This window comes from Leopardus geoffroyi, chromosome B4 (genome assembly GCF_018350155.1).
Source record: "Leopardus geoffroyi isolate Oge1 chromosome B4, O.geoffroyi_Oge1_pat1.0, whole genome shotgun sequence".
Classification (NCBI taxonomy): Eukaryota; Metazoa; Chordata; class Mammalia; order Carnivora; family Felidae; genus Leopardus; species Leopardus geoffroyi.
The window spans coordinates 98,878,695-99,022,873 of NC_059341.1; the positions used below are offsets into that span (position 1 = coordinate 98,878,695).

Here is a 144,179-nt window from a genome sequence, read left to right on the forward strand (position 1 = left end):
AGAAACAATGCAACAAGGATATTGAAATGTTGCATATAATAACCTATATTTTAATATCTTGTCCCAAAGAAGTTTGCACTATTTGCTTCTTTAACAAATTAAGAGAGGCACCTGGGTGGCTAAGTTGGTTAAGCGTCCAACTTCGGCTCAGGTCATGATCTCACAGTTCGTGAGTTTGAGCCCCGTGTCGGGCTCTGTGCTGACAGCTCAGAGCCTGGAGCCTGCTTCAGATTCTGTGTCTCCCTCTCTCTCTGCCCCATCCCCACTCATGCTCTGTCTCTCTCTGTCTTAAAAATAAATAAAACATTTAAAAACTTGAAAAAAAAACAAATTAAGAAAGCATAAACTAGGGTAAAATATTTCTGATAACAAAACTAGTATTACATTGAATTTATGATACCCAATCCTTGACTGTCTGGGAAGTATTCTTTTTACTTATCCACCCTTTAGAGAACCACAGAATTTTAACATTATCAGTGATAGAAAATACATGGAAAATAAATTGTTATTTCTTTAGGATTTTTCCCCATGTCCCTAGAAGAAACTAGTTTGGAAAATATATTCTCAGCTAATAAGCACTTGAATTTTACACCAGACTTTATTTTGGAAACCTCTCTTCATAAGGAGAAGGGGAACAAAGAAAAATATAATAGAGTTTAAGAATATCTACACATATTTGAGTACCTGCAGAACAATAAATCCCTCAAATAGATAGATGGGATTGTTGAAGACCCAGAGATTGGTTTCTAGCTGCTCAGCATGCTGAGTTTTGGTGACTACATTATTATAGTGAGTATTCTTATAAAACCAACTGAAACTAGGTCACAGCATGCCAGTTGTGAACCATCGTGTTTGGAAGGTTAGTTGAGAAAGAAAACTCTAATTGTTATTGTTAAGAAAAGGCACACTATACTTTTAGCCCTAACTTTCAAACAGATGCCCAAAACAATTCAGCTATTTTTTTAGGCCACACTGCAATGAGTATAGGAAGAAAGGTAAGGCCTTTCAGGACAAAAAAATCATTACAATGGTCTTCTTTGTCATTTACTGGTTCATAATTCTTTTTTTAGGTTGGCAAGAATAGAAGCAGGGACACAAAATGAGAGTCTGGGTCAGTCACTATGGTGTTCATGGCAAGCATTCATCCTGTTATCTGACTCTAAGAATACATGGAGCATCCTGCAAAAATTCCAAATATGGTCAGATTACCTATTTCACAATCCGTTTGCATTTCCTGTTCATAGTGTAAAGCCTAGGTAGAAATTGCAAGAAGTATCCATTTTTTTAGCTTTATATAACCAAATATTTAGAATCTGGTAACTCATTAAAAATAATAGAACTCTGATCAAAATATTTGTACATATCCCACTTAAGTTTTCATAGTTTTATGTAAAGGTACAAATAATAATAAATTTATGCTGGTTGTTTTAATGGTAACTGAACACTGTGCCACTGTCTCCAACTGACTTTCACGTGGATGTAGCACTTGGGACCTTCTAGTTTTACTTCCAAAATGTAAAGAGCTTGGAAGTCATCATTCTCATCCTTACCAGGATTAAAAAACAAGCAAACAAAAATGAACAAACAGAAAATCAAAGATTTTCACGGACCTATCAGTGTATTGTGGTCATAAGGCAAATCACTATACTGAAATTTTGAAAGACAAGTGGGCAAATATAGAGAATCATAGTAGACACTTGCTTACCTGAGGCACAATTTTGACAAATTATTGGAAGCTGAGGAGGGGTTAGCATAGAAGTGAGAATTCTCTGGGAGATATAGTTTTAGGAGGGTCCCTAAACTTTTGTGGCTTTACCTCTAGGAACCCTGAGTGTTTTTCACAGTGAGGAGAAAACCCCCCTTCCATGGGTTTGGCAAAAGGAGGTATTTCGGAATTTGCTTGGAGCAAATTCTTTCTCCAAAGGATAAAGCCTTAACCAGATCATTCCTTGATCTGGGTAAGAAGAAATTACTCAACTTCAGCCCTCTGTAACCTTCCTGTTTTATCCAAGTGGTGAAAAAAGAGGTAAGAAACATTTGTGGAGGTAAAAGCCCAGGGACTCAGGCCCTCTAAAAGACTGATTAATAATTAATAATGTGACACTCAACACCTTACCACTACATCAGCAGTGAATTATAACTAGAATTGCTGACAAGACTGACAAGACAAGACTGACTTTAAGGAGTTCTTAGACCCAAGGAAAACTGGGGAGATAAAAAATAATGACACTAAATCAGTTGTAAACCTGTGGCTCCTACATCTACAGTAAACAGTGAACATATCCCAGCTCCTATCAAGTTTAATATAAAAATTAATGCTCTGTGACTTTATACTTGGAGAACTCAACACACCTCTTTTAGAAATTGATAGATTCTTCAGGTAGAAAATCAGCAAGGATAGAGTTAAACTGAACAGCAGCACCATTAATCAATTGGATCTAATTGACATTTATAGAATACTTCATTCAACAACTGCAAAGTACATATTCTTCTCAAGCTTATGTGGAGTACTCACCAAGATCAGTACACTTGCGCAAATATAGAGAATAGAAATCATGCAAAGTATGTTCTTAGACTATAACGGAATTAAACTAAAAATGAATAACTGGGTGGAAATTGCTGGTAAATTCACTTGCAGATTAAACAACACACTTCTAAATTACACGTAGGTCAAGAAGATATCTCTAGATAAATTTTAAAATATATTGAATTAAAAACGACAGTATCAAAAAAATTGAGGTGCAGTAATAACAGTGCTTAGCGGCAAATTTATAATATGAAATACATATATATTTAAAAATAAAGAATATCTGAAGTCTTTCTAACTTAATAATGTAAGCTTCCATCTTATGAAACTAGAGAAAAATCATTTAATCCAACAGGAAGCATAAGAAATAACAATCAAGGCAGAAATCAATGATCTTGATGACATTGAAAACAGAAAATCAACAAAACCAAAGGCCACTTCTTCGAAAAGATCAAGAAAATATATAAGCCTCCAGCCAGGCTTGAAAAGGTTCTAATTTAGAGTTTTAGCACAATGCAAAGCCACCAAGGTCTGTACCTATTATCTATACTGTATATCTATACATATATATATATATATATATATATATATATATATATATATATATAGCTATCCCAAACAGTAGTGTAAAACACCACTGTTCATTTATTATTATCTTTCACAATTCTGTAGGTTGACTGGGCTTGGCTGTGTTGTTCTCATTCTTAGTTTCTCATGTGGTTGTGGTCAATGAGTGGTAGGTCTAGAGTCATTTCAAAGGCTTTCTTCCTTAAATGACTGGCAGAGGATGTCAGTCATCTGACTCTCATCCGTTACTGTGGAGTGGAACACAACTTTTACCTGGATTTCATCAAGCCACATCATTGGTTTTTAAGGCAAGTATCTGGAAGAAAGTCAGACAGAAGCTTTAACCTTTTGGGACATAACCTTGAAAATCATGCACAGCCACTTCTACCACAAAGTGAATGTATTAGTCGATGTTCAACCAGAGAAACCAAGAGTAGGAGATACATATTGAACGATTTTTTGAAAGAAATTAATTGCCTTACATAATTTTAGGGACTAGATAGGCAAGTTTGGAAATGATAAGGCAGGCCATCAGCAAAAACAAGCTGAAACTCTTGGACATTGCTGAAGCGGTTGTATACAGGCAGAACTTCTTTAAGAATCCTCAGCTGTGTGCTCTTAGACTTTTCAAAGGATTGAGTCAGATTTGCCCAGTTTATCTAGGATAATCTCCTTTTCTTAAAGTAAACTACATTTGGACTTTAATCTAATTTGCAAAATACCTAGATTAGTGTTTGCACAGGGAACCTGCCCAAGTTGACACATAAAATTGATCATAATGAGTTATTAAGACCAGCCAATATTCAAGGCAGAGAGAGCAATGTCAAAGAATTTGTAGAGTTGTTTAAAATCAACACACACTGGGTTTCAATAAAATTTTATCTAAATCTGAAAAGATAGTTGGTTATTTCAGTTAACATTAAAATGTGTATGTCTACATATGTGCGTGCGCACACACACATACATATTTATAGATACCTTATAATATCTTTAATATACTGTCTCTATATACACAGAAAAAGACAAGGTTTAGGTCTTAGATTTATGTTTCAATATTTTTTATTACATTTTTATTTACAGGTCTTTCTATAGTTGGAGTGAGTGTGTGTGTGTGTGTGTGTGTGTGTGTGTGTGTGTGTGTGTTTTCAATGATACCATGTAGATTATTAACATCTTTTTTTTTCTGGACTCCAAACAATTGTCCGTTGAAATATATAATACTTCAAACAGCCATATTTACATAATAGTATATAAACTTTTGTCCCTCAAACCCAAACTGAGGATATTTTCTTAAGCCACCATGGAGTGAGAATGTGTCCCATACATGATTACTCCCTGCCACTTCTTGTGAGGTCTCACTCCTCTCCCCACTTTTCGCTGGATAGGCCAGCCTGCAGTCTCTGTTGTAAAGAGGTAGATGACTAAAGTTTAATCCAATTTCAGAATTCCAAATTATGGAATTTCTGCTGTATGAAAATGACAGCCACTCCTTTAGTCACACCCATTTTGAAATCTAAGTTCATGCTGGGAGACTTTAGCCAGCTCATTGATACCTGGGTTCTACTACTCAAAACAAGTTAATGAACCACTCAAGATGAGAATAGAAAGCAGAGTTGACACTTGCAAATGAGTTTAATCTGCTTGTCCCAAAGATAAGAGTCTTGATGTGGCAGCTCTAGGCTACATCACACTAATTTAGAAGGCTTAGAAAACTCCATGCTCATTTTCAGATCACCAGCGAAATAGCTTGGTGAGAAAGTCTTGTGGCATTGATAGAATCAGATACTTTTCCCATGTTCTTCTGGTTTTGTGTGTGTGTGTGTGTGTGTGTGTGTGTGTGTGTGTGTTTGTATTGTTTAGGTTTTGCCTAAACATGTACCTGTCACACATAATTTTCCTGTTTTGTTCTCTCAAAATGATATTTTTAAGATAATATTTATAAAGAGGAATCTAGCTAAAATAGATGAAATAGATTAAACTCAAAAAAATACTGACTTTATATGTAATAAATTAGATGGAGCTCAGAGAATACTGATATATTTAAACTGTCTTTCGTTGCTGGTCATCAGCCTTGGAGACTGGTTCTCAGGACTTTAGATCACAAATGGTGAGATGTAGCCAATAACTGTGTAAAAACAAACACAGAGCAGCTTCGACCTTAAGCACTCTTAGAGTTCCTTCCAGAGAATGCTTATCTTAGCAAAAGCACATGAAATATAAATCTAAATGCACAGTGCCTTGTCATGTTTTTGACATTACTGTTAAGCCTTCAAAAAGAACATTTGTCGTTGAACTTTCTTTTCCAGGGACGTTAATACTCATAAAATAATTTCTGCTTTATTGAAGAGCAGTCCACTGATCTAAGAAATTAAGCCAAAGACCTCCAACCTTGTGGCATTACCAGCGACAGCATGTGGGGTTAAATCCTACAACTTAGACTTCCACCTTATAGTATGAATTGCAAGGATCTGTTGAATGCACAACTGACCAGGAAATAGATAAAATTGTTTATGTGGGAATTTGTTGAAATATAACTGAGCTATTTCTGATTTTAACTTACTGAAATCTACCTAAAGGGTAGGCAATATATGCAAACTACTAACAGATTACACAAAAGAGTGTATCTGTAATGCAGCCAATCTGTGTTATGAGAATTCCAGTTTACAAATCATGGAAGAAAAGAGGCTTACTGTATTCTGTGCTGGTCAGACCACTTGCCTATGTGCTTTCCACAGTGGCAAGTTTTAAGAATGACATGCATTCATGTGAGTTGTTAGAAGTGTCTGTTGTATCCTATGGATAAATAATGGTGTTTTGGGTGCTGTTTTATCTGAAAAAATATTCTTAGAGGATGCATGACAACATTTCTCAAATATATAAATATTTGCCATGTAAAAATGAAATAAGATTCCATGAAACTAAATCTGTAGAGCAAAAGCAAATGAGTAAATATTACAGTGAGGATGGTTTTTCTCAATATGAGAAATCCCAATTAGACCTGCTCAGCTATAGACATATCTCCATAGGAAGTAATGAAGCTTCTCATTTTACTTTCTACTCACAATTTTTATTAATAAGAACAAAGACTCTCACCAGATCACCATTTCATCAACTCTGCATACATTAGCAAAGAATTTAAGTGTATCATTTTGGTTTAATAAGAAATATACTCACAAAAATAACTAAGTTATTTTTAAGTAGAAGCATGTCAGTAGTTATTTCCCTATGATTGGAAATATTGAAAATTGATATTAATTGCTAGTGAACTGATGGAGGGAATTTTTGTACTTGATGGAATGTTGAGTTATATCATCTTAGGAATTCTAATGTAATAGTAAGATTTTTACAGCCTTAATAAGGATCATTAAAGTAGGATTTAAGAGAGCAGTGCTTTACTATTGCCTTTCCTTTTCCTCATTTGATCATGGAAAATTATTAGCCTTTCTTGTTTTACGTTTCCCAAAGAAGAAATCATACCATGTGATTGGGTTTCTTTTAATTTTTTACCTCCCCAAACTTTATTTATGTGAAAATATTATTCTTTATATATAACATGTAACATATATAAGTTGAAGGTATACAATATGATTATTAGATATGTATATATTGCAAAATGATTATGACAATAAGATTAGTTAACACCTGATCCCCTCACATAATTAAAATTTTTGTCTATGTATGGTGATAAGATATACTCCCTTAACAGCTTTCAAGTGTATAATATAGTACTGCTAATTATAGTAACCATGCTGTGCGTTAGATCCTTAGATCTTATTTATCCTGTGGGCATGAGTTTATATCCTTTTGACCAACATCTTCCCATTTCTCCCACCCCCTCGGTCTCATTTTACTACTCCTGAGTTTCGTTTTTTAGATTCCCCAGATAAGTGAGAACATACAGTATTTGCCTTTCTCTATCTGACTTATTTCACTTAGCATAATTCCCTCAAAGTTCACTTATGTTGTCACAAAAGGCAGAATTTCCTTCTTTTATTATTATTTTCCTTCTAAAATATTTATAACTATATATATAATATATAAATATATATAATAAATATATATTTTATATATATATACAATATTATCTTTATCCATTAATCTGTTGACAGGCACTTAGGTCGTTTCCACCTCTTGGCTATTGTGAATAATGCTGTAATGAACATGAGTGCAGATAGCTCTCTGAGACAGTGATTTCATTTTCTTTGGATATATATACAGAAATGGAATTACTGAGTCATCTGGTAGTTTTTTGGGTTTTTGTTTTGTTTTTGAGGACCCTCTATACTGTTTTCCATAATGGCTGCACCAATTTACATTTCTGTCAACAGTGCACAAGGGTTCTCTTTTCTCCCAAAGACCCACCAACACTTGTTTTTATCTTTTTGATAATAGCCATGCTAACAGGGGTGAGGTGATATCTTATTGTGGCTTTGATTTGCATTTCCCTGATTATTAGTGATAGTGAGCATCTTTTCATGTACCTATTGGCTGTTTGTATATCTTCTTTGGAAAAATATCTTTGCCCATTTTTAAAATTCAGACTGTTGTTTTTTTCTTTAATTCTTCAAAAAAAAAAAGGATTCTATGTGCAAAAATAATGAATGCTATTATGTCACCAAGAGAAAAGATTGCCTAATGCATGGATAGTTGATGATATTCTAATACACATAATATCATGCTTACTGGAGGCCTCTGATGAGGTAGATTTGAGATGGGATTTGAAGAATGGCTGGGGTATAAGTATGAAGAGAATTTCATACCAATAGGCAGATTATTGGCAGCCGGCAAATTTGGAGATAGTGACAAAAACCTCCAGTGGGGTACTCTGACCAAGTGGAAGGTATGATGTGGCTACTCTATGTGACAAAAGTCAGCAAACTGGAATCAACAGGTAAGTTCCATTCTGTTTTTGCATATAAAATTTTATTGGATTCCAGCCACACCATTTGTTTAGTTATTGTTTGTAGCTGCAATCCAGCTACAATAGTAAAGTTTTATGGTTGTGACAGAGCCCCTATGGCTGGCAAAATCCTAAAATATTCACTACCTAGCTGTTTAAGGAAAGTTTGCTGACTTGTGCCATGAGGAATCATTAGGTGGACTTAGAAAAGAAAAGTAGAAATACTGCGCCTGTAAGAACTCCCCGAAGGACTTTCTCTGCAACAGTGATTCCCTGTTCTTTATTATTTTGAAGAGGAGTCACATGATAATTGTTAGAATATAAAAGACAATAATGGTTCAGTGGAAAAGCCGGAAGATCCTAGTGATTTACAGCAGCTAAATCTCTGTCTGAGGAACAAGAAGGCTGATTTACAATTTATTTAAATGACAGTAATTTGATACCTGCAATATATGATACTTTGCGTAACGCCAAGTATTATTTCATACTCAGTGTTCAACAATAAATCCTGCCATGGCTTTAAGGATTGGGAGAATAGTTAACTACATAAGTAACTATGCAATTCCTGGTAGATGGAAGATATATGAGAAAGTTTTCATTTATTTCCCGTACCTCATTTTTCCTTTATTCATCTACTCATTTATTTCTTCTGGGCCAAAGAAGAAATTCACTTCAAAAAGCTATATTGCTGAAAAGTATGGTGAAGGTGTAACTCAACCAAATTAGACAATTCAAAGATAAATCTGTTACTAACTCATCCCCAATTTTCCCTTGATTTGTGCCTTTTTTCTTTTTACATGGCAGATGTCTGGATGGGTTTTCAGATTAACCTAACACCTGATGATTAGTTTCATGCTATTGGTGAAAGTATTGCTATCTATAAAAATACCTAGTTTCAGACCCTATCAGCCTGTAAACATAATGATGCCATTACATATCAAAGTGATTCTAAAATTGTTTTTTAGGACTTTTGTTATTTAGTGCTGAGATAAAAATTTTCAAAAGCCCCAGTTGGGCTTTCATTGAAATTGCTTGAGAATCATGAGTAAATCTTTTACTAAAATACTTAAGGATAAGTTGAGAAAGCATTGGTTTGATTTTTATTACCCAGAAATGTGAAGATGACACTTTTTGTTGTTGTTGTTGTTCTCTCTTCCCAATGTTTCTTAAAAGACTCTACATCTCCCCATCACCTTTGATTTTGACCCGGAATCAGGCAGATGAGAGTGCCTGACTATTGGTTTGTCTTTGATAGGCAATGATTTTCTCAACCTCTCAACTTCAGTTTTCACATCTGTAAGATGAGGTTAATAATCTCTCTCAACAGCTGGTAAGAGCTTTAAATGGGAGCCTTAGAAAACACACAGTAGGCCTTCTTTCTCGTACAAACATTTTCCATGTTAATGTTATAGAACCCGCCTATTATTCCTTATGGCAAGCAATCCTTGGAATAAAGTTCTGTCACCCTACTAATTATCACATATTCCAGAACTATCAGGGGAATGGTGACAGTAGCCACCCCTGGAAGGTAACTATGAATGAGTAACAGCTGCTCAAGTTTTAGACAGGTCACTGGTCAGTTTGAAATGACATAACACATTATCTAGACAAGGCAAGCAGCTGATTGAAGAAGGAATCCCTTAATATTGCTATCCTGCCCATTCATCTAAATTTGTTTTAAAGATAAGCATATCAAGTCAATATTTCTCAAATGAATGAAAATATCAACCCCAAACTGACCCTAAATATAGGAAGCAGAAATGTTATTTAGAACCAACATTATAAACATATATTATCACAAGAAATCCAGTCAAAATAAATTCACTTTAGTGGGAAAAAAATTGACAAAACCTCAAAAAAGACAGAGTTTAAGCTTTATGGTTCATTAAAAATGCAATAATATTAAAGTATAAAAAGAAATATTTAGTAAAGGTAAAAAGTCATCCAAGTTTTAATGACAGTTTGGAAGAATATACATCTAAGAAGTTGCCACACTACAAAATGTATGTATTTAAATGGTAGTTTATCACAAAATGTGCTTGGTCGGTGAATATATTTTTAGGATTAAAATATAAGAGAAACTACTAGCTTTTAAAGTTATTATAACTACTTCCAAAAACTGAGTCATGTAGAAATAGTCTGTTGTCACTGCAGCAGGAAGGGAGAACAGAACTTTCTTGGATGCACTTTCTTGGATATCCTAGGTTTCAAGACTTTTTATTTTTTTATGTTTATTTATTTTTGAGAGACAGAGTGTGAGGGGGGGGAGGAGCAGAGAGAGGGAGACACAGAATCTGAAGCAGGCTCCAGGCTCTGAGCTGTCAGCACAAAGCCCCACGCGGGGCTCCAACCCAGGAGCAGTCATGACCTGAGCCTAAATCAGGCACTCAACCGACCAAGCCACCCTGGTGCCCCAGGAATCAAGACTTTAATCATATACTGGCAACTATTACAAGTGTAAACATTTGTGGATTAGTCAATGTGAAATAAGTAAGCTTCATTTGGATAATTTTATATATTTCTACATTTTCTCTCATTTGCACACTGCTTCTTCACTACTTTCAACAAAAGACATCTACGTTTGGGGTGCATCTTTTCTGGGGCTTAGATCCTGTCTATAAGAATCTCGGGCTAACACTATATATTCTTTGATGGTATTGATAGAATAAGGATATTGCATTTCCATCATTAGGGTTTTTTTTTTTTAATTTTAGTATTTTGCTGATAGATCTTATTCCTCCTATGCTCATTTGTTAAAACTGTATAGAGCTGGATGATGAGATAATTATATGTAAACAGGATTGTTATTTTAAAAAGTGTTTTTGAACTATAACAACTGTTCAGCAGCATTCTGTATTTTGGATCTGTTGATTTAGTCCTCCTATTCTCTTTGTTGTAATTTTACATAAACAGAATGACTATGGACATGGTTCTTACTAGCTGAATTTTTAGTGTTTGTGTTTTGAGTGTTTAACTTACACTGGTAAGTGCTCTGACATGACTTTTGATATATCAGGTACCTGATCTCTTTCTGGGTAAAAGCATCTTCTATTTTGACTTCTGTGAATCGGTACAAAAAAGAAAATTGAAAAAAATAATTTACCATTTCTTAAAGCACAAAATATTTAAAGGAAAAAAAAAAACTTTCAGTTAGAGAATTACCAACTGTGTTGTTAGTAAAATTAGCAAAATTAAAATTACAGAAACTTTTTAAACTTTAGACATAATCGGTAATATGAATAATTCACTATATGTAAGATAATAGATAAGCAAGTAATACTTTTTATTTTTCTAATATTTCCAGGTATATGTTTATATTGGATTTTTCTATCATAATTTTAAAGTAAGGCCTATTTTAGCAGTTTCAATTAATAATGTTTTTAAATATATAGCATACTGAGACAAAAAGTTATTACTGCATGGTTGGATATCTTGTAAGTAAAATGTTCCAGCTTCTTCTAGTAGCAACTGAATCCTACAGTCCGCTCTTTATCTGTTCCTTGTGTTGAATTCCTGCTTTCCTACTCCCTCTATTAAAATATATTTATATTAATATTCTTAAAAGAAACCTGGATAAATAAGAATTAAATCCAATTTATGGCAAGTATGATAGGTAATCTAATACACAACACTTAGTTTTACAATTTGTTTTAATTTTATTAAAATCCAAATTACTTAACAAACAGTGTAATAGTGGTTTCAGGAGTAGAGCTTAGTGATTGATCAATCACATATGACGCCCAGTACTCATCCCAAGAAGTGCTCTCCTGAATGCCCATCACCCATTTCACCCATCCCCCCCACCCAACACATTTTTTTTTTAATTTAGATAGCATATTAGCATGAAACACTATTAGGGAATTCAAAACTTTTCAAGGAGTTTGCAGTGAAATCTCTACATGTAACTAAGAGTGGGAGTAAAAGAGAGAAAGACAAAATCTGCAAGTCTATAATCTGTGCTGGCACAGCCGACCACGTAAAGCAAATCAAGTCATGAATAAAGTGATCCTGTATAAAATATTAGAACAATTTGATGGGACGTTATGTGACTTTTAAAGGTTACACATCTAGAGACTGAACCAAATAAACCCTGAATCTCCCAATAAATCTCCTGAAATCATGTCAAGTGCTATTACTACCACCCTAAGATACCACCCAGATGTGGAGCTATGTCACATTCTAATGCTTGTGTTTTCATAAAAGACAGCATTTGGGGGGCTTAAATGAAGAGAGTGATTTGGTGTTCCAAAACATCAAAAAATAGTAAGTGACTTTTCTGTGGTATTGTTACACATTGCAATACACAGTGCAAGTTTTATGTTATTAAACTTATTTTAACTACTGTTAGAATGAGTTTAGATTATATAAGCAGGATGTAAAATAGCTGCAAAATTAAAATCAACAGTACATGATAAATTCCAGCCCTCTCCCTGCCAGCAACTCTTTACAGAAAACAAACAAACAAAAACCAGTTTTGCAAGGCTTCTTATGGAAAGGGGATTCAGAAATAAAAGTATTTAAGATACCAATGCATATTAGGTAGCCCCCTTCTCTTCCTCTTCGGGAAAGTTCAGGGTCTGAACACAAGGTATTTTACTGAAGAAAGCTGGACATCAGATTCACCTACAAATGTTACTGCTTTAAGACAATATGATATCCTTATCATCCATGTTGTACTTGATACCTCCGTGACTAGTGTGAATATAAGGATCAGAGAGGAGAAGGAGATGTTGACAGTCATTCTCATTTCCAATGTCATTTAATTTCCAAATGAATGGGTTTCCCATTGAATAATAAGCCAGGCCTCAGTCCTTTATAGATTGTTGAGTTAGGGAAGGAGAGCGAGGCTTACTTAGCTTACCTCTTTTCTGCCTGTCTTCATCTTTTGTATTTTTCTGACTGCAGAAAGCATATTCTTGTGATATCTTGATAGTGAAGCCTCTAGTCTGGCATTAAGAGTCCTTTCAAGGACTTCCTGTGTCTTGTGCAGATGTACATTGGGATTTGTAGCAAATACTATAAAGCTTACCATAGTGAGCTTAAAATTGCTGCCTGATATTTTCCAGCACTCTTTGAGGTAGGAGGGAGCCTGTGCCAGTTTAGACCAATGGCCTATAAGGTGGATAGCATGTAACACATATAGGTTTTCCAGTCATGAGCTATGAATGATTATCTTAGCTCTTTTTTTTGACCCAGCAATTAACAACTGTTAGATAGTAAAGCTGTAGGGCGGTGGAACCTGAAAATACCTGCATCCAGGAACCTTCTTTTTTTTTCTAAGTTTTATTTATTTATTTATTTATTTATTTATTTATTTATTTATTTAGAGAGAAAGCACAAGTGGAGAAGGGGCAGAGAGAGAGGGAGAGGAAGAGAATCCCAAGCAGGCCCCACACTGTCAGCACAGAGCCAGATGCGGGGCTTGAACCCACAAACTGTGAGATCATGACCTGAGTCGAGGTCAGACACTTAACCAACTGAGCCACCCAGACACACCTCGAACAAGCCTTCTGCCCAAATCAACCCATCTGTTTTTTTAACACTCTAGCTGGGATTGACCTCACGGGTGTGTGAACTATGCAGGTGCACAAGGTTATGGGCTTAGAAACTCAGACTGTTTGATTTAGTGCTCTGTGGTTGCCATCTTGACATTAATATTTTTTGAACAAAGTGTCCCACCTTTTTAATTTGCACTGGGCTCTGCAAAATGTGTAACCAATAATGAATCCAGCAAAAACTAATTAGTTCTAATTAGGAACTAATGGATGACAATACCATCTACTCCTAAATAGAATAAAAGAAAATAATAATATATTTAAAGATATTGTTATTTAGACACTAAATTTATATGCTGAACTTCCAGGGGCAATGTAAGTAGGAAACCTATCCAGCCACACAACAGAAATGTCCCATTGGAAATCCAGCATAGGTGGAGAGCACAGATCCTTATATAGTTGCTATTAAACAAGAAGAAGATGAAGGCAAAGAGAAAGAAAAGGAGAAGGAAAGGGAGGAGGAGGAGCAGAAAGGAGAAAGGAAAATTGGAAAGAGAGAAGGAAAAGGGAATTGATTTTTTCTGATTTTGCTTGCCAGAGAGGCCACATGGCTTCTGCCCTATAATTTTAGTTCTGCCTTCCAAGTATTATGTGGGAACCTACTTGGTGGAATATTTTCACTTTTAGAAACGTAGCTTCAAGAATGTGAAAAAGGAAATTTTACATTTCCATCCTCTAGGTTAGAGGAAGAGAAGCTCACTGAGCCAATCTACAACGCTTTCCATAGGCAGGATTGATCTAATTCTGCAATTCAGAATTAGGAAGCCATCTTAAAGCTGCATCTTGCAGAGGAACACTATCTCAAAAACGACTTTTTTTCTCTTATATTTTAACTCCATACTAGATTTTTATCCTCAATTCCAGATCCCTATACTTAAATATTCACTAGAAATTTCTAGTTGATGTCTGGTAGACACATCAAACTCGACCTGAGCAGAGCCTATTATGTCCTCTCCTAATTATCTCTTCTATAATTGTTCCCTTACTCCATAATTGTTACCACAATGCCCCTGGTTACTACAGTCAAAAACTCTGGAATCATCCTTTCCAACTCCATACCAAGTCAATGAAGATGCCTTGCAGACAATGGCTTAAACATATCGCCTAATTATTTTGTTTTCTCCAATACCACCAAATCTGATTGATATCTCTGTGCCCAGTGTTTCTTTTTTTTTCCTAAAATTGTATCCATATAAAATCTCTGTAAAAGGAGCTTTAAAATATACAAACAAAAATGCAACTCTGTTCATGATACTCCCTTGCTTAACCATTTCTCAATTACAAAACAAACTTTTGCTTTTATAAGAATTCCGACTTCTTAATATGCTGCATGAAAATCTCCATCTTCTAGCTGTTACTTTCCTCTCTATCCTCACACCTTTTTACACTCCATCTTGTACTTTTATATTCCATCCATATTGAGCTTCTTCTTCTAGCCTACAGGCTGCCTGTCTACATGCCATTCCTTTGCATGCAATGTTCTACCTATCCTCCAAATTTTGGCTCTTTCACATTCCTAGATAAGTAGTTGGCTTAAAATTATTTCTTCTGAGATGTTTTTTTCACTGCCTTTCTCCCCACAGCCCTAGATTATTTCGCCCTACTTTGTGATCTCCTTGCATTCTGTGTCTCCTACATTAACTGTGGTAATTATGTGTGTAATTGTCTATATTCCCTGAAAAACTATATACTTTATGAGGTCTGAGGTCATGATTACTTTGTGTATTAATGCATCTCCATGCCTGACAAACTTCCTCATGCATGATATGCTATCAACAATTTTATGGCAAATAGAATGAACAGATAAGTGAAAGGATAAATATATGTGATTAAATGAAGGATACAAATTTATGGTATTCATCCATAAGGTATAACCACGTTTTATACTTCCCTTACAATTTGTAACCTTGTGAGATATCCATACTGTAACTCAGAGTTTGGACTGCATCTCAATAGCTGTTATTTCTCCTACATCCATACTTTATACACACACATACACAAACATACACACACGCACACACACACACACACGTAAAGTGTACTACTGTCTTTGTGCACAGTCCCTCAGAAATGATAGTTCAATCCAGCTTAGAAATGGAACTCTTCTTTTTTCCTGCTCTCTGGCAGCAATGGAGCTAAAAACAGAGAAAAGTAGGAATGATCAAGAGGGTGAAGAGTATATGTGTGAACATCTGTTATACCAAATTCTAGTGATCCCACCCTGCTTTGTGTTTTATATCTCTCCCAAATTTAGACCTTGGACTTCAAAGAGATGTCATTATGAATTAAATTTATGCGATTGCCCTCAAAAAGTCCCTTATTGGCACAGTTTGCTCATTTTAAGGAATATTTCTATTGCTATAATATTGCAAACACATTTTGAGCATAACTCCTGGCTTGAACCCTATGTAGAAAACCCTACTACTATTCTTTCCACATAACCTGATAAAGACCTCTATAAATTTTTCATGTCTTTAATATTTCATTCACATTGTCAATTGAATACCAAACACATTCTCTCATTTTCATATATAGTACTCCTTTTTGCCAAAAAAAAGCCTTTCTCATGTTGTTGTTGTTGCTGTTGTTGTTGTTGATGCTGGCATGTTATTCACTTGCTTAGATATTTTTTCTTCCTCCTTCAGTTCACTAAGGATTTACCTTTCTTGACTTCTGTACCCTTTCATGTTACAAGGAATCACCATGTTATATGGTGATTATCACATTTATAATGTCACTTTATTTTTTATGTACATCTGATTAATGTCCATCTCAGTAGATTCTATGAAACAATGGCCCTTCCTCTTCATGCTCATAATTGCAATTCCAGCATCTAGTGTATTAATTTGCACATAAGAGGCTATTGATACATGGTTTAGAATAAATAAATGTTTCACGATTCTTCAGGGTATGAAGTAGGTGAATTTATAAGTCAAATTGAAACACAGTCAAGTTAAATACGTAAAAATTATTCTCATTATATGTCAAACACAGGGACAGAAATAAGTGAAAGAAGGCTGAGAAAGGAAACTACCATTCATGATGCCTCCTACTTTACAACCTTCTACTATAATTCTCACTATAAACCCCACACTCTTGCCATTCTATTATTTTCACTTTACGTCTGAGAGACATGTGATGCAGAGTTTAAGTAATTGTTTCAGCTCCCTGGCCTGGGAAGTGCTGAGGTCAGAATGTGGAAGCACATCTGATCATCTCCAAGCCCGCCCTCCCTCCACTCCTCCACGACTGAACCTTGTAGCTGCATGACCTCATGTTCCCTCTGAGATCTTGTACAGCCTTGGTTCTGGTCTTTCGTCTGAAGAATGAGTTATGTGGAAATTGTGAGTTTAAACCTATCTTAGACTCACATCTTCTTAATTGCCTTTTCTCTCTTCCCTATAAGTGCAGCCACAATTTAAATGCTTCTGCAATTGTTGATTACTGCATTTACACTATGCCAGATGTTATCTGGTTTGAATTGTGCCCACACACTGCAGGTGCAAAATGGAGGCCGCAATTGAGAAAATTTGGACTTAAGTATCTCTGTATTTTCATTTAATTTATATGCTTGGCCATATAAATCATTTTCTTCTGATTTTTTTCAGCTTTCTCTTTGCCTAGCAGGCTTATTTTGTATTACTTTAAAAGTTTTTAGAAGTGAGATTACTACATTGTATTTTATAGAATAAAAATATCCTCATCTTTGAGGTTACTTTGCATTTCCCCAGACTACAAAAAGAGTACCCTTGTACATTTTTATTTGTACAAGTAAAGCTAAACCAGGCTTGTTTTCCACCGAGCAGAACACTACATGGGATTTGGCCATCAAATATCACAAGCATACAAGCAAATGAATCTGTATAATCCCACAATTACTCTTCTATGATAATCTAAATAATCTAAATCCCAATTGAAAGAGATGAGTCCCTTTACATCACCTCTTATTTTTTTTAATGTGTTCTCTGTTTACTCTCCTATGCTATCATGGTCAAAAATGTAAAACTTGTTACTCTCTTGCATTCAGAGTGGTGATTCTATTGGCTGCTATCCCTAAACTAGTGAGGAAACACTCTGATATTTCCATAAATATGCTCATTTGATGATGCATTTTATGTCAGTACTTTATAGTATCTGAGCAGCTACTGTATTTTATTAAATCTAAGACATAGTCAATTGTATGATATACTGTTACATTAATTACCATTAAGAAAGAACTATAAAAGAACATGGCCGATTAAAATTTTTTAAATTTTGTCCTTATGGAAAATATCTTTTTGGCTTAATTTAGACTTTTATTTCATATATCATTTGTGTATACATTAAAAAGTAAATACAAGAGAAAAATTTGGGGTAAATAACTTGAATAGGATATTCCTAAAAAATTTCCTTTCAGAGTCTGGCTCTTTTGAACCTCAGAATTGTCAGTCTCTGTATTTTGCCTCAGAATAACATCCCCTGTGACATCAGAAGTATCAGTGATACACTTTTAGATTCCTCTAAAAAGTTCTTAACTTTTATCTCCAAGATATTTTTCCATACCACTTATTTAAGGTCTGCAGACTTGATTTTGTTTCTCTATTGAACTTTCCAGAAGAATGCACAGAATATTTTTTAGGTAACAATGAGAAATCATATTTTCTTAACAAGAGGTTCTGAAATACCCTGTTGATTTGAAAATGGAGGGACAATGGTTGTCCAGTCATGGCACCAGAAATAATAGTCAGGATTCCCCAATTCCGGGCAATCTTCTACTGCTTGGCCTATGACAATTTTAAGATATATCAACATTTCAAAGAACTTACATTATAAATAAATAAATAAATAAATAAATAAATAAATAAATAGCTGCTTCTCAAATAAAGTGAGGTAACCCTGTAGCAACCTATATTGGCTAGTATTATAGCTATTAGTGGCAAATTGATTTTGTTATATGATTCAACCAAGATAATCTATAGTAGAGCTGGTATGTTATAATTGAAATTTTAGGTATCTTTTTAACACCTCCCCTTCTGATTCTAACTTAATTCCATATAAGTTGGCCAATATGTATGTTTCCTTTTATTTTTTCATGCTGTTTTCTCCATTTAGGAAATCATCATCACTACCATCTCATGTTCATGCTTATTACAATGAAAATCACACTTGATGTTTTATATTAGGATATATATATAGATCTATATATATATAGATCTATATATATATCTTACCCAGGACTTATTCTAGGATCATTCCAAACACATCCTGCTTGATAAAGTTCCTTGAGAATCTGATTGACCAAGTTTCTTAATCACAGCTAGGATTTAAATCTTGTGTGGGAATAAGCAGTAAAGTGAAGGCCCAAGATCAGAGTCTGCAAATTAGGGGTACTGCCTTGATGTTTTCTTAGCAGAGTAAAGTGGTACATAGGAAGCAGCAACTACTATACCAGAGGAGAGAAGGGAAGACCCCAGTGTAATACTGAGTTTGACCATGACAATGTTAAAGACTGATGTTTACCTAAGTCCTATATTCTCAAGAAAAGATAGCTTTAGAATTATTCACACCTATACTGTCATGAAGTTGACTGAGGTAGAACTTTTTAAAATATAAGATAAGGGGCGCCTGGGGGGCTCGGTCGGTTAAGCCTCAAACTTTGGCTCAGGTGATGATCTCAACAGTTTGTGAGTTCAAGCCCCATGTTGAACTCTGTGCTGACAGCTGGAAGCCTGGAGCCTGTTGCCGATTCTGTGTCTCCCTCTCTTTCTGCCCCTCCCCCACTCATGCTCTGTCTCTCTGTCTCTCTGTCTCTCTCTCTCTTTCAAAAGTAAGTAAACATTTAAAAAATTAATGTTAAAATGTAGGATAAAAGGGACTGTGTATCCATGTATATTATGATACACAGGCAGAAATGAGTGCACAAATTTGTATTCAAAACTTGAAATTTATGAGCCAGAGATAGTCAGCTTATCTTAAGCAAGAAAGCTCACCTTATCTGATCATGCGCGTGGAGGGTGGGATATTATCTGAGATAGCATCCTCCACATGAAGCTAGCAAGTCCAATTCTCTTCAGTTTACTGTAGGGTCTGTGGCATATTTTCCTAACAAATTGCCTGAGGATATTGCTGTACCCAAGTCTTAATTATTTAAAACTTTCTCATTTTAGCTGTGGAAGATAGAGGGAACTGAACTAAAGCAAAATTGAGCCAGGACTCTGCAAAGTGGTAATTTTGTAAACTCAATACCTGCTAGCTACTATTTCGCCATTATTTATTTATTTTTCTTTATTCTAAAAGTTAACTTGATGCGGATCCTGGGTGGCTCTGCCAGTTAAGCGCCGGACTTCCGCTCAGGTCATGATCTCACGGTTTGTGAGTTCGAGCCCCAGGTCGGGCTCTGTGCTGACAGCTCGGAGCTTGGAGCCTGCTTCAGATTCTGTGTCTCCTCGCTCTCTGCCCCCCCCCCTCATGCTCGCTCTCTCTCTCTTTCTCAAAAATAAATAAACATTAAAAATTTTTTTTAAAGTTAACTTGAAAAAAAATCTAGTTAATTGAGGGTTTCATTACTTAAGGTTTTATTGCATGCAAATAATGGTACAATAACAATATACAAATTAGCTCAGCACATAGAAAACTTTACTCATTTTATGCCTCATTGAAGGATAGAAGTATCAAGGAAGGTCCCTGGGGATCAAAATATGCATTGGTATTATTCAACGTATTCATTAAGCAGTCAGTGGAAAATGTAAATGAGCACACATCCAAATCTGTAATAATAAAATGCTAGAAGCTAGAGATAATAAATCAGCTTGATCAAAAATACAGATGGATCTGGACAGCTGGGGAAATTATTCAAATGAGAAAGAGATGAGTTTTAATGGAAAGACTGGTATAATAATGCATTTGAAGAATAATACATGGTATAAAAAAATAAACTAATAAGATACGTATGAAGTAATTATGGAGAACCCTACTTTAGTGTATTTGTTGATAAACAGAACAGTGGTACAATGGTGAAGGGTAATTGTATTTTAAGTTTCCCAAGTTGAACAACTGAAAAGTAGAGAAAAGTTATAATACCACTTAGCCAGACAATAAAATTCTATCTATAAGTATAATGGGGATTTATAAAGTTAGCCCCTTTCAGGTCAGAGTACTAAAAGCTGGCAAGTTTAACTAGCATGGAGGTAGCTGTTAGTTTTGTGTTTAAAATATTGAATTCAGGGGCGCCTGGGTGGCGCAGTCGGTTAAGCGTCCGACTTCAGCCAGGTCACGATCTTGCGGTCCGTGGGTTCGAGCCCCACGTCGGGCTCTGGACTGATGGCTCGGAGCCTGGAGCCTGTTTCCGATTCTGTGTCTCCCTCTCTCTCTGCCCCTCCCCCGTTCATGCTCTGTCTCTCTCTGTCCCAAAAATAAATAAAAAAAAAAAAAATATATTGAATTCATTGCACAGATCAATTTCAATTGTCCATCTCAAAGTTTCCTACCTGATCACACTCTTAGAACTTTTCTAAATCTCAACCACCAAGCAACATGGCAACTCTTGCTTTGCACCTAAGATGCAGTGAAACTTATCAAACCAAAGATCCACAACTGACTTTTGACTAAATGAAACAGGATTTTATTTTTTTAAGTTCATTTATTTATTTATTTTAATTTTTTTAACATTTTTTTCTTATTGAGAGACAGAGACAGAGCAAAGAGAGGAGGAGACACATCATCTGAAGCAGGCTCCAGGCTCTGAGCTGTTAGCACAGAGCCCGACATGGGGCCCAAACTCACAAACTGTGAGATCATGACCTGAGCTGAAGTCAGACACCCAACTGACTGAGCCACCCAGGTGCCCATAAGTTTATTTATTTTTGACAAAGAGAAGGTGTACATGTGTGCACAAGTGGGGCATGGGCAAAGAGAGAGAGGGAGACAAAGAGAATCCCAAGCAGGCTTGGCACTATTTGCTCAGAGCCGATGTGGGGCTCTATCTTGTGAGTTGTAAGATCATGACCTGAGCCAAAATCAAGAGTCAGACTCTTAACCAACTGAGCCACCCAGGCACCCCAAAACAGAGTTTTAATATCCCAGGTAGATCACACACTGTTACCATAAATTAAGCCATGCTAGTTCTAATCATATAAATTTTTTCATTGCTAAGTAACAGTAATAAAAAAAGTATTCTTACAGGCCACTGGGTGGTTCAGTTAGTTGGGTTTGACTCTTGATTTCAGCTCAGGTCATGATCTTGAAATCAAGCACCATGTTGGGCTCAGCACAGGGTGTGTTTTGGAGTCTCTCTCTCTCCCTCTGCCCCTCTCCCCTGCTCACACTCTGTCTCAAAATAAATAAACATTAAAAACAAAAACAAAAACATGTCTTTGGGGCACGTGGGTGGCTCAGTTGGTTAAGTACCGGGACTTTGGCTCAGGTCACAGTCTCCCAGTTCGTGAGTTCAAGCCCTGTGTCAGGCTTTTTGCTGGCAGCCAGAGCCTGGAGCCTGCTTAGGATTCCGTGTCTCCCTCTCTCTGTGCCCCTCCCCCACTCATGCTCTGTCTCTTTCTCTCTCTCTCAAAAATAAACTTAAATAAATAAATAAATAAATAAATAAACAATTGTTAAGAAAGAAAGAAAGAAAGAAGGAAGGAAGAAAAAGAAAGTATTCTTAGAACACATTCCATATCAGTTTGTCCCTAAGGAGATAATTAGTAACCAACATAATTGCTAGTTGGATTTCATGGAATATACCCTGAATTTAGGAAATTGCTAGAACTACATTTATCAATAAGGCACACTTAAGTCTCCATATTAAATGTTGGTGAAATTGGTAAAAACCTATTTGAGAGGATGTAATATAACAGGAGAAGCTTTGATTAAGCATTTAGAAAATAGAAATTCTTGCCCCAATTCTAACCCATTTACTTTGTTGTCTTAACAAGCCTCTTATTCTCTCTCAGACTGACTAATACCATGGCATTAAGAGTTTATTAAAAAAAAATAGAAACCATATATAAAGGCAATAGATCATTAATTACATTATTTTAAGTTTAATGTTATTTATTTATAAACAAAATTTATGTTCCAAATAAATAGAAATGTTTGTTTTAGCAAGAATGCCTAAATATGTTTTTATTGAAGTTGACTGGTTTGATCTTCCAAACTCTTGAATACTAAAATTTTAATCTTTTATCTCATCCAGGTCTCATTAATTTTTCTCCTTCTTTTTCTTTAAGAAAAAATTCTATTGCCTTGAATCTCTTTTTTTTATGTTCTTTTAGAATTTTTCTTTTGTTTAACTGTCCCTTTATCCCTCCTGTCCTGGACAACTCTGTTTGATTATCATCATCACCAACAGTAATGATTTTAAACACTTCCACTAAGTCATAATTACTATCACTTCTCATTTTCAGTGGTAGTCTGTGCTGTCATTTGCCCAGAAAGGAGAAAAAAAAATTTAGTATTCACTGTAGCTTCTTCACTTTTATAAATGGTATTTCTTCCTGCACTGCTTTCTGCCGCAGTCCCAGAAGCACTTACTAATTCTGAAACTCTCCCTTGGGTGATTCTCTGAATTGGAAATTGTGACCTTGAGGCTGTACTGATAGATCACTTCTTGTGTGCTCTGATTCCATGACTATGTTGAATTCCAGAGAAGAGCATCTTTCCTTTGCTCTAGGAGATTCATTCATCTCAAGGGTCTTTATTTTCCTTCCCTCGTGGGAACCATTTTATGTATGTGCACACTCTGGGCACCGAGTACAAGTAGAAACATATGGCCAGTAATTTGCTTGTGATGTATTCACATAGGAAAAATAGTGGGGAGGTCAGATAGAACATATAAATCAAGTGGAAACTTCAGGCAAATAATTTCATGATATAGAATGTTTGAGTCAGAGAACACTTTTTTTTAATGAATCACACATCTTAGAAATTACTACTAAAATAATTTGCTTGAGAAATGGACTAATTTTTGATTATTTTTACATTGGACTATAACACTTACACCAATACTAATAAATCACATTTTGCAGACTAATCATCATCTAATTTAATAATGACTACTACCCAATAAAATAGTCTATTAAGATTATTCTGGCATACATGAGGGGAACCTAAATCCCAAGGACTCCCAGATAGTAAGCACAGGAGCCAGAGTTAGAATTATGTTTATCATCATTCAGAGGACTCTGAGATCTTAAAAACTTTCTCCACATATTGGGAAAATATTCTAGTCAGCAAAAGTATCCATTCTGGAGTTCATTAACCAAGCCAAAGGCATGGAGGTAAACATGACTCTTTCCATCCCTCATCTTCCACACCGATCAGTTATGAAACAAAAGCCTGGGATCTGGAGTTTGTACATTAAAGGAAACTCTTCTCTTGGGCTTCACAGGCATACGTAGAAGACCTTTATAAAGTTGTTTGGGAAAGTCTCTACATCTCTAACTCTCTACTGGAAGCACACATTCAAGAAGACATGCAGTAACTTACGGATTGTTTGGGGCTCCTGTTTGGCTCAGTTGGTTAAACCTCCAACTCTTGATTTTGGCTCAGATCATGATCTCAAGGTTATTTAGTTTGAGCCCCTCATCAGGCTCTGGACTGATGCATGGAGCCTGCTTGGGATTCTCTCTCTGCCCCTTCCCCACTTGCATTCTCTCTCTCTCTCTCTCTCTCTCTCTCTCTCTCTCTTTCTCTCTCTTCCTCTCTCAAAATAAACAAACACTATATTTTTTAATTATGGATTGTATAAAGGCTTAATGTAATACAATGAAATGATAACCATCCTGAAAACCAAGGAGTTGCTGGATAAATCCTACACCTGACAGCAACTCCCTCCTGATCTACAGGACTCAGAGCTGTCATTGTATTCTGTTCCCTCCATAGCTCATCATCAGCCTCCACTACAGTGTCTTATCTTTATATACCACATCGCTGTTAAAGAGGCTGGCTTAATACAAGAGGAAGTATCACTAAATATTATAAAACCAAAGTAACCTCATGATACTTAGATATCAAATGAAGGAGACAACCAAAAATGAAAAGAAAATGGAGAAAAATAAGCTCATATTTGTGTGCACATGCATATCACATCTAATGGCTTCTTAGTAGTCCTACAAATGAAATGTTAGGTGTTAATGCTAATAAGGCAAAGTGTTTACTAATTTTCATAAGGTAATTCATTGGCTTTATCCTAAATTTTATGGTTCTATAATGTTTTTCTTGTTTTTGTTATCAGTGCCAGTGTTTGGAATTAGGGTTAATGTTTTCATCAGTGAACTTTATGATATGGTTTAGTTGTGGGTGGCCAAACCCAGTACAAGTTGATGCAAGCAAAAAATGAAGTGTTTGGCTGACATAACAGAGAAGTCTAAGAGTAGAAGCAGTTTTAGATATGGGTTGATAGATGTTCAAATGTGCTATTCGAGAAGAGTTCTATAAAGGTAACTCTTCACTATTGTTTTGCTTTTATATTTGTTGACTTTATTCTAGGCAGCTATACTCAGTCACAAATAATGCCAAGTGATAACCGGTGACACTAAGATGATATTGTATCACTTTAGATACCTATTTGAAAACAAATAAATATACTTCCTTTTTCTATTGACAGTAAAATCCACATGTAAGTGTCTCACTGTTCCAGCTGAGATATTGAGTTTAGCGAAGAAATTAAAGTGCCATAAATGGCCACATATGGGTCACATATATTGCTGAAGTTCAAGATTGAATCAGCCTCCCTCAAATCAATGGATTAAGATTGTGAAAAGACTTATCTCTTAAAAGAAAGGCAAGGTGCCTTTACCAAATGAAAAGGCAGTTTTGTTGGGCAGGCAAAATAATAGCTCTCCAGCATAAATGGTACCCATGGGAAACAATGAAGTTTAACAGAGAGTCTAAGAATAATAATGTATGCACAAAGCTTAGAGAGTCCTTGAACACTATCACTCCCTTTATTCAGTATTTGGCTAGGATTTATTGGCAAGCACTATGTTAATGTTGTCTTCAATTAGCAAAATGGAGTTGAAATTATCAAAATCCTGGACCAGAATGCATCAATTGGTATTATAAGCATGCTTGCTAGACCTGCTGTCAAATGAAGCTAGTATATTTTCCAGCCAAAAGAAAGACTGGACCACAGAAACGCAGCCTGTAGAAATGTAAGAGAGTTGTTGATTGCTTGAAATAAACAAAAATAGGAACAGGCAGCTGGCAGGGAGGAATCAGATACAGACTGATACCATTTTGAGAAAAAAAAAGTCTCTACAGATCTATATTATAGAGACTAATAAACAAAGGTAGAGCTCCAAACACAAAGACATGCTTGAAAGTAGCAACCCCACCTGCTAAGCAAAGGACAGCTTTCAAAATGTCTTCCTCAGAAAATGTATTGGCCCTTTTAGCTTCATATTCCACTACCATAGTCAGTTTCATATATTAAAGTGTGTTAACTATGTTTATATACCATATAAGGTGTAAATGCCATATTAAAACCCAGGGCCATTACAGGTTGAGGAGCATATCCATGTAGGATGCACACCCCACAGATTTATGAATAGTGAGCCTGTCTGAAAAACAACCAAACACACACACACACACACACACACACACACACACACAACACACCTAATCCCACACACCTAATCCCATACCTAATACAAATAATTGAAATAGAGACTTTATAATTAAAACCCAGTTAATTTACTCAAAAAAAGATGATTAAAAATTTAGAGCAAGTAAATTGTCTAGTCTGCTTAAAGCCAGAAAAATTGAAAGTTTGAATAATACATTGTTTTATTAAGATTATATTATCTAGTTCTTGTGCATGTGTGCTATATTTAGTTTTGTCTCATCACACTTTACCGAAATATGTGGGTGTATACATATGTATATATTTGTATGCATATATTAGGTATGCAATGGCCAAGGTGTTCATTTCAACTCAGGGATATGCTTTAAAAAGAAAGCAGTTCTTATGGTCTAATTTAAATGCAGTAAGAGAAAAAGGATTAAGTGCATGCACTTTCATTTAGCAGGTTCAGCTAGCTTATTTGTGCATCCAACATAATCTCTTAAAAATTACCATAAGCAAAATATAACAGATTGTAAATGGTTGCTCATATTAACTTAGCTAAGTACTTGTAATCTGCATAAGCGTTATTTAACAGAACATAATTGTGTAACAGTATGATACCTCCAGAGTTTGGAAGACTGTTATGTGACTCAGTCATATTTAGCAATCAGAAGGCTAAAATAAAGAATACTTAAACAGTAGATACTTTTTTAAATACATGCAGATGTATTATTTTTTTCTAAACTGAAAAGTACATTTGAAATTAGAAAAAAAAAAAACACCTCATCTTCCTCCTGGTATTTCATTTCATTAATCTTAGTTTGAAATAGATACAAAATATAGTAAGGGGAAAAAAGGAAACCACTGTCCTGAAAGACAAAGTACTTTTGATTTGTAAGAACTGTACTTTGGTGAGAGAGAAAATGTTTTTCTAGAATTCCAAAAGTTCAGCTTCAAATGTTAAAAGTCAATTTTGAAAGACTGAGAAATACAGTTTATATTATAAAATATAAAGAATGGCAAATTCAACATGATAATGATGTTCCAGCCCAAAAGAAGGTAGGGATCCATCTGGGTCACTGGTTTCCCAAGTACAGTCCTGGACCAGCAGTATCAACATCACCTGGAAACTTACTAGAAATTCAAGTTATCAGGCTCTGTCGGGACCTTCTCAATCAGAAACACCAGGGGTAGAGCTCTGCAATCTATGGCTAATGCATGCTTGAGAACCACTGGCCTAAGTTAAAAGTGATTTTAGGATAGGAATGATTTAGAGAGAGTTGTTTGACAAGGAGTCATCACACCTGCCCTATCTAGAGGCCCAAATCCTGCATAAGTCTGGAAGTACTCAATATAAACACCCTGAGAGTATAGGAAAAGCCCTGGGTATGGACTTCGGTCTCCCTTCTGAGTCTGTAATCTAGGAAGAGTGTAAACCTTTTACCCATGTTCTGTCCAGCGTGAAGTCAGGGGCTAACAGCAGGTTAAGTGTCCTGGGTAGTGCAAGGAAAGCAGGTAAGGGCTCTATCTACCTTAAGATGGGGTCAAAAGTGTCAACAGGATCTGAGGTTGTGACAAGGACTCAGTCTGAAGACCTTGATGACCAAAGATTGGCAGAATGTGTAGATATTTCAGCAAAAAAATATAGACTCTATTCTCCTTCCTTGTGGCAGGATGATCTAGGACATTCTGCCCCTGCTCTTAAACATAGAACACCCAGAGAAAAAGGTATAGAGAATTCTGAAAGTAGTTGAGTTACTTTGAACTAATATCTTGAAAATGAGGCCTTATAATTAACTTGTTTTCATTTGTAGAAAAGTAACAGCTCCTGTCATTTTTTTTCATATCATACTTTGTAACTATTCACTTTATTATTATTTTTTTCCACGTTTATTTATTTTTGGGACAGAGAGAGACAGCATGAACGGGGGAGGGGCAGAGAGAGAGGGAGACACAGAATCGGAAACAGGCTCCAGGCTCTGAGCCACCAGCCCAGAGCCTGACGCGGGGCTCGAACTCACGGACCGCGAGATCGTGACCTGGCTGAAGTCGGACGCTTAACTGACTGCGCCACCCAGGCGCCCCTTTTCATTTCTTTTTAGAAAATTCCCTGAATATCTCTTTAACCTGATTTATATTCGTTCTTAACACTTATCATTACATGACATATATATCTGCCTTTCCCACTCATCGTTTTTTTTTTTTTGTTGTTGTTTTTTTTTTGCCTTTTTGCCTTTCCCACTCATCGATAAGCTCCACGAGAACAAGGCTTTGTCTCTGGTCCACTCCTATATCCTTAGTGCTTGGAATACAGTGGGGGTTCAATAAAAATCTCCTCAATGAAATATTAATGAATAAAATAAGAGTATTCTGACAGTGTTAATGACATATATTTGTGAATGAATAGAAACCTTCAGCTAACCCCTTTTCCTTTTATTTCATAGGTCTTGAATGCTAATGCTAAAACATTCCATAGTCTTATCTATGGGATTTAAGGAGACATTTTTCTAAATGTGTGCCAGACGGTCAATAAAGACTTTGATTATGTTGAATATCCCCTCTCCCCAAGATGGTTGCATTGATTGTTTTTTACACGGTTGAAGCTGATAAAGTGTAAGCTTACGGAATGACAGTTGGATGTGTATCTAGAGAAAGGTGAGAAGTGGAAGGCTGAGAAAACAGAGACCAATTTAACAGGGGAGTGAAGTGGTGAGAGGGGCCGGGGATAAAATACCACCTTGCCTTCCAAATATGTGTACCACCCTTTTGTGGTAAAGGTAATCCCCAACTCCACTGGGCTACTGCCAAATCAACTGGTGGTTCCTCACACCACTTGCCCATCATGGTTAACCCAGCAGCACACAGCAAGTTCCTAGGCAGGGAGCCAATTACAACAGAAACACAACTCCGAACAAGAGCACAAAATGAAGGGTTTTAGGACAGCAATGTAATACTCAGCAATTCCCAGGAAACTTTTATCTCTGCAGGCTGGAAAAAGAATTGGTTCTTATTTGTTTTCACCTAGCAAAGACATCTTGTTGGCACCAGGAGCCCCAGAAACTAACTGTCTGCCAAGTCCATGTCAGTCCTGGCCAGTTTTCAACAATGTGCTGTACGGTGCGTTAAACTTTATACTTAAGAAAGCAACTTGTGAGTACCTAGGTCCCTGTGTTAAAGACCCAGCTAAAATGTAAAGATTTCCTGATTGTCTGACAGATGGGGTTAGAATGATTTAATGCTTCAGTCCCAGAGTGAATTCAATAGCTGTTAAAAAGCCAACCTTTTGCACACTTAGCTTGCAGAAAACATGTTTTCGATACACCTCTTTCTTCCTTTCTTTCTTCCTTCCTCCCTCCTTCTCTTCCTTCCTTCCTTCCTTCCTTCCTTCCGTTCTTTCTTTCTTTCTTTCTTTCTTTCTTTCTTTCTTTCTCTCTTTCTTTCCTCTTTCTTGTTATTGCAGTTGTTTTGTTGGCTGTTGCTAAACAGACACATCATTGTTTTCATTTGTTAATTTTTTCCGTTAATTATGCTTCCTTTCAAGCTTTTTATCAATTTAATCTTATTTTCTGGGATCTCCAAACAAGCCAGACAATGAAGAGAAAAAAAAAAAAAAAACAAGGCACAGCTGGGTTGTTTTTTGTTTTTTGTTTTTTGTTTTTTTGTTTTTTGTTTTTTTGTTTTTTTGCTGTGGTTGTTTTCGTTTTTGTGTTTTGTTTGTTTGTTTTTTGTTTTTGTTTTATTGTCCAAGTATACCTCTATAAGAATCAGAATTACTTAAAAATAATTAGTTTTAAATCTCATAAACATAGTTTGGATGGTAAGGCTTAGAGTCTCCTTAAAAATTAGTCATTTACTTGCATTTCTGATGTTGGACACACACAGGAATCCCTCAAGCTTTCATTTCTTTGATCATGAATATAGAGAACTATGGAAAGAAGCAAAATTGACAGAGGGAAAGAAATGGGAAACCGATGGCTGTTTCCACAGTAGTGTAAGAAATAAGCCAGAGCTTCAGAGAAAAATAGCCAAAGGTGGAAGATTTGCCACCTTCTCACTAGCTTGTTTGTCGTATTGAGGGAAAAAATAAAACATATTTTCATAATAAGAATGTTGCCCTTTGGTGCTAAATAAATATGCTATTAGTTTAAATGAATTTCACAAACCCTTCCTCTCCCTTTTTGAATTGAATATTCCTTTCAGAATGCAGAAAAGGGATTTGTATGATTATGAAGCATCAAGATGAAATTCTGGAACACAGGACGTGAGATAAACAGAGAGATGGAATGTCTAAAAATTATGACAATAGGATTCTTAAAACCAGGTTCCAAATTATAGTAAACATATTTCCTCTAAAGAAATAAAACCAAGTTGTCCCAGCCTAGTACATTATCACTTCCCTGTGATCTTTTTTTTTAATTTTTAAATTTTGCTTCCTATAAAAAGAAGAAAAATAATGTATCTTTTCAGATTCATTATGTAATAAAAATAACAGTGGCAAGTAGGCACAATCCATTTACATTACACGCAGAGTGGCTCAGTCTTAACGAATGATTTTATATGAATGAATAGGCAGACAACCTATTATTTCATATAATGCAATCAATGAATTGGAGTGTTGCTTGTTAATGAGCTTGCCTGGCCAGCATATTCTACTGTAAGGAAATCTTTCATGATGACCAAAGGTAGAAAACTCATCATTCCTGCATCTAAGGAATGGCTAAATTCCCCAATTACTGTGTCTGAAGACTGTCAGAAAGAGAAAAAGCTCATTAGTTCAGCATAACTACCTGATTATTCTCACACAGTAAAATCTTATTTTTTATGCAAAAATGGGTTGCATTTTGGAAAAGCACTGTTGCATGGAAAATGTATTAAAAGAGCTCCATGATACGTGCCTAATGTTTTTGTATTGTTGAGGAGTTTGGAAGACAGTATTATGCATACAGATGTGTTACAGATCATTAAAGATCAAGAGCTTTCAGATTGCAAAGTCAACAGGCTCATGCAAAAACTGAAAGAGACTAACAGCATCTTGTTTGGAATAGGAGCTTTGAGGAATAGAAATAAAAATGATATTCTAGTCACTACCCCACCCTATCCAACACTCTGCTTTGCATTCTAGATTGTAAAAAAACAGTGCATGCTTTAAAGTTAGTATTTATAAAATAATCTACCAAAATTTTCCAAAAAGTAGTGTTGTATAAGAAAGGGTTGACATCAATATCGGTACCGATTTGTGAATAGACAATAAAATAGGTAAAAATATGCTTTGGCAGACTGATTTAATAATAAAGTCTCTGTAAAAGGGTGAAAAAATATATTTCTTGAAAGTATTATTGAACAATTTTTGACAGGTTTTTCCCCTTTAAAATGAGCATTTTAAATATGACGTTTGAGTAACGGCAATATTTCAAGTTTAGAGATTGTATTTCTTGATTTGGAAGATGTGACCCTCAATTTGAAATGGCTGGGATAAACATTTTAAGAGTTAACTTCCTGTGAAGTAGACATTGTAAGCTTTGAGAAATCAAAATTGTCTTTGGGGAACCTGGGTGGCTGAGATGGTTGAGTGTCCCACTTTGGCTCAGGTAATGATCTCACAGCTTATGAGTTCAAGCCCCCGTTGGGCTCTGTGCTGACAGCTCAGAGCCGGGACCTTACTTAGGATTCTGTGTCTCCTTCTCTCTCTGCCCCTCCTCTGTTCATGCTCTGTGCCTCTCCCTCTCAAAAATGAATAAACATTAACATTTCTTAAAAAAAATTGTGTTAGGTTTAATTTACTGTTAATAATGCTTGGTAAGGAACAAAGAGTATTTTACATATAATATGTTCTTCTTAATAATAGAAGATCTATTACGAGAAATTTCCAATGTCCCTAATTTAAAACATAATTAAAAACAAATAAAAGAAATGCATATGAAAGGGGCCAAATGTCCACAGCATCAGGATCTGGCTACCTCCCTTTTGCCAGACTTTCTGGCATTAAGCTCAACCCTGCCCTTGCTTCTAAACCCATAACTCTCCCTTGCCAGCAAGGATTTAATTCACTGCCAGATGGTCAGCAACAAGTTGTCATTGCTACCAGTCTGGCTTTGACCATACAAGCCAAACCAAGAAATTATGCTTCTGCTTTGTTTCTGGAAATGGGTCTTTAACAGGTAATTGTACCCGGTTTCCTGTGCCAATGTTCCGCCTTAAATTGCCTGTCTAGAACTTCTCCAGTCCCTCAAGTCTGAACCCTGCTTTTCTCCCTTGTCAATTCCTATAGTCCCACCTTCTGGAGACTGCAATTAGTCACCTAATATTTGTCATCCTGCCTTTTCCTGCTGTTTTGTTTGTTTGTTTTTGTTTTAGCTTATTTATCTGGATATCTAAGTAGTGACAGCTCCTAAATTGTTCCTTGCCATGCTCCACTGTCCTGACTTTCGGTGATATACTGATACCCCTCTTGTAAAGTCCCCAATATCAACTACTTACCTGTACCTATCTTTTGTCACATATTCTCTGGATACCATATTCTGCCACTCAACCCGTATTACTCGTGTGAGAAAAAAAAATGCTTAAGCTTTGTTTTAAAAAGGCATTTGGAAAACAGTTAGAAGGCAGATTCATGCAGCTCTGGAAAAATGAAACCAACAAAATGGTGAAAATCTCCTACAATAATGTGCAATAAAATAGATGTGCAGAAAACAATTGAGGACAAAACTCTTGAAGAAATTTCATCTAACTACAAAATATGGAACTCGATTAACATAAACCTACCCCAAATTTAACATACTTTTTAGAGTCTTTGAGTCTTGAAAGAGACACTTATCTTGACCCCTCTTCTCTGCTTTGTAACTGAGAAATTTAAGATTGAGAGTGTAAAAATTGTCAGAAGGTGGTTCTCTGATGAATGGTGGTAAACATCTGTTGAGGTTGATTAAGAAATAAAAAGAGATATAAAGCACAGATATTCAATATCATAAATGAATGCTGCATTTAGGCATTCCTCTTTATAAGCATTAAAAAAGTAACTAAGAGGGTATTACACCAACTTTATTTCAATAAATGTGAAGATTGAAGTGAAATGGGCAAATTCATAGAACTTCAACATTTCAAAACATTGATATTATTAAAGTATCTTAATCAATAATTAAAATAATCTCCACAATGTTCACTTTATGACCAGATGGCATCACTGGAAAATTTCACCAAAATTTACACAAAAAAAATGCCACCGTTACGCAAACTATTCCAACATATAGCAAAATGATTGGGAGATCATTTATGTAGCTCACATAAACTTTCAACAAATAACTTATAAATCTAATAAATGATTATATAAGTTATAGAATAGATGATAAAACCAAATAAAAATAGTACTTATGTAACACACACAAAATTCAGATGACCTCTCAGAGGGGGAAAATAGTGCCTAAGTCTCTTTTAATATTGTCATTAATGAAATGTCTTTTGATACCCTTTTCTATTAGAAAATAGAACATATTGTTTATTTTTTATATGCAAGCTACAGTGTACATATTCCTTGGATTTTTATAGTACATTATGATAAAGCATGAAATTGACAATCTCTTCAGCTCAGAAGGTTTTACCAAAGGGAGGCCTGCTCTCTTGTTTGGTTCTTTTTTTTTATTATTTTTTTAAAATTTTTAATGCTTATTCTAGCATGCATAGAATGGTAAACAAGGAAATAGCTTTCCTCTATATTTTGTCTTCTATGTGTATCCTCAAATTTCTGATTTGAAGTAGCTGTCAAACTTAAATAAATAATGAAGCAAAGGGTATATGTTGCCCAGGGTAACAAAATGTACATTCCCCTCTGTTTAATATACTTTATGTTTGAAATGTAAAATAATTTGTTATCTGTTTATTTAATTTATAATGGTAAAAATATTGTTATGGATGCATCCTGGTGGAAATTTTGCCAAAGTGACTTATTTAAAACAACAAATAGCAATTAGAAGTGAGAAATTATTCTATCAAAGTACATTAGACTGTTTTGCTAATAACTGTGTTTTATATATGACTAATATTTCAGATTTTTCTCAAAGGTAAAATATGGAAACAGTTTTAAAAAACATTTTGATAAAGATAGTCATTATGAGATATGCATGTTTTATATATTGCACCCTTGTCTTTACTCATTTGTTGCTTTCTTCTATCTCCTCTCATTTAAGCACCGTTCCTCCTTGTAAACAGTAAAATGTAGGCCCCCAAATCAGGAAACACTTGTAGCAGTTTTCAAATATGGACCAAAATTCTTTGGCATTTTTCTCATCTAGGTGAGTGGTCTATGTTCCTTCCTTTTGAACCTAACCTGGTGTCTGTGATCGCTTGACCAGTAGAATACAGTGGAATTGGTTTGTATTCAGTTTCCCAACCTGGGTCTTAAGCAAGTGGGATGTAATTTAAAAGTAATCCAGGGGCGTCTAGGTGGCTCAGTTGGTTGAACGTCCGACTTCGGCTCAGGTCATGATCTCAGTTCGTGAGTTCACGCCCTGCATCGGGCTCTGTGCTGACAGCTTGGAGCCTGGAGCCTGCTTCGGATTCTGTGTCTCCTTCTCTCTTCCCCTACCCAACTTGTGCTCTTTCTATGTCCCTCAAAAAAATAAATGTAAAAAAAAATTTTTTTAATAAATAAAGTAATCCAATATTCTCATAGTAATTGATTTTGCTTTAGGTATTATGTAAGGATTTAACTTCATTTTTTGATATTGATAAACAATTTTTGCAACATCATTCATTGAATAATTTCTCCCTTCTCTGCCCCCTGAATTATAATCTCTCTTTTTCACCATCTGTTGGCTGGAAGTCAGTCATACCCACCAGGACTTAGAAGAAGCTACCTGTTGAAGATGGCAGAATCTGGGTTCTTTAATGACTGCTTATGCAGAGTACCTCACCATCTATCTCTACCACTACCTTTATCTGAGTAAAAATAAATAAAACTCCATGTATTAAACAACAGCGATTTGGAGTTTTATCTATTACAGAAGCCAGTCTTACATTAATTTTATACTATTGAAATGTAGGCAGAAATGTTTTGTTTTAGATATTGAATCTGAAGAAATACTAGTCTGTAATTATCATTTTGTACACTCCCTTTATTTACTTATAGGCTCATGTTTAAACTGGCACCCTAAATAAGTCAGATATATTTCCTTCACTTTCATTTTCTGAAACAATTTGCATAAGGTGTAGAGGATCTAGTTTTTAAAAAACTTGGCAAAACTTGGGGCACCTGGGTGTTAAGCAGTCTGTTAAGCATCTGACTTCAGCTCAGTCTGTTAATCATCTGACTTCAGCTCAGGTCATGATCTCATGATTTGTGAGTTTGAGCCCCTCCTCAGGCTCTGCATTAACAGTGTGAAACCTGCTTGGGATTCTTTCTCTCTCTCTCTCTCTCTCTCTCTCTCTCTCTCTCTCTCTCTCTCTCTCAATGTCTGTCTCTCAAAATAAATTAAAAAAAATGTTTGGCAAAACTCATATTAACTTGATATTTTCGGAGGGAGAAGGGACTTTTGGCAACATTTGGCCATGGATCCACTTAACATTGCTTTAAAAATGCTATGAAAAGTATGCACCTTTACTTCATGAAAAAAAAAAAGCACAAACACGTATTTACTCAAAGTTTTGCACTTAACTTTAGGTCTCCTTTAAGGATTAATTAAATAAAGATCATAAACAACTGACTTCAGCACACTTTTAGTCATGGGTCAGAATGCTGTCATGCCTTATTGAAAATTTCCCTTTATTCTTTTGTTCCATTTTCTCTCTTTGCGGTTATGTTGTTTATAAATATAATAAAGGCTCGTTTAAAGATTCTAGTACTTTGTTCTAGCAAGCTTGTTTTAATATGGAAAAACACCATCAAAATGTTTTTAAAAATTTGAAGTCATCAGCATTAGAAGGAATACTAAGTCACATATAAAGCTACCGACACTGAAAATTTGTAATATAGTAACTAATCCAAAGAACACTTTTAAAAATTAGCCAAGAGGAAGTCAATATACCAGTTTGTTTTTTTATTAGGACTTTATTTTATTTATATGAATAAAGAATAGATAATTTAGTGGCTTGAATAGCTGTAATTATTTCTTACCTGCACTTAGACAAGATAAATCACCCTTAGTTTTACCTTGAAATGGCCAAGTACAAAGGGCATTTGTGCCCATCTATTTCCTACATTTAACTTTACCCCTCTTGCTTTATGCATATACATGCACTGTTAACAGTGTATCTCATCATGAATAGCTAATCAGAGGGCCCATCAACATGCAGATCATTTCTTGGCTAGCAGAATTGTCGATGAGCAACATGTCATACTTCCTGGCCTCCAGCTTTTTTTTTTTTTTCCAGACAACTCCTGCTGCATAATGTGTGCCAAATAGCCTGAAGAAGTAGCTACTGACACTGGGAACCGAACCCACATCTCTCTTCTGGCATTCAAAAATGTTACTAATGAGCTACTCTTTTGACTCCTAAACAAGAACTGAATTCATAAATTCCCCAAGTGCCTGTATTAGAACTCCTCACATGCCTAGACCATACTCCATTCACTTGATACACCCCTGCCACCTTTGCCCATTCTGAAAATGTTCCCTAGGTGTGTGTCCACCTCTTTATGCAAACAGAAGTGTTAAGAAAACATGCTTCTGAGCCTCACTTCCTAATGGGACTCAGGATGGAAGAGTCTTCTCTTATTTTTATCTCCATTTGGAAATGATCCCTGTAATATTACCTTTTAGCTCAAGTGTGGGAATGTGCCGTGGGGACTGCTATAGTGCAAGTCACTTGAAACATAGGGCATTTTTACATGATTCTTGCAATTTTTTTCATATACAATAGAGAAATGAAATTGAGAACCAAAATCACTTGTACATAGCTGTGAATTCTTTTTTTATAGTGAAAACGCGGACGTATGTAGTAAGTATTAAAGACAATGCAATTTACTGTTAAATCAACTATTTGTAGGAAGTGTGTCATAGTGACTGCAGGGGACAGATGCCTGGTTTTTATATCCCTCTTTACTGCTGACTTACTGTACAACCTTTATCCATGCAATTAACTTCTTTATTCTTGATTCACCTAATTTAACTGTAATGGCCATTATGAAAATCACCAAAACATGTATTTATTTTCTTCTCACTTAGTCTTTTGTGTTTCCAACATATGTAAAGAAATTCTTTAGGGAACTTTATATTATTGGATATTATATCATCTCTCCAATATTTTTTTCTCCTTTTATTCCTTCTGTCTTTATTCAGTCACGTGCTCTCCAAAGCTATGAAGGAGAGAGAAGAGAGACAAGGTTGTATTTGGTTTCCTCAGTCTATTAAAACTGCAAATCATGCTATAGTAATGGATTGTAAAATGAATTTACTAGATTACAATTTTTTAAAATAGACTATATGATTTTTTTTAGTTTTGTACGTGTGTATGTTTACTGAGGCACAATGTAAAGTATATGTATATGTATTGAAGTTTCAAAAAGGTTGAAAATCTGCCCTTTGGATTCTATATATTGATATGAGATATGTATTATAATATATAAATATATATATTTCTATTCCTTTCTCTACAAATGTGCATTTGTTTCCTAGATTATAATTTTTGAGTGATAATTGTAAAATTGTCTTAATCTAGGGGTGTCTGGGTGGCTCAGTATGTTGAGCGTCTGACTTTGGCTCAGGTCATGATCTCATGGCTCATGGGTTCAAACCCTGCATTGGGCTCTGGGCTGACAGTCAGCTTGGAGCCTGGAGCCTGCTTCAGATTCTGTGTCTCCCTCTCTGCCCCTCCTTGACTGTCTCTCTCTCTCTGTCTCTCTTACTCAAAAATTAAAATAAACATTAAAAAAATAAAATAAATTAAAATTTCTTGATCAATAATATTTAAGTATATATTACCTGAGTCTTACCATGAGAAAAACATCAGACAAATCCAAATGAAGGAATTCTACAAAATACCTGTTCAGTAATCTTTAAAACTATCAAGGTCATCAAAAACAACATCTAAGAAACTGTGACAGGCAAGGGCCTAAGTAGGCATGACAAGTCAACATCATATAGTATTTTAGATGGGATCCTTGAAAAGAAAAAGGAGATTAGGTCAACACTATAGAAATAAAGTACATATAAAGTCTAGACTTCAGTTAAATAATGTATCAACATCAGGGGCGCCTGGGTGGTGCAGTCGGTTAAGCGTCCGACTTCAACCAGGTCACGATCTCGCGGTCCGTGAGTTCGAGCCCCGCGTCAGGCTCTGGGCTGGTGGCTCAGAGCCTGGAGCCTGTTTCCGATTCTGTGTCTCCCTCTCTCTCTGCCCCTCCCCTGTTCATGCTCTGTCTCTCTCTGTCCCAAAAATAAATAAATGTTGAAAAAAAAATTAAAAAAAAAATAATGTATCAACATCAGTTTGTTAATTTTGACAAATATAACATATGAATGTATAATAAAAGAAGCTTTTGTGGAAAATACAGTAACTTGTTACTGTCTCTGCAACTTTTCTGTAAATCTAAATCTATTCTAAAATGAAAATATTCAAGTACAGATATTTCTAACTTCAATTAAATACAGTGTAAGCTACCTAATTCTGTATTTCAATACTAATAGAAATCACCAACATTTCAATCGAAACGCCTTGAGACATTTTAAAGAAGACTCTTCACAAAAATGAAAAATTTTATATTCTCATATTAGGAACTTATGAAATTCCATATTGTAAGGACACTGATCTCTGGTTAAAGTTATAAAACTAGTAATTAAGTAATAAATTTTATTAATTTACATTTCAAGGAAGCCAACAAGTTGTCTCACATGAGAAAAAAAAAATAGACAAAGTATTATTGGCTTTCTGCTTTTCCCATAGTTAGCAAACAAAGGTTGCCAGGAAAAACATGAAAATGTCTTTGGGGTACAATTGCAAAAGTAAGCTTTCATCTTTTCCTTTGACTCTCTTTTCCTCAAAACCATCAACTCATTTCATTCTTCAGTAGCTACAACGTTGTATTTTATTTTGCCAATTTTCTAAGCTCTAAGATCTTTCCTTTACCTCTGACACGATGTTCCTATCTTCCCTATCTCTGTTGTCTGTCTGAATATCATTCTCAGGCCTCCCAGTCCAGTGATAATTGCTCTTCTTTGGAATCCCACCCTCTCATGTTCTTTATGTAATATTGCAGTAATCTTAAGATGAGTACTACATTCATGGACACTGTTAGGTCTCCACTGTTCTGTGGCTTCCTGTTTTTTAAATGACAATACATTTACAAGATTCACAAGATGTCCTTTCACTTTAACTTAGATTACAGTCAGATACATTTATTTCTGAAGGTTGTGAAATAAAAAAAAAGAAAGAAAGAAAAAGATATCCTCTAGGAAAATGATAACTCGGTATGTAAAAATTGGTGACAAACTTTTATTTTTAAATAAAATTCTAAAGAAATAATGTATTAAATTACTTTCAAATATTTAAAGTCACAATAAGGAACACCTTATTTTCACATATTTCTCATGCATTTCCCAAATAACCAGTTTTCTCCAAATGATAAGAACTATTTGGTGTAATAATTATAACCCAATATTTTGTAAACAAGATCTTGTCTCTTTGGAAAGAACTCTTACATGGGAAAATTTTTTTTTTTTTTTTTTTGTAATTCCATAGTCATTTGTATTTGATTAAATTATTAGTTACTAGGTGACTTGGAGACCTAATGGGGTGTGGCTTTAATGCATGGATACATAACTAATCCTCTAATAAGAATATTGGGCCTCACAAACCATAGAGTCTTAACTCTAGAGAGTAAACTGTGGGTTGCTAGAAGGGAGGGGGGGCTGGGCTAAATAGGTGACGGATATTAAGGAGGGCACTTGCTGTGGTGAGCACTGAGTGTTATACTTACGTGATGAATCACTAAATTCTGCTTCTGAACAGTAGTACACTATATGTTAACTCACTTGAATTTAAATAAATTCTAAGAAAGAAAAAGGAATAGAGGGCCTCAGAAATGAACAGATGTATTATTATTCATATAAAGACTGATAAGGTAGACCAACTTTCTTTCAGAGTGCAAAGAGAGATGTTCTGTCATTCAGCCTGCCATACACTTTAATTCCTATCAATTACTTTACTAATTATGGCTGTGGGCCAAAAGGGGTCAATATGTTCTAAAGATCTAAGGAAAGCATTTCCACTTAGTTTATTGGCAAGATCTTTGAGTCTTGTGTGTGTGTGTGAGAGAGAGAGAGAGACGGAGGAAAAGAGAGAGATTGGGTATGGTGTATCTCAGTGATAAATTTACTTTATTAAGTTTTCTGGGAAAAGCATTAGTCCCCTGGAGATGAAAATCTCTGAGTGGTCGCTTATGCTTACATGAATCTGAGGCTTCTGTGTCTGTGGTAAATTGTCATTAGTCACCTTAGAATTAGTCCTCTTGGAATTACCATGACTGCTTTCTAAGACTAAGACATGCTTTCAGTGGAATCTCCTTCCCTGTATTAACACAAGTCAGTGTTTCTCATTAAAAGGAAATTGAGTGAAATTAGGAAAGTAGAAGTGGAGTGATAGTCACTTAGGTACTCAGACATAATGTCTTAGCACCTTTCTGACTTGCAGTTCTGGGGAAAACAGAAGAAAGCTTGTCAAAAGTCCCTATGGTCTGTGACTTCTTTCCCATCCTCTTCAGCCTAGGCTTCAGCCAACATCATTGATAACTCTTCTTCCAGTCCTTCGGCTCTAAATTTACCTCTTTTTACTTCTCCAGTTTCTGCCAGAAATATATAAGCTTAAATCCCCTTATTAAAACTACTTATTCCAATAATACTATTTTCATAACCAAACTGAGATTTAAAATAGTCCCTGAGATTAGCAAAGAGGAAAATAATATTAGGGCAAAGTAATGACTATCCATACTACATAGCAGAGAAGGCTAAAGCTAGGGAAGTTAAAATCTCAGAAACATTACAAATTAAGAAGAAAATGAACTTCTATTGTTGACTGTATTAGATCACCTTTTTCTGAGATGAAAAAAAATTCTCAACATTTTGATGTTAGTTTGATCCATCCGAAAATACTGATTTTGTGAAGTGAAACGGCCGAATGTTGAGAATTGCCTGTAGTTCCATCTAATAATTTACATCAATCAGAGAGCGATAATTTTTTTTTTAAAGTAGAGATAGATTAACATTTCCTTCTAGATGGCACTCAAGTGGGAAATATGGTGCGCAAAACCTCTGAGGAGTGTACTTGAGTGGAACATTACTGACCTCAGAATGTAAAAGGGAAATAAGAACCAGAGGAAAAGTTTGAAAACTAAAGGCTTTTCCAATTTAAAAGTGTTTTCTTGCTGTCAAGCCTGAGTGATTTCCTAGAATGAAAGAGCCTCATATGATTTTGGAAGAAATTGCATTTAATGCTGATTTTTTTTTTTTTTTTTGGCTTGGTAAAACTGTGCTGAGTGAGACTTCACCTTTCCATTCTCTGAGAGAATAACACTATGATGAGTTCTGAACTCAATGTGTTTCTAGCCCATGCACATATTTAGAGTGTATGAAAGATTAGGCTCACAAATGACATGTTCTAGTATACTTCTTATCATTTATTTAAGAAGAAATTATAGAACATTTCTGTTAGAGTACTTGGATGTTGTTGTATTAAAATATAAGAACTGAATTTAGCTTTATGTTCACTTTTTCTTTCTTCTAATTATACCCAAGAATAAAAGATGTTTAAAGGGACAATTTCAGAAGAGTTGCTTCAGGTACAATCAATGTGAAAGGTCTGGCATGTGTTTATTTTTAAAAGTGGTGAGATTAATGTACCCTGAGAATAATGTAATGAGGTATGCTAAGAAGATTGCCTATAAGTCAAGAGGAAAAAAAGTAAAATGCAGTTAGGAGAATGTAAACCTTCTCCTGTAATTTGTAAGCCATTTATAACCCAGAGTCATTGCAATGATTCAAACGAATACAGTCACATCAAACACTTTATTTGGTGAATTTCTATTAGATAGCAATGCCAGAAATAGGACAGAAGCAAATACTAGTTTCTTACCACATTATTGGATATATTTTCTGAAATTTTTATTCTTTTATTTATAAGATTGTTTCAATGACATCATTTTTATGATCTATATGCACACTAGAAACTACTTTTAGTCAAACGTGAACTTGCACAATTAAATTTTGCTCAGATGCTTTGAATTCCAATCATTCTTGTAGCTACTTTAGGATATTCCTAGGGAGGAACCCATACTTTGCAGATAAAGTGATTACATAATGATGATTAAATGTAAATTCAACTACATATGTAATTATAATATTAATCCTATCTTAATTAAATAAAATATTTTTCTTCTTTATTTATTTTTTTTCTTTATAATGAATGTCTGAAGAATATTTCCAGATACCTATTTTGTATGGGGTTGAATTATTTCACTGTAATGGAAACCACAACTTAAATTGTATTTAGAAATGAGAAAATATATGAACTTACATAATAAGCAGTCTAGATTTAGGCCAATCTTCTGTAATATTTGATTTGGTTTTTATAGGATTTTATGAAAGCCCAAGGTTATTTCTACTACCACAAACTAGATTCATCCTGAGGATGAGTCTCTCATAAACATGAAATGTCTGCTAACAGAAACTGGAATAATAAGCATCTTTTTTCACATCCGCTGTCAAAGGCTGAATTCACTTCCTTAAAAGTCCAAAGCGAACATTCGGTTGCATTTCATTGCCTAACATTAAACTCGGCTATCTCTAAGTTAAACATTGGCAAAGTTGAGGAAATTATCATGAATGACTTAGAATAATTATTTCACAAGGAATAGATGACAATCAATCATAATGGCTGTTGTACACTGTTAAAACTGGTTTTAATAATTAGTAAGAGGATCAATTTTAGTAAAATATGTCATATTGCCTATTGAGATTGTCAAAGGAATATACTTCCATTAACACTGAAAAATAATTAGGGGCACCTGGCTGGCAGAACATATGACTCTTGATATTGAGGTTATAAGTTCAAGCCTCACATTGGGTGTAGATCTTACTTAAAAATAAAATCTTAAAAATTTTTGAAAACAAATTATAGTCTACAACTTCAGCTGGATTCCAGTTACCATTTGGTTTTCCTGTTATGTATTCCTATTTAGCATCTCTCTTCACTTCTCATCAACTGCCATGGCAAGTCATTAATAATCTCAACTCTCCAACCCTTATTACTTCAGGTGATATTTTCATTTTTTTCAAATGATTTTACCTATTGTAGAACAGTAACAGAAATAGCCAAAATAATTGAATTTCCTTCATCTTGCTAATTACTAACATTATCATTCATCAATGCATCACTTACAAATAAACCTGAATTAATTTTAGTTATTGCTTATTGATGTCTTACCTCAAGGATAAGATTTATTAACTGTAAGAAGATTAACACATTCCCTTTTATTTCCCTTCTCTCATATCTTTCTCTATAAATTATTTTGCTTTTGTATCTTCAATTTCAACATTTAACTGACTCTTTAATTCAGCATATGGAAATAGCTAACGCTTACATAGTGCTTACCAAGAAATGACACTACTCTAAGCACATCTAGACACATTAACTCAGTTAATACTTAGAGTAAGTCATTAGGTTAGGTGCTATAATTTTCTCCTTTTTACAGAAGAGGAAGCAAACACAATCTTTTTTTTTTTTTTTTTTTTTTTTTTTTTTTTTTTCAGAGGGAGTGAGGCAGAACGTGAGCAGGGAAGGGGCAGAGAGAGAGGGAGATGAATCTGAAACAGGCTCCAGGCTCTGAGCTGTCAGCACAGAGCACAAAGTGGGGCTTGAACTCATGAACCGTGAGATCATGACCTGAGCCGAAGTCAGAGACTTGACTGACTGAGCCACCCAGGTGTCCCTCCGCTTTTTTTTTTTTTTTTTTTTTTTTTTTAATAAACACAGTCTTATACAGTAGCTAGAGAGGTATTTGGAATTAAATCCATGAATTCAAGGTCAAGCAAGAGCCTGGGTTTCTTACACTGTTCCACCTCTTCTAAAATCAAAGTTTCAAATAAGTCACAAGTTATAATAAATGTAAAATCGCAAAGCAAGAACACTACATGAAGATTTTACAAAGGAAAGATGAGATTATATTCCACCATTTTTATAGGTTCATTAAGGCATAATCTACATTCTGTAACATTCACCAAGTATGTTTTTAATTCAGTGAATTTTAGTAAATTTACGATTGTGGAATCATCACCATAATTCAGTTTTAGAACATTCCCATCATTCTAAAAATTTCCCTCATATTTCCCCATTTTGAACCTTCTTTATTGCTCAAGGAATATAAATATGAGAGGAGATTGAAGATATTAAAGATAGCTATTACTATACTATGGTGATTATGAAAATGTGGTTGAATGACCGACCCTCAGGTTTTCCCCCAAACTCCTTCAGAAGACTGACAGTGTCAACACTATGTGTTCATAGTGGACATATTCAGGGTAGAGTGTATACTGAAGATATACTTGATATTGCAAATGATGAATGTTTTTCTAATGTAACCCTAGTGATTGCATTTGGGTAATTTAAAAAAAAATTAGAAACAGAGTTTCAAAGAAATATATTAATTTAGGGAAAAGTTGGGACTGAAATAAGTATTTTCCCTCTGAATTAATTCTTCTCTATGTGTCTAGCTTTTTTTTTTTATCAAATATGATGTATGCATTTATATTTAGCACAAGAATTGCAATCTTTACCTAATTACATTAAAAGGATTTCTGGCTCTTTATGCCTGTCCTTTGAAACCTTACCAAAAAAAAATTGAATCAGCTTGTGTTTATGTCAAATGATTTTAGAATGGGAAAGTTTCTGGCTTAACAACAATCAGATTTACTGCTTTAGTCAAGTTGAGACAGTTGTTATAATGACACAGAACTGAGCTTTTTGCCCATTGAATTTAGTTTATTAATTAGTGCTAATGTTCATCAGATATTATTTGCACTCAACTTATATATATGCATCAATGGTCTTTGTATTTCATTATAAAATATAAACATGTCATATATGCCAAGACAACATAAATATACAGTATGAATGAATGAATAATTATAAAGTGACCATAAATGTAACCAGAGTTTAGGTTAATATAGAGAACATTCCTGTCAACTCCATGTGTCTCTGGACAATTACATTTCCTCTCTCCCCACTTGAGGTTAATATTATCTTGACTTTTATGGTAATCAACTCCATGATTTTCTTTCTAGTTTTACCTCCTACGTGTGCATCACAATGGAACAGAGTTTGTCCTATTTATGTACTTTACAGCAATAAAATCATAGTGAACATATTATTTAGTGTGTTTATTTTGCTCAATTTTTTCTAAGATTCACTAATGGTGTTGGATTTAGCTTAGTTAGTTTAGCTTCTTTGCTAGATAATGTTACATTTTATAAATATAACACAATTAGTTTATCTAGTCTAATAGAGATGACCAGTCACTTCTAGTGTAGGACAATTAGGAACAATGCTGCTGTCAGCATCTCTATGCATGAGTCCTGGTGTGCCTCTTCTTGCCATTTCTTCCAAAAGTGAAATTGTTTGTTCATTGGATGTTCACATCTTTAGGTGCAGCAGATAATTCAAAACAGGTTTTCAAAATGGTATCAAAATGTATACAAAAAACAGTAGTGTATGAAAATTGCCATTATGCCACAAGTTTCCCAACACATGGAGTTGCCAGATTTTCTCTACGATTATTAAAGATATTGCCCAGCTTTCCATATGATGCTGTTGTTGCCATTTATATTTTTTCCCTGAAGTCCTTATTCATGAATTTCGCCAATTTTTAAAATGAGTTTTCAGGGGAGCCTGGGTGGCTCAGTCGGTTTGGCTGACTTTGGCTCAGGTCATGATCTCATTTCTGAGTTCAGACCCCACTTAGGATTCTGTTCTAACAGATCAGAGCCTGGAGCCTGCTTCGTACTCTGTGTCTCCATCTCTCTCTGCCCCTCCCCAGCTCATGCTGTCTCTCTGTCTCTCAAAAATAAATAAAAACATTAAAATTTTTTTAAAGACATGAGTTTTCAGGAGTTTTTTTTCCTCATTAAGGAGAAGTTTTCTATATTCTAGATATGGATTACTCATGAATCACTTCAGATAAAAAGAAGCTCCTGACTTAGACATAGATTAATTTGTCAGTTTCTTTCTGTATCATAAGTTTTCTATTTTTCTATTTTATTGTACTTTTTTAGAAAGACAGCATGAGCGTGCATGAGAGAGAAATTAAGTAGGCTCCATGCTCAGCACAGAGCCTGACATGGGGCTCAATCCCAGTACCCTGGGATCATGACCAGAGCTGAAACCAGTTGGACGCTCAACCAACAGAGCCATTCAGACACCCCTCTATGTTTCTTACTTAAGAAAGCTTTCCCTATCCACATTCTTCGTGAAAATGTTATGTATTATCTTTTTCCTCTTTTCAATAGCTTTACCAATTTTAATAACTAGATTTTATTTTATTTAATATGGCATACTTGTAATAAAATTCACAAATCTTTAGTATATAGCTCTATAAAATTTTGTACAGTTTATTTAATCACAAGCCAGATCAAAACTTAACAACACCCATTAGAAACTTCTCTTATACTCTCTCTCAAACCCCCTCCAAAAACATAATTATTATTCTGACTTGTAACACAGTTTTTACTTTCCCCTGTTTTTTTAAAATTTGTAGAAATGGAATCGTGCAGTGTAGAACCCCTTAGGATTGTCCTCTCTTACAGAACATTATATATGAAAGATATAATCTTTTGTTCCTTTTCATTGCTGTGTAATTTTCTACTTTGCATTCACTGAAAAATACACAATACATATCCTATTCTGTGATAGACATTTGGGTTGCTTCTAAATTAGGGATAATATAAATAAAGCTGCTATGAGTCTTTTTACACATTTTTTTATGTACATATGCATTTATGTTTATGGTATAAACTGGAAACAAGATCACTAGGCCATAGAATATGCTTATGTTCAGTTTGAGAAGATACCAAACAGTTTTCCAAGTGTATTTATCTTATTTTTCATGCTAATAATGTACTGGACTTCTTGACACTCTGGACTTTTGACTTTATTAGTTCTGAAAAACGCTCAACTATTATCTTCAAATATTGCTTTTGAACTATTCCTTCTATCCACTTCCTCTGAGACTCCAGTGATATGGATTTTAGAATGTCTCACTGTATTTACTGTTTTCTTATCCCCTACTCTCTAATTTGAGTCTTCTTATCTCTCAATACTGTATTTTAAGTGCTTTTTCAGATCTATTTTCCAGTTGGCTAGTTCTCCAGGTATTTCTAACCTGCTCTTAGATAGAAAATCTGCTTTTGAAAACTGCTTAGCAATATCTTCTTTTTGCTGCTACCGTCGGTTAATGTATAGATACTTTTTTTTTTCTTCAAGGATTTCTATTTGGCTCTTATACAAATCTACCATGTCACAATTTATAGTTTCTCATTTCCTGTTAAATCTTCAAGTCTTTTTTTAATCTCCAAGACTGGTAAAATGTGTGTGTGTGTATATGTGTGTGTTTACTTTGTAGCTAATAAATCTAAAACTAAAGTCGTTGTAGATCTATTTCTAATTCTCTCCTGGTTTGCTATCTTAGTCCTTTCTTTATTTGCTTTTATTTTTGACTATTTGTTTTACATGGTATGTAAAAAAAAAAATCAGAAATCGTAATGCCTTATAGAAAGCATTTTGAGTTCTGGGCCTACTTATCGATGGTCTTGTGTATACTCTCTTAAATTTTGGCTCAGTTTTTTCACTATCTTGATAACTCTTGGATATTTTAAGATGCTTTTTTTTAGGCTCTTTCTATCACATATTTCATTCCTTTTTGTTAAATTGTCTTCAGGGAGAAAATTGAAAAAATTGTTCTATATTATTTTGTCAAAGGAAATAAAAGATTATGACTAATAATTTTTATCAGATTCAAAAAAACAAAAACATAACGCAGCCCATAGCTATATCAGATTGTTGAGATATCTTAACTTTTTGGGATTTTTTCCTGCTTTTATATAAGGATTGCTTTATTTAATATACCTATGTTACTTGCAACTTAACAACTATGGATTTAAAATCATTATAAAAGATAAAGGAAATACTACTATTTGTCAAGAGCTCTACATCTATAAAAGTTTAGTACATCAAAGATTGTCAATGCTAAATACACTGTTGCATTGCAAAATAATGATTTATTTGTCCCAAAATAGTAAAATGTACTTTATGAATTTGCCAAGGATATCTTCATGTTGGAATAAATCCTCAGATTATAAATAAAATAAAAAATTTCAATGAATAAATCACTTTTCCAGAAGCCCAGCTCACATTTCGCTCATTTTTTTCCTATACTTACTTTATCTCAGTTCTCATTTATTTAGTTTCATTTCCCATTTTTTTTAATTACATAACATTTCTCTCCCTTTTCTTCATCCCTTTTCAATCCATTGGCCTGTACACTCTCATTTCCCAAATTATTTCATTCTCCTTTCCCATATCATATTATTATTTGTTTTCTTATATCTTCATTTTATTCTAGCAATTAATTATTTTAACTGTGTATAGGTATTTATTAATACTTCCTCAGAGAGCTCCTTTCCAGATTTAATCTCATTGAGGGTAAGAATTATGTCTGATAAAACTTTTTATGTCCAATTAATAACACATACCTTGGGATGCCTGGGTGGCTCAGTCAGTTCAGTGTCTGACTCTTGTTGGCTCAGGTCATGATCTCACATTTCAGGAGACTAAGCCCCGCATTGGGCTCTGCGCTGACAGTGCTGGGCCTGCTTGGGATTCTCTCTCTCTCTCTCTCTCTCTCTCTCTCTCTCTCTGTCCCTCTCCCACTTGTGCTCTCTCTCTGTCAAAATAAATAAGTAAATTTTAAAAAATAAATAATACATGCCTCATACATCCTAGTTCCTCAAATAATATTGTCAACTACATTGATTGGTTTAGCCATTTTAGTTCAATCCTTAAATATTTGAGGGAATTCACAACAATAACTAATTAGTATCTTGTCACTTATTTAATATGCATAAGAGGAAATATAAAGTTTTAAATGCATAAGGTTTACATAGTGTAAAACCACACATTCTTTAGAAGTGTTGAATTTAAAGTTTTGGATATAGTTCATGCATTTCTTTTCTGTATTCTTACTGTGTGAATTATGTTTCATGATTATTTTTACCTTTAAGCCATGCTAATTGCCCAACTATTACAAAAGAGAAATGATATGTAGTTCATTTCAGAACCAATGCCTTAAGGTCATTGCCATGAATCATGAAACTAGTATTTGAAAATCCAAAAAAGGCTCTGTTCAAAGTGAGCTATATTAACAACAAAACTATGTTCCAAATTTGATTTCATCCTGTTTTCAATATGATGTTGAACAGACAAAATTAACTAAATTTACCTTATTAATCTATTGGTTAAATTTACATTGAGAAGTGGCATGAACACATGGCACACACACACATATATATATATATATATATATATATATGTGTGTGTGTATATATATATATATACATATATATATATATATATGTACTTTTGTATGTTGGAAATTAACTAAATTTAATTTATGGACAGCTATAATGAATAGATTTCTCTGATTTCACCTCTGCTCCATGATAATGATGAACTTACTATGCTCTTTCTCATAACTACTATGGGAAAATCAGCATTTCTTTTGGTTCAAAAGATATATAATGTATGTAGCTGACCTTGAAGCAAGTAGAGTTAGTCTTTATGGTTTAAGTGAGCTTATTAATTCAAGAACCAGTTTTCAAATAACAGTAACATTTTTATCTCATCTATTCTAGAAGTAAATCTAAGATACTAAGCCATAAGTAAATACAAGTAAATTTGTTTTTCAATATAGGTCCTCTTATTGCATTCCTTTCCACATTTATTTTCATACTATATTAATTTCTAGGAGAAATAAGTTTTCTTTACCAACACACCTTCTGAAATTGCATCTACAATATATACAAAGACTGGAAATATAACTGAAATTCATATATTTATTGTGAATAGGAATATTTCCCAAGTAATTATTTGACTGTAAAGATTTATTTCAAATGAAAATATAAAAAGTAAATTTTTATGAACCTTACTTCTGTTTGTCAGGTTGAGTTGATGGGTGATTCTTCCTTTCAGTTCTGACATATGTTATTAATTATTGGATAAGATAACAATCCATAAATTTTGGTGCCAAAAGGATGTTGAAGGCATGTAAATCATGGGATTGATGGTGGAAGAATTTGTACCTCATGTAAAGGAGCTGTCTACAAAAGGTTGAAAATCAAGGACAAACTCCCTGGACCCCATGTATAGGTCTAAAAGTCACCTGCTTGCTTAGCATTACTGAAAGACTTAAACTGTCTGCACCAGACTTTGAGCAGAAACAGACAGAAATTTATTCAAGGTTGCACATGGTAAAGTTTTGAGGCTATATTTACACAAGCTATTCAGGGCAAGGACCCTGAGCATGTAAACTGTTGTGAGATTTGTCCAAAACTGGTGAAATCTCTTAAGTACAAGGCAGAAGTACAAAAAACCCGTCTCATGGGATGGTCTAAAATTCCTGGAACTTTTAGTAGTCCAGATTTATCTCATTGAGGGTGGTCTAAGAAATCAGAGGGGCGCCTGGGTGGCTTAGTCGGTTGAGCCGCCGACTCTGGCTCAGGTCATGATCTCGCGGTCCATCCGTGAGTTCAAGCCCCACGTCGGGCTCTGTGCTGACAGCTCAGAGCCTGGAGTCTGTTTCAGATTCTGTGTCTCCCTCTCTCTGACCCTCCCCCGTTCATGGTCTGTCTCTCTCTGTCTCAAAAATAAATAAACGTTAAAAAAATTTTTTTTAAGAAAAGAAATTAGAATATAAGATACACAATGAGGTCAAAGAAAGGGAGACTGTTGACAGGTCCACAGTAGGAAAATTATAAGCCAAGGCACTAAAGACAATGGAAAAATTTTAAAGAAACTTAAATTGAGTATGTAGTGTGTTCCAAATGTTCAAACAAATAAAATAAGAGATGGAATCCAGAAAAGGATAAAGATTTTGAAACAAGTAAAGCAGATTTTAAGAGAACCAAATGAATGAAAAGGTGCAAAACAATTCAAATTATAATAGAATGAGTCTAAGTAAGTAAATTGATTTGATAAAGTTTCAGAGGTATGTAACACGATAGATTTAGAAAATCCAATATAAATCTATTTGTATTCACAGAATAGTGAATAGAAGAATAGCAGAATAATGGAATGGAAGAATGTGGAAGAGGAGATATTTCATGAAATGATAGCTGATAACTAAAGAGATAATAAAAAGATTTAAAAATAAATATTAAGTATATTTTTATGAAACTGTAATCTCAAAATTTAAGAAGAGAATTTAAAAGCTATAAAATTAGAAATCTAAGTGTGTCCAAAGTTACACCAATCAAAATTAAGCAGATTTCTTAGCATAAAATACAGAAAAAAAAACAATATCTTCAAAGTACATATTAAAAATACTGCCAATCAAGTATTCACCACCAAGCTAAACTCTAAGTATGCAGGAAAAATAAAGACCTTGACAGGAAAAACAAAAGTAACTAAGGGAAAGAATTGGGATTCAGATTGTAATAGTGAGCAAAAAGGTAGGTAAATAATTTTAGCCAGAGGATTACACATAATAATAACATTTTAATGCATTTAGAAATTAACAGGGCTAAAAGAGATTAATAAAAATGTAGAAGGCAGTTTTTAGGAAATTCAGGCAACAGTAAAACCCCTGAAGTGTCCAGAAAGAGGCTAAAATATAAATTAATTTAATTTTAAACAGATGCATATACACAAGTATAAAATATACATCAAATATTTCATCCTAGGCTTCTAATGAGAAAACATAGAATAAATAAGCTTTTAACTTACAGAGACAAACTAAAAAATACTTAGAATAAGAAAATGAACAGAAGGAAATATGTTGTAAACAAAACTCAGAGAACAAGGAAATTTAAAAAAAAGGTATAAGTAATCATATGAACTGAATACACTCACCAACCAAAATAAAAAAAAAATTAAATAAATTCCATCTGTATTCTGTTAAAGCAGTATCCATAGGACACAGTATAATATATATAGGTTATACATCTAAGAGTAGAAACTATATGATCATAGAAAAGAATAGATTAGATATACCTCTATCTATCCATCTATCTCTTTCTTTCCTTCTCTCACTCTCTCTCTCAATACATGTAGACCCCAAACACATATTGTTTAATAACATAATAAATTGAAGAATGTTATACTCTGATAACATTTACACAAATGTAACATGCAAACCTAATCTATCATATTAAAAAAGTAACAAAAATAGATTGAAAACATATATGCTAAATTCATAATATCTATTGCCTGTAAGGAGTCATAATAGGACCTAAGATTATATTCAATGGAAATATTATTAAATAGAATTAACCATATAGAACGTTTTATATTTTTAAACAAAACAAGGAAAAAATCACAAAAACCAAATATGATAATTATAAAATGATTGATTCTGGTCAGTGACTAAAAATGGGTTTTTTGTGTGTACACATACACACATGTGTGAGTTTAGGTCTATGTGAAAATCCCTCATCCTCAGGTCAGTTTTCTATTCCTAAATTTTATTGTTTGAAATCTAGTAATTAAAATAGACTTGGAAAATAATAATTATATGAAAAAAGAGAGGTAATACCTCTGATAAGCCCTTAATTAAGCTTCTTTTTAAGTTTGTTATTGTCAAAGTGAATAAGGAATATTTCCTGACAACACAGAGGAGAATGTTAATATCTAGCCATTTTAGTCTACACTTTGAACTCCTAGAGAATGTTCTTTAGTTTTTTACCATTGTTCTTTTGCAGGTTTCATGTTGCCCTAATTATAGCTTCATTCCTATAAAGTAGTAACCCACCTAACACTGACAAAGGACACTTCTTTTTTTCTTCAGTTACCTCCAGTTAACCATTTGGGAAGAAAAAAAAAAATGCCTGAAAAATTGCAAAAAAAAAAAAAAAATCTAATACTTCTGTGCACAAAGTCTAATTATGGCAAAATACTAGTCTTTGTTTCAGAAAATGCCCCAGTTACCCAAAAAAAAAGCAATAATTCAAGTCTGTGCATGTGTGTGTACGTGTGTGTGTGTGTGTGTGTGTGTGTGTGAAAATATGCAATAATAAATTATAGCAGTTTTTGGAATAGCTAATCATTTTAGAACTGTAAAATGAGAAATTTAGACTGACATTTATTTAAAATAGGTATCTGGGGGTGCCTGGGTGGCTCAGTCATTTAAGCATCCAACTCTTAATCTCAGCTCAGGTCTTGATCTCAGGATTGTGAGATAAGATAAGATAATAAGATAAGACCATTTTTCTGTGTGATTACTAGACTCCTTTGCTTTAAATGAGTCATTTGGTTAAACTTTCATGCTGACATAAGGTATATAAACAATATTACACCCTTTGCAGATAAAATCTTGAAATTAAGGAAAAGGTTAAATAAGGGACAAGCACTGAATTCTAAGAGATTTAATTTACTTTTTCCATGAGAAAATATAATCTAAAAATTTATTTTAAGCAAAACAGAATTTTTTTAACCATGTCATTGTGGCTAAGTCACGTTTTCTCAGTTCATTCTTTCTCCTTCCCTCTCTCTCTCTCCTTCTCTCTGTCCCTCTCTACACATATCTTTACAATAAATTACATAACCATTATAATAAGTGTATTCATTCTAAAATAAATCTGTCTTACTACTATAACAATCTAATTTGGGTTCTAAATGAAGCTTAATATGTAATATTAACCAAATACAAAACAGATAGATTCATGTGATCTGCTTTTTTTTTCCTTGAGGGAATTAAATGGAAGAAAATGCATTTAATATGTAACTGCACAATTATCAGTAATGTTGCACTATAAGTATTCTTTCATAAAGTGTGCCATTTCACTACACTTAATGATATAATCTCCATGAAAAATGGTAAAGCAAAAATAGCTTTTAAAATTTTTCTATTTATAATCTATATTTCATAGCTACTATGTAACATTTTTATAATAACTTTCTCAGTTTACAAGCAGAATTCCTAAAATAACAAGGGATGTAAGTATGTCATAATTAATATAATTATATATTAATTAGATTAATATATAATATTAGTATACAAGATAATTGGATTTATTTATATTAGATTTATTTTTAAGTGATAACATACCCATTATTTCATTTTTAAATGTTTTAAAAATGTTAAAAACTAAAATTAGCAAGCATTTCTCTTGATTACTATTGTGTAGACTGATTTATACTTTCAGTATCTTGCATATGAGGCTTTTTTAAGACCCCCAAATATTATTCAGTTTGATTGAATATATTTTCAAATAGAAATGTATACTGATATATATAGTTTAGGATAATGAAAACTAATGGGAATATTTAAGACTCCAGTTAATATACTTGACATTTATGATAACTCAGAGATAAGATTCTGTAAATTTCAGTATTTGGGCTTGTAGGACAAAATCTCAGAGAAGAGAGAACCACAAAAAGTGAACCCAAGTATCTGTTTGCAGATTCCCTTCAGATATTTGTAAGCCTCTGAGATGGACATGCTCAGAGAAATATTGCAACAATTTGTACCGAAATTAACAGCTGAGAAGGTAAAGAACTGCTCAGAGATTTCATCAGCAGTGCAATACTGGAAACAGAGGTGGGAGTTCAAGACCTGCCAAGATGAAGGATACTGGCAAACATTGCTACGTTATAGTTAAGACCTCACAGAAGCACAGCCTAGGGGTAAGGGCTATGATCTAGAAGTAAAGCCAAAGTTGAACATGTTCTGCCTGAAAGAAAAAAAGAAAAAAGAAAAAGAAAGAAAACAACAGCCTAAAATGAATTTGCCAGGGGAGCAAGCAAATCACCTTATCTTCTATTTGCCCTCCAGAAAAATGTTTAATCCCCTTCGAGGAAGAAAACATCATTCAGAGCTTCTCTGATTTTTCATATACAGTATCTAGCATAGAATTAAAAATTAAGTGGTATGCTTTCACAAAAACAATGACCAAAAACCAAGACAAAAATAAATTATTTAGATACCACAATTATCAGATAGTAACTTACACTGAATATGATTAATGTGTGGTTAAGAATAGAAAAAAAATGAGGGTGCTTGGGTGGCTCAGTCAGTTAAGTGTCCGATTTCAGCTCAGGTCATGATTTTGTGGTTTGTGGGTTCAAGCCCAGTGATGAGCTGTGTGCTGACAGCTCGGAGACTGGACCCTGTTTCAGATTCTGTGTCTCCCTCTTTCTCTGTCCTTTCCCTGGTCTCACTCTCTCTTTCTCTCTCTCTCAAAAATAAACATTACAAAAATTAAAAATAAAGAATAGAAAAAAATGGAGAATATTAGTATAAACCTCAAATTCTTAAAAGAAGTCAACTTAACATTCTAGATGTTAAAAACCTAATGGCTCAACCCTCTGGTTTCAACTGTCACATGTATAGAAGAGCTTTAAAGTTGCCATTCTCATCCTTAAAACGAGAAAAAGCAGAACAAAAAGAAAATCAATGGCTTTTATTGAATCCATCAGATAACTGAGATTACAGGGCAAATTGCTACCCTGAAATTCAGAGAGACAGGCAAATCAAGAAAGTCACAGTCAAGAGCTGCTTGCTTACAGCAGGAGCCACAGGAACCATAAATGTGTAGGAATACTTATGTGGTGGTTTGGATGAATCCCTGGAAGCTCAGTGTAGACTAGCATGACAAAAAGAAAGCCCTGGTGACTATAGTCTTAGAAAGAGTCCCATGTTTTTCAAGTCCACTATGTTTTCAAGGTGAATATTTTCGAAAGATCCTGTTGTGCCTCTTAAGGGGAAGGGTAATTATTGTCAAACACACCAAGAATTTTCTTTATAAGTACTGCGTATTCTCCAAAGGAAAAAAAAAAAATTTTACCAGACTCTTGTTCTAGCTAGGGGAAGTGATTTACTCGGGCTCCAGTCTCCTCTAACTTTCCTATCTCATCTAAGGGAGATAAAAAAGCTATACCACTAGAGAAACACTTATTAAGGTCACAACCCAGAGTCACAAGCTCAGGAAAATACAGAGATTTAATCAAAAGATTATAGAATACTTCCCCCTTTCCACAACTTTCTACCACACCAGTAGGGCTTCATTATAGTAACTGCAGATTAGCAGATTACTGCTGAAAGACTCACAAAATTTAGACTTTCTCCTAGGGGGAGTACTTAAAGAAACCAAAAGTCAAAGGGGATACAGAAACAAAGACACAAAAGTAATCTGAAGCCGCTGATTAATAACAGCTATGAAAATATTAAACACAGACCAACTCCTAGCCACATTAGCAAAATCTCACAACAAGGCCTATTTACTTCAATTTTATCACCTGAAAAACATGTCCAGCTTTCAACAAAAAAATGACAAGACTTACAAAATGAAAAAAAAAAAAAAAAAGACTGAAGACACAAACCAAACCTCAGAACCAGACTGAGATGATGCCACAGATTTGCGAATTTAGACAGGGAATTGTGATTAAGATGTTAAGGGCTCTAGTGGGAAAGGAGGCAACAGGCAAAAAAGAGATAGGTGATGTAAGTGGAACTATGGAAATGCTAGAAATCAAAAACATTTTAATTAAAGAATGCAGTAAATGGACCCATTAATGGACTGGACATGCTGGGGGGAAGAAATGATTAAGCTTGAATATTGATCAGTAGAAACTTCCCAAATGAAATACAATGACAAAGAAGAAACAACAACAAACAACAGCTACAGGGCCTTCAAGAACTGTGGGAATAATTACAAAAGATACAATTCAATGTAACTGGAATACCTGAAGAAGAACAATGAGAAAATAGAGCAGAAGAAATATTTGAAACAATAATGACTGAAAGCTTTCCAAGTTAATAGCAAATGTTAAGAAAATATTCAAACAACATAAAACAAAAAAAATATATCTAGCCATGTCATGTACAAACACAGATTAAGACAAATCTTGAAAGAAGTCAAAGGAAGTAATCATCTTACCTATAGGGGAAGTAGAATAAGAATTACAGTAGACTTCTTGTGAGAAATCATTCATGTAAGAAGATAGTGGATACCTAAAATGTTGAAAGGAAAAAATAATCATCAAACTAGAATTAAATACCCACCAAACTTTACTTCCAAAGTGAACAAAGACCTTTTCAGATGAGCAATAACTGATGAATTCATTGTCATCAACACCTGCCATGCAAGAAATCTTAAACATTTTAAAGGAAGAAGAAAAAGGATATAGGCCAGAATGTGGATCCACTTAAGGAAAGAAGGAGCACCTTTAGGAATAAATGAAGGTTAAATAAAATATTTTATTGCTATTACTCTTATTTAATATAAAAGATAACTTTTCAAAGTAATAGTAGAAAGGATGTGTTGGGTTGTTACAACACAGAGGTAAGTGAAAAGAAAGACATTTTATAAGATTGGGAATACTCTGCTATAAAGGTAACTATACTATGCATGAAGCAGTGCAGTGTTATTTGAAGGTGTATTTGGACTAGTTGTAAATGTATATTGCAAACTCTAGGGCGACCATTACAAATTTTAAGAGAGGGGTGCCTGGATTGCTCAGTTGGTTAAGCATCAGACTTTGGCTCAGATTATGGTCTCGCAGTTCACAAGTTCGAGCCCTGTGTCTGCTCTGTGCTGATAGCTCAGAGCCTGGAGCCTGCTTCAGATTCTGTGTCTCCCTCTCTCTTGGCCCCTCCCTCACTCGTACTTTGTCTCTCTCTTTCTCAAAAATAAATAAACATAAAAATTTTTTAAATGTTTAAAACAGAAGTACAATTGTGATACTAAGAGAGGAAAGGAAGTGGAATCATAAAATGCTCAGTTAAAACTATAGACTGCAGAAAAAGACGAAAATTTTCAAAGAATGAATGCAAAGAATTGACAACAATTACAAACATTGTAGATCTCAATTCAGCTGCATCAATAGTGATTAAATATGAATGGTCTAAATGCACTAAATCAAAGTGAGACTGTCAGAGTTGATTAAAAAAAAGACCCCAACATATGTTGTCTTTAAGAAGCTTATTTTATGTATAAAGACAAATAGATTAAAAGTAAAAGGGTGTAGAAAGACACCCATTCTAACATTAGTCACAAGAAAGGTGAGTAGTTATAATAATTTCAAACAAAACAGACTTCTAAGCCAGGAAAATTATCAGGGATATAGAAGGGCATTACATACTAGTAAAATGAAAATTCTCCAGTAAGACATAATAATACTAAACATGTATGTACTTCACAACTGAGCATCAAAATATATGAGGTAAAAACTGATATAACTGAGAAGTAAACAAGTCTATAATACAGTTGAACATTTAACTCCCTTCTTTAGTAATTGATTGATCAAGCAAGAATAAAACTCAGTAAGAATATGCATGACCTTAACAGCACTGTCCATCAACTGGGTTATTGACATTTTTAGAATACTCTATCGCACAACAGCAGAATTAACATTCTTCTCAAGCTCACACGGAATATTCTCCCAGACAAACTGCATTATAACCAGGAAACATACCTCACTAAATTTAGAATAGAAATCATACAAAATATGTTCTTAGATCAGCATGCAATTAAACCAGACAACAAAAGATAGCTGGAAAGTCATAAATTGTGGAAATAAAATAACAAACATTAAATAACATTAGAATCAAAGAAATCCCATGGTAAAGTGTGTGTGTGTGTGTGTGTGCGTGTGCGTGTGTGTGTAGTGAATTCGATGGAAGAAAATACAAATTATCAAAAATTTGGGGATGCAGCAAAAAACAGTACTTGAGGGAAATGTAAACTTGAAATGCATCTATTAGAGGAAAAAAATCCTGAAATCAATATCTTAAGGAAACTATATAAAGAGGAACAATTTTAGCCTAAAAGAAACAAAAGAAAAGAAATAAAACTACAGTACGAGAGCTGCCTGGTTGGCTCGGTCAGAAAAGCATGTGACTGTTGATCTCAAGGTTGTGAGTTTCAGCCCCACATTAAGTGTAGAGATTACTTAAATAAATAAAACTTCAAAAAAATATATAGCACAAGTTAATCAGTTGAAGAAAAACAATAGAGAAAAATCAATGAAACAAATCCTGGTTCTTTGAAAAGATCAACAAATTAATAAAACTCTACCAGTCTAACTTTCTAACAGGAAAGAAAATACAAATTGCAAATGTCAGAATTGAAGAAGGGTTCATTACTTACGAAACCATGGGTATTAAATAATAATAAGAGAACACTATCACCAGCCACATGTCCACCATATGCCCACCATATGATAATTTAGATGAAATTGATTCCTTAAAAGAAACAAACTGTCAAATCTCATATAAGGAGAATGAGATCATAGGAAAGAATGTTCATATATTTAAAAATTTGAGTAATAAACTTCAAGTAAAACTTACTAGGCCCAGATGAGTTAACTAGTAAATTGTGACAGACATGTAAGAAAGAAATGGCCACATTGCTCCACAATTTCATCCAAAAAATAGAAGCAGACAGAACACTTCCTAAATTATTATGAGTCCAGAATTACCTTAACATCAAAACCACATAAAGACATTATAGGAAAATAAAATTACAGACCAATATCTTTCATAAAGATGTAGCAAAAATCTTAAAACAAAAATATTAACAAATTGAATTCAACAATGTAGAAAAAGAATTATATTCCCTGATTCCATGTTCAAGTGGGTTTATTCCAGTTATTCAAATCTGGTTCAACACTTGAAAACCAATAAATGCAATCAACTATATCAAAAGTCTAAGGAAAAATTATGTGATGATATCAACGGATGGGGAAAAAGTATTTGACAAAATCAAACCTTCATTGATGATAAAAACTTTCAGAAAACTAAGCACAGAGAGAAACTTTGTCAACTTGAATGAAAACATCTATGAAAAAACTTTAGTAAACATCATACTTAATAGTGAGAAAGTAGATGTCTTCCCCCTTAAGTCAGGAACAAGGCAAGGATGCTCTCTCTCACCAATCTTATTCATCATTATACTGAAAGTCACAACAATGCAAGAACGGTAGGTACAGATATATAAGTTGAAAGAGAAGGAATAAAACTATCCCTATTCACAGATAACATGATTGTATATATAGAGAATCCTAATAACAATGACAAAGTCCTATAACTAATAAGCAATTATAGCAAGGTTGTAGAACACAAAGTTAACATATAAAAGTCAATCGTTTCCTTATATACCAACAATTAACATTTGGAATTTGAAATGTAAAAAAGGGATACCATGTACAACAGAAACAGAAAGAAGGAAGGGAAGGAAGAATAGAAGGAAGGGAGGAAGGGAGGAAGAAAGACTAAGGTATATAATCTGACAAAATGTGAAGGATTAGGTGTGCAAAACTGTATTACATTGATGAAAGAAATCAAAGATCCAAATAAATAGAAACTCTGTGTTTACAGATTAGAAAACTCAATATTGTTCATATATGAATTCTTCCCACCTTGATCTATAGATTCAGTGCAAATCCCAATCAAAATTCCAACAGGTTATTTTGTGAACATTAACAAACTGACTTTAAATCTGATATAAAAAGACAAAAAACCTAGAATATACAATGCAACAGTAAAGAAGAGGAAAGTTAGAACACTGATACTACCTAACATCAAGACTTACTGTTAGATTACAATAATGAAAAGAGTGTGTTATTGGGGTGAGAATGCATACCTAGATCAAGAGAACAGAAAGAGTCCAGAAATACATATAAACAAGTGTAGTCAACTTATCTTTGAAAAAGGAGCAAAGACAACTCAATGGAGAAATTGCAATGTTTACAACAAATGGTGCCAGAGCAATTAGATACCCCTATACAAAAAATGAACTTAAACACCACCTTTATACCTTTCACAGAATTAACTCAAAATTGATAATAGGACTAAATGGGAAATAGAAACTATAAAAATTTTGTAGAAAACAGAAAATGTGCATGATGTGGGTTCATGATGAGGTTTTGAATACAACACTGATAGCACAGTTCATGAAAGAAAAAACAGGTAAATTGAACTTTACTGAGATTCAAAACATCTGCTCTGCAGAAAAGACTGTTAAGAGAATGAAAAGATAAGCCACAGACTTGGGGAAAAATGTTTGCAGAACACATATCTAATGAAGACATTCTTGCGTTTGAAATATACAAAGAACTTTTTAAACAACAATAAGAAAACAAAGTGCTCAATTAAGGAAAGGCACAATATCTGAACAGATATTTCACCAGAGAAGATATACAGATGGCTTAAGCAGGTGAAAAGATGCTCAGCATCATTTATTATTAAAATATTTTAAGTTCACACAAGACAGCACTACATACCTATTAGAATGGCAAAGCAAAAACAAAAAAAACAAAAACAAAACAATCAGAATTCCCTGACAGTACCAACGTGCTGGCAAGGGTACAGACAAACAGAAGCTTTCATTCCTTGCCGGTGGTAATTCAAAATGGTAAAGCCACTTTGTAAGACGCTTTGTCAGCTTATTACAAAACTAAACATGATTTTACCATAAGATCCTGCAATCATGTACTAATGAAATGGATTTGAGAATAAATGTCCACACAAATTATCCTTATGTGAATGTTTATAGTAGCTTCATTCATAGTTGCCCAAAACTAGAAGCAACCAAAATATTCCAATAGGTGAGTGGATAAATAAGCTGCAATATATCCATATGTTGGAGTGTACTTGGGGACAAAAAAAGATGAGCTATGTCAAACCAAAAAAAGACACAGATGAATCTTAAATGCCTATTGCTAATTGAAATAAGCCAGTCAGAAATAACTGCATACTATATGATTGCAATTATATGACATTCCGGAAAAGACAAAGTTATATAAAGACAGAAAACAAAGCAAGGGTTCAGGGAGGGTGATGTTGAGTAGCTGAAACACAGGAGACGTTTTTAGGAAGGTCAAACTATTGTATATGATAATGTAATGTTAATTACAAATTAAGCATTTGTCAAAACTCATAGAAGCTTACAACAAAAAGAGTTAACTTAAGGTATGAAAACGTATCCAACAATGTTTAAGACTCAGGAGATGAAATCCAGGAAGTGATAAAGAATGTAAGTGCACTATAAATTCATGAAAGAACTTTCTCAAGGGATGGTGAAATAAGGTCCTGACTAAATCTGAATTTGAGTGGAATTTTAAGAATAACAGCAAAAGAAACGGTGCATAAACACCATACTATTGTTGATAAAGTACTTTTCACAGGGGTGTGGTTAACAATTCTGAAATCAGGATACGTGAACACTGGAATTGAACAATTAAGTAAATTGTTGCATATGTTGGTAGCTAGAATTCTTACTGTTGACTTTAAAGGTTTAAATAAGCAATAGGAGGAGTTTGGAGTTAAGATGGCGGAGCAGCATAGACTCCATGAGCTTGTGTTGTCCCTGAAACGCAGCATGATTGGCACCAAGTCATTTTGAACACATAAGAAGTTGAGCTGAAGATTAACACAACAATTATCCGGTAAAAGGAACAAGGACACTCGAAGAAATGACCATTTGTAGGACTCATACGGGATATACACAAGATGAGTCTGGAGCATTATGGAATACTAGAATGTAAGGAAACATTTAAAGAAACACATACAGTGATGGGGTAAATCATTAAGATACATGAACCAAATGAAAGAGCTCACGATAACCACTGCTAGCACATTTTGAGTAACAAAATAATGTACTACCGAGTTTTGACTCTATGTATGAAATAAATATCCATAAGTTAATACTAGAATGTGTAAACAAATGAATATATAAACCAATGGGGAGAACAGAAAAAATATGTCATGTAGAAAAATTCCAAATAACTCATGTAAATACCCTCACTGATGTAATGCATAACTCTCCATTTACTTTCAAAGAATATAGTATGGGAAAGGAGGAAAAAAGACTAAGTTTACAGTAGAGGAACCTGACAAACTCTACTGTAGCCAGATGATCAATGTTATTAACATCAACAGTGCTAAGTCATATTGATAGTATGTATCTTTGGTACAATGTGATAAGAATGGCATTTTAACTCTGTGTCTTATTCCTAAGAACACATAACCTTAGTCTAATCATAAGAAAATCCTCAGATATATCTCAATTAAAGGATATTTGGAAAACATCTGATGAGTACTTCCCCAAACTGTCAAGATCATCAATAACAAGGGAAGTCTGAGAAGCTGTCAGTTAAGAATAGCCTAAGGAGGTATGACAACTAAATGTGAAGTTCTGTCGTGATTGGGATCTTGGAGCAGAAAAAGGATATTAGATAAAAACTAAATAAATTTGATAAAATTATAGACTTTAATTTATCAATACTGGTTTGTTAATTTTAGCAAAAGTACTGTGTACTAAGTTAGATGGTAATAAAAGGAGAAACTAAATATGGAATATATGCAAATTCTCAGAGCTGTTTTTTTTTTTGCAGTTTCTTTGTAAATCTGAAACTATTATAAAATAAAATGTATTAAAATAATACAATAGCTGAAAATAAGAATCTAACAGGTGAGCTCAATGGCATACTGGACAGAGTGAAAAAACAGATTGATAATCAGGAATTTAAGCAAGTATGAAATATTAAGATTGAAGTGAAGATTGGAAAAGGGATGAAAAATAGAGAAAAAGAATGAAAGAGGCAACTGGAAAAACTGTGAAATGATATGTGCCACTGGAATCTCTCCAAAATGAAAGAGGGACAGAAGCTATATTTGAGGTAATAACTTGAGAATTTACCAAAACAGATAAAAGACATTGAATTACAGATTCCTCTACAAATCCTATAGAGGAATAATAATAATAATAAAATTAACTCCCTGAATGCCAAATTCAAGTTCTGTATAATAATATACAAGGATAAGCTAACATAGAGTGATGAGTGAGGGAATGTTTCCTTGGATGTGAATAATTACAAGGCTATAGCTAGGTTAAAAAGATAAGTAGAAAAAGTATTCACAGTAAAGATAATAAGAAATATAAAATTCCAAAGCAAGAACTACACTAAAATAAAAAATCTTTGCACAGCAAAGGAAATGATCAACAAAATGAAAAGGCAACTACTGAATGGCAGAAGATATGTGCAAATGGTATATCTGTAAGGGGATAATATCTAAAATGTATGAAGAACTTCTACAATACACAATTCAACATGAAAAGAATAAATAATTCGATTTTAACAGGGGCAGAAAACCTTGAATAGACTTTTTTCCAAAATATGTATTCCAAAGAACACATACAGATGGCCAAAAGACACATGAAAAAATTGTTCAATGTCACTAATCATGAGAGAAATGCAAATCAAAACAAGGATATATTACACCTCACACCTGTCAGAATGGTCAGTATCAAAAAGACAAGAAATAACAAGTGATGGAAAAGAGGTAGAGAAAAATTTAAAAAATAGAAATACCATATGAATCCATAATTCCACTACTGGGTATTTATCCAAAGAAAATTAGAACATGAATTCAAAAAGCTATATGCACCCTTGCTTATTGCAGCATTAGTTACAATAGACAAGATACAGAAGCAACTTAAGTATCCATGAATGGATAAAGAAGATGTAGTATATATACAATGGAATATTACTCAGCCGTAAAAAAAAATAATGAGATCTTGCCAGTCACAAAACATGGATGGACCTAGACAGTATTATGCTAAGTGAAATAAGGAAAACACAGAAAGACAAATACTGTATGATTTCACTTATATGTGGAATCTAAAAAGAAACAAACAGCAAACAGAAACAAAACTGTAAATACAGGGAATAAACTGGTTATTATCAGAGGGAAAGGCAAAATAGGTGAAGGGGATTAAGAGGTACAAATTTACAATTATAAAATAAGTAAGTCATAGGAATGAAAAGTGCAACGTATGGAACATAATGAATAATATTGTAATCATGCTATATGGTGACAGATGGTAACTGCACTTATGGTAAGTATAGAGAAATGTTGTCGCACACCTAAACCTAATATAACATTGTATGTCAAATATACTCCAATAAAAAAAGACAATTCCAGAAAAATTTCAATTTCAAATTCCTGAATTATTGTTTTTACTCCCTTCATTTTTTTCTTCTTGAAATCCAAATATACATTTGTGTTTAAAAAAAAAAAAAGTAAGAAAAAGAATGGCAAACAAAAATGTTACTCTAGGTGGACCAAAATTCTAAGGAATTCTTGATGTGGACACATACAAATCTGGAGAACAAAAATATATTGTAAAATCTCTTCATCAAAGAGCTCATGCAAAGTTGGAAAACTTCAAGTTATAAAGTTGATGAACCTTGATGTGCTGTACATCAGGAGCAAAAGGAACAACATAGCAATAAAGTTACCACACTAGTATCTGCCAGGTAGATAAACTTCAGCCCAACCTCTGCTACTCTCATCTCTAGCCTGCATCCCTGCGTCTTGAGACAAATATTGACCACAGAGGTGTCTACTTCCAAACAAGATAATATAGGCGGATTAATAGATACAAGATGCTGAACAGTGCTCTGAATGTCAAGGAACAGAAAACAAATTGGAAGTCTTATATCCAGAACACTAGCTCTGAAACCCTCTGTCCAGTAGTCCATTCCACATTTCCTCCACACGATCTAGAGACAGTCTATCATAAAATTATATGGCAGGCATACACTGGATAAAACCTTTCAAAATAAAATATTAGTGATGTGTAACTACAGCTGATTAACAGCTGGACTGAAAAAAATTCAGTCTTCATATATTGGGACTCCTAGATGTCTAGATTTTGACTTGTGGAAAGATGAGAGCAGTGAGGTTTATGATGTGATGTTTAAGCCTGAAACTTTCCTGGTGGCCCACAAGATCAGTTTCTTGACAGCTGGTTTGCAACAAGCCCAACATGTTTGACAAGTGTGGTTTGATTATTTAAAGGGATTTTGAGAGCTTTTTGAGAAACACTCCCTAAACTAAGACTTTGCAGTTCAAGCCAGAGACTCAGCATTGTCCATGCAGCATGTATAAGAAAGGGACTCATTGTGGAATTTCTCTTTGATCTCTTATACCTACCTGCCATTCTCTTTAACTCACTTTACTACATCTTTTGTTTTTAAATTAAAGCCTATGAGAGTGTACTTTGTGGAGATTGGTTCTTTCAAACACCAGAACTGGAGTAAATAATGCAAGTATACTCACAGAAATGACCAAATATGTGGGGAAAGTCAGTATAATGAGCAAACATGATTGATAGTTTTAAAGATATGGTAGAGTATATAAATAATCAAGCGAACCCTATAGAATTTTAAAAGTAAAACAAAACTATTCATCATTATCATCATCCTGATAGATCAAGTGAATTTCATACACTACTCTTCTGAGTAGTGAATTAAATGGCTGTGAGATCCAATGTAGGCATTATTTTTAAGCACAGTGCTAAATACTAAGGTATAAAATGATGAAAGTGGCACTTGGTGAACAGATCTGAAAATTCCCACATGTATCTATTAGAAGAGAACCAGAAGTAGAGAATAGAGTGTATGGTTTGATGGAATTTGAAGCAAGGATGACTGGACTGAAGAAAGCAACCAGAAATCCCCACTGCTCTTTTCTTTTTTGAAAATGCTTCCATGAATTTCCAGTATTCTCATTTCAAAGGAGAACAGGAAATAGTTTGGCTTTCACTGGATCTTAGCCAAAAGGCCAAGAAGTGATAATAGTTAGGTTTTCAAAATGGAAATCTGTTTTTTCAATATTCACTAAATGTGTGTGTGTATATATATATATATGTACACACACACACATATGGACATATATGTATGCCATCTCTCTTGTCCTTTACTTTTGTAATAATTTCTTGCCCTTTTAATGCTTACCTCATCTTAGTCCAAAAAATATGTCAGGTGCAATGAATTGGTTTGCTCTGATTACTTTAGAAAGGGGCACCTGGGTGGCTCAGTCAGTTAAGTGTCCGACTTCAGCTCAGGTCATGATCTCACACTCTGTGAGTTTGAGCGCCACATTGGGCTCTATGCTGACGGCTCAGAGCCTGGAGCCTGCTCCAGATTCTGTGTCTCCCTCTCTCTGCCTCTCCCCTGCTCATGCTCTGTCTCCCTCTGTCTCAAAAATAAATAAAAACATTAAAGAAAATTTAGCTACTTTAGGAAACTAGAAATGGAACAGCAAATTAAATTCAATGAAACATTTAAAAAAAGATATAATAGGAATTAACAGAAACCAATGGAATTAAAAACAGAAAATCAATACAGAAAATCAATAAAACCAAAAGCTTGATCTTTGAAAGATCAATACAATTTATAAACCTCTAGTCAAGCTAAGTAAGAAAAAAAGAGAATGGACATAAATTACCAATATAAAAAATGAAAGAGAGGGCATCACTACAGATGCCATAGAAATTAACAGTGTAAAAAGAAATACTATGAATAACTCTATGCCTACAAATTTGATAACCTAAATGAAATGGACCAATTTCTTGAAAGACATAACCTTCCAGAACTCACAGGAGAAGAAATAGTCTGAGATAAACCTATATCTACTAAAGAAATTGAATCAATTGTTTCTAACAGAAAGCATCAGGCTCAGATGTGTTCGATGGTGAATTCTACCAAACATTTAAGGAGGAAATTATACCAATTCTCTACAGTCTCTTTCACAGGATATAAGCAGAGGGCACTTCCTATCTCATTCTATGAGGTCAGCAGTACCCTAATACCAAAACTAAACAGACATTATAAGAAAACTATAGACCAATATCTCTTATGAACATAGATGCTAAAATCCTCAACAAAATATTAGCAAATCAATTCCAAAAAATGTGTAAGACTATAAAGCTACAGTAATCAAGACACAGTAGTATTGGTGAAAGAATGGAAAAACAGAGTAGTGGAACAGAATAAAGATCCAAGAAATATTGACGCCCATAAATATAATCAATTAACTGATCTTTGACAAAGAAGCAAAGGCAATGTAATGGAGGAAAGACAGTTTCTTTAAAAAATGGTGCTGGAACAACTGAATATCCACATGCAAAAAATTAATCTGGACACAGACTTTTTTAAAAAAATTTTTAACGTTTATTTATTATTGAGAGAGAGAGAGAGAGAGAGCGAGCATGGGTGGGGGAGGGGCAGAGGGAGAGGGAGACACAGAATCTGAAGCAGGCTCCAGGCTCTCAGCTGTCAGCACAGAGCCCGACACTGGGCTCAAACTCACAAACTGGGAGATCATGACCTCAGCTGAAGTCAGATGCTTAACCGACTGAGCTACCCAGGTGCCCCAACTTTTTTTTTTTTTACCAAGATATGGACATAAACTTTATACTCTTCACAGAAATTAATTCAAAATAAATAATAGATCTAAATATAAAATGCAAAACTATGAAACTAGAAGATAATATAGGAGAAAACTTGGAAGACCTTGGATATGGTGATACCTTATTAGATACAGCACCAAAGACATGATGCATGAAAGAAATAATTGATAAACTGGAATTCAGAGGAGTTAAGAAGGCAGAGTAGTAGGGGGACCCTGGGTTGGCCCCTTCCTCGAATACATCTAGATAAATATCAAATCATTTTGAACACCTAGGAAATCGAACTGAGGATTAAGAGGACAATCTACATAATTTAAGGTAGGGAACATGGAAGGTATGAAGTGCAGAGACATGAACTGGGGGAGAGGAAAGCCAAGGTGCCACTGAGGGTAGGGAGCCCTTTCATAGAGAGAAGGAGAGAGGGGAAGAGAGAGCAGCACCTTGGATTCCTGCAAGAAAACTCTCCCCCAAAACCATTGGCTGGGAATCAGGAGGAACTGACTATTGTTAAGTTTTTGCTGAAATTCTGAGTTTTTGGAAGTCCACACCATTTTCTGGAGTCAATACAGGCAGGTGGCAGTGCTCCTGGGGAGGAGGGGAAGCCCGGGAGTGGACAGGGGAGTGGTGTGGGGATTCCGTGGGTCTCACTGAGAGTAACTGTTCCCCTTCCTGAAGTGCATTTGGAAGAAGGTATATGGCGTTTCTAAGGATACAAACCCGGCAGTCACCTTTGAGCAGCTGTTCAACAGCAGGGCAGAGTGGTTCACAGAGAGGGCAGATAACCTGGTTGCAGCTTTTCTCTGTGCTTCCCCATAAACTCCATGCACCTGCAGCCTTTTGAACTGCTTTTATGTGACAGAAAGGTGCCAGGCACAGTGCTGTGAGGCTCTCCTCTGGAGGAGGGAGCAGCTCTGTGCCTTGCCTGGTCCTTTAAGATTTGGAGGTTTGAATCCCAGCTGCATGCCAGAGATCAAACACAGGAGAGCTGTGGCACTTAGTGTGTGGATAGTCTGGGCACAGACAGGTTGAGGGCAGGATCTGAACAAAGTCTGAGATATAGAGAAATCTGTTTGCTTGGCTTTGAGGCTTTCCTGAAGAGGAACTGTGGCAAGCTTCCCTGTCCAGAGATAAGAGAGCTGGATGATCCATTCCCACCCCAGCCTCCTGCCCAACACAGTGGTACTTCAGTGAGCAACAAAGAACCCCCCCCCCCACCGCTCTCAGAGGCTGGAGCCACATACACCAAACCCCGCCTGCCCCTGCCCTGCACCCTCTAGGGGCATCTTTACTAGAGTAGGTCTGACTGTGAGCCTAGCTGAATAGCAAACAGTGGGCCTCTCCCCCAAAGGACCAACACAGTTACTTGGAATGCACCAAGTCTGTTGATCATTGAGTGCTCCAAAGTGTTAGCTTCAGTTCTAGTGGAAATAGGACCAGGCTTTGTTTAATTCTCTCTCTCTCTCTCTCTCTCTCTCTCCTTTTAGAGTAAGGTTTATAGCTTTTTAGTTTTTTTGTTTTGTTCCTTTTCTCTTTTTTTGGATCAAGCTTTTATTTTTATTTTTTTTAATCAAGCTTATTCTAACAAATCAAAGCACACTTAGTTAAAGGTCCCGAAAGGTCCTCCTGAAAGCAAGGAAGAACTGCAGAGGACTGACCTGTGGAAAAGAGTAGCCAAACCACAACACCACAATGTGTACAGCGCACACCAGAAGCACTTCCTGAATGCCAGACCTTGGAAAATCTATGACCCCTTCTTAATATAGCATTACTCTCAGGAGCAGGAAACATTACAAGCTTTCATTATACACAAAACACAGAAACCTAGTAAAAATTACAAGATGAAGGAATTCTCCCCAAAAGAAAGATCAAGAAACCACATCCAGGGATTTGCTTAGAACAGATATAAGCAATATATCTTAACAAGAATTTAGAACAGTCATAAGAATTCTAGCTTGGCTTGAAAAAAAAGCATAGAAAACGCCAGAGAAACCCTTACTGCAGAGATAAAATACCTAAAAATTAGTCAGGCTGAAATAAAAAAAAATGCTATAACTGAGATGCAAAAGCTACTGAACATAATCACAATGAGGATGGAAGAAGCAGAGGAATGTATAGGTGATATAGAAGATAAAATTATGGAAAATAATGAAGGTGAAAAAGAAGAGGGAAATAAAACTATATGATGAGTATAGACATAGGGATCTCAGTGATTCCATAAAGTACAATAATATCCATATCATAGGAGTTCCAGAAGAACAAGAGCAGGGACAAGGGGCAAGGCCCATTTGAACAAATTATCATGGAGAACTTCCCAAATCTGGAGGAAGGAAACAGGCATTCAAGTCCAAGAGGCACAGAAAGCAGGATTTGGGGTGACAAAATGATAAAGTGAATTATATTCTAGTGGTATCTTTTCCACTAATCCATTTTGAGTAATGTGGATCAAACATACTTCCTCAAGCATCTTCCTGTCTACAAGCTACTTAGCAGAAATAATTAAGATTTAAGTCTCTTGATGTTACCTTTATATCACTTTCTGCTCTAATAAATATCATCCTGTCTTTGCATATGCTGTTGGTAAAGCCAAATGATGTAGCAGAGAATATATACTTGGATTTTTATTGAAACCATATTTGTCCATAAAATCTTCCCAAATTACTGTCATAGAAGGTGCCGCTTTCCTCCAACATCCACTATATAAAATGCTGCCTACTCTAGGATGCAATACCCCTTGATGAAACAATCTTCTTGCCAAAGAGTTCCTAATATGGATCAGTAGAGGGTCACTTTAATCCCCCTTAGGCAGTAAGGCACACTTCCAGCTTGAAATCAGCTCAAGACAGACACCGTATTTCCTAGCACCAGGAATTTCCTGAGTAGAATAATTTGATGTCGTTGTGGACGTAATAGCTCATGGACATTTCTGCTTAATCACTTTATCTCCAAATTTGTGTGGACAACATCAGCTTAAGATGAGCCTTTCTGACACCAGGGAAACTAAACACGTGGGGATAAGGCTAATCCTCTCTCTAACTATCTGGGAATAACACTGCACACAAGGCTGCTCTTTCAGAATTGCTCTAAGCTTCTCCCTATCATACCACACAAAAGATTAGGCTTCCAGCCATCTTGAATTGCTGTGATGAAAGCAAAGCAACATGATGCTATCTATAGCTACCACTACACTATGAGAAGAATTCCACCCAAGGCCATATTTTGCTAAAAGATGTAAAGCATTAGACCTTTGAGCCATATGTATAGCTAAAAGCATTAGTCTTAAGCCCATCCGGAAGGATGCACATTTGAGAAACCAATACCCTCCTCTGTGATTGAAAAGGAAGAGTCTTCCCCAAAATTACCAAAATATACTCTTGAGAAACACTAAAATCTGCTGTCATTTGAAACATTTTACAAGCATGCCTTCATATATTACTTTTATAACTTAAAAAAAGATTATAAGCAATCTTTACAAAAGAAGAATAAAGTAGAAGGAATGACTCTACCTGATACCAAGTCTTACTATATAGCTCAAGTAATCAAGTCACTGTAGTGAAGCAGAGGAATAGATACCTATCAGTAGATAAAAATTGAGAACTTAAAAATAGAAAATTTTGGGGATGTATGCCTAGGCAAAGAGTTTGGAGACCTGACACCAAAAACACATTCCATTGGAGGAAAATTGATGAATTAGACTTCCTTAAAATTAAAAGTTTTTGCTCTGCAAAGACTCTGTCAAGAGGATGAAAAGACCAGGTTCAAATTGGGACACTTGCAAACACATATTCAACAAAGAACAAATATGCACAACATATAAAGAACTCTCTTATACTTTATAAAAAATATATATAAAAACAAACAATACAATGACTAAATGGGCTAAAAACATGAAGAAACATTTCATTGATGAAGTTATGCAGATGGAAAATAAACAGATTAAAAGATGTTATATCATTAGCCATTAGGAAAAATGCAAATCAGAACCACACTATGCTATCATGAAGCATCTTGCACAATGGCTAAAAAGAAAATTAGTGAAAACACCAAATACTGGTGAGGATGGGGAGAAACTGGATCATTCATACACGGCTGATGAAGATGTATAATGGCACAGCTGTTCTTAAAAACATTTACAGCTTTTTTGTTGTTGCTGTCTTTGTTTATATTAAATATGTGAATACCTTAATCCCATTCCTTGGACATTTACCCAAGAGAAATGAAAATTTATAATCATACAAAAACCTGTGCACAAATGTTTATAGCATGTTCCTTTGTAATAACCCCAAAGTAGAAACAGCCCAGATGTCCTTCAACAGGTGAATGGCTAAACAAAATGTGGTATATCCAGGCCATAGAATTCTAGTTACCAAGAAAATGGAACAAAGTCTTTCTGGAATGCTTGGAGCTTGGAGTCATTATGCCCATCCTCACAACAAGAAAAAATGATTAACAGGGCAAATTGCTGCCCCCCCCCAAATTGGAGAGACAAACAGGAACATGCAAAGAGTCACAAATTGCCGTTGCCTAAAACCCTATGCCATCCTCACAAAGTGTACAAAGGAATATGAGAAACTTCAAGTCTTGGTCAACAAAGAGGACAAAAAAATGTTATGGCAAGTACAACAAAATAATTAATTGGGTACATGACAAATTGTATTCCTCTAAAAAGAAAATGTTTTCATCAGTAAAGTACTGGAGAAGCTCTGCAACATCAATATCATAAAGCTATCCCAGAGTGAAAAGGGCGTGCAAACAGGAACATGCTGTTCTTTCCCAGGAAGTGTTACATCTTCATCCAAGTTTGCTTCTTCTGGAACTAATGTTGCAATGATTTAAGAATAAATGGAAAAGGAAGAATCCCAATTCTTGCCATGTTTGAAAGACCTAAATTAGTAAACAAGCCAGATCAGTAGTAGTTTTGGCAAATGAGATTTGGGAGTACTTTAAATAGTTAAACCATGTAAGGGGGGAGTAATGGCATAATTGCTCTCCATCAGCACTATGCACAAGTTAAAAATAAGATAAACTTCTTGTCCTGAAAAAAAAAAAAACACATGTGTTTAAAATTGGCATATGTACTCAAACAAAAGAGCAATGCACAGCCCCTAGCAAGTGGGCAAAAAGATTCAGGGTTAAATCATAACCCAAAAGATAATTGATGAAGCAGGGCTATGTAATCAGAAAGACCAAAGTAGTAAGGCCATTTAAAAAGATCACTCCAGTTTAGTTATGGCAAAATTGGAAAAGAGAACACTGTAATTTGGCCAAAAGTATCCAGGATCCAGGGACTAAGGGATAGAAAATAATTGGAAAAACTAAACAAACAGAAAAAGGAAGCCAAAATTCATGCTTGGGTCACTGAATTCTACCTACGGCAATGAGAAAAGTCATTAGAGAACTCACATTTATTAAGGAATTAACACATGCCTCCCACCATTCATATGCCATCTTACAAAAACCTAAAATACTTTAAATTATAAAGTTAGTAATTTTTATTTCCATTTTACATGTGATGAAATTGAGGTTGAGGGAGTAATTAGCAGTCATAAGGTTACAAATTATGCCTCTAGCAGATAGCTCAGATCTTACTCTGCACTTTTAACAGCAAATGCTAGTGGAAATGAGATACCTTAATATTACTTAAATTTGTATGGGGATTTTATATTAATTTTATATTTTATATTCATTATCTCATTCTTCCTTTAATGTAAAGATATGGGCTAGGTAGATCTGATATTGTTTCATTTTCTCAGATGGGCAGAGTAAGCATCAGAGAACACCACTGGTCTCCCGAAGACATAGAGGGGAGGACGGATATATACTTTGCTCTTAGACCTGTTAGAATCCAAGTCAAGTGCTTTTGCTTTTGCACAGAGTACAGTCATTGTGATAGCTTTATTAGGACTGACTCTGGTAGTGGGACTGGAACAGATGATAGTATAGTTAGAATTATAGTGGTATGAGAATTACAAAATGGTGCTAAAGAGCATATTACTGTTTGTAAACCATATTATTGTTTGTAAACAAGTACTGCCTCTCCTGGCTGCAGGATTTTGGTCAAATCACATACTCTTTCCTCTTTTTCACTTCCCTCATATATAAAAGGTATTGATAATAGTACCCTACGACTTACTTCCTAAAGTTTCTGTAAAAATGCACTGAGATATAAGTGCTCAATAATGGTATGTAATATTAGTAACAGTAGCAATAGTAGTAGAAATGGTTATTCATAAGGTAAGAAAACATTAGGAACATATAAGGAAAGATAAATAAATCTAAAACGAGGTGGAGAAAATAGCCATAATGTTCCACTTTAATCTGTTTTGAGATATTTTGCCTGAGTGAATTAACAAAGTAAAAGGCATTTCCACTCTTGCATTTCACAACAGTGGTATATACCAATGTTTTTATATATTAACAATACAAACTAAGGCAGAAATTGATATTTACACTGAGATTATAAATGCTTCAAAAATAAACACAAAATGAGTATATTAATTTGTATTTTGTTCGTCTTTAGATTTCAGGTAATTTTCAGACCCAACTACAAATACTTACCTTTATATTACATACGTAATAGTTATCCTGTGGAGTCAAAGATGGGACTTCAGATGTCCTATACAGTAGGACAGTATATTATTTGTTACATTCAATTTCATAATTTCAGTAGTCTAAAAAGAAAATAACATGATGATATCAAGGCTCCTTGATATTCATAATTACTGTTTTACTGTCTACCAAATGCAGAGTAGCCATCTTATTGCCATACTCTCCTCCCTCATCTTTCTTATGCCATGTTTTTTTGAGAAATTTGTACTTCTTTGTTGGCAACTCATTTGTTAAGCAAATACCTAATGACTTGGAGAGTATGACTTGGAATATGGCCCTGAAAAACAGAAAAAGATAATCCCTACCCTAATGGACTTATGGTCTATTTAGAAAGACAACCATTGCACAAGTTATAACAAATAAGTAATTTAGAGTTATAATTTCCATTATGTACTATCAAAAACACAGAATGCAGTAGAGCATATAGCAGTTTTACCTAACCTATTTTGGTGATCAATAAAGAACTTTAATAGGAATTGGCTGTTAACCTGAGCAATGAAATCTGAAAGAATATCTAGATACCTAGATAATGAAAGACATTATCTAGGTGAATAGGTACAAATAGACAAGATGGATACTGTTCCAAAGAGAAGGAACAGGATACATAAAAATCCACAGTTGGTAAAAATGCATAACGTTGAAGAATTCATAGAAGGATCCTATTACTGATTCTCCAAGAACAAGCTTGTGGGTAGGCAATAAGTACAGGGGACCCAATCATACATCAATTTTGAGCCAGATTAAGAAGTTTGGACTTTTTTTCTTTAGAAAGCTATACATATTGAAAGATTTTTAAAGTGATGTGGTGACATAAATTACTATACCTTTAAGAATATTAATTGGAGCTATATGGGATGCAAGAAGTGATGGAGGAATGTGAATCAGAATGCCATTATAGTAGACAAAAGAGAGAGATGGGAAGGCAGAAATAGAAATGGTTTGGAGAAGTAGAGTTAGTTGGGGATGAAAGGTGTGAAGAAAAAGAAGACAACATCAAATTCTGTCTTTCTTGTTGAAACGATTGAGTGTATCAAAACAATAAATACAAAGACAGCGTACTGGAGGAATAGGCTCAATGTAAGAAAGAAAAAACTGAGCTAACCGTGTTCTGCTCTTTTTCCAAAAATCCATCAGATAATTTCTTCTCTTTATGGCAAAGAGTGATTGATAGGTTAAAGGGAGATTAAGAGTACTATTTTTGAAGAACTTCACGCATCTGGGAGCTTGAGGGAAAGGAAAGTAGCCCCAGCTTGATAGACATTTTCCTTTTTGAGTTTAAATTGTGTGATAGATGATAGATAGATAGATAGATAGATAGATAGATAGATAGATAGATAACACATACATACATACATACATACATACATACATACATACATACATAGACAGACACATTTGAAGCTCAAAAAAGAGTATTAGAAATATCTATTTTCAGTTTCTGGCAAGCCTTGGCAATACCTATGGAGAAAAGAAGTTGAAAGTAGAGTTGAGGAAGAAGGCATGAGGAAATCCAATACTTAAAAATTGTAGAGATCATTGGAAGGAATTGAAAAAGGAGGAAAAATACTTAGAGAAAATAGGATGAAAATTGAAGAGAAGATACTGTTTTAATGAGTTTCACTTGTGCAGAAAGTGATCACTGATTTGAGTGATCTAGATGTCATTGGTACCATCTGCCAGGGTTGTTTCAGCCTTACTGTAAGTGTGCAAATGAGAGATGCTGAAATGGAAACAAATATATTTTTTTAATTTTTTTAATGTTTTTTATTTATTCCTGAGAGAGAACATGAACGAGGGAGGGGCAGAGTGAGAGAGGGACACAGAATCCAAAGCAGGCTCCAGGCTCTGAGCTGTCAGCACAGAGCCTGACACGGGGCTCGAACTCACAAGCTATGAGATCATGACCTGAGCCAAAGTCAGACGCTCAACCAACTGAGCCACTCAGGTGCCACTATTTATTTTGAGAGAGAGACAGACAGACAGACAGACAGACCGAGAGAAATAGAGAGAGAGAGAGAGAGAGAGAAAATATGAGTGGGGGAGGGGCAGAGAGTTAGGAGGACAGAGGATCTGAAGCAGGCTCTGTGCTGACAGCAGAGATCCTGATGCGGTGCTCAAACTCATAAACTGTGAGATCATGACCTGAGCTAAAGTCAGAGGCTTAATCGATTGTGCCATCCAGGTGCCCTGGAATTTTGCTGTTTTGATTTAAAAGAACCTAACTGCTTCTGCTTGCTTCAGCTTGCCTAGTCAATGATGGGGTGAGGCATGGAGGGACTCTGAGGAATTCAGAGCATTCAAAAGCTTGGCTGCTGGTGATAGCCATTCAAGACAAGGAGCCAGCATTGACTTTGCTGGGATGGCCCTCAAGCTGCTTCCTCATGGTTTCATGAGCCAGATCACAAATGAACATTCTTCTGAAGGCCAGGGGAGATTCCAAGTATTCTGAAGCCTCCAAAACTATGTCCCTGAATGGGAAAGTAGACTTTCTGATAAAGAAGCTCTCCCATCAGTGACCAAGGTCAACCTCAAGGATACCTGGGCAGCAGGGGATGGCTTCCCCAGGGTACTCAGCACTTCCATAGGAGTGGAAATTTTTTAATATGTATAAATGCCCATGGGTATAGATAGTGCAGTTGAAAAGTTGAGGATTTCTAGGTGTAAAAGGAAGAAGAATGAAATCACCTAAAGGACAATTTAAAAATGGGTTTTACAATGGAAAAGTGACAATTCTCCAATATTGTGATAAGGAGGAAAGAATAGAAAAGGCAGGGGTGGTATTTCTACTGGTTTGTAGATTTGTAGTAGGAATTTGAAATAGTTCATTACTGATAGTTCCTGTTTTCTCTCTGAAGAGAAAGTTTGAGTTGCTGAGGACAGCAAGTGATGAGAGAAATGGGAAGTTTCACAAGCTGAAAAAATGCCTTAAGTAATTTAATTGATTGTACAAGTGGTGAAAAGGGTCATTGATGCTGCTGATTTTAAATGATTAATTTCATCTTTCTGTCTGATATTCTGATGCTTATCCATTGAGGCTCAGCAATTTGAGTACAGGCATTCAGAAAGCCAACATTACATTCTTCCTGGGTTTCGATTTCACTAGAGAAAGCCATATAGATGGGAGGGGAAAAGTCCTGATGAGATAATATGGTAGAAAAGAAAATATAAAGAAAACAGTTGGCATAGTAATAACTGAGAGGGAAAATCAAAATATTGGAGATGGTGTTGGTGGAAGAGTAATGTTTGTCATGATTCAGAGTTCTAAGAACTGTGGTGTGACTACAGCAATAGGAGAAGTTGATGAAATGGAAGACTAATCTATCTGAATAAAGTGTCCCAAAGAACTAGAAGACCAGCATGCTGGACAATGTCTATCATGTAGCATAAATGATGAACAAACTTGGGATATAAATGAAGTGTAATCACAGGTGGATTGAATAATAACAACCACCCATTATGGAAGAGTCGTGGTCTATAGTTAGTTTACAACATTGAGCTCCATTTTATCCCTCTGTTAGTGATCATCTGTCTAACTTAATTGAATCCTTTTCCATCTGACCAAAATTGCTTACATACAGTTTCTACTTAGTTAGATTTATGAAACAGAAAACAAGATTCTTAGAAATTGAAAACTGAAAATCTTAGAAGAAATCTAGTCTACCAATTTATTTTATCAATGAAAGAGACCAGGAATGTTTAAAGGCTTGTTTATATTCACAGAAATAGTAGCAGAATCAGGGTAAACCAGTTCTTTTATTGTGCTAGTCATGTTTCCATCCCAAATGACTTAACAAGTGAAAAACAAATTTAGTAACAACAGTACCCTGCCTCTAAATAAAGACATGTGATATTTATAAGAAGGCACACTTTTCCCTATAAGTAGCATCATTAGAAAATGTAGACACTGTGGCACTTCATTGTCAAGCTCTTAGGAATAAGATCAATATATGTAACTATGGAAATAACATCAGAGAGAAGTAGATCAGAAAGTGTGGAAAAAAGAGTGTGCAAAAGGAGGTAATGACCTTAGGTATCTAACTGTAAAGCAGTCATGAAAAAATCAATACCAAAGGCCCATAGGTACCTGCATTTGCTCTTGATATTTAGTACGTATGATTTATAGGAAACTAGGGAAGTAAGAAATGAGACAACAGGTATGGAAAAATCATAGCATGTCAACAGCTAATGGAGTTTCCTTATTTCTGTATATTTAAAAGTTGGGGAATATGATATGCAAATTTAACTTAAAACTTTGACTAATGTAACATTCTTTTAGATATTTTATCTTCAGATTTTATTTCGTTATCTACCTTTGCTTTCTTTATCTTTGCAAAACAAGCTAAGAACGGGTTATAGGAAAGTTTTTCTTTTAACACAGAATAAAAATGCTTATAAAAGCAGCAATAAGAAGAAAAATGGAATTTTGCCTGTTTAAACAGTATCTTCAGATAATGACATGTAAATAATATCAAAATAAATTATTTATTCACCAAATAATTTGAAATATTATTGAAATGATAGTGACTGCAAGATTTAAACCAAAAACATCCAAAATGAAACTCACTTATTTAAAATGAACTCACCTGTAAGAGTGAGGTATTTATTTTAGGCAATATATATAAAAGTCCTAGATTTAATGTTGATGAGTTTCAGAGAGAAATAGTCCCAGATTTTGTGTTAAAAAGAATGTCAGCCAAGTGAAATATTTTGTTATAAAGGACAAAAAATATGGGAATGGCACAATTCTAACTATAAAATATTTATTACTTAATATGATGATATGCTAAAATTACAACAATTTCCAACATACTATTAAAATGCTTTAAATGATAGGGGCGCCTGGGTGGCGCAGTCGGTTAAGCGTCCGACTTCAGCCAGGTCACGATCTCGCGGTCCGTGAGTTCGAGCCCCGCGTCGGGCTCTGGGCTGATGGCTCAGAGCCTGGAGCCTGTTTCCGATTCTGTGTCTCCCTCTCTCTCTGCCCCTCCCCGGTTCATGCTCTGTCTCTCTCTGTCCCAAAAATAAATAAAAACGTTGAGAAAAAAAATTTTTTTAAATGCTTTAAATGATCTCATTGATTGAAAATACTACCTAGTGAATAGTCACTCTCTTTCACTGACCTTGGTGCTGAGGGAACAAAATGAAGTAAACATTTTCTGAGTAATGTTCTTTGAGTTTTCTCAGCTAATTTATTTTCTCAAATAAGATAACCACAAAACTAAAAGTAAACAGTATATTAGACAGTAATGACATCCAATCCCATGGATTAATTTATTTACATTTTAGGAATATTAACATAATTACATAATCAAAGTTGTTAATGTCATACAGATTAGGGTCATATACACATTATTCAAGATTCATAAATATTAGTCAAAATGTAACTATTCTAGTCAAGACTGACAGAGAGTACATATGGCTAACACACACACACACACACACACACACACACACACACACACAAAGTTTTAACCTCAGATTCAAAAGGAGTACAAGGTACATAGGATAACACTTCAGAAAATGGGGAAAAAATAGCACTGGAGAATGCAAACGAAATAGCTTTACAACCATCTCATTATAGGGGCGACTTAAAAATATAGGATAAAGAAAATGGGAAAAACTAAATGACTTTGTTGCAATCTTTCTGCTTGCCAAGAGCAAGTAATGATGACTCCCACCAGGGAAAGCTAAATTGAGAGTTGAGAAATAGCTTCAAATAGACATAAAAATGGAAGATACTATGTTTTTTAAACAAGGAAAAGTGCTTCCATTAGGCCATTTTATATAAAACATTTTCTATTTGTCCATTATATGCAACTCAATCATTATTACATAAGAAAGGAAACTAAGTCTTATATCCATCATATTCTTGCTGAAATGGAAAAAATAATACAAAAATTTAATGCTGTGAAAGGAGTAATTTTCCAGTTATACTAGACCTGAAATGAATCAATAAAGGAAGAAACGGAGCAGCAGTATGTGAACACAGGAGGAAAAGTTATGAATAAACTCATTAACCCAGAAAAGTGGTAAGAAGAGGAAGGAATGGGAATTACACTGTTAGGCTCAGAGAGGGATTTTTTTTCATTTGTATGGCAATCTGATGCCCTCAAGCAATAAAAGAAATCTGTAAAAGAGGTAGCTGACCAGTCATAGTCATAGTGCAAAGAGGTCTATTTCATGTGTCAAGAATGCCCAAAGATCATGGTTCTGGACAAATATAAAGTAACATATTAAACAAATAACCAATTGTGACCTTTCAGTGGACCCATGATTTATTCAGACTCCCTATGAAGACAGTATTCAAACAAGGAAAAGATTGATTATACACTTGCTGAGATCAAAATGGAAGACCACTTCAGTGTGATAACAAATTGCAATTGCAAAGGTCTAAGAAGAGTGCCTATATCTGAAACTTTTATATTTCTAGTTTACTGAAAACAGAACAATGAATATATATTTCCTTATGAATATAAATTTCTTCCAATATAATTTTTAAATGGAGATTCCTAATTAATTGAGTTCTTGCCTTACTAATATTGAAGATCAAGAGAGAAGCTCTGGCCACCATGGACTGGATTTAACCTCCTTATTGTAAACAACCTGAAAAATGGACAAAATGTGTGAAACATCTTCTTTCAGTCACTGGAAAATTGGTGGAGCAGGACCATGATCACTGAAAGAAGAGAAATAAATGAAGTGAACTTTATGATTGCCCCAGAATTCTGTCTGAATGCACTGAGGAACAGAGAGTGTCTCAGCACACCATGCTATGTTGTTTAATTGAAAAGCCAGAAGTTGGATTTCATGTATGCTGAGGCAGCCGTAAATTTCAGTGCTGAACTCCAGAAAAGAGAGAGATGTATAGGAAAAATGTTCCAGAAATTCCCATGCCTCATTCCTTTGGGTCTTTATTACTCTATCAGTCATGGGTATCCAAAGAAGGAGAACCAATAGGAAATAGATGATGATAGATGGATGGATGGATAGATAGATGATGATGATAGATGATGATGATAGGTAATGATGATAGATTAGATAGATAGATAGATAGATAGATAGATAGATAGATAGATGATAGATAGATATTTTAAGGAATTAGCTCATGTGATTCTTGGGGTTGGCAAGTCTGAAAACCATAGTGTAAGCTGTGGGCTGGAAACTATGGCAGAAATTATGCTCTAGTCTTCAGGCAGAGTTTCTTCTTTTCCAGAAGACTTTAGTTTTTGCTGTTAAGGCCTCCAATTAAATGGATGAGGCCCACCCACATTATCAGTTACACTTTCTTTTACTTAAAGTCAACTGCTTGTAGATATTACCTACATCTACAAAATTCTTTCAGAGAAAATTTAAATTGGTGCCTGCTTAGATAACAATAGCTTAACCTGTTGACATATAAAACTAGTCATCACAACTATTTACATGTACATGCATGGGTGAAACTCCATAAGGTTGATCAACCAGAGAGCTGTGGAACTGAACCAGAGCCCACACAAGTAAGTACTCAAATTATAATCAACATGAGAGTCCTTATTGACCACTAGATATGTTCAGTTAGAGAAGACAGAAAGACCACACTTTAGTAGTAGGACTAAATTGTTTACATATTAAAGGGTACCCAAGAGCCACCAAATAAATATTAAAAGCAAGTCTCAAAAGTAGCAAGTGGAGTCACTAGTAATTTAATTGCTTACAAATTTAAAGCCCAAAATTCTTTAAAGAAAGAAAACAAAGTCCAGACTCAGAGTCACAATCTTCAGCATATAATTTAAAAAATGCTAGCTATAACGAGAAGCAGAAAAATGCGACAAGGAAAAAACTGTCAATAAAAACAGACCTAGAAAGGAGAAGGATAATAGAACTGACACCCAAAGACATTAAAATATCTATTGCTACATACAAGTATTTGAAGTAAAACATGAACAAGCAGAGTAAAAATCAAAAGGTATAAAGAGACCTAAATGGACTTTCTAAACATGGAAATTACAATAATTCATGTGAAAATTCACTGAATGGACTTGACAGAAGATTAGATAACAAAGAATGGAAGCTCACTAGACATGAAGATGTAGAAATAGAAAATATCCACAATGAAGCACAGTGAAAAAAAGACTGGATAAAAATGAACAGGGCACCCATGACCACTACAACAGTATCAGTGGTCTAATGCATATGTTACTTGGTATATTAGAAGGAAAATAGAAGGGGCAGTCATAGTTTGAGTTTTCAACACCCTTCTTGATTTTTGATTGATCAAGTAAATAGAAAATTGATAAAGCTATACAAGACTTAAAGCATAATAAAAAGAAAATACATCTGATTGATATTTACAGGACATGTCATCCACTAACAATTGAATTTGCTGTTTTCAAACAGTTAAAAAGAAAAACTCAAATCGTTCAAAATATGTTCTTTGTAAGAATAAATTTGAAAAAAATGAACCTAAAAGATATGGGGAAGTCCCCAAATATCTAAAAATTAAGTGACACATTCTGAATGAAATTCCAAAAAGTATTAATTAATCCAAATAAAAGAGGAACAAGTATATATGGGACAAAAATTAAATAAAGTGGAAAATGGTAGGTAGATTACATATCAATTATGTCAACTATATTAAATAAAAATAGATGATATAATACAGGACAAAAGTAGACTTCATAAAAAACAAGAGCCAAACACATGCTGTCTACTAGAAAATATGCTTTAAATATAAGAACACAGGTGGATTAAAAGGAAAAGTTTGAAACGTGATGTACCTTGTAGACCACCAAAAGCAGAAAAGTAGATCTTATCCCTTCCCCCTCCCATTAATTGCCTCCATTTGCAGAAAATAATGAGAATCGCATTGCAATAAAAAGAAACATTCAGAAGGTGAAAGTGGAGCTGAGTCACAACCAAAAACCAGCATACCCTTATATTGTATAATGAGTGACATAGCAAAGAAAAGTCTGAGTGTACAGAACAGGAAGTGGCAAAGGGCAGTAACTTCCTCATGTTATGAAACAAAGATAAGGAAAAAAAACTTTAAATTTGGAATAACAAGAAATGAAGATTTAAGAATAAATGGAAATAAGCATCAGAAAAAAAATTAAAATTTTGGTATCATAAAAAACAAAACTTTGAAAAGTATACAGGTGTACAAACTAGTGTAGGTGAACCAATTTTCCAATCTTTCAAAGCATAGAAACTGACGTCAAAAATAGAAGTGAATACATTTTAATTAGAATTGTTGTAACAGGGGAGCCTGGGTGACTCAGTCGGTTGAGCGTCCAACTTCGGCTCAGGTCATGATCTCATGGTTGGTGGCTTCGCGCCCCACGTTGGGCTCTGTGCTGACAGCTCAGGGCCTGGAGCCTGCTTCGGATTCTGTGTCTCCCTCTCTCTCTGCCCCTTTCCTGCTCATACTCAGTCTCTCTCTCAAAAATAAATAAAGATTACAAAAATTAAAAAAAAAGAAAAAAGAATTGTTGTAACATCCATAGGAACTAAAGAAGAAAAAATCGAAGGAGATAACTTCTGAGGATTGAGAATTGACATGAAAGAGGGATGATAAGAAATATTGTTGTTATCTAATAACTTTATTTTTTTGTACTTTTATCATGGGCATTATGCCAAGAGTACTTCTACGACTGTATGAAGCAGATTTCTAGCTTTTTAAATCTAATACATTCACTTATAAAACAAGTCTTTATTGAGTTACTCTGTGCTAGACACTATTCCAGTCACTAGAGATAAATATGTTAGGGAACAAAACAGATAGGATCTTTCATGTGATTTAATTCTCAGAGAGTATGTGATGTTTAGGTAGGCATATGTCAACTAGTAGGCATGTTTTTTTCTTTTCTTTTTTTTTTTTTCAGGAGTAATGGGAAAGTACTATTTTTATTCTACATTAAGGAAGCAAAATTGGCTAACATTCTAAAGAAAAGAGACATGGCTAACCTCGATTTCTCAGTGGAGCCTTCTGATAACAAAATCTCTAAGAATTGTACTTAAGGATTCCTGATAATGGATCAGGGGAACTAAGAAACCCTACGTGGTAAAGTCACTCACCATACAGAGGAAGTTAAAATGACCAAATCTTCAATTATCATTTCCTGGAAAAATAAAATGTGAGACTAAAAAGGACTTAACAAGCTACTGCATCAATATAGAGCTGTGGAAACTGAGACACTACAAAATTACATGAATGACTTAATTGGTTATTATGAGACTTCAATCAAAAATCCACTGCATATGCCTCACAGACTTACTCTGTTTCCATCCTGTCATGGGTATAAAGTACAGCCTCTATTTAAAGCATTGGAGTGTCACTTTTCATTATATTTATCGTAAATGTGCCCAACAAATGACTAAGCAGAAGGTAAAGTCAATAAATACAGTGACATAAATAACTTGGAGTCAGGATCTTAAGGATCTATTCTTGTCTTCTTTACCAACATGTTTGATGTTCATTGGCAAGTCACTTAACCTTCTCGTACTTCAGTAAAAGTGAGGACAAAAGCAAATCCACAGACATATTGTGAGATTCTATGACTAATGGTGCTAACTAATTCAGAATGAGTCAATATCTGTGTGCATCTACCAAAGATAATAGGCATTATTAAAGAGTCCCACAGAGGGCCATAAATACCCTTCTTATACTAACAGTTTGAAATGATTCCTATTAGATATAGAAATATATACGTTTTATCTTTCCTGTAAAGTATACCTAGAGACAGGCTAGCCTATTGCCAAGTCATTTTCAACAGAGGTTCTCAGAGGTAAAAGTTTCTCTTAGTAAACATATAGAGTCCCTGTGGGCTCCTCCATCCAAACAAAAATGCTTCTTCTTCTACCCTGATCAATGTTTTCAGCAACTGGATGGAGTTGCCAATTTCATGGTAATTGTATAGGACATTTGGAAGGAAAATTCATTTTATATCAGTGATTAAATTAATCCATCAGTTATGAGTCCCTAGGTTGTGTCCAACCCTGTGCATAAAAATATTATTACCAACATCATCATGAATGCCCCTGGGGATCCAACCCTCAGATAGTGGGATTTGGGAATCAGTGGACAAAAGTAAATAGAAAATTCTACATGGATTCTATATTCTGTGATACCTTTTTGGAGATCATGTCTGCAGTAATGCAGACATAATGCTTTTCCTTTTTCCCCACTCTGTTCTGTTTACTGACTTACTCCTGCTTACAGGAAACATCTAAATAAACTATACAGAGCCAAGTTTTTGTCTCATGCTCTGCTTTAAGGAGAAAGCAAATTAAAAGAACCATGCACATGCATTGATTATCAGCCCTCTCAACCTGCCTAAGGATTTTTCTCAGAATATTTATGAATCTTCCCCTTTTATTTCATCAGAATTTTTCTCTTATGGATTTAAGTATATATAACTATGTACCAATATACATGCCATATATTTATATAAATATATTTATATACTTATATATTCATATATATTTATATAAATATATGACATATATTTATATCGTACATATATATCGTATATATATTTATATACATATATACGTACATATATATTGTATATATATTTATATATATTTATATAAATATATGACATATATTTATATCGTACAGACATGGTGATACATTTCTCCTGCAACTATGACATTTTCCCCTGCTCTCCTTTTCTACAAATCACCTAAAATGACTTTCCTTTGCTCTGTATTACTACTGTCTCATTTTTCTTCTAAATCCACTCTAAACAGATTTCCCTCTCCACTAATCTATTCAAATTTCATTCTATCACCATGAGATCTGTATTGCCAAACTCAATGGTCAATAATTTTTCAACATCTTAGAACACCAGCATTTCACAGAGCTTATCACACTCCTTTTTGAAATTTTTCCCTCTTGGCCTCCAGGACAACCCACTTCCTGCATTTTTTTTTTTTCTTTGTGACTTTTTACATTTACTCTCATTCAGGCTCTTTTTCCAGATCCTATTCTTATTGTGTACTTTTAAAGTTTGGAACACTCCAAAGTGCAGTTTTTGGATGTTCTCATTTGTCAATTACCTTACTTTGTTAGTAATCTACTCCTGTCCACTGTCTTTGAATATTATTTATATGTTGATATCTTGCAATATTTTCCCAGTCCCAACCTTGCCCTGAACTACTGCCACTTGGTTTTTAAACAGGCAGTGATACTTGATAATTGAGCTCCAGCCACATTGAGCTCCTTGGATGTATTTGAGCATACCATGCAAGCTTCCACCTTAGGACACGTATATTTCTTCTCTCTGTCTGTAATGCTCCACTTCTTACTCTCTTCATATTCAGGGAAGGTTTGCTTACCTTAGATCTCTTTACATTATCACATCATCCAAGAGGACTCTCCCTTATCACACTCAAATACAATACCCAACCCTTTCACTTCTATACCCCCCATTCTCATGTTCATTAATAAGATAAATGTGCTGTGCATATTTCAAGTGTAGCTCTCCTCCCTAACTGAAACCTTTGTAGAGTAGGAGGAACACCAATTTTGGAGTCCTGTAATCCATAATTTTTGCCCTAAAACTCACCTGAGATATTATTTTAGACAAGTTACTTGGTTCAATCTCAATGTAAAATGAAGACAGCAATATCTAACATGTTCAGACAGTATTTGACCTGATGTTTTAGTCATGATAGAAAATTCACCAAAAAAAGTAAAAAACCTAAACCATCTAGTTAGATTTTGAGGGTAAAATTATAATTTAATAATACCATTATTCAACATCTTGTACCATACATAAAGTTAGAACCAAGTCATATATTTAGAATTACTTTAGTAAAGGGATGCCTGGGCATCTCAGTCAGTTAAGCATCCAACTCTTGATTTCAGCTCAGGTCATGCTCTCACAGTTTGTGGGTCAAGCCCTTTGTCAGGCTCTGCACTGACAGTGTGTACCCTGCTTGGGGTTCTCTTTCTTTCTCTCTCTCTCAAAATAAGCAAACTTTTAAAAAAAGAATTATTTTAGTAAATATACAGCTTAACAATTTCATTACTTAGTATTTTGCCCTTAGCTGAAAATTGGATTCACCTCTTCTAAAACTGGGGGTTAAATAAAAAAAATTCACTGTGTTTGTTTTGAATCGTTGTCCTATTTTTTTTTTAATTGAGGTATAATTGACATACACATTATATTAATTTCAGGCATAATATGTAATGATTCAAAACTTGTATATATTATGAAAGGATCACCACAGCATGCCTAGTTAATATCCATCATCATACATAGTTACAGAATTTTTTTCATGTTGTAAGAACTTTTATGATTTATTCTCAACAACTTTCAAATATGCAATACAGTATTATTAACTATAACCGCCATGCTGTACCTTGCATCCCTATTACTTATTTATTTTATAACTTGAAGTTTGTACCTTTTGACTCCTGTCACCCATTTTGCCCCCCATGCGCACCCTCACTACCCTGCTTCTGGCAACCACCTATCTGTTCTCTGTAACTGCGACCTTGGCTTTTTTTTTTTAACTCTCTATATAAGTGAAATCATACAGTTTGTGTCTTTGTCTGACTTATTTCATTTAACATAATGCCCTCAGGTCTATCCAGATTATAGCAAGTGACAAGATTTCATTCTGTTTTTATGGCAGAATAATTTTCCATTGTGTGTATACCACATTTTCCTTGTCCATTCATTCATTGGACGCTTAGCTTGTTTCTATGTCTTGACTATTGTAAATACTGCTGCAAAGAATATGAGGTGCATATGTTTTTTCAAATTAGTATTTTTGACTTCTTTGTATACATAACCAGAAGTGGAATTTCTGGATCATATGGTAGTTATATTTTTAATTTTTTGAAAAACCTTCATATTGTTTTCCATAGTAGCTACACCAATTCATATTCCCACCAGCTGTGCACGAGGGTTCCCTTTTTTCTACATCCTCTCCAACACTTGCTATTTTTCATCTTTTTGGTAAAAGTCATTAAAACAGGTGGGAGGTGATATCTCATTGTGGTTTTGATTTACATTTCTCTGAAAATTAGTGATATTGAGAAGCTTTTCTTGTACCTATTAGCCATCTGAATATCTTATTTGGAAAGTATCTATTTAGATCTTCTGCCCATTTTTAAATCAGATTTTTGTAGGTTTTTTTTTGTTATTGGGTTTTATGAATTCTTATATATTTTGGATATTAACCCCTTATCAGATCTACATTGTGTAAATATTTTCTCCCATTCTATAGGTTGCCTTTTCATTTTGTTTATGGTTTCCTTTTCCATATAGAAGCTTTTTAGTTTTATGTATCCCACTTTTTTAATTTTTGCTTTTTTAAAAATGTTTATTTATTGAGAGAAAGAGAGAGAGAGAGAGAGAGAGAGAGAGAGAGAGAGAGCAGAGGATGGGCAAAGACAGAGGGAGAGAGAATCCCAAGTGGGGGACAGGGGCTTGATCTCATGAATGGTGAGATCATGACCTGAGCTGACATCAAGAGTCTGAAGCTCAATGGACTGAGCCACCCAGGTGCCCCTGTTACCTTTGCTTTTGATATCAAACCCAAAAAATCATTGCCAAGGCCAATGTCAAGGAGCTTACACCTATGCTTTCTTCTAGGAGTTTCATGGTCATCCATTGCGTTGTTTTATATTTGAGTCATTCACCTTCAATTCCTCTGGTTTTTCTCCTTTAACAATTCCTCATTCTTTATTCATTCACTCAGTTAGTAACTTTTATTAATGAGGTACCTGCCACATGAAAGAGATTCAGTATTTTGGTTTCATATATAAAAATACTTCTTTTCTCTCATAAGTCTGATATTTTTTATATCAGAAACCTACAAAATTCCCAACTTGTATATTTTTTACCAGCCTAGTGTAGGCTTCAGAGAAGACTAAAATGATTCACAATTATCTAAAAATTAAGTATACAATATTTCAAAAGCACTGGAATAGAATGGTGATTTTATATTCTTTTTTTTCTTTTAACCCTGGCACATATATTTTAAAAATTGACTGCATTGTATTTAAGGTTGGTGATCCTGCCCACAGCATTATACAGATGTAAAAACATAGATGGCTAGAAAGGAAAAATAAAATTAACAAAGCAAGTGAAAACACATCTTTTTTTTTTTTTTTTTATGTGGAGGAATGCTGTTGTGGAACACGTATAAAGCTCCCAACATAATCATATCTTGAAGCCCCCATATATTTAGTATAGATCATTTTTTAAAAGGAAACCAGGGATAATTGTTTTAGGATATTGAAAATTCTGTACCAGCACTTCTCTTTCTACATAAGCCAAAATGTTCCACTGCTTCATTGAAATCCCACTATTTATCCTCTTTCTCATTTCCATTTATCCTAGCATCTTCTAAACATGCCTCATTCAAAATCCCCTTTTCAAATCTGGATTTAGCTGTGGCTATTTCAGCCTGTGGTCCTACCCCTGTACTAAAAAGGGTTTTTCCCAGTAGTTCTGTAGTACAAAAAGCATGCCCTCAGTCATGACAGCCTCAGAACAGAGTTCTTGTTTTTGTGAGATGATAAAGCAGCCTAGTTAAAGCCAGTAATAGAGGTCTAGCATGTTTAGCAAATTTCTAATAAAATTTCCATTAATCAATGTCCTATCTCTGAACTTAATTTTGTAGATAGATAATTTAAAATTTTAAAAGAAACAATTAAGATAATTGAAGTTGGATCTTATTTACCCAAATAGTTAAAACTTATTTTCTTCAAGTCCGTATATCCTTCAGACTACATATCAGAACTGAAAGTCAGATCACAAATGATAGCTAAAATCAAGCTAAAAAAAAAAATTATATAAGAACATCAGAGATACAGATATTATATTCCCCTCTTTACTGATTGAATAAAGAAAACACAGCCAACTTAAATTTTAGCATATCAGATACCCAACAATATCTTTCCAATAAATATTTAATTGCCTTTAGCAAAATCACACTTTTTCATAGAAAAAGATGATTAGATAAAAATAAATCTTTTAATTGTAACCATCTTGTTTAAATTTCCTTATACTATTTAAGTGCAAATATTATTTTGAAAATTTCTATTTCAATAATTATTTTAGTGATAAAAAACATTTTCTTCATTCAAATTAGCATCACCAGTAAATAACTCCTTTTATTCTGGAATATATCTGATTAGACTTAATTTTTAGTTTTCAATTTTCTCTCCAGTTTAATGATTAAAGTTCCTAACTTAACTAGATCTTTATTTAAAATGTATCAAAACAAAAATGATATAAATCCTAACCCATAATTTCTAAGAATACAACTGCATCTAATAGCTATTTTATTCTATCTTTAATACAATCCCCCAAACACAATAGTTTTTTACACTTAAGATTAAATTTTGACCAAATCTGGGCAGAAAACATACTTACATTTTTTGAAAAAATATTTTCAAGTCAGTAAACATATTTTCTCCTATCTAAATGGTATCACAATTCCCAACACCCTCTCCCATCTAGAAATCTATCAAAAAACAGTCAGTTTGAAGCTAGCTAATTTTCTCTATTTCACCAGACCCCTGGGTATCCAGCTCAGTTTCTATCTTGTGACTAAAAGATTACTGGTCCCTTCTTCAGAAATCATGTGTGAGTTAGAAAGGAAAGTGAAAAGGAGCCCTATTTTAAATACAAAGTACAAAAATAAAGAAATTCATCCATCACGTTGATATTCTTTTGATACTAGAATTTGCTGTTGATGTAATCTTACAAGCTTTTTCCTTTATTGCTAATAAATGCTCTTTGAAAGACAGTCTCTTCACTCCTGTAGCTAAAACTGTTGAAACCAAGTAGTTTCTAATTGCATGAAAAATGTTATTTTAGAGCTTAAAACAATTAATCCTTATATACACATTATATTACCGTTTCACAAGTCTAGCACAGTTTGGAAACACATACTCAACATCGCACATACTAATATCCTTTATATTTGTCATAATTAATACTAATAGTTTTATTCAATTACTATTTACTGAATGCTTACTACATGTCTTAGATTTACATGCCTTAGCATATATAAAGTAGATATTGTTTTTCCTATAAAACAATTGAAATCATTTACTGAAGAATGCACATATGTCTAAGTAAACATGTCCCAAGACTATTTTTCTGAAATCAGTGTGATTTTAGAGTATTGTTCTTTTCTAGAGACAAAATTCCCCACCGCATGAATTTAATTCTTAGAAAGAGAAAAATAAACATGACAATCCCATGAATATCCTGGCAATAGCTTTCTTCTTATCTTTTGGGTTATTTGCTAACCTAGTCACCTTCATCCTTGTTTTCAGGGTACAAAATGTGACTTTTTTCAATTGAGTTGCTACTGAAAATCTTGATTGCTAAATATGATTCTTTCCATTATTTTATGCCTATGTTTCCATTTGATTAGAGAACGTTGTCAGTGGCTGTGTGCAATGTAAGCGCTTTCTGCTGGTGGCTAAATGACTTGCTGCTAAATCCAATCTGTAAAGACTAGAAGAGGTGCCTACTTCCCCAAATGCATACACACCAATACAGAGCCACAAGAATCATGATTAATGAAGGACACTACCAAAGGAAACTAATGAAGCTTGCTAAGAGAGTAGATGTTGAATTTTCTCACATTATATGCCTTAAAGTTATACAATTTTATATGTCAATTATATCTTGATAAAGCTAGGACAGGGGAGAGAACAAAAAAGCACAGAAAGGGAAAATGTGCTTTCTCTGCTTGAATTGGGCATCTGTTTTCTCCTGTCCTCAGGCATTGGCTTCCCTGGTTCTCAGGCCTTTCAGGTTTGGACAAGAATTATACCACTGGCTTTCCTGAGCCTCCAGGTTACAGAAGGCACATAGTGGTACTTCTTAGCCTTCATAATCATGTGAGCCAATCCCTCATAATCTCTTTCAATATATCTATTTATATACTTTATTAGTTTTATTTCTCCAGAACACCCTAATACAGATTTTGACACTGAAGTGGTACTAGAGGAATAGAATTTCAAGGGCAAGCTCAGATTCAAAAGAAGCTATTTCCCAATTTTTCATCTTCTTCCCTACCCCACAACAGTACACACACATACACAAACAAATCACTTGAACGTTTTAGTCATTCTGAATTCTGTTTTACATTACATTTTACAGAGAATGTTGCCCTGAATTAAAATATAAACATTTATCTTGTGGTGGTACCATAATTTCTCTTTCAAGTAATAGATGACTTATTTACCATTACTTCACACCTTCAACTATAAAGTCATCCCTCTTCTAGGAGCTGTGTGCAAAGCTCCTTTGATGTTGCATAGGCAAAAGACTTCTTTTTATTAAAACCCAGATTGTGTTAACATCAGTACAGCTTGAAGAAAGGAAACAGTGTCAGTTTTACCGGCTACCACAAGTTCTATTTTCTGATTCAATTGATGAGATACAAATCAAACGTTATAGTTCCAGTGTGGAATAGATGGATACATATAATTTCAGATCATGAAACATAATCACTTGTACATAGAGGAGTAATATTGCGTATAGTATTGCCACACACTTTCAGTGGCATACAACAATAAGCATTTAATTAGTTCACTGGTGGATGCAAGCTGATCTCAGTTGCATTCAACTGGGGACAGCTTTGCTTCAAGCAATGTATTTCTCTGAGCATGGCTTCTCTCCTCACTGAGATTTAGTGTCAGGTCTCTTCTATCTAATTATTCTAGGGTCAAGCTTGAGGAAATAGTCACTATCAGGGAGAACTCCCCTTATGGTGGTGACAGGGATGCAGGGGAGCAAGTGCAAATACACATGGTCTCTTAAGGGAATTGACACTTGTCACTTCTGTTTCCTAATATTGGCCAATACAAAATGCATGTCTGGTCCTAAAGACAAGCAGGAGGAACATGTACTCTGCCCCATTTCCTGAAAGGAATACAAAGTCCCATGACAAAGGATATGAGAAAGAAGAGTGAAAAGTTGGGATCAATTATTCAAACATACAGAGAAGTGGTGTGTAATGAGAAATTCCTGTACCTCACTGCAGGAATGGAACATCGGAATCATTAGATTTGACTGGATTTTAACATTTAAATTTATACCAAAAGTTACAGTAGACCTAAAACCACATTATAGATGTTCCAGTTCTACTTTATATAATAAACTTTTAAAAAGTTTATACACAATTTGTATATACACAATTAATATGTGTGCTGAAATTTCATAGGAATAGGCACATTTATTTTTTATCAGTGTAAAGGGAAGCTATCAAGTGTTCAGAAACCCTAAAGTTTGGCAAGTAAATAAGGGTAACATGCTTAAACACATGTCTAAGTTTATGTTTACAAATTTCTGTGAAAATATATTCATGTAATCTCCCCCACATCACCCAAATATTTAAAATGTTTTAATGTGAAAAACATGCTTTAGTTCACATTTGCTTGTAGAAAATGATGTCCAGAAATATAGGTTTCTCCCGTATGGTTCAAATACAGTCCTCTACTTGAAATTGTACCATGGTAACACCTGAACATTTATCACATAGAATCCTAATATTATGGCCTCACATGTCATGCTGGTTGAGATTGAAGTTTTACGACCCACTGAAACTTTATTGAGACATTTTTAAAAAAATGTTTTTAAAGCAGCAAAGGAGAATATTCGTTTCTATAGTTGAAAGGAGTATTTTAAATAGACCATATAGTATGATGCAGGGAGTTCACTAGAAATGTAAACATAAAGCTTTCAAAATACCCATTTATCATATTCACTGGGCCTTTCTTTCTAACACCAGGATCATGTGATTTATATTAATTTCTTGACTGCTATATTTGGATCTGAGATGAAAAGTTTTAGCTGAAGTACCTCTTATCACCAGCTAAATAAATAAATAAATAAATAAATAACATTCATTCTCTTGACAATTACAATAGTTCATAATCTCATGAGTTCATATTTATTTTTTTCAGATCTTAGAAAGAAGAAAGTAATTTCAAAGCTTTACAAAGATGGTTGTCAGAATTGATACCCAAATCCCCAAACATCCAGAGAATTTGACAAGTGACTGCATCCTGGGATTCTCTAAGTTGATACAAATCTGGTGGTTTGGGTATTATGGTATTTTTCAGATGATTTAAACATGGGAAAATGGAAAATCATGTGAGGTATGTTAACAATTTTTGTGTAAAATTTATCAAGGAATTTTTACTGTCTACCCAAGACTAAATTACACATATAAATTCCAGGAGAAAATTGTCCAGGATTACAAAGACCACCTCAATTCTTTTTTAACCTTCTTTTTTTTTTTTTTCTAAAGTTTCGTCAGGGGTATAGAGTGAGAAGTGACTCATTAATTCATTTATTTATCACATGCTCTCAACCACTAAGCTGGACACTGATGATTTAAGAAGAAAAAGATATAATTTTTGCCCTCCAAGCATAGTGTTGCATACAAGGAAGTAAAGAGGAAATTATTACATTCTGACATGATAGATACTTTGGTAGTGTTTGAAAATAGGATGTTGGGAGGGTATTGAACACAGAGGAAGTCTCCACAGGGTATATGCCCTCATGGGCACTTGTCCTTGAATAAGTATTTTCAGCATTAATATTTCCTTTTCTTTTCTTTCTTTCTCTCTTTCTTTCTTTCTTTCTTTCTTTCTTTCTTTCTTTCTTTCTTTCTTTCTTTCTTTCCTTTTCTTTCGAGTGGGAGAGAGGGCCAGAAAGAAAGATTCTTAATCAGGCTCCATACTCAGGTATAGAGACTGACACAGGGCTCTATTCCATGACCCTGGGATCATGACCTGAGCCAAAATCCAGATTTGGACGCTCAACCGATTGAGCCACCCAGGCACACCCACCATTAGTTTTTATAATGAAAAGAATTCTGACTCTCCCTTTACTATCCAGGTTCAGTAAAACTTTGATTTGTGAGCATAGTTCGTTCCGGAAACATGTTTGTAATCCAAAGCACTCGTCTATCAAAGCAAATTTCAAGAACCATTAGCTCAGTTGTGATCATGTGACATTCAGTGCAATATTAGAAGTATTGCAAGACCTCGCTTGTTTATCAAGTTAAAATGTATTAGAAATGTTTGCTTCTCTTGAGGAACACTCACAGACCAAGTTACTTGCAATCCAAAGTTTTACTGTTCTTTTGCCTATAATTACACAATAAGAGAATCACAGAGCAGGCCCCTATAAATTGAATAACTCCATATCCACCATTAAAATGAAATTTCCTTGGGGCACCTGGGTGACTCAGTAGGTTAAGCATCCAACTTTAACTCAGGTTGATCACAGTTCGTGGGTTTGAGCCATGCGTCTGGCTCTGTGCTAACATCTCAGAGCCTAGAGCCTGCTTTGAATTCTGTGTCTCCTTCTCTCGCTGCCCCTCCATCGCTCACACTCTGTCTCTCCCTCAAAAATAAATAAAAGTTTAAAAAAAATTAAAATGAACTCTTTTCAAAAACATCCCTCAGGTTGTGACTGGGTCTTGGTAAGAGACATTTCTCAGTGGGACAACAGTCACTACAAAACCTTAGCTGCTCGGGGCGCCTGGGTGGCTCAGTCGGTTAAGCGGCCGACTTCAGCTCAGGTCATGATCTCACGGTCCGTGAGGGCTGTGAGTTCGAGCCCCGCGTCGGGCTCTGTGCTGACAGCTCAGAACCTGGAGCCTGTTTCAGATTCTGTGTCTCCCTCTCTCTGACCCTCCCCTGTTCATGCTCTGTCTCTCTCTGTCTCAAAAATAAATAAATGTTAAAAAAAATTAAAAAAAAAAAACCTTAGCTGCTCATCATGAATCAGGTATTTATTGATTTTCTTAATCCCAAGCTGAGCAGTGTGCGGCTGCGTTCCATTATCAGTTTGAGGTAAAATTCAACTTGAGAAAATCTGAAGTCAAAAGGAGGTTGGACATGGCACATATTAGGATTGAGGGAAAGAATCACAGAAAAAAAAAACCATGTTTTGTAGGGAAAGATATTATCAAATGCCTCAAAACAATAAACTTTACTTTTCCAAGGGTAACCTGGATATAGTCACTGTTGTGTACCCAAAGTGCCTATCCTGAAGGTTAATCCTGAGACTCATGTGCCATCATAACATGGGAAGACTAGCTGTTACCTAATGGTTGGTTGATTAAAATAATCTCATTCTACTAAGGAGTGGGTAGTGATTTGAAAGAGTGACTGGAATTTGTCTTCCTGAACATAATGCTTCTGTCAGAATGAGAATTTCTTGAAGTTACCAAAAGCTTTATTTACCATCCTATTTTTTACACATATCTTGTCAAAAAAAAATGAACTTCATAGAAAAATAAACGAGGCTATATACTGACACCCATGGGATTTACTGCTCTTAACATGTACCCTTTAGCCTAGGAGCAATTTTAGAATGGCTTATTGAAAACTTACAGTACTAGATAGTAGATGATACCTTAGGATATTAGGATGTTGCCCTATAGTACATGATGTATCTTTTTTTTGGGTAAGTTTAATTTATTTAGTTGAGAGAGAGAGAGGGAGAGAGAGAGGGAGAACATAAGCAGGGAGAAGCAGAGAGAGAGGGAGAGAAAGAATCCCAAGCAGGCAGTGGAGAACCCAACGCAGGGCTAGAACACATTAAGTGTGAGATCGTGACCTGAGCAGAAACCGAGTCAGACACTTAACTGACCGAGCCATCCAGGCACCCCACATGATATAGCTTTTTAACAGTGATCAACATATAGTGTTCTTTCTCTGGTAACCAGGATATGCTGATCTACAAAACAAGAGACCTACTTGAAAATAATCTAGCTTCCTAGTCCCATGCTTTGGGGTTCTACTGATTTGGAGGTCTTTATTTCTTAGAAAAGAATGCTCCTAGTCCTTATTCCACTAAATAAGAATTTGCATTGCCATCTGATCATTTAAGACTGTTTTTAATGTTTATTTATTTTTGAGAAGTTGGGGAGGGAGTGGGGCAGAGAGAGAGAGAGAATTCCAAGCAAGCTTTGTGCTGTCAGCACAGAGACCAACATGGGGCTCAGACTCACAAACTGGGAAATCATAACCTGAGATCATGACCTGAGATCATGACCTGAGTCGAAGTTGGATGCTTAACCGACTGAGTCACTCAGGCACCCTCACTTAAGACTTCTTATTGCTACTCTACTAGCAGCATAAGGATTGTGGCAAATAATCCCTATTGGTAAGGGGAAATAGGTTTGATGCTTAACAACGGAGGCAAAGAGATGGTTCCCTGTATCCCTGGGTCCCAGCAAATCCTCTGGAATACTTCATAGTATTGTTTAGTCTAGTGGTAAATTTAATGAAACACTACAGAAAAGGAATGTGTACAAGATCAGGATCACCAAAGGGTTAGAATCTCCAGGAATGAAAGTTTGAATCATTTCACCAAGAAAAGAACAGCATCCAGATGAGATGCTGACTGAGAATAAAGGGAACATGGAAGGGGTATTGTAAGAAAGAAATGATAAATAAAACCCATGGCCTTCTTACTAATTCAAAACAGAGGATATTGTATACTTACCATTTTTTTTCTTGTTCTGTCTCTTTCCTGTGAGTGTGCACATGCACAAGTGTGTGCTTAATATTAACTGTCCTCTTCCCTAACTTACCCCTTCTATTTTATATAAAGAGTTGGTAGTTAATGGTAAAATGTAATTTATAGTTTATGGGATATCAAAGTGAGATGGCTGAACTCAAAAAGAAAGAGCATCACCCAGAGATTCAAACAGCAACTAATGATACTTTGGAACTCTGAATATTGGAAGACAGTAGGCAGATTTTCATTTGTATATAGGATTAAATACATTATGTAGGAAACAGGCATGATTTTGTAGTTTATTTGTTTGTTTGGACTTTTAAGTATGAGTAGGAACCCTGTTAAAAATTACATTAAGAGGAGCGCCTGGGTGGCGCAGTCGGTTAAGCGTCCGACTTCAGCCAGGTCACGATCTCGCGGTCCATGAGTTCGAGCCCCGCGTCGGACTCTGGGCTGATGGCTCAGAGCCTGGAGCCTGTTTCCGATTCTGTGTCTCCCTCTCTCTCTGCCCCTCCCCCGTTCATGCTCTGTCTCTCTCTGTCCCAAAAATAAATAAACGTTGAAAAAAAATTTTTTTAAATAAAAAAAAAAAATTACATTAAGATCCAGAAGACTAGGAGTTGATACTGAGATCCTCATTCTAACATCGGTATTTCAGACAATGCCAATACAGGGAAAAAATACAATTAAAGCAATGTATGTATAGAAGCAAGATCTAGTTTTCTCTTAAATCTATTTTGACCCTTTTTTTAATTTTTCAGTTTCAGAAATACAGTATAGTATTTTTTTCTATCCAGAGAGTTTAATATATAACTTTGTTATAAACACTTAAATGTAATGATTTCTTAGACTATATGAAGTTAAGAAACATAACAAAACTAATATAATTTTTTATAAATAGGCGTAAGACTTGTTAATTTTGGATATGATTGTTAATTATAAATAATTATAAATGTGCATGTGCACATTTATGTATTAGAATAACATTTGAATCAGCTGTTAATAATCCCTCAGAAGAATATTGCACACTTTTAAATCACAGGTGAACTGTAGGCTGTACAAATGAAAATAGAAAAAGCTCAATTTTCCCTGGTGCCAAAAGGAAAAGAGAACCCCCCCCACCCCCCCAACACACACATACCTTTTTCTTTTTTTTTTTTCTTTTTTTGATTTCAAGTTTTTATTTAAAAAAATTTTTTTAACATTTTTTTATTATTTATTTTTGAGACAGAGAGAGACAGAGCATGAACAGGAGAGGGACAGAGAGAGAGGGAGACACAGAATCTGAAACAGGCTCCAGGCTCTGAGCTGTCAGCACAGAGCCCGAAGTGGGGCTCGAACTCACGGACCGTGAGATCATGACCTGAGCCGAAGTCGGATGCTTAACCGACTGAGCCACCCAGGCGCCCCTCAAGTTTTTATTTAAATTCAAGTTAATATACATGGTAAAATTGGTTTCAGGTATAGAATTAGGACACACCTTTTTCCTAATGCATTTACTATAGAAAACATATAATTGTGAATCCTTTTCCTGCCCTTTTGATATGTATAGATATTTTTTTAAAGGCTAAATAAGCCTTTTACCAGTTTTGCAACCCAGGAATATTTCCTGAGGACCCTGGAAACCATCTCTTTGAAATGTAATCAAAGAAGGCAGCACTCCAATTCCCAATTTTCTGAGGGCATGGAGGCCTACCTTCAGCTGGCACCTGACTCCAAGTCTCCAGCTTACCTCTTTGATCATAAAGATATAAGATTTTTTAAATACAGGCCATGAGCCAACACAGGTGTCTGCCCTAATTAACACATGGATTTATGAGGAACTACAGATGACAAAGGGCAATGTGAGGTCCCTTACTTGAAGACTAGTTTGTCTATTGATTGATTATTTTAAGAATATGTAAGTAATGGGATGTATTTGCTTGGCTAAATAAGAGGTGATATTTCTTTCTCTACTTGCTGTTTCTTTAGTGAATGCCTGTGCTGTGCAGTGCATTCTGCTATAATTCCTATTCAATAATAAGACTTTTTTTTCTCTTTTAGCTTTGTGGAGAGGTTTTCTGGGTTGGGAGTTTTTATTTTTAATTATATTTTTCCAACAGTACCTGAAAGAGTCAATGCGAGGCAAGGATGGCTTGCATCTGTATCTGGGACTTTTCCCCAAACTTGTGTTAAAATCCATGGAGTAAAGTAGGAATATAAGTAGGACTGCTTTTTTTTCTGCAATAAAAGGGTGAATTGATGAGAATAAACACAAGTCAAAGGCTTGCTTTGCCTGCTTTTTTTCCTGAAAGCCTAAACCTCAAATCATAAATGTTTGTACTTCATTAATACAAAAAGCCAATCCTAAATACGTCAACAATAATAAAAAGAAGATATGCAAGTCTACAAGAGCAATGATTAGAAGGTAATGCCAGCAGATTTAAATTTCTTGCCTTGGGCCTGCCTTGGGTATCCAGAGTAATAAGACCATTCAAAGAATGATTCCAAGAAGATTTTTCTAAAATTTGTTGAACTGAGAGAAGAATGTAGCTAGATTTTCTGAGTCCTTTGAAATTCTTTTTTATCCACTCCTGGAATTACACTATTCGAAACCAACATTATAAATGGAGTTGGCAAGTGGAAGAATCAAGAGAAGAAGGAATAGGAAGTCTTGCTGGAATAACAAAGATAGAAAAAAAAGAGTGAGATAGTAGTTATCCAAGAAAAAGATATATGGAGGTAAGGCAGTATAGCAACCAGAAATTGCATAGGAAAAGGAACATAAGACCAATCTAACTGCAGAAATTGGAAAGGAAGGCAGGGTATGCAAGTGCCAGGAAGCCCCAGACTTAAAGTATCTGTTAATTATACCAGTGAAAAGTCCCCCAAAAATGTTCAGTTTCAAATGAATAATTCATATTGTGGAACATATCTGTGAAAATTCTTTTCTGGAAGTGCTTCTCCATATTGTGCCTGCTCACATGCCAAGGTTTCACCCCTGTTTTGTCCTTGCTTGTCCCATTGCTAGCATTGCATACATCACACTGCATTAAAAAATAATAATAGACTTTTTTAGAGGAGTTTTTAATACACAGAAAAAATGAGCTGAAAACGTAGAGTTCTCTATACCCCCTTTCTTCTTGCATAGTTTCCCCTATCATTATTATATTGCTTTATTGTTCCATTTTTATTATATTTTCTTAATTGCTCATTCACTCATTAGTAGAAGCATTGTAACTTATTCATTGCTAAACAAAGATACTCAATAAATGCCAATTTTAAAATCAAACAATATAAATTGGGTAGTAAAATCATGTGTAACTTCTCAATGTAGTTTTTGATATCAGGGACTCAAATGAAATCCATAGACTTCTTTCATTTAAAAAATGCAAGTGTATATAAATTATACACACACACACACACACACACATATACATACATACATACATACATACATACATACATACATATATAATCTCCTGATCTCCAACTTTGAATATAAGGTTTAAAATAACAGGTTCTCTCAACTTCAGTACTATTGACAATCTTTGTTGTGAGGGGCTGTCTGGTGCATTGTAGGATTTTAAGTAGCATTCCAACCTCTATTTTACTAAATGCCAGGAGCAATTCGTTCCCCTACAATGACAATAAAAATGTCTCCAGACATTACTGAATGTCTCTTTTGTGGCAAAATTGCTGGGGGTCGTGAATTTCCGAAGATAACTTCACCAGACCACAGCTAAGAAGGTCTGCATTAGTATTAATTTCAAAATAATGCTAATTGGGGTCCATTTTGATCAATTATAAATGAAAGAGAAAGAGATGACAAAAGGACAACTTGATTATGCATAAAAATGAATTTATCAGAGGGGCACCTGGATGGCTCAGTTCATTAAGCACCTGACTCTTGATCTCGGCTCAGGTCATGATCTCGCAGTTTGTGGGATCGAGCCCCACATCAGGCTCTGAGCTGGCAGCACAGAGCCTGCTAGAGATTCTCTCTCTCTCTCTCTCTCTCTCTCTCTCTCTCCGCCCCTCTCACCTCTCAAAATAAATAAATAAACCTTAAAAAAATAAATTTGTCAGATGTAAGAAATACTGTTTGATTAAATGTCTAACATACATTTACTGCAGGTTTTCTAGCATATATAAAACAAGTAATTATTCAGCAAAGTTCTTAGCTGGCATCCTGATGTAAAAATTTGACATTTGTTGCTTCCAGCCTTTCATTTCATTTACAAATTGGAATTTCAAGCTTATATTTTTAAATATTCCTTGAGAAAATGCAATGACACTTATTAAATCAGTAATGGAAACCACTATAATACTAGCAACATAACTCATAAAGCTGTGTTCTAGTTGCCCAGGTATAGATCCACATTACTGAATGCCTCTAGAGTACATAAATCTACAAAGCGACACTGAGCAGGTCCCACTATTTGCAGGACACTGGGAGCTAAAAGAAGTCCTAAAAAGTGAAGAGAAGACATGGTCTTTGTTTTCAAAAAAAAAAAAAAAAAAAAAAAAAACAAAAAAAACACATTGTCCTTCAATATGCTGAGGACCAGAGTTTAAAGTTTAGTTCTGGATTAATTTACTTTCTAAGCAAAAACTGTGAGGTTGGTTTTAGTATTGAAGAAACTTACCTCTGTAAAAGTAAGAAACACGTACTGCCTTGTTTTTGGTGCGTGATAAAGCCATGATAAATATGGTACAGAGCATGACAATTGTATGGAGTTCCTAATAAATTATTACCAAACAAAATACTGTCTCTGTATTAAGTGTAAGATATATACATGTTATAGGTACTTATTAGCTAGCAACAGATTTGGATATTTCTGTGTATTTATATGTGTACATTTTCAATTTTATTAGTGATGAGATTTCTGAAAATTTCCTTCCCTTGTGTCCTTGAGGCCAAAGATTTGTTTGTTTGTTTGTTTACCTGTGTATACCTCAGTGTGTCCAGCACAATGCTCATTGATCTCCGTGAGTAGAGTTTAGGTGAGGTAAATTGAATTGAATTGCTTGAAAGTGAAACCTCCTTTTAGCACTGCTTATTCCCCTAGACTCGTGGAGGTAGCCGGAGCTGAAATGCAACAGCCAGCTATTTTTCATTACTATATACAACACCACTGCTAGGTTGGCACAAAGAAATAAAATGTCTTGACACAAAGAGTTAACGTGATTGCCAAGCTTAAAGCTGTTAGATCCAAGGTAGATAGATCTAAGATATCTGGCTCAATGCCAGAGCCTTTGGCTTCATAGCCTGCTGCCTTTCCTTTAGGGATAATTATGATTTTTGATTGGAGCGTACATCAACTTTTACGTACTGGTTTGGCAACTGACATGTCAGGTGTGTGGTGACTCTTCAAATGAACTGACTTGGAGTTCTCACCCCACAAATTACAGTCCCAGAGTATAGTTTAAAAACTTCTCTTGGCTTGCCACCTTGTGGTGGATTTTTCAAAGTAACAAAACTCAGTCTCGAAAGAAATCATTGGCTTCCACCTTGTTAAGAACAATAATTTCCATATGAAAAAATAGGTAAATTTGCAATGAGGTCAGTAAAGATCTAAAAATATCATCTGTAATTTAAAATCAGCATTTATGATGAAAACTTTTTTCATTATTTCCGCAAATATCCCCACATTAAACTTTGGAAAAAATAAGGAAAATATTACTACAATCCCCCCAAAACATATGTGATATCATGAAACTAGTTCAAAACCTTTCTCTTTCATTGGTTACTTTATGAAAAGTTTAAAATTAGATTTAGCTCCTGAGCAAATCTTAATGTAATAAGAAATTGCATGTGCACTAAGACAACTTACAATTTACCATCAATTTTTAAAGCATGCAGTTATAATGAACTATATGATACATGGTTGGATAATGAGCTAATTTGATTATTATTCAAATAGAATTTATTAGTTGATAAATAGCATGATTTATTAGAGTGTTTGAAATGTGAATGTTCATATTTGTTTTTGTCTTGATGACCATGGATCATCAGCTCTCTGGAAGTATATCTAGTATGTTCTAACACTAAATTAATTACTTGTCTTAGAACGGCTTTGAGTTTCCTCAGAAGAAATGAGATCATTTGACTGGGATGTATAATTAAAAGACCAAGATAATTGCTACAATCCAATAACAAAACAGGAACACAGGTTTACCACAATGCCATCGATCATACCGATGGAAGAAGGTTGACAAATGATTGCTAACACTTCAAATTCATAAACCAGGTGATCTATTTGAAGACAATGTTAGATAGTATCGGGTACTAAGAACTCTGCTTTATATGCACTAACCATTTTCACAAACTACCAAGATTGCTAAGATGAGAGTTTTTGATTCCACAGAACAAATTCAGAAATCCTGCTTCAAATGTGTTTTCCACTTGAAGATGGCTAAATTCAAACCAAGTGTGAACGGAGTACTACTCAGATGTAGTTAGTGGTGGGCTCATTTATCCTCATCATTCCCAGTTTAAGGAAACGTAGCACAGTGGGAGATTCCACACCTGGACCAAAATCGGTTGCTTTCATTTTTTATTGGTCAGGGAAATAACTCTTATTGAGATTTAAACTCAGATGAAAATTGTAACTGTTTCATCTTTCAGTTAGAAAACTACTTAGATATGATGCAGACCTCTTATGCAAAACTTTAATTTAAGGGCAAAATACCCTAAGGAAACGGCATCAAAAAGGGCAGCCTCAGGTAATCTTATTCCCAATCCAGTTCTATTTAAACAACTCCTCATTGCCTTCATACTTAATAGACACTCACAGGTTTTAACGTTCATCATGAATTCCGGACATTCTGTTTTGTGCCACTATCATACAAGATAGATTTTTATTACTTTATTTTTTAAATCATTTACCATGGTGTGGTCTTTATTCTGAGTAAATGGTGAAAAAAGAATGTGAGAAAACACCTTCATTTCAATTACTATTTTTTTTTCTTAATGAACATATGTCTTTAGGTCTAATCCAACTATCTCACAGTTTGTGCTTTGTTGACTTTATGAAATCTTTTCCATTATGCCTTTGAAGTGGCCCCATTTTCTTAATAGAAGAAATATATTTAAATTGTCTGAGAGCTGTGTTTGCACTCCTTGCTTTCTGCCCTCGGATATCTGAAACTAGAAACTCTATCAAAAATAGTCTTAATTTACTTGCTAACATTCACTCTCTCGGTAGGAATAATTTTGATTAGTAGGGAAAGTGCTTTCTCATTGTCTTCTTTCACTGGCGAATAATACATTGCTCTTGCGTCTTTCTTTGCTGAGCCTAGAGCCTTTAGATTCATTATCCAATTAATCCTCCTAACATTGCTGTAAAGTAAGAATGGGGAGTAAATTCTGAATCTACACGTAGGGAGATTAAATGACTTATATAATGTCACCAAATGGGTAAAAAGCAGAGTTGAGAAAACTGCTTAAGGCTTGCCTTTATTGCAATATCAGGTCATTATTTCTCATATTACAAGAACCTCTTCAGAGATAGCTGGTACTAGGAGTTGAGAGGTAAACAGGTTTCTTCATATTTAATTGTAACAATGTTCTCGAAAATGGCCTTTTGAAATAAGTGGGGATGTAATTGCATTTATATTGGCAGAACATAGTGCGTGGTATTTTAATGATATATGGAATAAAATCACTTGTTTTTCTGTTATGTGAACTAGTTAACATGCATTAATAAATTACAATATTAACATTCACTAAGAAGTGATTGTTGAACCGGCTGTATTTTTTCTTTCTCCCTTTATTTATTATTAATAAATTAGTTTAATCCATCTCCTTTATCACATGAGGATAGTGAAGCTCAATTTCATTTTTATTTGATTATTTTAATTATGTATTTTTGAGTTTTTTTTTTATATTCCTACAAAAGCAATTCAAGGAGCACCATTTATTTTTTTAAAAAAATTTTTTTAACGTTTATTTATTTTTGAGACAGAGAGAGACAGAGCGTGAACAGGGGAGGGGCAAAGAGAGAGGGAGACACAGAGTCCGAAACAGGCTCCAGGCTCCGAGCTGTCAGCACAGAGCCCGACGCGGGGCTCGAACTCACGGACCGTGAGATCATGACCTGAGCCGAAGTCGGACGCCTAACCGACCAAGCCACCCAGGCGCCCCCACCATTTATTTTTAAACAAAACTTAGGTGAATTTGTAAAAAGCCAAAAAAATCACACATTAAATATCTTACATGTTTCTCCATTTCCCACCTTTCCTTGTTGCATAAGAAAACTATGAAAATCATTACCTGCATGGTACGTGTGACTGTAGGTTCGACTATAATCCAAAAGTTGAAATGTCAGAAATCCCAGAAGCACAGAGTTCCCAACAGGACTTCAAGCCCAAGTATGCAGGCCAGGGAAGACGGGAGATTCAGATAAGCTTCAACTGCACACTTGAACTTTAGGCTCTTTGGAAGAACACAGATTTGGATTCATTTGAGATTTTCTTTTTGTAAGTCAGTAGATAATAGATCTGAAGGAACCTTTTAAAATCCCTTTGAATTTCTCCTTTGCATAAAACAACTTTAGGAAAAATGAAAGCTGAAGGTCCAAGGTCACCTGAAATATGATCTGTGGTTCCCTGCTCACTCTGGTGGGTTGATGCCACCTTATGGAGCAAGAGGTTCACTACAATGCATGTTGCAATAGCCACTAAGACCTAAGTTCCAGGAGAAGCGCTCACAACTTAAATTTAGTCAATAGAAAACCATTATACTGCATACCTAAAAGGAATGGGATTAAATACTAAATAATATTATAATACTTTTTTAAGAGTTAAAGCTCTTGGTTTTATATTGCGTATTAATCAGATATAAGATTCACTTTCCATTGGCAGTATAATAGAGTTGTTTTTAAAGCATATGTGCAGTCCTATTTCAAACATTCAGAGAATATTAACTCTTATATTGTGTCTTCTTGTGTCTCCTTTCATTTTACCCTCCTTTATTTGTTTCAAGTTATATGTATGTAGACTGATAAGTTACTCAAAAGTGGCTAGATGTAAACTCACCTATCTAAATTTAAAAATATAGTAATTGTGCTAATATTAAGACTAAGCAGAAAGATTAAGCCAGGAGACAGTAACCTTGCAGAATGCTCATTGTGAGCTTGTGTGAGGATCATGAACACAGGGTAGGAACTTCTACTAAATCATTTTAGGAATTAAATAAAGAAGAACAAGGAAAATATCTGTAGCTTTTAGTAAAAGAAAAAAAATGCTTTCAAAAAGTATGAAGCATTCAAGATGTGCGGGTCCCAGTGTCTGAATAGAAAAGGGAAGCTTAATGCAGAGAGACGCTGGGACCCAACGCAGGCTTCAGAACTTTGGATACAGGGTCTAGATAAGAGGTTACTTACAAGTGACTTCAGTGTTAATTTTAACACGTAATAGAATATTTAAAAAAAAACAGTTTCTTGGACATATTAATTAAGTTGTAGGTTATTGAGCGCTCTAAAACCTGGAATTCTTCATTGATCTAAACTCTATGCTCAATGATTCTGAGACCTCTCTGATCAATCAGAATCACTTGGGCCTCTTTTATATGATGCTTTTCTGACCAATCCTATTACTAACTCTGAGCAGTAACTCTGTTGGTGGAATTTGCCTAGATCCCTAGTCCCAGCGATTTGGATATATGTGATAAAATGAATTGTTATCACTGACCTTTGTCAGCTGAAAGCATTTCATGGCATTTCTTGACCATATTCTTGTGAATGGCTTTCTTAGTCCTGCTCTACTTATTAAAAGCACTTGTTAAAAAATATTCAGAGGAAACACCTGTGAGTCTGTTGTACTCAAAGTTGAGGCTCTCAGGAATAATTTACTTGTAGACACACATTCACGTTAATATCATTCTTGTATCTTCATTCTCAGTAGCTTCAAAGGGAGTGCAGCATGAATTGCCAGCAATATCGGTGAGCCATGCAGAATAGTACTGAGAATTGGGTGCTTTTCCTTTCCCCACTCTTGTGAGGCTATAGATGAATTCACCATTTTCTGTCTACTGTCAACCGGGTTTGAGGTTCAGATGAATATGATCTTTCTCAGTTCTTCCTATCATAGAATTCTGATTAGTCTTTTCCATATTATTTTTCTTGGTCTTGCCATCCATATCCTCATCTTTAATCGCTACAATCTGAGAAGCTAACTTACCTTCTTCATTACCATATCTCTTGCTATCTGAACATCATATTTCATTTTAGTCTCCTTTCTTCTCCAAATGAACGTTCACTATGAGCATTACTCTGTCCTTTCAGAGTACCCATTCTAGCGTTATTTTTCTATGTGTGGGGTTGCGGAGGGGGTCAGTGATAGCATTATTTTGGTTTCTTAGTCAATGTGCTCACCATTATCAACTCAGATGATGAAGGGATCTTCAGGAAAGGACTCTCAGGCTAAATTCTCATCACAAAGAGAATTGTGGCTGTAAGCTGTCATCACAAAAATAATTTGAAAAGGCATCAGTACAAAATTATCTAATCTTAACTATGTATGCCTTTGTTTGCAGACAAAATCTTTGAAGCCAGTTGCTGGAGCAGACCTCAAAGTATCAATTATTCTTGCCACTGCTTATGTATACTCGGGCCAGTAGCGATGATGTCTACTTAGACATTGTCCAACTTAGAATGTATATTATTTTTCTTAGTGGCTCCTTAACAAGGCATTGAAAACCATCTCCTTTAGGAGAATTTAGTTTGGGTCTAAAATGTGAATACTAACAGATAGCAGTGGGCGATCTTGCTGGAATATAAAGGCTCTTGTTTCCTTCCCCTGTGCATGTCCCATAGGAGAGTGTGGATGCTGCTGGAGAGTTGCAGAGAAAATCAAGTGGGAGAGGAATGAGGAAAAGGTGCAAGGTTCTCACAAAAGGACTGATAGTTGAGATCAGAGGTTGGCAAATTTTCTCTTTAACTAGCCAGACGGTAAATATTTTAGGTTCCCAGAGCCATATGGTCTCTGCGTAACTACTTAAGTCTGCTGTTGTCACATGGAAACACCCACAGACAATATGTAAACACTGTGTGTTCCAATAAACTTTACCAAATCAGGCAGCAAGCCAGATTTGGCCTACAAGCCATGGTTTGCCAACCCCTGCATTAGATAATAATTAATAGTGATGAAATTATGTTATGGAAAAAATGAGAGGGTTAAACTTACCTTTTCTAAAGTTACTCTATGCTCTAAAATTATGAGTTTATACTGTGCTCATTTGTCTTTAAGAAAAAGTTGATTGTGTTATTTTTATAAAGACTAAATAAAAATCATTCAGAAAATCATGCTAATCATTTACATTTTTTGAAATGGTTAATTTTTCTGGTTGGAAGAAAGGAAGGAAGCCCTTATTTCAAATATATGGACTGTTCTTAGTTTTTATTCTGTGTAATTCTTTAGAATTGGTCATGGCTCCCTTAAGTAATCCCAGCAGACAGTAGGACCCATAAAGCCCTAGGGAATACAGGACAGATGTAGTTAAAACTTTTTTTTTCCCCTGACTGAATCCTATCTAATTTAGGAAAGAACAGCCATTATCTGCTTGTACCAAACCAGTCCTTTTGTTTCAACCCTCACTACTGACTTATCATTTCTGGGTCCCATTCCATGCATTTATTGACTCAAAATGACCTTTCTTTCTGGACTTATGAGAATTATAATATCTGTGTTTCTATCATTCCCAATCTTCATGTCTCTGTAGGTACTTCATGGCATGTTGGGTCAACTTCTTAGTATAAATAAAAAAACATAATTGTTCAAAAATTTTCCAGAAACAAATGTGACCCTGCTCTGTCTTGTCCACCAGATCCAGCCTTGAAACCTCATTTACATGTTAACCTGACCCACAGAATGATCTGACCTCTCTGGTGGGTCTCACCATTCCCTTAACCCAATCTTCAGCTTGAGTTTCACAAAACCAGAGCTATGTGTTTATTAATCCTATACTCAAATGTTGATAACCACAGTGTCATGAGACAAAGACCTACCTGTTCAATAAAAGGTAATACATACTTGTTTATTGTTAATTTTGTCAGGCATTAATTCTTTCTAGCTTCAAACCATCTTCTGGGGGTACTGAGAACTCTCACCAGTACTTGTGTTACAAGAGTGCAGTTAGTTATACTTGGTGGCATTCAATCTAGATAGTCTTCACAGAGGAACTACATCGTGATTGAAGGATAAGTGATGCATCACTCAGCAATCAGAGAAAAAGAATGTTGGTTAAGATAGATGGAATAGATTAAGCCACAGTAAGAAGGGATTAATGAGAATTGGGGGAAAAACAGCAAGCTCAGCATGTAAGGTATTGAGAAATATGACCTGAGGTCAAGATGAAAATGCAGGTTGCAAATGAATTATAAAACTCTTGAATGTTGTATTAAGGAATTGGATATTTTTATCCCCAAGGGAAAAACAAAACAAAACAAAACACTGAACACTTTTGAGAAGAGGAATAATATAATCAGATTTAGAAAGTCAGCTTGGATGACATGGTTGAAAATGTGTTAGATGAGGAAAAAATCTGGAAGCAAAAAGGCTGGTTAGGAAGGTAACAGACTATGTCCCACAAAGAGGTATTGAATTTAATCAGGGGTGGTGAAAATGACAGAAGGCAAAGCTGAGACTTCCAATGTAGGGAGTGTGTGGATAACACCTGATGTTTCTGTTGTTTCTATATGGTGCTACTGAATACACCCTGCTCACAGAGATGGCTCTTTTTAAAAATGTTTTCACTATTCATTTATTGTTCAAATTGATGGCTAATAAGAACTGCATTAGGTTTACCATACTGATGTTAGAGCTTAGCCTCTATTGTCACCTTCTTTAATCATTTTCTAGCTTCTTTAACCTGACCCATTTTATTCTCAAGTGTTTTACTTTATTTTGAGACATTCTATAGTCAATTATATTCCTTCCTACTTCATAGATCACATGCTCATGTGTCACAGATTCTCATGGTAGGGGATTTTAAACACGCTTTGGGAGTTACCAGCAGTTGCTTTTGATCTTTGAAAGAATAGCTTCTATGGAATAATGGCTGTCCAAACGGTAGTTTGTCAATAAGGAAATATGAGAAGTTAAGGCCAGTAAGGTAAAATACTTAATTGTGACAGTAAGGAGAACAATAAGGTGGTATCTTGTTAGAAAGAATCAAAGAAAATACTTTGCCCTTCTTATTTAAGGGAGCTATGGTGTTTATATTTTTTAGTTTTTTCTTTTATTGTTTTTGCTTTTTTTGTTTATTTGTATGAGAAGAGAAACCAATAGAGAAAAAGAATAAATATTAATATGTAAAGTAACACCAAGAGATTGTCTTTTTAAAATGTGTATCAAGGGGCGCCTGGGTGGCGCAGTCGGTTAAGCGTCCAACTTCAGCCAGGTCACGATCTCGCGGTCCGTGAGTTCGAGCCCCGCGTCGGGCTCTGGGCTGATGGCTCAGAGCCTGGAGCCTGTTTCCGATTCTGTGTCTCCCTCTCTCTCTGCCCCTCCCCCGTTCATGCTCTGTCTCTCTCTGTCCCGAAAATAAATAAAACGTTGAAAAAAAAATTAAAAAAAAAAATAAATAAAATGTGTATCAATAAATATTAATAAATAATTATAACGAAGCCTCAATAAATAATGCATAATAAATTAAGAAGTATCAATAAAGAAATAAATGTTTAAATATGGCCCAATATAAATAATTATATTCTACTATAAAAAATTATTATGGTGTCTAATTTAGTGGTTAGCATTTAGCAGATGCTCAATATGGATATGATGAATGAATTACATCAATAAAGAAACGATTTCCTTTCCTTAAAACAACCCTTGAGAGCATCCAGTGATCATAGTTAACCTTTTAAGAACAGCCATTGTACTTTTTTTTTAATGTTTATTTACTTTGAGAGAGATAGAGAGTGCAGTGAGAGAGGGGGAAGGTTAGGGAGAGAAGGAGAGAGAGTATCCCAAGCAGGCTGTCAGCTCAGAGCCTGACGGGAGGCTTGATCTCACAAACTGCGAGATCATAACCTGAGTCAAAACCAAGAGTTGGACACTTAACTGACTGATCCACTCACGAGCCCCAAGAACCACCATTGTACTTGTATTCTTATTTCAATCAGTTGGGTATACTTGCTTTTTATCTTCTCACATTTTTTCCTAAAACATCAGGAGATGCAACTTAATAAGTTCTAAAATCTTGCACTTCTTTATTTTTTTATTATAATTCCAGTATAATTAACATACAGTGCTATATTAGTTTCATGTATGCAATATAGCGATTCAAAAATTCTATACATTACTCAGTGCTCATTAGGATGAGTGTCCTCCGAATCCTCTGCACCTATTTCACCCATCCTGCACCAACCTCCCTTCCGGTAACCAACAGTTTGTTCTCTATAGTTAAGAGAACAAACTGTTAAGAGTCTGTTTCTTAGTTTGTTTTTCTCTCTCTTTTTTCCCTCTGCTCATTTGTTTTCTTTCCTAAATTCCACATATGAGTGAAAACGTATGGTATTTGTCTTTCAGACTGACTTGTTTTCCCTGGCATAATACTGTCTAGTTCCATCCAGGTTGTTGAAAATGGCAAGATTTCATTATTTTTTGTGGCTGAATAATATTTTATTGTATACATACACATCAAATCTTCTTATCCATTTGTCTATTGATGGACACTTGGGCTGCTTCTATTGTTTGACTATTGTAAATAATGTTGTAGAAAAATAGGGGTGCATACATCCCTTTGAATTGGTGTTTTTCTATTTTGGGGGTACATACCCAGTGCAATTCCCAGATCATAGGGTAGTTCTGTTTTTTATTTTTAAAGAAACCTCCACACTGTTTTCCACAGTGTCTGTACCAATATGCATTCCCATCACCAGTGCACCAACAGTGCACAGAGGTTCTTTTTTTTCCATGTCCTCACCAGCACTTGCTATAGTTTGTGTTTTTTTTAATGTTTATTTATTTATTCATTTTGAGAGAGAGAGAGAGAGAGAGAGAGAGAGAGAAGGTGTGCACCAGCAGGGGAGGGGCAGAGAGAGAGGGACAGACAGAATCACAAGCATGTTGTATGCTGTCAGCAGGAAAGCCTGATGCAGGGCTTGATCTCACAAATTGAACCTCCTTGTCCAATAGGGATACAGACATGTAAACAAGTACATTTTAATATCCTGAGGTACGTGGAAAAATAGAATAAACAGAAGAAGCACATAGGATCAGAAGCTGATGATCTCCCTGGCAGTTGGAATCCTCCAAGAAGCAGAGGCTAAGATGGGATCTGGTGTACAAAAAGTTTATTTGGAAACCACTTATGAAAGATACAGATAAAGATAGCAGGAGTAGGTGGAGAGAGGCTTCAGAGCACAATGCAGGTCTACATTTGTAAAAGGAGTGAAGAAAGTACCAATTGAGTAGGAAGGGCTTTCCTGCTGCATAGTTCTAAGGAAGCATTGGCCATGCTGATGAGGAATCCCAAAGCAAGTTTCCCATTTGAGAAATCTCTCACCTGGCAGGATGAGGCTAGCACTAATGTGCTGCCATGCTTCATCATGTTGCAACCCAGGGGAAATAATAGCCTCAGTGTTTATACAATGATGGATCAAAGAACAGGAACTGAGCTGTTGATCAACCATGGCCATAGTAGCGGATTCTCTTTAAAAAGAAATCTGAGTGGCCATTGTAGAGATCTAATTTTCCTTTCTTTCAGGGTTCTCATTGGCTTCTCTTCTTTAAAGAAAGTGTAGAAGGTGAGGTCAGAGAGATGAGCAGACTTCTGTCATTGCAGTTGATCTTGAGAATGAAGCTAATACTCTTCCTTTCCTTTTTCCACAAGCTATTCTAAACTCCCTTCACCCTCTGCTGTCACTCCAGCATGTCCTGATGGATTATTTGGTGGTGTGACACAATCCCTCATCTCTGAAGGGTCTTACACCTTGAAAATCACACATTTCTCAGTGCAAGTTGTTGAATGTGTTCATTTTCTGTTAATTAGGTGAGGCAGTACCTTGAGGCACCCGAGTGGATCCCCGGCTTCCACATGTATTTTTGCCTGGTCTCATTGTGTGAAAACAGGCCTACCTCCTCCTGCTGATAAGGGTCAACCAACCTTGCCAACGTGGTGATTCCATTTTCCCAGACACAAGGAGTCCGAAGTGGCCTAGCAACTGTTCTAACTTACAATTCAATGCTTCTCTTGCTGTGTCACCTGTCTGTGTGCCCTGTTTGAGAATTAGGACTTCTCTCCTTCAGAGCTATAAATTTTGAGGATGGGGAACATCAGGTTCCCTAATGATCTAGGGAGTGATAATTGTAGGACTACTCTTACTTCCATCCAGTTTTAGTCTGTTCAGGCTGTTATAACAAAGTAAAACAGAATGAGTAGCTTATAAACAGCAGAAATTTATTGCTCACAGTTTGAAGATTAGAAGTCTGAGGTCATAGTGAAGCCATATTCCAGTATGTAGACTTGTCATTTTATCCTCACATGGTGGAAAGGACTAGGGATCTCTCTGAATCCCTGTTTTATAAGGCACTAATTTCATTCATCGGGCTCTACCCTCATGACCTAAGCACCTCTCAATGGCCCCATCTCCTCATAACATCACAGTGGAAGTTTAAGATTTCAACTTATGAATTATGGTAGACACAAACATTCAGACCATAGCACATCCTTTGATTCCAAGACCCCCATTTTCTTTTTATAGGGCCACGAAATACATTCAAATATTTATGATTGAGTACATGTCCTACCTCCTGAAGTCTGGCACCCCATCACATTGCTTCCATGATAATGTTTCAGCTGTGCCGTTCCAGTAATCTTTGAGACTGACTGCTTCTGGATGGGATGGTTGTGATAAGATCAGCAGACCCCATTATCACAGGTTACAGGTCACACTTTTATACTTCTTACACGTAAAGTGAGTCCTCTGGTCAGGTATTAGGTAGTGGGATCCCATGTCTGTGAATAAGGCATTCTGTAATGTCCCAAACTGTGTTGCTGGCTAAGGCTCAGTAGGCAGAAAAGACAAACTTCTACCTTAATAACTATCTATTCCTATCAGAGCAAACCACTGGCATTCTAAGATGGAAGTGGTAAAATCATAACAGAGGCGTTGGTTTCTCACCTCATGGAAAAGTACCCAGTTGGGGGTTCAGCATTAGCACCTGTTGCAAACAGATTGGACATTCAATCATTTATGCCTTGATTGACTTTGGTGAGTGGGAGTCCATTACATTGAGCCTATGTATGGCCTCTTTATCAGCCACATCATTCATGTGCTCATGATACAAAATCCAGAGTGGCCTAGTATAAATGTTGGCTAAAGTCAACTGGTGAGTCATTATGTCTACTTAGTTGCTCAGTGCTTATTTCCCTGTACTCAGAATCAGCTATCACCCTAACAGTGAATTTGCCCCGATCCCTGCAGTCCTTGATGGGTGGTTAAGTCTTATGTTCTAAGACAGTTCCCATAGTTCAACACATTCATTCTTTTCCAATTTTATGTTCTGATCAAGCACCCTAAAAATCCAATCCCCAGAATATTTCTCTGGCTCCTGATGGTACATGCTAAATAATTCTTGTATATACTTTGATGTGTAGTTTCTTTGTTTTCTCATCAGTCCCAGCAGGTCCCAGGCTGGTATATGCTAAAGTTTGATAGTAGCTATTGGCTTAGCAACCAGGAGAGATGCAGCACTTGAGGGAACTTCTTTTGCCTTAGAATGGTTTTTCCTTCCACTAGATTATTTATCAAGTTCATCACTGGTGAAATCTTCAACAACTGGGCTACCACCTTGTACTAAGAACTATTTGTGCCCTCATATTCCACTCAGTATAGGCCTCCTTGCCATTCCCCAAACCCCATCCTACTGCCTGTTTTCTTGGGCCACTCCTGGCCCTTCCTGTATTTATTTGGGTCCAATGAAAAATGAGTGCTAAGATATAAGAAATTTATGGAGGCAAACATTTGTGAAGAATAAAGAGATGGGAGCTGGAGTAGGCAGAGAGAGTCTTTAGACCATGATGTGCATCTGAAAAAAAAATATGAAAATAGAGAGGGAAATAAGAACTGGGTAAGAATAGCTTTATACTGTGGTATACTTATAAAAAAGTAAAAACCTCAGCCAGAATCCTGAAGTAAAAGTTGCCCATTAGAGAGATCCTGCATTGAGTAAGGATGGCCAAAACTGGTACTATGCTTAGTTATTGGCTGGGAGCTACCTGGGGAAACATGGTTTCTGTGAAAATGCAGCAGTGATTCCAAAGGGGCAGCAGCTGACTATCCTTCCATCCAAATTCACCATATCAGTTTCCCTCATATATCTGAGTGATGTAGTTCTATGGCTGCTGCCTATATGTATATTCAGAAAATACTTCTTATTCAGATAGATATAACAAATTTGAAACATGACTCAGAGTTTTCAAATTGTACAACAAAAGTCTATTCTGAGAAAAGTAAATAATATACAAGGACACCTCATAGGGACCATTCACTAAATGTCATGAATTTAGGATCAGAAAAACAAAATTATTATGTTCTATAATATTCGTTGTGAATAGGGGCGCCTGGGTGGCGCAGTCGGTTAAGCGTCCGACTTCAGCCAGGTCACGATCTCGCGGTCCGTGAGTTCGAGCCCCGCGTCGGGCTCTGGGCTGATGGCTCAGAGCCTGGAGCCTGTTTCCGATTCTGTGTCTCCCTCTCTCTCTGCCCCTCCCCTGTTCATGCTCTGTCTCTCTCTGTCCCAAAAATAAATAAATGTTGAAAAAAAAAATTTTTTTTAAAAATATTCGTTGTGAATAAATAACATAATTCTCTTATAAGGTTGCTGAGTAAGAAGGGGAATGTTTTAATAGCGACAACATCACAAGGGCACAAAGGCATATAGAAAAATTTAAAACAATCTAAAATCTAAGATATTACTACCAAATAAAAAGATGCTCATAAATGGATTTTCAGGCAAGCTATCTCAAAAATATAATTCTCAAATTATCACTTAAAAAATCCCTTGGGGCACCTGGGTGGCTCCGTTGGGTAAACCACTGGCTTTTGATTTCTGCTCAGGTCATGATATTGCAGTTTGTGGTTTCATGGGTTTGAGCCCTGCATCGGGTTCCGTGCAGCACAGAGCCTCTTTGGGATTCTCTCTCTCCCTCTCTCTGCCCCTCTCCTGCTTGTGCATGCTCTCGCTCTCTTTAAAAATAAGTAAATAAATTTGTAAAAATATAAACAAATGAACAAACAAATAAATAAAAATCCCTATTCATGACCAGTATTACAAGCAGCCTATCAGAGGCACTTCCAGAGTAAAGGGTCCTTTTAATGTTTGGAATGCAATGGCACTTTTTATTCTCAAAAGAACAGAGGTTCTGGCATCAGCAACATGTATGGGATCTAGTTATTTGAAAGAATGATGTAAACAAAAACAGCAATGGGATTATTCAATTATTTAGAGACATGCCATGTACAGACAGTAAAACACTATTGACATCGCCAGTAATCAGTTGAGGTCAGAAAGTTCCTTGAAAACGAAATACCAGAGAGAAGATTTCATAACATAATTTTCACAAATTCTTTATGTAGATAAAAGTGATTAGTTCTACTGAAAAAAAATGCATTCAGATTTCTTTAAAGTGGAATTTTTTCTAGTGCTGCAAGTAACAACGTTATAAATTTCAACATCTACTAAAGTACATCTTTATTTTCAAGTGGAGAGCACATTATATACTATGATTTATGAAGTTAAAGATAAAAGAACTGTTCTTTTATGAAAAGGTTTCCAATTTCATAGGAAAATTACTACTATTATAATTTATTTGCTAGAAGTAAGATTGCTGTCACAAGTTATTTGAGCACATTTGCCTTAAAGATGTTGTTGTTATCCTCTAGCATTTATAGAATATAAGATGTTCCTGTAACTAACACTTTTAAGATGTTAGCAGCACCAGCTATTAATTACTTTGCCTATAATGCGTGCATATAATTCAACTTCTGAAGAATGATGGGCCAGGAGAAAATTAATATTTATTGAGAGCTAACTTTAAGTCGGGAGCTGTGCTAAGCTTTTTATGTACAACTTCTTATAAATATTTAGAGCTGCATGAAATAAGCATTATCCCTATTTTAAAAATAGGGAATCCGTGGCCCAGAGAACCTGAGTAAGTGGATCAGGCCACATGTCTACTAAATGGCCAAGCTGGGCTTAAGGCCTCATTCATCATTATGCCACATCCTATGATGCAATTTAGCACCAGAACGCAAATATATTGTTACCCCAAAATACTAATTATAAAATACTACATCATCCTTCATAGATCAAGTATTAATTGATAACCAAATGCTTAAATATATACTAGACGATTCTGGGAGTATAAATAGGAGTATAAATAAATAGGAGTATAAATAGTATACAGCAGTGCCCTTATCTTCATGAACATACTCATCTCGTATATATCAATTCACAGTAGGAAAATTTTCAGAGTTACTACCAAGAAAACCTTTGGGCATATCCAAATGTGCAAGACTCTGCACACTGTCCAAAAATGGGTTTCACTGATCCTTCCATATGTGGTTATAGCTAAGTTTATGCCTGTAGACATGCACACGTTCCTTGATAATTATATGGAAGCAAGCTGTGCCTCGGTTGTTATATCAGCAAAGAAGGAAAAGTCACTAACAGAGAAACCATAATGAATTATTATAGAAAGCTAGATAATATTCTACATTGATGTATTCACATACCTGCCATGTACCTGTCAAAATAATGTTAAAATGCTTTCATGTGCATTATTATATTGAGTGATATAGTACAAATCCTAATATCTTCACTGCAGATTGAAGTAATTTACCATTTCAAGCTTAATCTCTTGTTAACCCTATTCTGCATGACTGACTCCATAGGTCATATTTCTGTAAATAAATAATATAAATGGCACTTTTAATTGCCCAACTATTCAACAGCTCATTTTGTTAAAAAATATAAAGTACAAGAAAGACCAAAACATGAAAGACATGTGATTTAATTTATTTTTGATAAAAATCAATGGAAAAATATGTGTCTTAAGTATGGTATATTTATTTTATGCATGATGAAAATAATAGTTTCATATATACAAAATTGTATACCAATGAAGACTCCATCATCCTTCATCAGAACATTCAGTACAGTTTGATTTTAGTATCCCTCTCTCTCTTTTCTTCTGGGACACTGTTTCCTTTTTTTTTTTTTAATTTACATCCAAATTAGTTAGTATATAGTGAAACAATTTCAGGAGTAGATTCCTTAATGCCCCTTACCACTGGTTCCTTTTATTAGCACCTTCAATCTCTATAGTTTCTACTTCTGTGGGTCAACATCATAAAGATTAGTTTAGTCCCTTAACAAGGATTTTCTTTCAAATGAAGAACATAGGGGCACCTGGGTAGCTCAGTCAGTTGAGTGTCTGACTGCGACTCAGGTCATGGTCTCACAGTTAGTGAGTTCAAGCCCCGTGTCAGGCTCTGTGATGATGGCTCAGAAACTGGAGCCTGCTTCAGATTCTGTGTCTCCCTCTATGCCCATCCCCCATTCACATTCTGTCTCTCAAAAATAAGTAAACATTAAAAATAAATAAATAAATAAATAAATAAATAAACAAACAAACAAATAAATAAATAAAATTTAGAACATACTAAAAGAATAAACACCTGATAGAAGAATTTCTCACCTTGGAGGACACAGATGTGCATATTGGCATCTGTCTGTGCCCTTTAAATTATATAGTTTATCTCTTAATATGCCTTTATATAAGGAGTTAAATATTACTATCTCCAGCTGGTTATTTATGATCTTTGTAAGTTACATTGTGACAGTTCTTAAAATCAGTACATTTCATCTGTCAAATTTATATTAGATTTTCTTACAGTTAACCAAGAGTACCTTTTTCCTGTACATCTTATGCTCAAGTTACCAAATTTTTCCCATGAAAAAGTAAACAAAAGGCAAACAAACAACTTTTATATCCAGCTCATGCCTACCACACCCTCTTGCATAAGCTTTGATCCTTTGATTAACAAAACAGATTATTTATGAAGACAAGACAGTTTTGAGATCTCATTTACTGGACTTAACTATTGATCATTTTGTTCTTTTTAAACATCACATCTCCTCTTCTAAACTTTTCCTCCAAATATATTGTATTCTCCAATTGTATTGTGTCTTATTTCTTTCCCTTTCATGGATCTTTCGTCTCTATTTCCGTTTAACCAATGCCTTGCTGGAAACAATTTATACCAGTTCAGAAGAGTTGTTTTAAAACTTTCCAAAATTTTGGGGCGCCTGGGTGGCGCAGTCGGTTAAGCGTCCGACTTCAGCCAGGTCACGATCTCGTGGTCCGTGAGTTCGAGCCCCGCGTCGGGCTCTGGGCTGATGGCTCAGAGCCTGGAGCCTGTTTCCGATTCTGTGTCTCCCTCTCTCTGACCCTCCCCCGTTCATGCTCTGTCTCTCTCTGTCCCAAAAATAAATAAACGTTGAAAAAAAAATTAAAAAAAAAAAAAACCTTTCCAAAATTTTGCAAGCCAGATGTTAAACGTAGTCATTATTAAAGGTTAATTTATATATACTTATAGTTAAATAAATTATATTTGTGTAGTAAAGAATTTACTTGTTCAAAAAGGTGTCTGGTCTTTGCTCTTGGCTTCTGGAAGGTAACTATGCCCTTGGAATGTCATGCCTGGTAGGAGTGTCTTTGTTTGCCTTGGGGCAATGTGATTTAAAGTGGGGGCTCTGAGTCACAGCAGTGTGATTTTACTTGTCTGAGTCATGCCAACAATGTGATGTACAGTGGGGGCTTTGGATCACCCAGGTTGACCTCCCGGGGCCTGAAAACTAAGATCACTCCCTTCTGCAGTCAGCCGTTTCTACTGGATAGAACTCCTATAAAGACTTTGGATATCAAGGCTGAGTAGAGCTTTCCTGTTTGACACTCTCCTTATGTGCTGTCATACACCAATGCTGAGAGAAGAAGGCTGTCCTGACTCCATGAGAAGAGGACAACTGAAAGGTCCACCTATGTTATTCTTCTAGAGGCTGCCTTATGCACTTCTTCCCTTAGCTGACTTAATCTGCATCTGCTTCCTGTAACAAACATAACTGTGGGTAAAGCAGCCTTTAGTGAGTTCTCTCTTTCTTGAAAATAATTGAACCTCCCAAATTCACAATTAGCGTCAGAAATAAAGGTGGTCTTTTGTGAATTCTTCCCTCTAACTTCTCAGTTAGATGTTTCAGCATTAAAAACAAATGTAATAAGTACTCACAATTCATCACTTCCTAATAATTTTACTGCATTTTTCTCTGTGGGTTATTTACATGCACTTTATCTGTACGTTTAAAATGTGCTACTGCATATCTTCTCCAAGCTCTATACTAAGTGTAAGTATGTGGGGAACTTGAAATTGGCCATGATGGGAGTATTTAAACCATGGAAATAAGCAACCCCCGTAAATTAAGTCTTGATCATTTGCTTTGTTTATTTTCTAGACTTACAAAAGCATTGGATAAAATGTTAATACTAAATTTAAAAGTGTGTATGGAGAGGGGCGCCTGAGTGGCTCAGTCGGTTAAGCATCAGACTTCGGCTCAGGTCATGATCTCTCGCAGTTTGTGAGTTCAAGCCCCGCATTGGGCTCTGTACTGACAGCTCAGAGCCTGGACCTTGGTTCAGGTTCTGTGTCTCCTTCTGTCTCTGCCCCTCCCCCACTTGTGCTCTGTCTCTCTCTATCAAAAATAAATAAAATATTTTTTAAAAAGTGTATATGGAGAGCCATCACATTGCGAATAGCACAAAAAATGAGAAAACATTTTTACTATATTCAAAAATTACTTTCTGATTCATCAAAGAATTTTCATGTTATGGACACAAGTGAAGTTGTAAGGTATGTCTCCCTTGTTCTACTTTCAACTTACCAATTCAGGAGACTATCAACCAGCATTCATGTAGGAACTGTAACCATTCATCAGTTGCTATCATGGATTAGCCATGGATACAAAGAGTTCACCAAAATCAATAAGAGCTTCTGTGAAAATTGAGAGACTATAAATAATTTCCAGTAATGAGTTTTGTATATCATATTATTATTTGAGAACTTTGCTACACATCCTTATTAGTAAAATTTAGAGTAATATTTATTCTTATAGACAAGCTTTTTTTTTAATTTATTAAAGAGAGTCTGCTAAACATTTCCCAGTACATTAATGAGTTTAACTATTGCAATTCTCTAGAGTTCCCATTTGTACCCATTTCTTTTCTCTTTGTATTCACTTTCTATTGGTAGTCTAATGGCTTTTACTAAGATGATCCTGTTGACCATTCCAAAAATTGGAATATCCAATTCTGGTTTCTTCTCTGAACTTTGGCACTTATATGACTCTCCGCATTATTGTTACACAAGAACCTCAGTCAAAAACTCAAAATCTGATCTTACAATTGCTAACTTACTATTGCTAACAACAAAACTGTTTCCCGAAATTGGTCTTCTTCCTATGTTCTCTACCTCAGTTAGTGACGACATCATCAAAAACCAACCATATAGTTTGCATAGTACATAAGACTTTGTTCTAAATGGCTCCAGCCTCATCATCAGTGAGTCCTGCTGTGCTTCATTTTTGTAATTTAAGTTTCACAACAAAAAGCTATTTTTTACTTCTTTTTTTATTCCCTATCCACTAGGTTCTCCAGCAACACTAGTAGCTTTACCAAATCAAAATTTCTTGAATATGTGCCTTCCTCCAGCCTTCCTTACTCTATAGATGCTTGGTCTGTGCCTTTGCTTAATGAAAGAAATCTCTCATTTATAACCAGTTTCTACAAAGCTTCGGTGACCTACCTAGAGCAACTGAATAACATTTGATCCTATCACTTACCTTCTCATGAATTCTTCAATGTCTCTTCATTCCCCATACTCTCTGAGAAGATGTAGTTCCTTATAATATACAAGATCTTGCCTGATATGGATTGAACTTTATCACTCAGTGCAGACTGATTCATATTTTATGCTCCAGCCGTGCTAAATTGTTTCTAGTTCCTCCATAAATAATTCTGTCAGTACTATATTTCATGTGGCTGCTTCTTCTTCGTTCCATCCTCTTCTAATTTAACCTTCAAATTTTTCAGGAAAGATCCTCTTCCTCCAGAATTGTTTGGGAGATCCCCATACAGAGAACCTTTGTTTCCATGGACCCTTGTACCCACCATTGTAGTGAATACCTGTGTACTTACACATTAAATTGTCATTGTACCATTATGTCATTATCATTGTCACTATTGAATTTATGCCAAATGTATCCCTGTCCATAACTTCAATTTTTGAAGGTAAGAGTCTGAGTCCCTAAAGCTTATCCTAATCACTGGTTCAAAATAAGTGTTTAGTACCCTTTGCTAACTAAAGTGTTGAAAACATACTATTTTCTACTTCTCTTAAAACTATTATTGCTTGTTTTATATTGTTGGTTTTTTAGTTAATATGCCCATTTATTTGGGGGCCTACCTTAACACATGGACTAATGCAGTTTTTTTTCCTTGTGTGTTTTATAATATAATCCCTCATTTCCACTTTCCTTTCTCTTGCTAGCTTTTGTTTAGAATACACGATGCCTGCCATTTTGTAGTGATGAGCTGAAAAAAACTGTTATTAAATATGTTTGTGATTGTTTCCTTTTTTAAATATCACATTTTAAAAAATATCAAAAAAGTTATATATTTAAGAGATTAAGGCATATTAATATATCACATAAAATTGTCAGCACACTGAAAAACTGTAGAGTCCTTGAAGAATAATTGATATCTCATATATCAAAATAAAATATTCATGTGTCTTAATCAGGGAATTAACATATTCAGGTAAAACTTTATAAATCATAGGGGTGCCTGGATGGCTCAGTTGGTTAAGTGACCAACTTTAGTTCAGTCATGATCTTGCCATTGGTGGGTTTGAGCCCCGCATCGGGCTCTGTGCTGACAGCTCAGATCCTGGAGCCTGCTTCAGATTCTGTGTCTCCCTCTCTCTGCCTCTCCCCCACTCATGCTCCATCTCTCTCTCTCTCAAAAAGAAATAAAACATTAAAAAAAATTTAAGCCTTACAAATCACACTAAAACTTAAGTCCAGTAAACTTGAATTATTCCAATATTTTAGGTCATGGACAATCTTAGATACTCTGCTTAAGAAGATTTGGTCTTAAAACACACACACACACACACACACACACACACACACACACACCTGTGATTTTTTTTTAGTTGCAAATCACTCACATAATTTCCTCTGATACTTCTCTTCCACGTTCCTAGAATATTTACTGTTGAATACTCCAGATTGCTGGGGGAGGGTGGGGGGGAAACCTCACTGAGGTACAGTTTCCAAAGATAATATTTGAAATAAAATTAGCTTCAATCTTAGATGCCTGGGACCTTGAACCTACTTCTTCATACTAAAGTTTGGTGGGCACATCAGACCACATGGTTAAGCCTTCACTACTCAATAAACTTGCATAGCCATGCAAGCATTTTCTACAAAAGTTTACAAGTAATCATAATAATAAAAACATCATGATTTTAACGGCTAAGAATTTGAAAGAGTGGGGTGCCTGGGTGGCTCAGTAGGTTTACTATCCAACTCTTAATTTCGGCGCAGGCCATAATCTCACGGGTTGTGACATTGGCCCTGCATTGGGTTATATGCACTGACAGTGCAGAACCTGCTTAGGATTCTCTGTCTCCCTCTCTCTCTCTCTGCCCCTCCCCTACTCTTTCTCTCAAAATAAATAAATAAACTTTAAAAAAAAAAGAATTTGAAAGAGAAAGAAAATGAGGCAAAAAACATTTAAGAAGAGATAGATAATACAAACATTACCCAGGTAATCAACACAACAAAAGTGAAAAACTTATTACTAAAATTCAAATATGAATTATCACTGACTTTTTAAAAAAATTAGATGCTCTTGGTCTAAAGTGATTTTAAAGATCATCTAGGATTTAACATGATGAATAATTTTAATTACACTACTGACTCAAAAATTAATTACATGCCTTATAATAGGCCAGAGGTGTTACCAGCTTTATTTTATTGTTCCAGTTATTTATTGCTGAGAAATAAACCAACCCAAAACCTTAGTGGCATTACATGACTAACTTTATCATCCTCTAGACTTTATAGGTCAGGAATTTAGACAGGGAACAGAAGGGATAGCTTGTTTCTGATCTATAATGAATGGCTGACTGAAAAACTGTGGACAGGAATTATCTGTAGTGGAATCCAGCTACATTTCTGCTGGCTGCTGCTGTCTATTGGCTGGGGTCTCATGTGAGGCTGAAGACCAGAACAACTGCATGTGTCCTCTTCCTGTGGTCACGACTTAATCACAGCATAGTGACGGGGCTCCGAGAGCAGACACCTCCGGCTGACCAGGCAGACCTCACATCACCTTCAATGGCGTGTTCTTGGTCACTTGCACCGTAGGCACAGGTCCTCACAGACTCCAAGGGAGACAGCATCAGCCCCACCTCTCGTGGACAGAGTCTCAACATCCTATTGGGCGAAGAACACATGAGAAAGGAGATTAAGTTGCAACCATCTTGGAGAATGCACTCTGCCCAATTTACTAACAAGGAGAGGGGAAGCAAGCAAGTAGTTTTTGCAGTAGATGCATACAGACAAAATGAACATTAGCTGGATTGTACTTTGCTTATTTAATCTGAGTTGAAACCAAGGTGAATTTGAGAGATCATTCCAAAGCGAAACACTTGAGTCTATAATAAATGAGAGGGAGTACTGTATAGTGGTGAAGGGCATGGACTGACTTCAGATTGCTGAGTTCTAGTCCTGATGCTAGCACTCACTAGTTGTGTGACCTCAGCTAAATTATCTTCCCTATGCCTCAATTTCTTCTTCTGAGGGGTTATGATAATGGCTGATAACTAATGGGCATCCAATACTTAATTTTGTATAGAATGGTGCCTAAAATGTCATAAGCATTATAATCTAGCAAATTTAAAACCTTACAATAACACCTCTAAATCCAGTCAGCAAACTACCTGAAAAATGCTTGTGTTTATAATATGATGCATGCACTATTTACTTTCTCTGTGCAAATCACTTTCCAGTAGCGCATACTGGGTATCCTGATTTAGAAAGGGTGTAATCAGAAACCAATTCTACAGAAATCTCTCCAAAGTAGATATACTGTAGCTAATGAGTTAGCTAAAAACACTCCCAGGGATAGAAATAGTTAAACAGAGCACAGTTATGTCTAGTCTGATTCTCTGATAAAGTTCATAAGTATGCATGTGGAAGTTAGAGGGAGATCATCTATTTACTCTCCTCTAAGGTAGTGACAAGAATTCCTCTACTGGTGAATTTGCAATTAAAATATTCTCTATCCCAGGCCCAAATATTCAGCTTTATCTGCTGTCTGCACTCTGTCCATTACATAAACCTTGCAGAAATAAATGACATTCCTTTGTGCCACTATTCCTACCACATAAATTGTCATTTTAAATGGCAAGAGATTAAGAAACCTCTGAATAGTGAGTTTTCTGATATTTCCAGAGTAAATAAATTGCAGTGAGAAAAATTAATTCCTTTATCAAAGGGATGTTATCAATAATCTTGACTAAATGGAGAGCAATGCCATCCATGGAACTACACACAAACATTACATAATATGTTTAGGATTCAAAATCCTACCAACTAATATTTGGCACAAACATTTATTGTCAGAGGAGAAAGGAAGGGATTCATCTCAGTGATATATAAAAATGAAATTAAGGCAGAGTCACAGAAGAGAGAAGTATATTTTTTGAAAAATGTTGATCTTTATGGTCTCAAACATGCAAAGGCAAGCAAAAGAAGAATAGTTTTTAAGAAAAATATATGCGTGCTCAAAATACTCATTTCTTTAAGAAATAAATATATATTAGGGATTTACAATGAGTTAGGTATTCACAGGACACTGAATACAATGGCAAACTAAAACTTATATGGCCTGTACCTTCATGGAGCACACAGTTCAGTGAGAAAAGCATTTAATAATCAAATAGTCACATAAGTCATTACAGAACTGCAGATCTTGTAAAAGTTACAAAGTAAATTGAATAGGAGGATTTGCTCCAGTGAGGGATGTTAGGAAACTAGGTAAAATTAACTTGGGAAATGGGATGTGGGAGGCTGGGTTCCTCCAGCAGAGTGTAGGGCAGGCTTCAAACCCCAGGAGTGGAAGGAGTTGGGGGTGATGAGGACCTGGGATTGCCAGGGGACAGTGAGTTACCAGAGTGGGGAAGTGTGGGCCACTTCTTGCTGACAGGCAAGAAGGTGCAAGACTGTGCTGGTAGTTGCTGTTTATATAATTTCCTAATGTAACTAAATTTATTTCTTTGATGATGGTGAACTCTACAGTGCAGTATTCCTCTGGAAATTGAAGTTCATAGTAATGATTATTTTTTCTTCTCCTTAAAATAGTTGAAATTCTTTAAAGTATTTTAAGCAAAACAGATTACATGGCAAGGCTTGGATTTTGAAAATTCTCCCTGCCCTTTAAGTATCAAGTAACGAGTAGATGCAAGGAAACCAGCAATGAGATTGTTATAATACATGAAGAAGTAAATTAAATTAATTTTTAGACATTTGAGATAGAAAGACATACACCAAGAATTATATTATCTTTCCCTAAGACGTTTTCCTAATGGTACTGTTATTTACCTAGGTACCAAAGAAGGCCAAGGTTATAAACTCTGCTCTTGTTCTCAATTTGCAATATCCAGTGGCTTCTTAAAGATCTCTTAAATCACCTATGTTCATGCCTTCATCTATTAATTACCTGATGTGTTCTTTCTTCTAATTTTGCACCTTCATACAAGAATGAAACTTGGGGAGGCAAGCGGGTTTTGCAAGACAGTTGGCCAATTCCTCAAATGACTTTGTATGATCAGATCTTTGTATGGCAGAACTTCTCACTAATAGTTCCAGATTTAGGATGAAATAATCAACCCAAAATTGTGTTACTACATCCAAAATAGAAAAATTACTGATGCAGATATGGGAAGTCAATGATGTTCCACGTTAAGAGTGAACAGACATGAGGCAGTTTGGAGCTTTGATAGGAAATAAGTTTATTAGTCAAGAAATTGAAACAGAACTCAGTCTGGCTTATTTACCAAGAGGAATTTTGATATACTAGAAAAAACATAACTAGATGGACCTCAGACATGGCTCTAGTGAGGTTGTAAAATTATGTTTTCAAGAAATGACGTCTCTCCATTTCTTTCCTCTGTTTTCTATTGGCTTTAATATGAGAAGGCTGTCCCCTGCAAAGTATCAAAGATAGCCAAAAGCAAATAATGTCTTGCATTTTATGATTTATTATACTCAGAGAAAAAGATTGTTTGTTTGTTTCCTGATAGTGCCATGGAAAATTCCTGAGGCTAATTGTTCTTGGCTTGGAATAGATCACACATACATCCTTGAATCAGTTACCATGAGTCGAATTGACCAGACCTGCTAGCCCAACCAGGAATATATGAATTGAGAACGAAGGAGTAGTGGATACTCAGAGAAAAGTATTGAGAGTTGTTTTTATTGGCAAAAGGGAATTTAGAAAGGCAAAGCTAGCTTGAGTCCACTACAAAACAAAACAAAACAAAACAAAACAAAACAAAACAAAAAAACATAAATAAATCCATTGATGGCAGAGCAGTAACAGCTTTGCTCCCCCAGTAGAAAGGTAGCTAGATCATTTTGTGTTAGATCATGGAAATGAAATGGACAGTTAACTAATGTCCTTCTCTCTACCTAAGTTTCTCTACCTAAGAAATCCTCTTGTAATGCAGAGCTGTATTATAAAACAAAGGTAGATAATATTGCTCCTATATTTAACATACTACAGTGATGTGTAAGTACTCTTTAGACGGAGTCTCAACATGAGCTTAGCCCAAAGGGTTGTCTAGCAAAGTGCATTTCGGTTTCACATAAATGTTGTTTTGTTTTGTTTTGTTCTCCTCTACTTGGTTAAACAACCTAAAGATTCATTGCAGTGATAATTATCAATTTCCAACCCAATGTAGTTATATCAAACCTAAGATTTATGGGGGCTTAACAGGAAAAATGTTAGGAAACCTATTAAACGTTACTAAGTCTACTAGCTAAGGAGAGAATTTCTCATGATAACAGCTTTCTCTAAACTCTGATGCTCCTTTTCCTTGGGATATAGCTTTAGGTCTAATTCTAAGCCAAGAGTACACAAGAGAACCTTCTGATCTAGTATTTCAAGGCCTTCACAAACACTCAGACACTCTTCATTTCCTCACCAAAAAATAAAATAGACCTAAGGATATATTTAATGTTATTAGGCTTCCCCCTGTCAAGAATGAGCAGTAATGATTCATGCCAATCATTGTACCTCCCTTCCCCCTTATTAGTAACTAATGAACTTTTTTTTTTTTATCATTACTATTAACAATTCTGTCTTTTAGGAAACTTTCCAAAACCTCATTTATATAAGAAGAATTATGAGTGACCTAAATTTAAACAGAGCTCCTAGTTAGTCTTCTGTAAAAGAACATATGTTTATGCTTATTTTTAGGTTTTATTTTATGCATATTTTTAGGTTTTAACTGCTTTTTAATCTATCTCTTGTACTATACTGTATGTCTTTCAGATCAAAGGCCCATTATTTTATTCCAAGAACCTTACACAATATGAATTTAACACATTTGTTGGATGAATGAATGGATGATAGATGACAGACTGATGATATGGTGGATGCTGTTAGTGCCTTTTTGCCTTCATTTACAAGATATGCCACAGTGCTTCCATTTCACACTGTTGAAAGTGTGGCCCAGATAACAATTCATAGCTACCCCTTCTTTTTAGAATTTTTAAGTTTTGTTTCCATGTCCTTCAAATCTCAGACATTGGCCAATGATTGACTGATTTGGAATAATTACCTCAAGGTATGACTAACTCTTTGGTGCAGTTTGTGCTACAGAACATCCCTCATGGATCAAACTGAAGGAAGTTTCTTAAGAGAGCCAAACCCATGCCTAGATTTCTCCCTGCCTTAACCTGCTTCCCTTACTTTCCTTTTTCTGAGAGAAATTGCAGAAGAAATTATTTGTATAAGAATTCCTCATGTCTGATTCTACTTCTAGAGACCCTATCCTTAGATAGATGAATAGATGAATGAATGAATGAATGAATGAATGAGTGAGTGAATGAATGAATAGGGGGTGATTGAATGAAGCAGTACTTTTGGGAGTTTATGTGAGTGTAAAAATCTATTCAGGCCAGGACTACAGGCAGGAATGTATCATGAATACTGAAAGTGCAACTGGAGCTGAAAGATATGTGACAAAGTTTGGGGAACAAAGAAATGAAACACAGACATAAAATCATCCTGAGGCTATCCTCGAAGCTTGGGAATCACGTGTAATATAGCCTGGACCCAAATAATAGCCGTAATTCAAAAACACACAGCTAAGTAGATCAGAGCTGGACAACATTGCCACAATACATGAGGCAGTAGAATCCAGGTAGATGGCTTAGGTACTAGGCTCAGAAATCTTGGAAATAGCCCATCCAGATTTAAATACAGTTTAAATTATTTTTTCTGAGAGCAAGAAGCAATCTCAGCATGCATGATGCAACACTGCACCTTTTATATATGTGAACATCATACACCCTTTCAGTATCACAACATTGATCTGTAAATTCCCATATAACCAATGAAATGATTGTTCAACAGACCGTCTAGCCCCAAAAAAGGATTTGTGTTATGAAATGAAAGGTAGACCTAATAATATTTAGGAAATATAAATGTCAAGAGAGGGTAGTCCTAAAAGGTTATTTCATATATCTGGGTACTCTTTCCCCTGTAAAGAAAGATAATTCTCATTGTCTTTTGGATAAATTTCAGTACGCTTTGATACTGCAGAAGGATATGAGAACTAAGAAATACTGAACCATAGAAGAAAGCCCAATGGTCCAATGGCAGAAATACAATTCTAGTGGGAAATGTCACTCAGCGTGCAGTAGGTCAGATTTTTCCAAAACAAACTGATGAGATGCAGATCTGAATGCAGGAATTTGGAGGGATGTGTTCTCAGGAATACTTCGTATAGAAGAGAGAAGAAACAGAATTGAGCAGATGGAGAAATTGAACTGCTGATACAATTTAGACGTAAGTCTCATGCAATCCCATGGGTAATCTGAAACAGTAAGTGCTCTCAATGGAAATGTAACAAATAGAGAAAAGAGGTGGGAACTGCATACCCCAGTGTGGACCTATCATTGTATGTGGGCCACTCCTGGAGAAGATGTATGACCTTGGCTGAGGCTGTTCCCAACTGAAGAAAGGGATTCAGCTATAATCCTGTGGATGTCTACATTCTAGTAGAAGGAGGATCTGGGCAGCACCCAACAATTTCCACTACATCTGATTGTGTGTGTGTGTGTGTGTGTGTGTGTGTGTGCGCGTGTGAAGTGCCTCTGTATTCCAGTGTCCTACCCTTCCCTGTTAAAAAGACAGATATATCTTTTTCTATGTGCCTGCTTCTGCAACACACGTACACACGACTAAAACCTTCTCAAGGGAATAAAATCCAAGCAGTCTTTGTACAATAATGGTGTTGTTATTCTCACAGTTTTATCCCATAGGGACATTTACAACCTCCCTTAGTAAAATTCTAACTATAACTGAAGCAGCAGAGGAACATGTTTTCCACCAGATTGGTGTAATCCTTTTTCATCAGAAGCTATTAAGATTTGCCTAACTCAGTCTTGCATTTTGAACCTTGTTTGACTTTCAGCTAGAAATATCACACAATTTCAGAAGCAATCTCCATAAAGAATCAAAATAACGTCTTGTGACAAGCTAGCAGGTTCATGCAAAATCCCAGTTTTATACAGGGTCAAGAATAAATAAACTAAATTCCTCTTATTAAGGTTGTTGTGCAGAATGAATATTTTAAAATTATATAAAAACTTTTCCTACTGACTAGAGATTGAAAACCCCCAGGAAATGAATAATTTGATTTGTAAAACTTTAACAAAATACCCTAAGTGTTCACAACCTAACACTAGCTATAACTGAATTTCATTATTTTTACCTGCAATATATGTCCCTAAAATTTAAACAGCTTACCAAAACTAAGTAACACTTGTGACAACCACACTGTATAATCTCACTAGAAAATTATTTTTATACACTATTTCCAGGTTTGCACATTCCCTCCTCACAGAAGTTCTGGTGCAAAAAACTGAATTTTCTCTGAAGGCCACATTCTCTAAAGACAAATTATAGGTTTGTGGCATTGATTCTTGTGATAGTTTCACAGATGTATATTTACCTCCAAAATCATTAAAATGTGTACATTCAATATGTATAGCTTTTTGTATGTCTATCATTCCTCAATAAAAAAAAATTAAAGAAAGTATTAAGCCCCATGTAAGCAGAGAGTGTCTGGTTTTTGTTTTGTTTTGTTTTGTTTTTGCCACTTCATTCCTAGCCATCTCCCCAAAACCCTTACAAGTAGGACATAGGACAGTTTTTATCTGAAGATGTGAGCCCACCTGCAGGATGAGAGTTTAAACACATTAAAATAAATAAAACTCTCTGAACGGCACATAAAGCGTGAGGCAAGATTATTGGAACATGTCGATAAATATATTGACTATAATATATATTCTCAAAGTAACAGGAGAAGATATTCATAAGCCAAAACAGAGGCAATAAGTCATTCAATATCCAAGTAAAATATGAGTTATAGACATTACAATGATTGAAAAGAAGAACAAAAGATGTGATGCAATGTAAGAAAGATTAGTAAGGAAGATGATCATTGTGAACCACTCTCCAAGAAGGCAAAAGAAAAAGATAAAAAGGAATATGATATAAAAATAAAGCTTATGAGATATGTAGAATAGAAGCAGAAAGTAGAGGCCAATTTACAGATAATGTGAGTTACTGAAGAAGAGAAAGAAAATAATTACAGACCCACGTACATGCTTACATACATACACGTAGGAGGAGATAATATTTGAGAAAATTATAGTAAATTTCAGATAATTAAAACAAGATTAAAGACCTCAGGTTGAAATGACTCATAGAGTGCAACTTATTTAATATAAAGAAAAACTAACATACACTTATAAACTTAAAATGAGGGGTGCCTGAGTGGCTCAGTCAATTGAGCCTCTGGCTTGATTTTGGCTCAGGTCATGATCTTACAGTCCGTGGGATTGATCTTACAGTTCGCAGGATCGAGCGCGTGTCGGGCTCTGTGCTGACAGCTTCGAGCCTGCTTGGGATTTTCTCTCTCCCTCTCTCTACCCCTCCTCCACTCTCTAAATAAATTAAACATTAAAAAAATAAAATCTTAAAATGAAATGAAAGCTTCCAGAAAAGCTCTTACAGTGTAGTAAGACTCAGACTGGCTAGAATTCTCAATAGCAATACCAGATATAAAAAAAAAAAAAAATGAGTAATAATTTTAAAGTGATTGATGGAAAATAACTTTGAACCTAGAATTATATATACAGCTAAATTTAATTTAAATGGTAGGTATATGAGAGCCTAGAACATTATCCACTCAAAGACCCACTTTAAGAACAACACTCTTGGAGGAAAAAGAAAATCCAGGAAAATGCTGCCAAAAAAAAAAAAAAAAAAAAGAAAAGGAAAAATTAAGTAACTTTATAGGGCATATTGCTATTTAAATAGTCAAGTAACTACACACACACACACACACGCACGCACGCACAGTATATTCAGAAAAATACAGAAATAGATTCCTAGACAAAAGAAACAAGGTGAGAGATGAGGAAAATGGAAGAACTGTAAAATCATGCTAAATGGCTATGATGTTCTTCTGGGAAACATAGGCAGGTGGCAGGATAAGACACAAGATGACAGATATGAAGTGCCTTTTATGTCATGCTACACAATATTGCTTTTCACCTGAAGCCGTGGAAAGATGTAAGTAGAAAAGTATTGGATGTTGTAGGTATTTTAAAATGATAATTCTTAGGGTGCCTGGGTGGCTCAGTCAGTTAAGCATCTGACTCTTGATTTCGTCTCAGGTCATGATCTCGCAGGTCATTGCTCTCTCTCTCTCAAAATAAGTAAATAAACTTCTAATGAAATAAAATAAAATAAAATAATAAATGATTCAGTAATCAGGATGGGTTTGAGTTTTAGCATAAAAGGCTATAGTGATATTAGAATTAAGCCAATTTATTATGTTATATGATATTGTATCATGTCATTTTTTACATTGTAATATTATTTTATATATTATAGTTACATATATAATGCATATAGCTATATATTATTTTATATAGTATATATTATAGCTTTGTTGGTAATTGACATGGCCGAAATTAGAGCAAGGACAGTAAAAATGAGTAGGTGAGAGACTGGGAGACCAGTTAGTTTAATAAATTGATGTATACAAAAGACAAAGCCGGGTTAATATTAGAGAAGGTGTGGGGGTAAATACATTGAGTTCTTATTGTGTACTTTGTGCTTACAATACCTGTGGAACATTCAAATTGACTGTTCAGTAAACTATCAGTTAAGTAAGGCTTATCACAGTGGTGCAGATGTTAATTGTATGCTTGAAAACATTAAGACAGAGTGGATAATTTTACTGAGACTGGTCGGTATAGAATTTGAAGCAGGAGGAGAAGAGGGTTACAGGTGGAGGCGCAGGGAATGTGTGCCTTCAGGATGGAGGCAGAGGTGAGCAGCTGGAGGATGGAACCTTGGGTATCACAACATCTATCCCCACTGAAAAGCAAACTTCGTGAGCTAGGAACTTTATCAGTTTTATTCTCTAGAATCTGGAACAATGCCTGGTACAATAATTTCTCAATAAATCCATGTGTTTGTCTAAGGACAAAATGAATGAAGTCAGGGCCCAATAAGAAATTTTCAGAAATGCAGATTTTATTATAATAGATAAGTGAAAGATGCACTTTTTCCTCTTTCCATTTCAACCCTCTGTAATACACACCTTTATAATGCAGATACATAAGAAATGCATCTTTAATTTTCTCCTTTTCCTTTGATATTAGACAAGTCATTCTGAAAACAAAGGCACTATATTAGGGATATTGAATGTTGAGAAGTGGATTACTTATGGGGACATTCTTAGTTGGAAAGCAAAAGGGAAACTAAAGCCTTCTACCTCACACCAGAGCTCATCAAATACAATTTTGGTTAAAAACCTTCTTTTGCACTAAACTAAGTTATTGGGTTAGTTTTATAACTCTCCCTCCCTGTGCAAATAAGAATATGGCATTTTCCTAAAGGGATGTAAACCACAGTTAAAACAAATCCTCTCTTACAATGACCTGGGGCGAATAATACAAAAAGGACATTCTAAAGAATGTACTATAAATCTTTAGCCTATATAGAAGCAGAAAATGTAAATAAGATTAGATATGCCAAGCAAACTAATAAGTAGTCCCTTTTGAATTATTTTAGAATATTTCTTAATCTGCTAATGATAGTAGGAATTATATACATATATGGTTTTTAAAAATAATAAAACCAATGATATCAGGGCATCAATTTTAGTCAGTGGGATGAGAATCTTGGATTTTTTTTTTTACTAAGATTTCAACTACATGTAAGCGGTAACTGGCTCCCAGGTAAAGAAACTATGAATATTTAACATAGCATAGAAGTGGGCAATGTTTTTGTTCTTGTAAGTATATTAAACCAGTATTTCAAGACTACTATATTGTCTGTATAACTAATACAACATTTAATATTATTTAATGACCTAGCAATGTACTCATCTTAAATACAGAGCTGTTTTAAAAGGTTAATCTTTACCAGTATTTTAGAAATTGTTACATGGATTATAACTGGGAGAGAAAGGCACAGCTTGTGTGTATATATATGTGTGTGTGTATATATATATATATATGTGTATAAATATATGTGTGTATAAATATATATATGTATATGTGTGTGTGTGTGTGTGTGTGTGTGTATATATATATATATATATATATATATATATATATGCATTGAGGTTCTCAGCATTGCTTCAAGACACAACCAGAATGGTATAAATCTACAAAAGAGGTGGTAGGATAAGTTCAAATGAAGCTAACTGCATATGTTAGTAAAACAGGAGCATTTAATCTAAATATTTATGGGCAGAACTGATTTCTTCTCCTTTTGTGTACTCTCATATACTGCATTTCTAGAATATCTCATCAGTGTGTTAGACTGGGTGAAGAAATAGATACTGAAAATATGATTGCAATACTTTACTGTCCTTCAGAGGACCTGTGAGAAAGCATGGAGCAAAGTATAATAATTATGCATTTAAAATGATTAAATACTAATCTGCAAACTTCACAAGTGATGAAATGGTGAAATAAATTGCTGGTACTTTAATCCAGACACATTTAGATTAACAGGATGTCTATAAGACAGTTTGATAAATGCCTTGTTCTTATGCAGTACGGTGCTGCCCAGAATTCAGGAGCCTTTGCCTCTGGCCCCCTGTTTATTAATTGGCTGGCATCTGCACATGTATTAGAACCATGCTTTGAAGTTAACAGAATCTTCTCATTCAGACACACATGAAAATGTGGTTGGATAATTCAGAGTTTTAAAATTCTGTAAGAGTGGTATAGTAAAAGCAATTGTTGTACTGTAGATGTTAATGATAATTTTAAAATGAAAAATAATTTCCCTCTAACTGAAAGATGTGTCCTCTGCATCAGAGGCCGCTATCATATAAATAAGATGGTTGAAACATTAAGTCAGCTTTTCATTAAGTTGTATTTATTTTTTCTAAGTCAAAATATTGTATAAAAGTTAGGTATTTCATTTTTTAAAATTTTTTTAATGTTTATTTATTTTTGAGACAGAGAGAGACAGAGCATGAACGGGGGAAGGTCAGAGAGAGAGAGAGAGGGAGACACAGAATCTGAAACAGGCTCCAGGCTCTGAGCTGTCAGCACAGAGCCCGACGCGGGGCTTGAACTCACGAACCACAAGATCATGACCTGAGCCAAAGTCGGACGCTTAACCGACTGAGCCACCCAGGTGCCCCTAGGTATTTCATATTTTAGGCAACATTCTGCTCTACACATCTTATCGCTTAACATAGGATGAAAGATTTATATGTAATATAATAATATTTTCTTAACATTTCCTTTTTCAAGGTGACAAAAACTCTGCATTTCCATAAATTATTCTAAGACGCATAAACACCTTCAGTTTTTGTGAATTGTGGACAAATAATTAATAAATAATCTTAAATTATCAGAGGTTACCTGTGACAAAGTAAGGAAAACAATCTCCTTGGTTCAGAGGCCTAGTATATAGCCCTATTCCACAACCGCTTCATAGCAGTCAGTAAATAGACATTAAATCTTGTTCCATTTCATTTTCCATATCCATAAAACAGAGATCCCTGTACATTGCATGTAATGATTAACCCCATTACTTTATTTATTGTGTTTGTTTATTAGTTTCCACCAAAGTGGAACAAAATATTGTTTTTAAACAAAGAGCTCTATATTTATTGTCTAGCTGAAAAGCATAATAATCCTCTCTTCAAAGAAAAAGAGAAAATTTCTCCTGAAATGACACAAGGAGATTGTGAGGAATAAGAAGCTACTTTAAGTGCTCTTTTTTCCCTAAGTGGAACAGGACCTGCTTCTCATCCCCACTTCTCACATCCCCGCAAGGAGAGATATGAATGTTCTCTTCTCCGTTTTCCAGAAGAAACGTATCCTAAGGAATAAGATACAACTTATAAGTAAAATATCCCTTGCCTAACTTCTGTAAAACAATCTACTTGAGGTTTTTAGAAATCCTCTCAAAATTACCTAAGTGGCATATCAGAACTAGTGGCAAAAAGATTCAAGCATTGTCCGTCACCTGAATGGATTAGCGATGAAGGGGTCATACTGGTAGTCTTGGATCTTTTATATTAATGGTTGTCATTGAAGCTCATTAAAATTGTTATTTTTTTTGGGGCGCCTGGGTGGCGCAGTCGGTTAAGCGTCCGACTTCAGCCAGGTCACGATCTCGCGGTCCGTGAGTTCGAGCCCCGCGTCGGGCTCTGGGCTGATGGCTCAGAGCCTGGAGCCTGTTTCCGATTCTGTGTCTCCCTCTCTCTCTGCCCCTCCCCCGTTCATGCTCTGTCTCTCTCTGTCCCAAAAATAAATAAACGTTGAAAAAAAAAATTTAAAAAAAAAAAAATTGTTATTTTTTTTAATTATCCATAATTGATTATTTATCAATAATTATGATTTTGGAAACTTAATTTACCTAAAATAATATAAGAAAATGAGATAATTACTCCAGAAAAGAAGGCAGGTAGTCAATTTTCCAAATGTTGTTGATACTAAAAGAATGATTTTCATTTGCATTAATTCTTTTTGCCAGTATTTTATCCTTGACCTCTCTTCTACACGTCAGCTACTGTGGGACAAATTGGGCTGAGCAGAAGCAATTATCAGACATATGACCTCTGCATATCATGGTATTTTATGAATGTACTTGTTCCTTGGGAAAGGAAATACACTCTGAACAAGGCCGAAAGTAAGGCTTTTGGGCATTTTCAGAATTGTGTATCTTCTGCTCTTACTACCTACAAGGCTGTGGGTTTCACTTTATTTTACTACTCTGCCCTCTCTTGTTTCTATTCCCACCGTTATCTCCCTGACTTTGTCTGATATCTGCAGTCCTTATTCTCTCAGGCTCCAGTCATGCATCCTTATTATTCAGCCTATAAGGATAAGCTAGGGTAGCTCGCCTCAGGCCTTTGAACTTTGAATGATATGTCCAGAAAGCTCTTTGCCTCTTACCATATTTCAGCAGCTAATTAACTCATTTTCAAGTCAGCTCAAATGTCACTTTCTCAAAGAAGTTACTCTGACAATACTATATAAACCATAACTTTCCAACCTACCACTCCTGAGCCCCTTTATCCTACTCTACGTTTCCCTCCATAGCCCTCAGCACATCCTAGCTTACAGGAAATTTACTTTTGATTGTATTTATTGTTTATTATTTGTTGGATAAGGCTAGATTAGCTATTTAATATATCTACCTAATGTGTTCCAAGTTTCCAGGAAAGGGCCTGGCACATAATGAAAGCTCAAAAATATTTATTGAGTGAATTAATTAAATTGTAGACAGTTACCTAAACTATGTAGTTAAACTCAAAACTACGATATGAGTACATCTTAAAATAAGTCACAAAATGCCAAAATGTTTAGAAAGTTTCAATCAAATGTGATTGCAATTACCACTTGTCCCACTTGCTCATTTTGCAAACGAAGCATCCGACCTTGTGAGGTTAACTGATTACTGAGAATTACCAAGCATCTGACTTTTAGTCTGGGTATTCAGAAAGCCTCCAGTTTTCTGAAATACATGACCCAAATCACAGTCATGTGTATTCAATTGTCTGAAATAGAACAACCTAGCTTATCATAGCAGAATTTAACACATCTCTATCTAAATTGTTCTTACATACCTTATTTCTTTAGCCTTGAGTCCTGGAGTCCCTCTAAGTTTTGTTTTGTTGCTTTTTTTTTAACCTCATATTTTACATCCAGTAAAATCCAAGGCTGTTCTCCCTTAGATCAACGGCCACTGAGAGATCTATTTATCATATGTGTGTACCCCAAATACACATCTTGGCTGAGTAGCAAAATTATATCCATTGAAGGTGTTTATATTAATTAAGGTTCTTTCAAGCATAAACAATAGAAACTGACATTTACCTAGTTGAAGTAAAACTAACAGGGTGTTACAATGGACTTTGAACAGAGTTTTGGCAGGATATACAAAGGACAGGAATAGCACAGCAGGTGCCACATAGAACTATAGCCTGAGGTGCTAGATGTACAACTGGTTCTTCTGCCTTTAGCTTTATCCTCTATACTAGACTGTATAAAAGGAGGTGGAAGAAACTCTAGAGAGAATTCCTTTGGAGTGAGTTGCCAGAGTGATGTGCAGCTTTCACACTGTAGACGAATGAGAGGGGCTTAAAGGAGACCATTCAGAGATCTACATACAAGTTACCTCTAGGCTGAGGAACACAGCGTCCTGTAACTGACTTACACCTGAGAGTCTGAGGCCAGCACTGTACATGAAGCTGATTTGGGTTGGATGCAGGGGAAGAGAATTCTATTGAGAGGTGCTGCATTTCCACTGAAGGAAGGCAAAGGTGCATGCTTCCGAGAAACCCAATCAGCAGCTGAGGAAGGTTGCCAAACTGGGATTAGTTCAAAAGGGTTTGTTCTAGAGAAACAGACCAGGAGGGAGAAAGTTTAGGAAACAACGTAGTTTAGCTACTGAAGCTAGAAAGAGCCTTATACTTTTTGCTCTGCTATGGAATTAAATGTTACATAATAGATTTCACTCTTCATAATTTTAAATTCATTTACAAGTAGAATAATGATATACTTTAAAAGATTTTTAAGAAATTTTTGTTTCATATTAAAGCATAATATTACAGCTCTTTTGTGCATAATATAGACATTTAGATTATGAAGACTTTATAATATAATAACAAATTATTATAATTTTAAAAGCTCAAAAAACCCACAAGCAGAATGATGAGAAAAATGAGATGTTTTTGATAACGTATCATTAAATAGAAGAAAATAAGACTCATAAAAATATCCTGTTTTCAGACCGATTTGTGGATATTTGTTATGTGATCATTATTCCTTTACATTTCACAATGTTGTGTTTGATAAGTTGCAGGTATGTTCCTAGGACTTGATAGCACATGGATTTTTGCATTTCACCCCAAAAGATAACTTATATCAGATACAATAAAAAAGAAATAAATTGGGGCGCCTGGGTGGCGCAGTCGGTTAAGCGTCCGACTTCAGCCAGGTCACGATCTCGCGGTCCGTGAGTTCGAGCCCCGCGTCGGGCTCTGGGCTGATGGCTCAGAGCCTGGAGCCTGTTTCCGATTCTGTGTCTCCCTCTCTCTCTGCCCCTCCCCCGTTCATGCTCTGTCTCTCTCTGTCCCAAAAATAAATAAACGTTGAAAAAAAAAAAAAAAGAAAGAAATTGTGCACATTTGCTATCTTCTAATATTTCCATTAAATCATGGAGAAAGCCCAATTGTCCATTTCCCAAATGAAGAATTTGCATTTGTATATCACCAAATGAAAAGCATTTAGGTTATAAACCATGGAGTCAAATCGTGTCATCTCTTTGGAATCAGAGATAAGTTTGTGTCCATAGAACTTCACTATGAAATAAAAGTATTTGTTTCCCTGCCTGACCTTGAAGGAATTTGAAACAAAATGAAAGGAATCTCACAGGTTGAGAACTGAGAAACACCGATATTATCTTCAGTAGAAAATAAAAGGGTTTTTTTTAAAAATAAACACCTTTAATTGACTGCTCACTGTTGGTTCTGAATATTAATCTCACCATATAGTTAACAGTCCTGCTTATTAATTAGAGAAAAATAAATATATGGTTTTCATGTGTGATATTTGTTACACTTTCTTAACACAAACATTTTTTATTCTAGGATTTATTCAGTGACATTTATTGGCAATATTGCTCTCATAAATACAACCTATCAGCGTATTTCTCATCTGTCTTCTCTCATATCTCAATGACTTCTATTTTTTTATTTTTCTCTTCTACTTTTATTCTTTTATTTTATGGCCAAATTATTTTTTAATTACTAATTTGGAAACTACATTACCAAAGAGTTACAATAATACAGTGAACTCCCATGTATTATTCTTCACTTAGATTCACCCATTATTATTACTCTGACTTCTTTGTTCTTTATCCCTGATAAAACTAAATACAAATATAGCACTAAGTATTAGTGTGGAGGTTTTTTAAAGGAACCATTTGAAAAAACTGTTGCAAACTTCAGGGGTCTTCATTCCTAAATATTGGAGAATCTGTCTCACAGGAATAAAGATATCCTCCTTAAATTTATAGGCGACAACTGGGCTCCTACATAATGAATGCCAATATGGGACAAACATTTATGCCTAGATACAAGCTATGGGGAAAGGTCTTTTTTTTTTTTTTTTTTTTTTTTTTCAACGTTTATTTATTTTTGGGACAGAGAGAGACAGAGCATGAACGGGGGAGGGGCAGAGAGAGAGGGAGACACAGAATCGGAAACAGGTTCCAGGCTCTGAGCCATCAGCCCAGAGCCTGACGCGGGGCTCGAACTCACGGACCGCGAGATCGTGACCTGGCTGAAGTCGGACGCTTAACCGACTGCGCCACCCAGGCGCCCCTAAAGGTCTTTAACACTACGTTTACACAAAAGTAAACCTCTCAAAAGCACACATTCTGCCTCAGGTTCAGAGGAAAAAGACAAAGCAGAATCTAGCTGAGCAAGACCAATTTCTCTTACCTAATTTTCCAGTTGTGTTAAGTCATGATTTAACCCCTTGGTAAAAAAAAAAAAAAAAAAAAAACGCATGAAGGTGGAGAGCTTCCAAAAAGGTTACATAGGACACTCATGGAGCTACATGGATAAAAACACCAATAATATGAAAGAAGATTGTGTCTTAAAATGGATCATATATTAGCAGTGTTCTGCGTGTTTAACATACTGTGCTGAGTGGACTAGATATGTGAACACATCTTTCACTAAAAAAGAAATGCTACTCAGCTTTACTGTCATTTGTAAGAAAAGAAATGTAAATCAAAACTACACTGAGATACTACTTTTCACGTATTAGTTTGGCAAATATTAAAGATTTTGACAATATACTCTGTTGACACACCAGTGGAAACATAGTCATCATACATCACTAGTGGGAGTGCAAATTTTGGAAGAGAGTGTGGTACTATCTAGCAAAATTACATAGCATCTATCTTTTGGCCCAGTAGTGTCATTTCTAGAATTATATCCCAAAGGCACACTGGCAAAAACATCACCAACAACAAAAAAATTACAAAAGCAACAAAGAAACCCCGGAAAGATATATTTACAATTTATAAGTCTGTTAATTACAGCATTATGTGTAATAGCAATAGACAAAAGTATAAGTGTCCATCACTGTGGTTAAATAAACTAAGTTATATTCAAAAATTCCTACAATGGAGTACTCTGCAGCTGAAACAGCAATGACACATGTGTCTCCATGTTGTTATGGAGTGATCTCCAAGATGCACTGTTAAGTAAAGAAGCAAGGAGGTGAAAAACTTATGCCCTATACTATGCTATAATTTATCAAAACAAATAATAACATAAAAGCAAAATAAACACCTATAGGTAAAAAGAGAAGAAATGGAAGAGGAATGAGAATAACTATGAGACTACTCTGAGTATACCTTGCTTTTATTTATTTATTTTTAAAAAAATTTTTTAATGTTTTTTGTTTGTTTTTGAGAGACAGAGAGAGAGAGAGAGAGAGAGAGAGAGAGAGACAGGAGAGGGGCAGAGAGACAGAGGGAGATACAGAACTGGAAGCGGCCTCCAGGCTCCGTGCTGTCAGCACAAAGCCCTACGCAGGACTCGAACTCATGAACT

General features: G+C 35.1%; 1 long non-coding RNA gene across 1 annotated transcript; it reads right to left on the reverse strand.

Annotated features, from left to right (window-relative positions):
- Positions 1 to 3,208: 3,208 nt before the first annotated feature.
- LOC123590897 lies at positions 3,209 to 107,205 on the reverse strand. The gene is made up of 3 exons (XR_006709024.1): positions 106,904 to 107,205; positions 57,212 to 57,285; positions 3,209 to 3,410 (listed from the first exon to the last, which is right to left on the reverse strand). It is a non-coding gene; the product is annotated as an uncharacterized LOC123590897 (long non-coding RNA).
- Positions 107,206 to 144,179: the final 36,974 nt, after the last annotated feature.